Source organism: Agelaius tricolor, unplaced genomic scaffold (genome assembly GCF_023055355.1).
Source record: "Agelaius tricolor isolate 1412-34295 unplaced genomic scaffold, bAgeTri1.0.p SCAF_3, whole genome shotgun sequence".
NCBI lineage: Eukaryota > Metazoa > Chordata > Aves > Passeriformes > Icteridae > Agelaius > Agelaius tricolor.
The window spans coordinates 50,702,005-50,846,183 of NW_027269263.1; the positions used below are offsets into that span (position 1 = coordinate 50,702,005).

General features: G+C 37.0%; 1 long non-coding RNA gene across 1 annotated transcript; it reads left to right on the forward strand.

Moving 5' to 3' along the window:
- Positions 1-43,906: 43,906 nt before the first annotated feature.
- On the forward strand, positions 43,907-97,944 carry LOC139588446 (uncharacterized). Its single transcript, XR_011678676.1, has 3 exons — positions 43,907-44,413; positions 92,622-92,746; positions 93,209-97,944. It is a non-coding gene; the product is annotated as an uncharacterized lncRNA (long non-coding RNA).
- Positions 97,945-144,179: the final 46,235 nt, after the last annotated feature.

Genomic DNA, 144,179 nt, shown 5'->3' on the forward strand with positions numbered 1-144,179 from the left:
ATATTATAAGGGCATAGTCAGTGCCACCAGATGAGTGCTTATATTTCATAACTTGTTTATGCATTTTTAAAAAAAAATTGTACAGGCATGAGGCATAGTTTCTAGGACATGTTTTAAGGAATTATTCAAGGCACATTGTGGTCCATAACGAAAATGGGGCAAAAATCACTGCACCTGATTGCTGCAACTAAGATATGAGTGACTCTTTATTAGCTTTGTTATTCTCTCTGTACACATATATTCCCATATAAGCATCCTTCTCACGTACTGATAAAATGGTTCACCTTGCTAAACATCTCTTCACAGCTCATGGGCCGCTTCAGTCCGTTCAGAGTACAGGAAATGTGATGCAGATTCTAGGCTGACTGCAGATTAGGGCAGATATATTTCTTAGCACCTCTTCTGCAGTCCTGTCTTCCTAATGTGTCCCTTTGGCAAAGCACTCAGGTGAAATACAACAAGCAGTTGTTTGTTGAATTATCTTAGAGCCATGGTTTCATAAGCTAAGGCTGCCCTGTCAGTAAAAGGAGCAAACTCCTCCTTTGCTGCCATATGAGGACTCTTGAACCCCTCATTGTGGTCATCTAGATTGTGAAGTTCACCCTATTAAAAGGCAAACCCAGTGGAAAATAAGTGTTTTTTAGCAGAACTGTCCCTGAAGTGTCTGATTGCTTGGTGGCACAGTGCTCTCATGGGGTGGGGGTGGACAGGAACACCACATGGGTTGGAGTCAAACTTGCATTTCAGATCAGCTGCAGGCAGCTGTACCCTCAGTTACTTCCTTTGATACATCTCTATTCCAGGACTCCACAGTGCTCCTAACAACCTAAAGGTACAAGATGATTGTTTGTACTCTTCAGTGATGCCAAGCCTTAGTTTATAAGATGCTAAAACTTGTGAATATTGAAGTCTGAATATACTTCTGTGGCGTTTCAACAATGCATTTGGTAGGATGTTATGCTAGAGAAAATGGCTTTCAGGAGCTTTTATATACTCATAAGGCTATTTGTAATGTGAAGTTGACTTGTCTAGATAGTAGAGAATAACATATGTCTTCAGCATTACTGACAGTTTTGCCAACTTTTAGTATTGCCACATTTCTGCAGATAAGGCTATAAGAGTAGGTTGTTTCAAGAACCACAGAACAGATGAAATTAGTCATTAGCTGTGACTACCCAAAGCTGTGCACATTTGTGTTTGCCAGTCAGTACACTTGGCTGACTGGCCAGTAGGTACATGTGTTCTGCTGCCAAAACAAGACATGTAACAGATGAATTCTGCCTGTCTTTCCCTTTCTGCTGTTCTCCTTTAACCAAGCAATATTCTTCGTGAAACTTGCAGGAATTTTATTATCTTTGACACCTCAACTTCTGTTTCCAATTCACTGAAAATTAATTAATAATGCAAAATGTGAGTGTGGTCTGACAAGGAAATGTACCATCAGTTAAGCTGTATATGCTTTATAGAAACCAATGTTAAAATACACATTTAAAATAAAATGTTGCAGCAATATTGCAGAGATTGAAACATAATTTTCATATCAATTGTTATGCACTTGAGCAGAAAACAGTCCAGCTTTGGGAGGATGTCCAATAGCTTTTGTTTCAGTGTCTTATCTCCATGTCTCTTTTGTCTATGCATTCCTATTGATGTTTAACCACTCTCCTGTATATCTCCAGTTGCTGTTTTTTTACTGCATATCACACGACTTTAGGCAATGACAATATGATTATGCTAATATTTTTATAATATGCTATTAATCAACATAATATAAATATTTTATAAGTTAATTGCCTGGAATTACAAGCACCATAAAAATCTTATAAGAGGAACTCCACATAAGTAGAGAGAATGCAGTCTGTTTTTCCTGCTCTGAAAAATTTTATCCTTAGAAGCCTGTCTATTGTTTCCCATTATGTCAGGTAACCTGATAAAAGATAATTCTTTCTACAATGTCCATTCTTCTCATGTGCCAACAACTATTTTGTCTACAACACTGCTGTGAGATGACTAACAATGCAGTCAGCCCCTGAGCTGGGCTGCCTTGTGTAGGGAAATAAGTTAGCTGATTTGGGGACTTCTGAGGCCAAGATACAGCTTAGGATAACACTTGTACAACTTTAAATTATTTAAAGAGGCAAAATTCACAAGAAAGCAAGTCTTATTTTTTTTTCTGTGGTCCCAGCATCTCTTCTCTCACTTTTGTCCCAAATATGTTCCTCCCTATGTATGTATTTTCAAAAGGCCAGCTTCATTCTCTTACATATTGCATCTCACTCTATGGATAGGTTCTTCCTAATGAAGTGCTAAGCTCTCTTGAGTTTCTGATTGACAGCTAGTATGTCAATCTAGCTGTCTAGATAACCTATAAACCCTCTTTAAAATATATTCATATTTTCTCATTGTCTCCCTTAATTTTCATGTCTATTTTTAGATTTATAAATTTTTCTTGACAGATCATAATTTTTTATCATGCTTGAATAAAGACAATTCCTGTAGGCCTGGGTGGTGCATGTGATAGGGAACTCCTGTATGTTAGTACAACATTGGGACAATGGATATAGGAGGGTAGAATAAACCCTCTATCCTAGTTGTGTTAAAGAGTAGAAACAGAAATGGAACATTCTCACCAGTTTTTTATGTTTTTAAATAATAAAATAATAGAATATCTCTAGTTGGAAGAGACCCATAAGCATCACCTAGTCAAAGACCCAGTTATATAAATACGTACATGGATGTATATGTGTGTAAGACAGAAAACAATGTTCAGTATCTCTCCCCTTATCTTGAATTTTGCTGTGGTGATTCTGATTTTTAATTCCAAAGCCCTGTGAACTGTGTCAGTACCACTGACAGATGGCTGGGGGAAAGACACTGAGATCTACTCAGTGAAAACCATTTAGATGGAATGGCTGAATTAAGCATGCGCTTTGTGGAGTTGGGAAGAAGATAACAGAATGTTATGACTAGCACATTTCAACAATCCATTTTTAGAAATGTCAGTTGCTCTGAGCTAGTCAGAAAACAACAGCCCCTGGCTGTGCCCAAGCCCTAACCCTGAGTTTGAAGGACAGTCATGGCTAGCAGTTGCCAGCAAGTGGTAGGTGTGAAGCTGAACACCTCAGAACTGCTCCTCATTCTACGTGTGGCTGGTGGGAAGCACCACTGCAGGTTATACACCTGTGCACAGTGAGCTCAGATTGCACACAAAGTGCAGACTGATGCCTTAGATTGCACAATATCTGGAATAACTTTAATACATACCTGACATCCAGGGTCTCAGCTCATTCAGATTCTTTAAATGGTCCTGTCTTTCCAATTTTGGATCCTTCTTTGTCCCAAAAACTGAACTGTCTTCACTCAACTAGTGCTATTAGCACCACACTTTGTTGATCTTGTGACTAAGATATACTTTTTAAAGTAATTTGAACAAAAAATCTTTAGATAAATTATTCTGCCCATCATGTAAATTTGACAGATCCCCATCTGCAGGAAGTGGGCAGGGGAAAATATGGGGAAAATGCAGTTATTTCCCTGTTCTTGCCCTCTTCCATTCTCCTGGTGTAGGCTTATGGTTACTGGGTTAGATGAACTCTTGGTTTGAAGCAGTTAATCTGTTCTTGCCTGCTTTAAGTGCTTAGTCCCCTGATCCCCTGAGTTCTGTAGGTAGCTTTTAGTCTGGTGTGGAAGTTCATGAAGTGTTGTGTGTTTTTCTCCAGTGCAAGTGCAGAATCAGATGAACCTTCAAGTCCTTCAGGAAATCCATTCTCCTTCAAGATTTCCAAACAAGCCAGCTGATCAACACTTCTCATAGTGAGTAAGAACATTTGCTTAGGCATTGTGTGACCCTACTGCCCAGGTGACTTACAGTCTCTGACATTCTTGAATGCTTGCACATACTCAGTCTCCTAATATGGCCCCAAAGCTGCAGCTTTCTTTTTGTGAACAGAAAAGCTTGTTTAGATGCCAAAAATATTTCTGCCCAGACTGTAAAAAATCCCTTGTTTTCAGCCCTTCACTAAGTAGTGGAACTGTCCTGGTTTGTTCAGCTTTTCTCCTTGAGGCACTTAGCATATATCACAGAAACCTGAAACTTTATCTTCCACTTTTCTCCAAATTTACAAGCAAGCCTACTCTGACAGACTGTATCACAACTACCAACCTTACAGCTTTGGAAGATTAACTGAGAAACCCCACAGAGCCTGCTAACATCATATAATTGACTGAGGAACCACTTCTAAGGAGTAGTATAAGGAACTCCCTCCCCTCTAGACTCTCTACATTGGCTGTTTGCTTTTGAAAAGCTTTTTTTTCGGGAAGGGAAGCGTGCAGGGGGTGGGAAGGAGAATGAAGCCTTGACTGCACTTTTCACTGCTTTCAGAAGGAAAATCTCAGCCGTATTCACGCAGGCTGTTCCTGTTTTGTCACTTGTCTGGATTGTTTGCCTCGGCTTGGAAGAATTAAAACATTTTCAGAAAAGTAATCTTATCGCATGAGAGGGCAATTAGACATTTTGTAATCCTATCACCTCTGTGCTGAAATTACCATGCCCAGTTAGCAATAATTCTGTTTCTAAGAACAGAGTGAGCAGCAGCACAGCATGAATTATTTAACTCGATGCTGTGCTTCCTGTTTTCAAGTCACTGGAATAATACTGGCACCACAGACAGTAATTATCCCCAGCATAGAGTAGAAACAGTTAATGGAACCTGCCTTTTAAATCAATATTATTAATTCAAGGAAAGAAACAGCATGTACTATCTGACGCCTATGGAGTTTTGATCTGGGCTTGATGTCACGCTGAAGTAAGTGGTTACCATGGAGATTGGAGCTTGTGTCTGCGTATCCCTCCCTGCCAGGGAGCTGTGAGGAATGTTTTTGGAGAGGAAGTGCCCATCTGTAGTCAATCACTATTGTTCTGGCAGAGCCACATGCCAGCCTCGCTGCAGCCCTCCGAACTGCGTCACGACACAGCAGTGTCAGTCCCTCTGAATAAAGACTCCCTGTTGAACCAGATTTATCCACCCTGCCATTTTCACTGTCAGTTGATTATCTGCTTGTATTTTCTGGCTGTGTTAATGTAGTCTCTTAGCACTGTTATCATAGGATCCCTACAGCTTGATACCTCGCAGTTCTGGATGGATCTTCTAGTGTTTCCTTGCTTTCTTCGTCACCCTCTTCACTAAATCAAGGGAAAGCACCCATACTACATCAGCCACTTTGCTTGGTTTCTTTACCCTTAGATGCAGAAGACTTTGAAAGCCTGAATGTGCTTTCTCCCCTATACAGATTCATAGCAACCAAAACCTGATTGTAATAGATCCTTTTATTAAATTATCATTATTAATTGCCAGCATATGTTTCTGGAGCAAAGACTGGCAGTTTGGCACAGTCCATCATGATTATTGAATATACCTGTTTATTAACCAATTAAGTAGTGGGCTAGTATGCCAGTGGTATATGAAATCAGGGCATTATTACTAGCTGGAAGATGTCAGACAAAATTACTTCTGTTATCTGAAGACAATGCAATGAGACATCTTCCTGAATACCAGGTGGAGTTTGTGTTCTTATTTTATTTTCCTCCTTAAGTACAATAGTCAAAATAATGTCTGATAAATTTCTGCCAGAAATTCCGTGAAGTGACTGTCTCGAATACTACGCAAGCATAAATCAATTATGATGGAAAAAGAAGATTTATTTAACTATTTTCCCCTTTATTTTACTTCTCTTCACCCTCATTTTTCTCTTCTTTATCTCTATTTTGTTTATCTCTTATGTCAAGTAAAGATGGATTTGAGCTATCTAGGGTTCTCATTGAAAGTGATGCAATAGGTTTTCAGAACAGCCATTGCATGTATCCTCTTCTGCTATCATTCTTGGAAATGATTGAACATTTTTATCAGAAATATCAAAATGAATCAGCTTTAAGCAGATACCTGGCATGAAAAACTGCAGGAAAAACAATCAAAGTTTAATAAATTCAAATAACAATAAACATTTTGATTGTGAGGAATGTGCCTGCCAGGGCTGCTGGGTTCTTACCTAGCCACTGAATATTGTCTACATCCACTGCTACCAGTGGTAGGTCGATTAGCACTTGAGTACTCCCAGCCTGGGCACAGGGGTAGCATTCAAACCTCAGCTTGCATTGTATGCTAACTTTCCTAATTACATGATGAATGCAGTTTCATACTTGCAATCTGCCCTACTGCTATAAAAAACACAAACATTTCTTTAATTCTAGATGGGGTTCAGGCAGGGCTGCTGTGGAGTTGCAGGGATGCACAACTGCAGGGATGCACAGGAAAAGAACAACTTTCCCTCACTACCAGACCTTCCAACATGTTTTATTTATATCTCTTCCATTCCAGCTGGCATGCACACTGGCAACTCTGGGATCTCTGACCCTGAACTAAACTGCTGCAGGGCTGATCAGGAGACTTGACAGGTGAAGCTGAACTGCTCAGCAAATGCTCTAACTTTACTGACTCCATGAATTTTAGAAGTTTGAAAGGGATGTTTCTGAGCACTTATCAGTTCTATAAGCAAAATATTTTTAGATTTCCAAAAGAAGTGTCATATTGTGTGATTTTTCATTGTAATTGTAGGTTTGCCATGTTGTGAGGGTTGACTGATGATTTTTGATTTTTGAGCTTTTGAGGTAGGCAGTTTAGATGAAGAGTCCAGCCACACCTACACAAACAAAGCTAATTTGAAAACAGACCAGCAGTATGTCTAAGCTAAGCAAGGAAACATAAGCTTTCACTTCTAAAAGTGAGTGGTAAATTCAATTCCTAGTTATGGAGGAAAAAAAGAAAGCATTACTCTTCAGGTGAAAAACCCTGGTGCTTGGAAATCACATAAGGTTAACAGGGAAATAAACAATATTATTTGAGATATTGAGATGGATGAATGCATTTTAAAGTATATTTAAACTATCCACCAGAAATGCATAGAAATTGAAATTTTCTCACAGAAAAGTGATTACTGAATTTTCTTTTTGACAAGGCCTTCAATTAGAAAGCATCTACACAGGTTTAATTTCTTCTGTACAAGGTTGGGAATTTTTCACCTTGTTGACTGAAAATACTAGCATATCAGCTACAAGAGACCGTGGACTATTTGTTTGGTTTTTTTTTAATAATTGCTCAGAGTGACCACCTGACATCTGAGATATCTGGGGTTTATTGGATCTCCAGCTTTAATGCAACCAGCAAAGGGGGGAATCCAACTCTCTCTGGGCAATGGATAAATAATTTTTGTAACCAATGTGACATTTTTGATAAAAAATATGCAGGTAAAAGTCACATAGGATTCTAGACAAGGGTACTTCATCCTCTAAATCAGGTGTTCTCACAGGATACTTCTCACATTTGAACTACATTCATGGATTTAAATTAAATATGTTCCTTGGGCAATGTTCACCTCTTGTACAAGAGATGATAAATTGCACATGGAGGAAACTCTTTTATTTCTCCAGCCTGAATTATTTGAGGTTTTTGCTCTTCTACTCTACAAAATACTACCATGAAAGAGATACAACTGCTTAATATAATTGTAATTATTTTTTTTTCCAATTCTGTTTTTTTTTTTTTCTGTTTACTGCTGTCTGTTATACAGCAGGGAACTAAGATTTTTCATAAACTGAAGGAGTCTGTATATGCTTTTTTTAATATGCTTTTTTTTGTATATGCTTTTTTTTTATATATGCTTTTTAAGGCTAAAAAGCATATATGTTAGTATTGGTCAACAATTTTGAGACACTGAGGTGTGAAGCAACTTTCTGATTGCTTTTTCACAAATTTGACTTCAGAATTCTTCTAGAGTAATACAAAAGATTTGAGCCCTTTTGTGATCTACATCCTGTAAGTCCTAGGACTACGGATTCAAAAATGCTCTCTAATAAAGAAGGTCCCTACCTTTGTTGGAAAGCTTTTCTATTTCAATATTTCCAAATAAATTTTTAAAAAGGGGAATTTCAATTAATATAAATACTTTCTTTTATGAGCATTACCAGTTTGTTTATTCATTTTATTTTTAGGAAGTTAATATTTTTAAAGACATGGATAACTCTTTAACTTTATATTATAAACACAGCAAAGTCTTGAAGCTTTGCTCCAAACTTAAAATGAATGAAGAATATAAATATATGACTTTTTTTCCTTGCTTTTACTATTTTTTTCAGTTCATTTGTATTCTTTAGCATCTTTTCAATGCACTCAAAAGGACACATTCAACCTCTGTCAGCAGTCATGGCCTATTTTATGTTCTGAAAAGTCTTGCCAGAATGGCCCCCTCAAGCAACACATGGCCCAATTTATGACAGTGCCAAAAAAACTATTTCCAGGGTGTTCATAGGTCAAGAGCTCCTCTGAAATAGAGAGTGCCTTAAAGACCTCTTGCACTGTGTATTACTTAGTGTGTGTGTGTTGCACTCATGCCCTGCCTGAGGCCACAATCAAAATCAAGGAAGTTGAGGAAGAATGAAGAAATGATGATCTTTCTTGCATTTTGAGACTCTCCTCATAGCTTTATCAGTTATGTATTGTCATCTCCTCTAAGTTGGCAGTTTACCCTTCAAACAATTTTCTTTTTAAAAATCTCCTTTCATTAGCCTCCTATTTCTGGTTTTTACCTGACAGCTGTCTTGAGACACCTATTTTACTGTAGTGGTTACATCCAGTAAAAGAATGCTTAAAATGGATGATTCATAACTTGTCTTTTTATATTCTTTCTTCTTTTACATGCACACAAAATTGTATATGATGTGAATTAAGTATCTCAGCAACTTCTCAGGGTTTAAAAAAGATTTCAAGATGACATTTTTTAGGAGGTCTCTGGGAAGGGAGGTGCAGCTCTGAGTACAGAGCTGCAAGACCCTTAGGGAAGTAGAGCAGTGTTCAACAGTCCTAGTGAGAAAGCCCAGCAGATGAACTGCTTGTAATAAGATCCACCTAATTCTGTTTCTTTGTTTAGCCATCTCCTTCCAAGTTGTCCTGAACATTCCTTCTGGTTTGACCTTTCCTTCAGTCATGCAGTGAAATAATTCTGGGTGACTAAGACCTGCCCTCCTGCACTGAGACATTTTACAGGGAAAGCGGAGAATTTGTAAGCAAAGCACTGAGAGTTTAAGAAAGATCTAGTGGTAGTGAATTTTTCAGGTTGTACTTTTTGTAGGAAATATAGGTTGCCCCCTTTTTAAACAAATCCATAGAAATCATAGTACATATATTGCAAAAATTCAAAATTGTGAAAAAAGCCTATTTATAAGTATGTAATACTTGCCAGTGTTTGTGAGATATGATGGTATTTCTACTTGCTTAGCCCAAATTTTAAAAATGTGATGGTATCTAATAATGAATACATTGTCATACTTATTGATAAACATGTTGCAAGGAATAATGTAACAAAACCAAACTTTTAGGTTCTATAGTGGAACAAAACAAAAGAAAAGCAAAATTTTTCAGGCCTCTAGAATTCACATTACTGTTTCCTGCTTTTGAAGAGGAGAGATGGGTCTGAAGGGACAACAGGATGAAGGAGAATATTTGATGTAATTTTGGGGAGTTAGAAGAGTGATTGGGCAATAGGAATTAATCTGTATTTGTTATGGTTTAGGGATAAGTTTTGCACAGGTTAACTAACATCATGCTCTGTTCATTTCTTCTCTATACATCTTGTGGACTGTTATCCTTTAATTTATTTTTTCTTAGTGTAACATTTTGTTCACTTGGTTGGACTGGGATCCAATTACTCATTGTGGCTGGAATTTGTATTTCTAAAGTTTGACTCACTTGAAGTCTTCTTATGCTTACATTCTGAGTCGGCATAAGCAGGATGAAAAATGAAACTGCAGAGCACTGAGACCAGCAGAATTTTCAGCATCTGCATGCAATATTGTGATTTGACTGACTTGTATGGACCTGAGCCCAAAAACTACAGAAAGGAATCATTTAGGCCATATTAGCTGACATGTGGAAGATGTTCCTACTATAAAAGTTATGCTGATTACAACAGGCAATCAGTTTTAGAAAAGCAGATAGGCTTATCTTGGTTTTGTGCCTCAGCTTATGTTCCTCTGGCCAGTTTCCATCCTACTGTATGTAAACCAGCTTGTACATCTTTAATAATCACATAAAATTGATTAAGAAAAATATCCAATATTCTATTCATCTGTACTGCATGGAGGTTTGGTTCAGGAGCTTCTGAAGAGAGACAGAGAGAGAAAGCATACAAAGTGTACTGAATCTTCAGTACAATTCAGGTTACTACACAGAACCTCCTACTCACCACACTTCAGTGACTCACGCATGCTAAGCATAATGATTCCTCTGTTTTTTAATGTGCTCTCATGCTAATTTTCTCATTTACAATTATAAATGGTACATTCACTTCAAAAAATTTGACAAAATCAAATTTCCAAAAATATATAATGGAATTATTCTCACTCATTGACAAATCAAATTTTAAAAATTTTTTGTACATTATTGTAGTGATATTGCATTAACTTTGTACAGTATGTGCCATGATAAAATATTGGGAAAGATGCTTTTAACTATATTTTTCAATGCTCTTTCTGTGTGATAAAGTTTCATATTACTGAATTTGAATAAAACATTGATCATAGAACTGTCAAAGGAAACTTCTACTAAAATCTTGGCTGAAAAAGATTCCTCTTCAATTGCACCTTATTATTCTTTTTTCCCCCTGCTTTGGAGTTATATAACAGATTTCTTCCTGCCCTTTTTGATGTACTGTTCTTTCTTAATATTCCAGGAAAATGAGATTATGAGTTCACTTGTATCCAAAGACCGATTTCCATGTTAAAATGATACCAGAGAGCTATAGAACATATATCACCTTCAATACCTTGCAGGGATGTACAAAGATATAGCTCTATAGTTAAAAAAACCCCTCAACTTTATCAGCCAGAAGGAGATTTTAGCTGATTTTTATGATGTGGATAAATGTCCACCTACAAAACCAGGTAAGGTGCTGAGAAAGGCAGTAGTGTGCAAGCAGAGGGCAAAATATTTTCTTGATTGTCTTTGAAGGATGATAAAATTCTGTCTGGGTAAATGGAAGGAAGTTTTGCACTGTTGTGTCTGAACAGTCCTAAATATTACAGAATTCAAAGTCAAAATATTACAGCAGTGTAACAGAATGTAACAGTTTTTCAAACATTAGGATACAATATTTTTTAAGTTTTTCAACTTTTCAAAGAGCCCATGGGTCTTGCTATGACATGCAATGAAATAGTGTTCAAAGATGCCCATGGTTCCTGCGGCAGATTGGTAGCACTGAAGTCAGAGTATTCTGTCCCCATGGCATGTAGCCTCACAGAGAAACAGACATTCTGAGATGTTTAAAGTTATACAGCGAGTGATGGTTAGTTGCAGACTTGAGTAAAATTAATGAGAAAGTTTATTTTCTCTTTGGAGAAGACGTGAACTTGCTTTACCTGTGTCTGAATTCAGGATGGTACAAGCAAGTCCTGCTCTGAAGGGCCTGTGCTTGATCTGCTGTGATAAAGCTCTGGTGGGTGCATGGCAGTGTTTGCTTTGGAGTTTGTAAACACCCTGATGTGATGAAGTGCAAGCAAAGCAAGCACGAGTCCAGGCACCAGACTGAAGATTTACAGTGCATTATTTAAAGGCTCAAATGCACAGTAGTCTCTTGACCCAGAGGTAAGATTTCTGGAGATAAGGGTTTTCCCTTCAAATGGATGCAGGAGACAAATAATACAAGCTAAATTAGAGAAAACGAAACACCATGATATATCCTTAGGAGCATTTTGCAATAACCACTTTTTTCAGAGACTATTTGCACTCAGAAAAGACTTTGAATGAGCCTAAATAATTCATAAATCAAACATTATGTGTTCTGGTGCCTTTTTTAGAGCCTTCATGGTAATATCAGCCAATGTGTTCTGCTGCTTGTTTTCTCTAAGAAGTCTTTTTGCTGTTTCTGGTCAGTAAATTATTTGCACTGAGGTTCTCAGATGCTCCACAACAGAGGCTAAGTCAATACTGGTAATGATTCATTGTGAAATAATGCTAGGTCTCTTGGACCCTCTCACTACATTTGTCTACCTGAAAATTGCTTCTCTTACTCTCAAAAAGTTGTGTTATTATCCACTGTACTCAGTAGAGAATCGGTTTTAAAAATATGTTAAACCATTTAAGTAAGATTAATAGACCCAAGGAAGTATCTGTACCTTTCTGTTGTCTGGAGAGGAAATTAAGCAACTAGCTTAGATTAGAAGCTGAAAGCAGGCTTCAAAAGGCTAAACATATGTATTTGTGCAATTTCTTGCCTAGAGTATTTCAGATGTCTGCAAAGCTGGTGAATATGATTGGTGGTGTAAATAGAACACAGAAGTAGCTAGAAATTGCTTGAACAACTCAAAAAGCTTTAGATATCCATGTTGAGACAGACTGAGACACTAAATTTACATGAGTACAGGAAGGTAACTGCATGTGAGCCAGCTGTTTAAGTTTCTGCTATAATCAGTGAGGGTGCAACTCAGCTGCCTAACACACATTACCTGAGGTGCCCCAGGGTACACAGCACAGCCTCCAATGCAGTAACCAAAGGGTGTGGGCAGCCCTGTAGGCACCATGCCATACCTCACAGCCTTCGGCTGGCATCCTGGACTTCTGGGGAATCTCAGATGATGCTAAACACCAAAGATTATGCAGAGATGAATGTCCAATCTAGTCATATAGTGAACAGAAGTTAGAAAGTTATTCATCTCACCCTGAAATAGTCATCCACTTTTGACCATCTCAGTAGCCCTCTGTACTGCCCTGGATCAGCTGACTAGGCTAGGAAAGACTCTGACTCAGCTAAGACACTGAGTGTACACCCAGCTGCATGTCTGGCTGTGGAGCTGCAATCCACCCATAGCTGATGGAGTTCTGAAGTTAGGTGAGATGAGTCCCTTTCCCATCAGCCATGACAAGAATACATGACAGGCAATTCTCCCACCCTCGTGTTAGCACTGTCATCCTCAGTTTGAAGAGGCTTGTCAGGCTGTTAGCAACAAGCTGTTTATTTAAAATGTCAGTTATGTAACTTAGGGCTCTTTAAACAGTTTTTTCTTTATATTACAGTAAATTAACATAATTTAAGAATTACTTTCACTTCCCTTTTTATTCACTCTGAAGTTTACGGAGATTTTTGCTAAGACATCAGTAAATACAATAATATAAGCAGTCTGAAATTTCAGCAGCTGCCTTTTCCTTCAGTTTCCCTTTTTTTGGGCTTGCTTCATTTTTTTTTTTTTTTTTGTGGGGCAAACACAATGTTTGGGAAAACCACATCACTTATAATAATGCTATTGGCTATGCAACACTGGGGAGATTTTTTTCTGCAATGTTCTCTATGTGAAAGAGCCTGGGCACGCACATGATTTCATAGATGAAAACCTACCAGACTAGATGACAACACCCTCCCCCCCAGCCTGTCAGGTATTGAACTTTACATTGGATTAATTCCGAAGAGTAAAATCATGTGAAGTATAGCACTGGCACAAATCAATGGTACAATTCAATTCATCTAAACAGTAGTTAGTTCATATAGCCATACTCAGAAAACATTACTTTCATTAGAGTTGCTGGCATAGGGATTGTCATTGCTATTAGCCTAGATGTAAATTCAATGAGTTGATTCACAATTTTATAAGCATCAGTGGAGAGAATATATACATGGGCACTTTACTTAGAGCAATGATAAAGGTGAAGTAGAGCAGTCACAATATCAAGCAAATGAATTTTCTTTAAGACTAAAACTGCTTTTCCTTAGTTATGCCCCCATTCTTGCTCAGAAGTGTACCTTTAAAAGTCACTTCTGATTTAATCTGTTGAAATTCAACATATATGCACACAAAACCTGAGTGCAGGTAAAAACTACAGACCAGATTTAGCTACACAGGGGCACAGAAAGAAACCTGACCTTTTAAATTTATATGTCTATTTACATGATTTGGAAGTGTATTTTTGTCTTCTCTTTAGAAAAGATGTGTAAGATGCAAGCAGCTCTCTTGGTTCCTTTATCTACACAAGTGTGGTAGGATTGATGTATGTGATTGGCAGTAGCAAATGAGACCCAAAAGCAGGGGGGAAGTGGATTAAATTGTGGCTTCTTAATTTCCTTCCTAAGGCACTGATGGACAAATGCAGCCACATGATACTTTGTGCTGTACTACTCTGAAAAAAACAGCTCCTAAAGCATAACAGATTTATTTCTACAAACATCTGTATTTTGCTGTTTCCTAAGCATATTGGTCTGAAAAACCCACTGTGGTGTGTGCAGCAGTATTTGGTCAGAAGGCAATATTCTTCAAAAAGTCTTTTAATGTATGTATAAAATAGAAATATGGGAATATTTGGTGTAATCATGCTAAATGTGTCAAAAGGCTTGAATGATACCAGGATGTCAAAGGCAGTACAAGATCTACATTGTTTATGGATGTAAACTGTGATACAATTATCTCTGTATACAAACATCTTTCAATAAATTTCCTATCATTTTTACTCACAGACATAAGCTGGACTCTCCCATTATAACAGCTGTGAAGAAAAGTTCTGTTATATTTCATTCTTAAATTTCTTGACCATTATGCTCTATTAGACCTGTCTATGAAAGCTTGCTCTGCTTGTAACAGTTGTGTTCTACTTCTACTATACACTTTAGATACACAATAAGGAACATTCAAACTTTTAGAAAAAACAGGCAAAGAGCTGATGGAGAAAAACCCATTTGTGAAGAACAACACACTGACCTCTAATATCTAAATAAAAAAATGAATTACATTTTATCTTCAAATTGCATGTTGAGAAAGGATGAGGTGGAAGGAAAGAGACAAGGTAGTTTGAAGGGTTTTGTTCTGCAAAAATCAGAGCTAACTGCAGCATTGTGTGTCTCTGTATATCAGATACCTTGGACAAAGGTTGTTATAGAGAGAGTCTAGGCTTCACAAACTTTCTCTGTGCTCTGTAGTACATTAGCTTGTACTAATGGTATTTGAGATCTAATTTAGATATACAGCCAGCCTAAGTCAAGTGCCTCAAAAAATTTGTTTTCAAATTACTAAGGTAACCCATTTCTTAATAACCACAGAGCATAATTTACACTAATTTTATTCATTTTTGAAATTACTGTGGTATTCCATGGTTACTTTGTATGTGGAAAAAACCTGAAAATTGTATAGGTAAAAAAGAATTAATGTTTTGCCTACTACTACTGCAGAATTTGAAATTCTACTGTCTTTCTTGCCCTCACAATACGAATTTGTCCGTTTTTAAGGATAATTATTACAGCGCTCAAAGAACAAGAAATGTGAGACAAGTAACATGATTTAATTTAGGAAAGATGAGATAACAATGGAATGATTTTCAGTCAAAGATGAGGGAGGAATATGTGTTACAGGTCAAAGAATGAAAGAGGTCTTTGCTAATAAACAGAAATCATCAGTGAAATCACATTTACTTGGAGCTCTTAAAACTCAGTTTGCTCAAGAAGCATCCAAAAGACAAATGTGTATATAATCGCTCTTTGCAGACATGTTTGGCTCCTCTATATATGAGAGATTGTATTTCTACTACAATATTTGCCTTTTCATGTACTACCATTCCTGACCTGTTTGAATAAAAAAACCACCCGAAAAATGTAGAGGGAGGGAGGGAGGGAAGGAAGACAGGAAAGAAGGCAGGAAGGCAGGAAGGAAGTGGCGGAAGGAAGTGGCGGAAGTGGCGGAAGTGGCGGAAGTGGCGGAAGGAAGTGGCGGAAGGAAGTGGCGGAAGTGGCGGAAGTGGCGGAAGTGGCGGAAGTGGCGGAAGTGGCGGAAGGAAGGAAGGAAGGAAGGAAGGAAGGAAGGAAGGAAGGAAGGCTGGTTTTCTCTTGTTCATTAAGGGATCAGTATTCTAAAACCCTCTTCAGATACTTGCAAGGCATTATTGTTACTTATTGGATGTCATGCTGCTGGCCCTTATGCTTTCCTTGACGTTTTACAGTCTTAATATGCTCTCTATTGTCTATGAAACTTACTTGTAACAGGTGATCAGATTCAAAACCTGTTGGGTGCTATGACTGAAGGCAGTGTATGTGTGTGTATGTGGGTGTGTGTATGGAGATAGGCATTGGGAATAGTGCTTGTGAATATTAGTGCCTGCTATAGTCACAGAGAAAAAAATCTCTTTGGATATCCCAGCCTCTGCCAATCTCTGCGCACTGACTGGTTTTAGCAGTGACCTAGCCCGTTGCCTTTTCATTACACTCTTAATCATACAGTGATGAACATCAGTTTAAAAGAATTGAAAGGTGGTTTTAGAAAGCAGAAAAACCCAGGATATAGTGTGTCACCTTTTTCAGTGACTAATATTTCCATATAAATTTTTGCTTTCAGCTGACAGTTTATGTTATGAAATTCTGTAAAACCTACAAAGACTTAACATACCCTGAATGGTGTGAGTGGCTGCAGAGACACAGAGCAGTTATAAAACCAACCCAGTAATCTCATTGCATTTATGCCCGTTAGCTGAAACAAAGCATTGCTTATTGATTACCAAGGATAGTGGATGTCTGCTTGCAGGCCCTTACTTCCTCTGACATCCAGAGATAAACATGAACGTTTTTAATCAAATTGATTTCTGCATAAATGCAAACTTTCTCTTCTCCTCCCTGTCTCCCAGTACTGCTGAAGTACTCTTGCACACTCAGTGGTTCCAGGAATTACTTTTCTGTATGCCCAATTTAGGCTCCTGTTTTTAAAAAACTTGACAAAGGAATGGCTTATTGGTCTGAGTTCTGGCCTGGATTTTCTGGAAGCATACTTGCTGCTGCCATCACATCTTTCCAATACACATGAACTTGCTGTTAATGTGAAGAAGAAAGACAAATTACTCATCGCAGAAGAAATAAGCACAAGTGGGCCCCAGAAATGCTGGCTGCTATATTTAGCTTATAATACTAATATTGGAACGTCATAGTCGTGCCCTCTTCCCTAATGGCAGCCCTGTGAGATTCTATCTAGATTTTATGATCTTATATGGAAAGCAATTCAGCTATTTGGGGAACTATGCTCTGTGCATACAAACAGTGAGACTACTTACGTCTGTTCTCTGTGTTATCAGCACCATTAAAAAGTCACATCAGTTGGGAGGATATGCTGCTTTATAGTTTCTGCTTTTAATGTCTCTAAGGAAACCACTTTACTAACCCACAATTAACAGTGCTTGCCAGATCCACAATTTACACACAGGCAGGGCAAGAAGGAATAGTACATCAGAAATTCTGTTCTTTATGTAAATGTGTCAGTAAATGAATCAGTATTAATCGTCTTTATTTTTTTAAAGTTGGAGACACTGGTTTAGCAGAAGTCCTGCATTTATGTAGATTTCCACAGGAGTGAACTGGTATGGAGATACTGTGCCACAGGTCTGGTCAGCTCTTTGAGGGTAATTTTTCTGTTACTGAAGGCCATAAGGACTAGAAAGAACTGTGTTTTGGTAAGATAGACAAAGAATGTAGGGCAAAATGATGAAACAGTCTAAGGTTGAAATATGCATTAAAACCATTTGAGTTTTCTCCTTCTTTATTTTGTAGAAAGACTCCTTGTGTTTATGAAATTTAAGGGGAAACAAGATAAAGAGAAATATTATTTTCACCTGAGTCTACTTCTCCATAATTTGTCAAGTGTCTTGAGGTACTACTTTTCAAAATGACAGTTTTTGTCCCACACTGATAATTTTACATCTTTCAAATTTTTTTTTAAGCTTAGACAATTTCAGGCCCAGCAGAATCTGACCACACTTAAACTGCCATGGACATTTTTAGAATAATACAGCAATTTGGACAACACTGTTGGGAGTTGGAGGAGTGGGAAGGAAGCTGGAGCTCCCTTAGTGATTCTGGCCTCCATGGTGCATTTCATTTTAGCAGCCCAAATTTAATAAAGGCAAAAGAATCACTATTGTGCTGAAGAGAAGAGGATTTACTAACCTGTGATTCTATCTTTAGGAGTCCTGAGAGGTCTTACTTGAGAGAGATGGTATCATGTCCCTTCACAATGGGACATTAACTATGTCAGTTAAAACTTTTGGGTTTCTTACCTATTGGTCAGAGACATACTGGTCTTGAATTATGGTAAGTTTTCTATAAATATGTTTACCCAAAATGCTGTCTGCCCAAACACTTCAAGCATTCCTTCCAGAAGGAAGATGTAGAACTATACTGTACTCATGGAAGATGTCATTTCAACACAACCCAAGCAGAAAAGAATTTACAAACAGAGATTTTATGACAATTTTTTTAAATTGAAGTTCAATTTATTTAAATAAATGTATAAAAATATTTTAATTTTAATTAAAGTTATTCCTTTTTTTCAGGAAAAAATAATATTTTATTTCAATATTTTAAAAATACTGAAGAGCAATGCATGTAGCCTAAGATGGAGTGACATAAAATTTTCCTATGTAGGAAGAAAAATATATTTTTTTCTGGCTATCACACAGTAGAAGTAGTGATAATAACTATGCATTGAAAGTAATCTGTCCTTTAGGCACATATTTCAAACTGATGATAGAGAATAGGTAATACAACAGTTTAGGTAGGTTCCTTGGATAGGGTTAACATGAAGCTTCCATTTTTGGGGTGCTTAGAAATATAACATATGAAAGAATATTGTACAGATAGAGATTACATCATAAGGGTTTACAGCTGCAACCTAGCTTGAGTGTGCATTTATAGGTACAATAAAACCCTTAAAATTGCCTTTGTAGCATTTCATAGTTCCTGTATATAAAACCATAAAGCTGACATAATATTAAAAATATGACTCACAAACACATTTCTGAAAAAGAGTTAAATTGATTTCATTTGTGAAATATTATGTACTATAGGTACTCAGTCCCCATATAGTATATTTTAATATGCTTATGAAAGCCTACAGCTGAATGTAATTTAGTATGAATGATTATCTGTTTGAAATTTTGCTCGTTATTAGCCATTTCTCATTTGTTATTCCAGTCATACTGTCATGGAACCAAAAAATGCTGCAGTTCTTAGGTAAGCAGTCACAGCAAGATTCATTTTCAGCATGTGGGGAGAAAGTATGTCCTGTGGGACAATCATGGATTATCAGGGTGATGAATCCCATGCTTGTAAACAATTCTAATGCTTGCAGAAATAGGGAAAGGTTTCCTGATAACCTGAGAACAAACATGCTTGTAACCATGCCAGTTAGCTGTGCTATAGCTATTTTTTCAACCAGTTTCATATTTTAAGATGAGTTTTACACTTTTTCTACACTTTGACTGTACAAAGGCAATGTGGAAACTTCAAGGTCCCTGACAGAAGGAGACTGCATTAGCTGGTTTCTCCAGGTCCTTCTTCTACTCTCCTAGGCATAAGACAGGACAATGTCAGTGCTCCAAAGTGAGACATTGTACAAACTTGTTTATTTGGGGCTTAAAACAGATGTAAACAGATAGAGGTTAGGTTTTGCCTGGGACATGACATAGCCAATATGATTTTGTAATGCAGACCTTTTTTACAAGCAATAATATCATGGAAAATATGACACCATAAATTTTTAATTGAGACCCATATCATTAAGCAGTAGAGTGAAAAAGTACATGCAGTATCCCTGCCCAGCTACTTGATTTTATCTGTCTGCCCTTTCACATGAGCCAGGAGGAGAACAAGAACATTAACAAATAGCTTCTATTCTCACATGTCAAAGCAGGGGAAGAGTAACAAGTTGCGCAAGTGGAAAAAGAAATATTAGACTTTTTGTTACTCCTTTCCTTTTCCCTCTCTTCTGAAGTGTTATTAGTAACTGAGGTAAGTAAAGATGTTGTAAAGCTTTAGTGTCCTGTTACCAGCTAATTCTTATATCTTCCTCAATTCCTGAGATTTTACAACCAGCCATAAGGAGATTACTTTAAATCCTTTTCTGTTGCGATGAAGAATATTCTTAAAGGGACCTTGACAGGAGTTGCAGGTTCATATTTTGATTTGGAATTTTGTAATCTGGTAGAGAGTTGGAGTTTGTAGAGTCTTTTCAAAAATAATTACTCATTTCAGGTACTGAAAATAAAACCCCAAACCCTGATGTTGTGTGTTGCTACTTTATGTTCCTTGCTCAGCAGAGAGAGGATTTTTAAAATAGATGTCTTTCTATTTGTCCATACCACACTAACTTTCTTTATGTTAAAGACTTGTGACCTACAACTAAAAAACCCCCAAATGTTGCAGTAAGACATTCAATGATTTCTCCAAAATAAGTAAGAATTGTCCTGTATTTACCAGCAGGATCTGCAGGATTCATCCTTCATCCCACCAGCTCTAAGAGTGTCTTAGTCACAAGCAAATAAGAAATTCCATTGTCTCAGAGACTCCTGCTCACCATTAAAACCTGATGGAACCAGCTGAAGAATAGTGTTTTCAGATACTTTTTTAACAATTGGCTTCACATACTCATTATCACTCACTGTGATGACTACTATATATACAAATGACGATAAACACATAAATACATGCAAAAATCATTTAACAGAGTTTTTAATAAAGAAATAAGCAATCATTATAGAGATGACCATCCTGTCTCCTGTCAAATAGATGCAGTGGAACTGACTTCTGACCTCACAAGACATATTACACAGGTCCATGGCAACAAATTGATCTTTTCTTGTTTTATAAATCATTTATAAATGCCCACTAATAAAGGTGTACTTTTACTTTTATATCTGTAAGACAGAACTATTGTATGTAAAGTCTGCTTTTACCAGCCCTTGACTCTGGCCCAAAATTGAATGCAATATGGCTCCTGCTGAAATTTCAGGCATGTCCCTCTTTTAATTGTTTTTTAATGCCATATAGCCAGAATTACGGAAATAGAATACATTGTCATTTACTGACTTTAGGGAGCTCTTTCTCAATTTAATTAAATGGGATAACTTGCTAATGCAAGTGCTGCTTATCACACATGAGGAGTCTAAAATGGTAAATGAGTTACAAATGAAGCCCTTTGTGGAAGTTCAGACAAATTCTTTTGACTGAAGAGATGGGCTCTCATCTGCAAATATTTTGTGTTTCTACTTTTCTGACAGCCAGGGGTGAGCTTATATAGATAAACACAACCTTTTTAGCTGCAGAAAAACCTGCTGGTAGCTTGCATTGGATTAAGATGGATTAGTGTCTCTTTACTTAAATTCCTATTGTCATTTTTTCAGTCGCGTACTTCACACTGGGAAAAAATGATACACATAGTTTGCATTTATTTGACTGAGGTTTTGTATTTTAAGGAATCCCAGTCCAGGATATTAGTGTCCTTGTCACAATTTTCTCTGACTGATTGAATGGGATCTTGGGTGAATTACTGCACATGGATGCAGGAACAGCATAGATTTAAGCTGGCATCTTTCCTTTTCTTGCCCTGGTATCTTTTTTATCTTTATCTTTATCTTTATCTATCTTTATCTTTATCTATCTTATCTTTATCTTATCTTTATCTATCTTCATCATCTTTATCTTTCTTTATCTTTTCTTGATCACTCTCCTTGAACTCTAAACTATATAGTATCACAGGGCACATTTGAGTCCACCTGTCCAGTACCAGAAGAGAACTATGAACTAAACCTAATTTAACAATTGGCATTATAGTTCAAACCTCTTTTGCAAAATAATGTGAAGGACTTAATTTTTAGGCCAGCATCAGAATAAAATATCAGAAATCTAAACCTTAAAAAATGTAATAAAATAAGATCCTTGTCCTCCAAACAGCTCTAGTTTGGATATCTTACAAGTATCTGAAATCCTGAATACAAATCCCTGGAATGTCCCCAAAGTGTTCTGTGAATATGTAATTACAGAATCACAGACCACTTTGGGGATATTCCAGGAGGTTTTATTCGGCATTTCAGAGAGATACAAGCTTTCTTAATTTACCAGAAACAATGCCAATAGAACTGGAATGTCAGGAAGAAGTAACAAGGCATGTGAACTGTGCTACCTGGTGATGCCAAATATGTTTGAGTAGTTTATGGCTTCATATTTTCTAACATTAAGTTGCTTTATTGTCCAGTTTATGGATGAAATAAACTGCTAATATTTTAGCTATGTTCACCATGAAATTTGTCATTAAAATGTGTGCCTCTTCAATGAAAATTGCACTTCACACCTATTTCTGGGCGGTCTGCATCGGAAATTGTCAGCATGGTCCTTGCAATGCTCTTCTGATTGCCCACAGTCTGTGCCAAAAAAAATACCCTCAGAGAAATGGCAGCCAGATTTCCAGCACCGAGGCCCCATAAACTAGGATTACTCATTTAGGGGCTTAAACAGGAGCAGTGGTTGCTACATCTGTCTTAGGATGAGGGCTGCCCCCGCTCGCCTCACAGCGTCTCTGACAGCATGAGAGCATTATTTCCCAGTGCCACCTTCCAGCATTGCCTTATGAAGAATTTATATGTTTTGAGTTTTCCTTCATGGCAGGCGTCCAGCAGTGCTGTACTATAAACCTGCCACAAAGAGTGAAAAAAATGCAGTTTTCAGTTCAACTGGGGCCCCAGACTGATTAGCTCAGACAGGCCGAACTTCTAAAGGTTAGTGAGTCTGAACCTCAGCTGATTCACTGAGCACCATCAAATTATGTACAACTAAGGAGGTAGCAAACATTTTAAAAGACTAATTGCTTGAGAAGGTTGTGGAGGGTGATTAATACACTCAAATCCTTTATTAGAGTTCTCTTGAGGAACCCTAATGAAATAACAAATTCAGGGAGAGGACAAATTATTTTCCTTTTTTGGCAAGTAGTTATTTGAGCAGAACAATGCTGCCAGCTGAAGGCATCATTAAAGGGATGGCTTACTGTTGCACACCAAAACCCCTACTGTGATAAATGGCAAATAAAACATGTCTTTCATCCTCCCATCAAGGCTGCTGAGGACGAGCAGAGCAGGGCTACCAGGATCAGGCCCTTGGCGTTCCCAGGCACAAATGGCCTGTAGAGGGCTCTCAAGGTCCTCTGCTGAGCCTCCTAACCCAGTTTCACGGGCTGCAGCTGGAGGTTTTCTAAGGTCACCGAGGTCTGTCTCAAAAGAGCTAAACAAAAGGATCCTTCAGCATAAGCACGCATTTTTTTTCCCTTTTCTATGGCCTTGCTGTTTCTATGTACTATCTCTAGCCACAACTTTGCCTGCATTATTTGCTTTAGCAAACAGATGTTAGAAAGTCACTGCTAAATATAAGTCTCCCCTGTAACAGTCATTGTGAAAAAAAAAGGAAAAAGTGCAGCAAGCTTGGAATAGGAATGAACTCTTTCAGTATTTTTTGCTTACTGTCATCTTTGAGGCAACGGTACTATAGACACACAGAACACAGATTACTTGTTTATATTTAGTTAGCTCATTCTGTTCAGTTCCTAGAATGATCTGGGATGTGCAGCAACACAAATATTGCATTGAATATCATTCTTTAAAGCTGACTGTACTGCAGGATACACGTAATTCTTGACACATAAAATGAATAGCAGAACCAGCTACACAGATTACTTTTTAGCATGCTTGTATTAAAACCCAAAACCATAGAGCCATTGCTATACATGTACAAGAACATGAAGCCTGCAGCAAATTAAATTTACATATATATTTCATGGCAATGAAACCCTTGTCTTGTGAGTTAATAACATGTTTTAATTGCTTGCAGCCACGGTTTTCCTTTGTAAGAATACGGCCTGTACTGGGGGAAGAAAAATGTTCTTTCCCCTTTGCAAAATAGCTGTGTTTTAAATCCAAAATTCTTGCTGTGATTATCTCTCCATGTAGATCTGGAAAATTCAGAAGGGACAGACTATTACAGCAACCTTAGTTCCTGTCTTTCCTTGTCTGGTTATATTGAAAGGAAGAACCCTCTAAAATTAGGATAATTGGGCTGTTTTTTGTTTCTAGTAGATTTCCTTTATGGAAGGGGACATCCTGTAGCAGTCCTTGATGGCACCTTCTGGCATTACTTGTTTGTTTGCCTTTTCAGGAAAAAAAGTTTTTTTTTCTATTTTATTACCTTTACTTCATGTTCCTATTTCCTTTCCTTGTAATACCAGGGTGGCTTTAGCTAGGACAAAAGTTATATACGAAAAGCTTACATCCTGTTTTTGTCCCAGTATGCAGAAACACAGCTGTAGAAGTAGTCTTGTAGTTTTTCTTTCTTACAGGATCTCTGAATAAGCCATTCAACATACTAGTTCTGTTCTCCTTAACTGTAGTGGCAGCTGCCACTGAATTTCTGAAGCTGAATTTGCTGGGACTGTGCGGTAACCACTGGAAAGAAAATACATGATATTAAGAGAGAGAATTGTAGGTAAAAACAGGAAGCTATGACCATGTCACCAGGTGTTAGAGACTCATAAGGCACATCTCAAGGCACTGAATAACATGTACAAAAAAAACCACGACTCTTCAGGAGTTCCCAACTTTATAGACTTTTACTACTTTTTCTTGTCTTTAGATCAGCTAAGGATAGAGAACCATTGCTCTCTATGGTAAATGGCTGTGGGCAGTGAGATCTGTATGTGATAAGACTGTCAGGCTCATGTACAAACTGTTTTCTGGACTGCTATATAAGCATCTGTAAGTACCTACTGACTGGTACTGTTGAGAAGCTTTTCAGTCCTAAATCTGCAATATTGTCAAATTTTATGCAAAATCTCTAATCTTCTGAAATGTGGAAAACTAAATTCCTTTAAGCAGTCAGGTACTGTACATATGAGGGGAAATAGTAGATCTTTTTTATCTGCCATTGCTCCATTGCTCAGGAGTCATACAGCACATGCCACTGCTGGAGGCTGGGAGACTGAGTAAGGCAGTGGCTAAAGTTTTCTGAAAGTGTTACAGTATATTTAAGTTTTCCTGGACATGTTCTGGTTATTTTGGGCAGAGATTTTCTACACAAGGATTTTGAAGACTTAATGTGTTTTTCCAGGCCCTAGTAGGTCATAATCTGCCAACCAAGAACCACACATCTGGAATTCTTCAATATACTGCAAACCAGCTTCATATGCATCAAACCATCTGCAGATGTGCAATGTGGTTTGTACTGTGCATGTCCAGGAGGTTCAACATGTCCTAAAAATTCTGGGTTTACTGTGTACGTGCAGAAGATATATATATGCTGATAGATTTCCAGATCAGATGTACTGAGATGCTGTGTACTGACAGTGACAAAGGTTATACTGGAAATTTTGACTCTGCAGTGCTTTGATTTGAAGGATATTCTAGCCTTCTGTGTTTCAAGCACTAGTCCTCTGTGTCATTTTCTCCAGGCATTCCATGAAATGTCAGTAGTCACCAGTCATACCCTAATACCAGTGGAGCTGACTAACATCCATAGTGTCAGTTGGATACTGTCAAAGGCACATAGGTTCAGATTCATGGTGTTTCTTCCATTCAATGCCCATTACCAAATACCTTCCTGAGCATTATGCCCCACTCTCCTTGCTACATCACAGAGAAAGGAGCATTGCTCCCTGGAGGCATGTTCTCTTGGACCAGCAAGACCAGGCATGTTAGAAGAGGCTTCAGAAGGTGTCAGTCCAACCTGCTGCTCAAAGCATGGTCATCCTGGCCAAACTACTCAGTTTAGTCTTGAAAATGTCTGGAGAATGAAAAGTTTCTGAAACCATTGCTGCTTCAGACTGTAAATCCCGGCTCTTGGCCTCTCCTCTTGGGGCATCAAATGCTCTATCTCAATGCCATCCTGGTCTCCCACCACTAAATTCACTCCAGTTCACTGATCAGTTGTGCACTCTGGAGTTTCAGACTGTACACAGTTTTTCAGAGCTGTTAAAGGTCATGGAGTGAGAGGTGCAATCCCTTCCCTGATGGGTGTGCTGCTTGCTGATACAGTCCAGGAGCTTGCTGTTTTTCCTTGCTGCCAGGACACACCCAGTGGTTCATGCTCAGCTGTCTGTGTCAGGGCACAATGAGGGTTCCCTGAGGAATAGGAGCTGGAATTTGAGCTCAGTGCCCAGGCCTGCAGGGCGGGGCTCTCCAGCCAGTGTCCGTCCCACACCACAGGAGTGGCGTGAGTGGGGCAGGGGTGGAGATGGTGCCCAGCCTCAAGCACAGCCTGGTGGTGGCCAGACGGATCCGTGCTGACAAGGGAGGTCCCAGGTCAAGCTGGGAAACCAGTCAGGCTTCGCTGGTTTGTCCATCAGGTGAGGTTCAGAGGGCCATGGACAGGGACAGGCACAGGCCTGGATGGTCAGTCTGTGACTGAGAGAGAGAGCCTTGACTGAGAGCAGGTCCCAAAAGTCAGAGGGTGGGAAGTCCTGCTGTTTCTTCCTGCAGCTTCTTTTCCACCAAAGCTCTGTTCAGCCAGCTGGTGTCAAACGCAGCCCCTCTGGCACCCAAACCCTGGGAGGGCTGGGGAGTGCATCCAGGATACTGACAGCTGTCTGTGGAGCCCCCAGATCCTTTGCAGAAGGCTGCTCCCCAGTCAGTCTCAGCCTGTACAGCTGAGTACCTATTTCTTTCCCATGTAGAGGACTATGGATTTGTTCCTGTTGAATTTCATAGACTTCCTGCTGTTGCATTACTCCAGTTTGGATAGGTGCTTCTGCCCCTAGATGGTGACCCAGTGATCCATGCAGCACTTTGCTGTCATCCACAGACTGCATGAGTGTGAATTCCATCTCTTCCAGACCGATGATTAAGATATTACAGGCAGGCAATAGCCGTATAAACCCTTAAAGTATATTACTTGTAACCTGCCTCAAAGTGTGAACCATCAGCTCCATGATCTTGCCAAAGTTCAGTGCACTAGCTGTCCATCCAGACCATAGCATCACAACCTGGATAAAACAGTACTGTTGGAGAGCATACCTAGAGTCCTTTTGAAGTTGAGTGAAAGACATCCACCAGTTTCTCATCAGCTGCAGAGTTATTTATCACAGCAGACAATCATATGAGGTCTCTCATGACCACACAACTCTGCTTCATTCCTTACTTGCTGTCTTTTTGACACTTGATAAAAAATTAACTAATTACTCTAGTCATTGTTAGCTATGTTATGTGTATTTTATTCCTCTAATATTATCTTCATAAAAAGATGCGAGAGAAAAAGGACAGGAACAGATAACAAGGGAACACCTTGTGATAAGCTTGTTAAACTTCTAGATTTAATAAAGAATACAACAACATGGCTTTATGGATCAGATGTTCTTGCATTCATAATTCAGGGATTAAATGGGAACATTCTTCTTATTTCAAAAGGATAGGATAATCACTTGCTATTTTATATGCTCAAGTTTTGAATTTCATTTTAGAGACTTTGAAGAATATTCCTCCTTCAGCCTAAATGGCTTTTAACTTCCCTTTTCAAACTTTGAATTCTAAAAAATGCATAACAACATCTCCATTTCTTGTAGATCTTCTGTACTAACTTCACTATAATAGCAGTGATCTAAAGCCCATTGAAGTGAGCACAACTCTTCCTTTAATATAAGTCATTTCCGGATCAAGCAGTAACTGACAAAGCATGCTAAGTTCATTTTTAATTCTTTTACCTGTGGCTTTCTGATGAGGATGTACAAAGCCATATATAGGATGTAAAAGAAAAATCTGTGGTGAATAGCAGTTTCCCTTCATGTCCCAGATGCCTGAGCATAGACTATTGTTCTTGAGTTACTTGTTATAGAAATGTAATTTTAATGTTTGTATAATAAGCTCATTGTCTAAAAGTTCTTTTGATTGTTTGATACTTGATTTCAGGCAGAAATCTGCTGTCTAGTTGTGAGCTACCATGTTTGCCATATGTTGATTCTTTGGTTAAAGTTCAGACTATTAACGTCATGAGTGAGTCTAGAATATAATCAGGAAGACTGTAGATATCTTACAAGCAGCAGACAGAAAAACAGGACAAGGCATTTTGAAAAGTGTTAAGCTGCTCAGGGTAATCAGCTGCAGTTAGCTCTATAATGCTGTGCCTGAGCTAACAAGCCCTGTGTAGAAGAGGGACTTAATTGTTTAAACAACACTAATGCCACTAATTGCACTAATAGCAGGTGATTCTTGTCTGGTGACACAGCAATAAGTGAATAGTATCTGCACATGGCCAAGAGGATGACTGCTGTGTATTCACTATATAAACCCACCATAAATTCCCAAAGTAGTGTCCTGAGGAATATTATGTTACTTCTACCTTCAGTGGTTTGGGAAGTACTATAGAGAAATATACACCTATATGGCAAAAAGGTTGGATTTCTGCTTTGCTGGGTTATCTTCAGAACTTGAAACACTATCAGCACTGGGTCCTCATTCCCTAGGCTGGTACCCTTCCAAAAATTCAGCCAGGAATCCAGTGAGATCTTGTCAACAGCAGATGTCTTGGCTTAAATGTTTGGGTTCAACAAATCATCACATACCAATGAGGTTTTTTTTAATTGAAAATTCTCATCAGCACTACTGGTGAGGTCTTCTAGCTTGCAAAGGGCAATTCCAACATTCCAAAACACAGTCAATACTGCTAACATGTTATTCATAAGGAATTTCAGGAAACTGCCAGTTTTTGTGGTTTATGGGGTTTTTGTTTGTTTCTTTTGTTTGTTTGTTTGGGTTTTTTTGGTTTTTTTTTGTTTGTTTTTTCCTAAAGCAATGTCTAATCATAGTTTTGATACAAATATATGGAAGTGCAAATTTATATTTACCTTTATCAATTATTTCTATGGAAAATAATCAAAGCATGTCTGAAACTAAGTTATTTTGGTTAGAGTGCAGAACATATTTTTTTTGATGCTAACACAACCATAGCACAAAACCACTGGGTTATTTTACTATAGGGCTAGTCACTTGAAAACAAAACCAACAAAAACCACCAGGAATTCCTATCTGGGCTTAGATTAATGTTTCAAATGTATACCAAGGGATTACGATTTCTGAAATTTATTATGCATAGTTGCTACCAAAATGTAGTGACTGTCTGAACCCCAAAACTCTGTGCCGTTTCTAAATTTTGTCTGAGCTATGAGTTCATCACACTTTCCTAGTGACGTTATAGTTTGGCAGTGGCCTTGAATAGTTCCTTTACTTTTCTTTTGTCTTATAGAGGCAACTGTGTAGCATTCGTTTGATGTAAATTCAAGTAGCAGGCTTTCTGTGACAGCTGCGTGTACATGTGAATGCTGTTAATGCTGTCAATCCCAGTGCCACACAGCTTTTTTCTTGTAGTAAAGCACTGGATAAAAATTTCCTGATGGAGCCACTCCAGGTTGCTGTATATGCATCAGACCATATTAGGAGCCTTGGGAAATTCTTAAATTTCCCTTAAGCTCAACAAATTGCTATATCATCTCTCCTTTAGGACTTGATAGAATATCACAGATTTGTAGAATGGTTTGTTCAGTGGAGGTTACTTGTTAATCTTGCATTGAAGTCAGGGAAAAAAAATAGGGGTAGGACACAACAGCAGTGTATTTCAAAGGCTAATCAAAGCATGTTTTTACCTTGCAGTGGAGTTGAGTCTCAGGCTAACCTTTATATAAACCAGTGCTTCCACACCTAGTGACGTGTTGGCTCCAGTCTTGAAAACTACAGTTGACTCCTGAGGCTATTTGGCTTTTTTGAGGTTGGGCTGCTACAATTCCTGATTTCTGGCTTGGGCCAGTGCTACCTTAGATACTACATATCATATGAATAAGTTCCTAGACAAGTATTTTTTGTGTTATTAGTAGAAGTAAAAAAAAAAAAAAAAAAAAAAAGAGACAGATTACTTTCCTTATTTTTCTGACACACTATGATATTTTGACACACCTATGCAAGTGAGTATCTTCTTTGTTATTTTTTTTTAGCTTCTGCTGGAAATATTTAAGGGCACCTGTGAAATGAAAAATGGAGTATTTAGATTACCTGTGTTACATTTTGGAAAAGTCCCAGAAATTCTCTCAGAACTTCCTGGCTATAGGATGTAGAGAAAATTTCCCCTTTGCCATATTTTTTTGCCCCCAAATCACACTGCTTAAAGTTCCCTTTAATCTTGTTTCACATGAACTTAAAATGCAAAATAATCTTTTTGCAAACAAGCCTTTAATGACTCCTCTCCAAGCTTCATTTTTTTTAAGAGCTGCTATTTGTATCCTTCTTTCCCCAGCTTCATTGCTTCAAGCCCAAATCTGTGTTTCCTGTTAAGTCTTCCTGTATGAACAGTCTCCAGTGGTCCTCTTGTTTTGAGGAGACTCTAATACCATCCTTGCTGATGTGTGGCTTATTCCACAGCTAAATGGCTGGTTATTAACATAAGAGTTCCATGCTAACTCCGGGATTTATAAATTCTACCAATGGATTTCCAAAATCATCATGGTTTTGTGAACAAAGAAAATGAGAAAGGAACACTTCACAGGCTCAAAATGACTAGCTAATGTCAAGTAGCCATATATGTCAGAGCACATATTTTTACAACCAACTTGAAATTATCAGATGCTTTTAATAACAACTGTCAATATACAACAGCTGAAACATCCTAATGGACAGAGTTAGATTTTTTTTTCCTTGCTTTCAGCAAATTGAAATGAATGAGAGAGAAATTTTATATTTGAGCAAGAATAGGAGACCTCTTATTAGATGATTTTAAAATGCTGGAGAAGGTCTTGTGACTAATCTAATTTCTATCAAAAACATTAGGACAAACTCTATTAGACCTAATAACTTAACCTCCCCTGCCTTCATTCTGTATTGTCTGAGAGTGCTTTCGATTGTGCTGTGAGGGAGCAGCCCAACTGCTGATTCACAGAGTGAGCTTTGGCGTCAGCCTCTTGACTGCTCTCAGGACTTGCACATGAGCGCTGGAAGAGAATAAAAGCCCGTGTTTGGCAAATGGCACTCCTTTAAGTCATGCAATTCAAATCAATGGCCAATACATTTGAGTAGAGCGTATGAGTAATTGAATGGGGGAGGATTGAAGTGGCAACCCTGAGCTCAGGTGTTCCAGTAAGAAAAGCATGGCATTGAAGAGCAAGCCCCTCATAATTTTGCTTGATTTAATCAGACTTTGAAAGGAGGTTTGAAAGAAAATTGAAATTCCTTTTAAAGAAGCTTATTTGGATCTACCTTACAACACTCAAGTATTGGCAATGGCTCCAAAACATACATGATTTTCATGTCCACTGGAAATATATTTCTTTATTTAGCCTTTATTATTTCTAGAAGTTATATTTAATTTTTTATAATTTATATAAATTATTTATATTATTTATAATTAATTTATTACTGAAACTGCTGTTCTTTCTCAAAGTTATGGGAAAGTAAATCCATATTTGTATTTAAGAATGAGTTTTTACATGATTCCTTACCACTATTTTGAAGGAGGTGCGAACAAATCTTGAATTAGAAATTTCATCTTGACAAACAAAAACCCAAAAAAACAAAGAAACAAAAAAAAAAAACCCAAAATACACAAAGCAATAAATGAAAAAAATGTGTTCTGAGGTACTCAATTATTAGGTACTATGACTTCAGGGTGCAGCTCACAGCATAATTTGTGTGTTAAGACCCTGGCTGGTTGGTATAGCTGTCTAACCCAGGGCAAAGCATTTCAGAGGCTCACTTATGCACATGAATCAGTTTAGCTTTAAACTAAAAAAACTTAGCCTTGCTTGTCTGCTTGGGTTAATTAGCCCAAATTAGAGATAATTAGTGAGCTAGCTCAGGTGGAACAATATCCTGCTGTAACTATCTAGTTTCTGGTTCTGAACCTGGTTTCCCCTGAGGCAACTTAGTGCTCTCTGCTGAGCTGCGTGGTGAGAGCTTGCCCTAAATACCTCGTCCAGGTTCAGCTGAGTGCAGTTCAGAGCCAGGAATAGAACTGCCATCAGTTGACTTCATGACCTGCCTGAAACCATCCTATTGTTGGTTTTCTCAGAGTTCTTGATTTTATTTTTAAAAAGCCTTCAATTTTTCAGCTGAGCAGCTTGAGGCATAAAGAGATCAGTTAATGGCACTACTGGGAGTAGCACCTGGTATCCTTTGGAGAGAATATCCCCAGCTCTTTGGCTCTAAGCAGCAGAACATGCAGCCTCCTTTAGACTTACTCCAGAAATGGTCTATAAATAAAACAGCGCCAGGTTTGTTTTGAGCCCACACATAAGGAGTTTATTTGAAGGCACCCTCAGGCAGCCTTTTCAGTTACGAAATAAGTTCTGAAACTGCTCTGCTGTGGCTGAGACTTTTTAGATATTCTCCGGGTTATACAGTAAGTAGTACATCATTTTAGTTGCTGTTAAGGTTCCAGAATGTGGCAGTTGCCCAGATCTGTGAGATAACAAGCTGGCCTTCTTCTTCCCACATATTTGTGCTTTCTGCCAATTGCAACTCCTCCTTCCCCCTTTTTTAAAAATTTCTCCTCTTTCCTTCCTGCACCCTGTTGGGAAAAGGAGAGCTGACAGAAGGCAAGAAAGGTTGGTGTGAGCTCCATTACAACCAGTGCCTGTTGATGCTTGCTGTTTAATGAAGTGTGAAGTGGATTGTTAAGGGCCCATTTTTTTCCCTTTTTTGTGAAGAATTAGCTTTTCCTTTTATGATAAAAGAGTGATTCACATAGACATCACTGTTCAGATCCAGAGACTCAGCTTTATATTCTGTTTATATATTCTGTGTCTGATCTCAATTGGACAAGTGAGGTTTGTTCACAAGTAAGGGTTAACAGACTGCGTTGCAAACAAGATTTCATAACTGTTTTCTGTTTTTTGCTGGGTCCAAGGTAGCTGAAGGCTAAAGCTCTATGTTTATCTACATTACCTGGTGCAGTGGCATAGTAATCTTTCCACTGGTGCACTCAAGAAACATGTGGTCTTATTCATTTTGAAAAATAATAGGAAAAAAGCTACATAATGACCAAATATGTCATGCACTAAGTAGTAGGTAAGTTCTCAAATTGTGGTGTCTACATTGTGGATGAGATGTTCCAATATATATCTGGATAGAAATTTATTCAGTTTAAAGATTTTTTGGATTTAGGCCCAAGCACAAATCAGTTAAAAAGTCATATAATTCCCTGATTTTTTCTAAACAGAGATGGACTATAAGCTTATGTTCCCTGAACTCCATATTTTATACTGAAGTTCTGCTTCCGGATATCCCAGAACGTTGGAAGAGCAGACAGTATAATAACTCAAGTAAATCTTACTAGAAGATAAAATACAGATTTTGCATAATTAATAGAGGAGGAAGAAATAGGTCTGGACAAATATAAAAGAATTTATCCAACCTCACTTTTGAGCAAGCCTATAGAGTATTTAAGAGGAAGAATACTGAAAGGTGTGAAGTTTTGTGGATAAGAAAGCAAATATTAAATGAGATTGTTGTAGGTAGATGGTACTAATCTAGCTAGGTGTTTTTCATTTACTAAAGAGCTGTTACTTTTAGACAAGGGAAACAATAGGCTTTATCTACCTATAAAAAGGTAAAGTCAATGCTGTGGTACCAGCCAACAAAAGGGATTACTACTAAAATTGCAAAGTAAACCTGAGACTGGTTGTAAAGAATGACAGCAAGTTATCATTATGAAAAAATCTGAAGAAAGTTATGACTGAAATTTCTCAAGGCTAAATCTTGGAACCATTACTTAGTACTTTCACTAATTTTCTTTCTGTGTTAAAGTCATTAATTCTTATAAATACTGTTGAACACACGAAGTTAGTAATCATCATCAAATCAGAGGTGTGCTGGGATATCTTTAGGAAAGAAATAGAAAGAATCGAGGTAATTGAAATAGGATAAAATATTAAAATACAGAAAGCAGTCTCTGTACTGAAGAACTAAAATTAATTTCTGTTCAGGGTGATCAGTGGATAGAGGGCACATTTTACAATAGCAAATAAAAAGATCTTGGCTTAAACCACAGAATGGAGACTGAGAAGGGACAATTGCTCTCTGAATGCATCAGAGGGAAATAAACAGCAGGGAGGGAGGAGAGCTAATTAATCTAAAGGACATTGCTGGCACAAAACCAAAAGTTCATTATAAAATTTAAGTCAGAAATTAAAGGAACTATCAGAGGAATGAGGAATGTCCTTCTGATAGAAGTAACGGAATCAACTTCATTGAAGTAGAATCTACTTAGTTTATAACAGTAATTGTATGATATGATATGTCTATAATAGGAAACAGCTAGACCATGTGAATCTCAGAGAGGCCTCAGAGAGTCTTATCCCCAACTTCATCTTCAGCAAGTGTTGATATTTCTGTCTAGAAGTTCACAGAGGGGAGAATACAATGATCAGCCATCACCAGGTGTAACCTGTATACAAAAGAAGTATACAGCCTTTTTCATGTGGTGATAAATTTCACATTCACAGACTTCCCCAGAGGCAGGATGGGATCGAGGCAGAATATTACCTTGAAATAAATAATAAAAAAAGGATCTGAATTTTAATATTATTCAAAAAACCCTCATAAAGTCAGTCAGTTATGAGCGTAATGCCCATATTTGAGAACAGACACAAATTATGTCAGAGGACATATAATAGACTAAGTCAATATTGCACTTTCTATAATTACTTTTTCCTATTGAGAAAAAATGTATCATGTCTAGGATTCTGTCCATCATGTTCTACTTATGCTTCATTCTTTTTCTTATTTGCCTGCTTCCCCCTCCCAACCTCAAATGCTGTTTAAAAAGTTGGCTCTGATCTTCTATGGATGGGCTGAGGACATTAAAACATTTTTTAAAAAATTTTTTCTTAGTGCATTGAAAAGTTAGAATAAATAGAAATCACAAAAATAAATGTGATTTTATGTGTCTTTGCCTATTCAGTACCCAGACTCTTGGTGTATCAGGTTGCAGCATTCTAAAAGGATAGAAAATAATAACCCGTTTTTTTCAGCTTGGATGAAGCAGTTTTTTGCTGTAGAAATTACTGATATTATGCCACTTAAAAGTGGCAGAAAAAGCAGAACTAGTGTCCATAATTGCTGTGAACAACATTTATTCTATGGCTAAACAAGGATTTTGGTTTTCAACATTGTCAATCTGGCAGTTTCTGCAAGTCATACATTGACCTTTTCTGTAGAAGTTTAATAATATATTTCCTCTTTTAAATGTAAAAATGGCCAGCCTTTGTCCTCAGTTTGATTCAATGTTTAAAAAAGAAAAGCAAAGAAAAATCTGCCTTTCAGTACATATGCCTTGACCCTTTGGTGCTGGCTTGATCTTTATGAGCTGGCAAAATAAAAATCAGAACTATGGTACTACACAAACACTGGTAAATGCAAGACATTTAAGATTTTTTTTCACCTTTACCCTTCTACTTTTGTTCCTCTACTATTCATGTAGTTTTGAGTGATGCAGTTTTTATGACTATCATTGCCTTATTTTTTTGTGATATGTGGTTTACTGAAAGTAGTGACCTAAATTGTTCAAATGCACCAAAACATTCTATATTTCATGACAAACAGACTAAAACTATCTGTTTACATACACTTTTTAAAGATACACATGTGTAAAAGTCACAACTAAAAATAATTTAAGGGATTTAAAAATGTTTCAAGTTTTTCATATGTTTTAGAGAAATCTTAGCTTGGGGATGCCAAAGTATTCGTTCATCTTCTCTCTTCCTCAGACATAAAAAAGAAATTATGGGAGAAAAAAAATCTGAAACTTTTGTTGCCATGCAGAAGAAACTCTTAATTAACAATACTGTATTAACTGTTATGTGTCTCATCTTTCAGGGGATTTATGTTAGTATCTTCAAAGAAAAAACAAAAATTCATTGTTCTGTCTAGTTTTTATTCTTACTTATACTCCATACTTTCCCAACTATATACAGTAATTTTCACAGAGACAACATTCTGATCTCAGATGTTTCACTGTGAATGGGAGATGCAGGCATTAACTTCAACTGGCATTAACACATAACTTGAAAGGCCATGAACTAAGTAAGACAAAGATAGCTTCTAGCTAGAGGATTACAAACCCAAAAATTTGAATTTATAACAAGAGCTGAATAGAAGGAAAAAAATCCCAAATTGTCTTGCAAGACTTGATTTGTGATAAATCATATAAAGTGAAACCTTTTTAATAAAATATTAACCTACTGCTGTCTTTCATATTTGTTCTCAGTACCCTTACAAAATAATTTTCAAAGAAGACAGGCTTTAGTAAAACTCAATCCTAACACTGGACAAAAACGTGCACTCTGAATGATACTTATGCATTCTCTGCAGAAGAATCAAAGTGTAACAGCTGAGAATTTTTTGTGCTAATTTTCATTAACCTTGTAGAATAAGTAATTAACTGTTCTCTCCTATACAAGCTCACTGTCTACATTTCAGCAGATTGTGTTAATAATTGAAATATAAAAAAATATAGTACACAGCATAAGAGGTTATTAATTTTTAGAGGTATCCAACCAATAGTGTAATTGAAATGTATTTGACAAATGAATGCAATGAACCATCTTATGAAATGAAAGAGTTGTGCATTATGAGACTTTTTGAATAAATAAGTTTGTAAAAAAGTAAATATAAACTACAGAGCAAATTCTCACCTTGAGCTGTATAGGTGTGTAATGACACTCGTGCTCTGCATTATTAAGTCTAATAGTTATACTGGCAGAAACATTGCCCTTACATAAACGGGGAATACTTCTGGATTCAGTCAAGATGAAGACTCTGAGCAGAATGTTTTTTGCTGGAACGTGAGAAGAATCAGCAGCTCTAGGAAAGGAGAGGAGCAATGCTTAAAAACACTTAATGATCTAGTATACTATCAGTATATACTTGAAAGTTTTAATTGTATTGACATAATAAACATGTGATACATAAATATTGATAACACTGTTCAGGGACACTTGAGAATGTTGTGTGCTGATTTTTAATAAAAGATGGATAATGTGAGAGAATGCTGTTTTCAAAACTGTTTATTAATGTAGCTGTTAAAGATGATCAACTCCATATTAAAACCTAGTAAAAGCTGAGGATATGTTGTTGCTGTAGCTGTTCCAAAGTATTAGGAATACAACAAAACTGACTTTTGGAGGCGAATTTTGTTTGGTTGTATTTTGGATGAGGTTTTTGTTTGTTTTGTTTTTCATTGACAACAGAGATCTGACTTGTGGTAGGCTTCCAGGTACTGACACCCTAAAAGTAATAACTGTTTTGGGCAGAATGGTTGGCAGGTATTTGGGATACCCCAGATTATTCACAGAAAGAGGAGAATATACTCCTAGTGCCAAACTTTTTCTAATGCACATCAGTGTATTATGGAGGAATGCAAAAAAGTTGACTTCCTTACACACAAGAAGACTCAAACATTAAGATATTTGTCCTCACTTTTAACTTATTAATAAAGTCATTTACTGAATGATATGATATAGGATACAAACTTTTAGCTGAGGAATGTGCTAGAAGAGTGAAATCTAGACCCTCATGCTTGTTTTAATTAAGGAAAGTGGTAAGTTTCCCCAAGCTTTTAAAGGGCAGAAAAAATGTATAATTGCCTCTTAGGCTTTGCAAATGTGTCACAGAAAACCATGGGAGTAAGAAATTTAGAAGTGTATTGATTTTGCATGGCCTGGTTTTGGTAGCAGGGGGCCACAGAGGTGGTTTCTGTGAGAAGCTGCTGGAAGCTTCCACCATGTCTAGCAGAGCCATTCCCTGATGGCTCTGAAGATGGACATGCTGCTGGCCAAAGCTGGGCCAGTTGGAGATGATGGTAACACCTATGGGATAACAGATTCTGGAAAAAATCAAAAGAAAACTTGTGGGGGAATTTTAATTGTGACTAGACAAGAGGGGAATGAGAACATATGGGGAGTGCAACTCTGCATACACCAAGGTCAGTGGAGAAGGAGGGGCAGGAGGTGCTCCAGGCACTGGAGTTGGGATTCCCCTGCAGCCCTTGGTGCAGACCGTGGTGGAGCAGCTGTGCCCCTGCAGCCCATGGGGGACGCAGAGATCAACCTGCAGCTCCAAACTGGAGTGGGTGGAGACTGTGATCCAGTGGGAGATCCATGGAGAGAAGTGCCCTGCTCCCAGACTGGAGCAGCCTGTCTTTGCACCCATGGAAGAGTGACCCATGCCGCAGCAGTTGGAGGGGCTGCTGTTGCCTGTGGGATGGACTCACCTCCCAGCAGTTTGCAGAGAGGTATTGCACATGAGATGGACTCATGTTGGAGAAGTTCATGGAAAACTCTCTCCCATGGGAGGGACCCCATGGTGCAGCAGGTGAATGATAACTCCTCTCCCCGAGCAGCAGGACAAACAGAGTGATGAACTGACTTCAACCCCCCTGCCCATCTCCCTGTGCTGCTGGGGTAGGCAGTAGAGCTGGGAAGGAGGGAGGGGTGGGGGAAAAGTGTTTTTAAGTGCTTGTTTTACTTCTCATTAACCTGCTCTGATTTTGTTAGTAATAAATACATTTTGTATCTCTAAGTTGAGCCTGGTTAGCCCTTGATGGTAATTGATGAGTGTTTTCACCCCAGTCTTTAGCTCAGGAACCCTTTGTTAAATGTTCTCTCCTCTGTCCAGCTGCAGTAGGGGAGTGAGTGAGGGGCTTTTGTGGGTACCTGGTGTCCAGTCAGTGTCAACTCATGACAAGAAGGTTTCATTTTAAATAAAAGAACCAGGCCTTACCCATTACAACCTGGGAATGAGATAGGCTGGCATAATTAGTCATCCTATGCAGTTTACACCAGCAGAAGCCTAGTCCTTGAGCACAAAAGCTAGTAAAATAACTCCAAATAAAAATATATATTGCAGCAATGGAAGCAGGAGGCAGGAACTCCACAGTGAATTCTGACCATAACTCCCTCTGTAATGTTGCATGAAAAATTATATTTGTCTGGACAGAATAGAAAAAAAATGTCTGATACACAAAGATAAAGATTATTTTCACACAGGTAAAGATTATTAAGGAATGTTTTCAAGACCTGTAAAGATTTACAAAATTAGTAAAGGGAACTTTCATGGGCTTTCCATTATTCTAATTCTTCATTTTTTGATTAATATTCCTTATGAATGATAGAGTTAAGGATTTTGAGCTTGATTTTATGACTATTTAGCCACAGGTATGCCTGTTTAAAATGCAAATACAATTGCATGCATATTTTCTACATGTAGGCAATTATCTTAACAGATATAGAGACAGCATAATTGTATCTGCAAGTGTGCATAATTCACTGTGTCTATGTATATAGTTATCTGATTTGTTCATATAACTGCAATAATTGCATATGCATAGACTGTAATGCCTGAATTACCTGAGAAATTTTGCCTGATGTGGTTTTTTTGACTTCCTTTGATTTTATTATCTAATGAAAACAAGTAGTGTATAAAACAATGAATATGTGATAAAAGTAACTTACAATGTTAAATACTAATCCTTTCCATATGATTGTATTTTCTATGTTCTAAACATAATACTAAACTTGAGATCATTGTTAAAATCTTAGGTATAAAAAATTGCAGACTTTGCTTTTTCTTTAAACTGGACAATCTATTGGGCAAAGCAATCTATTATCCTGGGCAATTGTTTGCTAAGGCTCTCCCCCACAATATGTAGGTTTATAAACTATGAAAACTGAATTTCCTAAACCTTGTTTCCCTACTAAAGAAACTGCAATTACAGTTTTTACCAATATCTTTTTGTTATTGATTTTAATTCAGAGGAAGAAGGCATAAGCAATGATTTTCAATTGATTTGTGGTGGTATCATGTCAGGTAGAAGCTTTTTGAGATTACTTTTTTTTTCTCCTGTGTGCATCCCATGATTATAAATAAGAATCTGGTGAATCTTTCATTCTGGTAGACAGAAAAATTGAAATCATATCTATCATATCTATGAGGCTCATTGTTTCTTTGCACATTTGCAGAGACATTAAATGCATTTCTAGTGCAATACATTTTACTAAAATTGTACTTTTTTCTAGCAGTTCATCTTCTTTTAGATAAATCTGATGTATACCTTAAACACTGTAAACTCATTCAAGTGTAAACTGGATCAAGTGTATTACTCTGTAAAACTTTGCATGTTTCCTATGGCTTAGAAAGTGTGGTTAAAGGATTACTAGATACTTTGCTAAGTAGTTAACCCACTGGTTTGTGTTCAGGAAATATAATTATTCTTACCTTTATTCCTGAATGTATTACTCATAAATAATTTTTAAAGTAAAATTCCCAGTATTGGGTGTGAGAAAGCACTTGTCTACCAAGTCCTGATACATTAATTTTAAATTCTTACCACGCGTCCTCCTTATTTTGATATTACTGGTAATATAGGAGCACAAACAGAAAAAACTTTCTGGAAAATAGCTTTTTAATGAAACCTCAGAACATCCTTAATGTGGGAAAAACCTAAGTGAATGGAAAGCTAATAGTAAAGATAGAGAAAACACAGCTATATTTGACTCTGCTGGTATATTAACATATGGGAGAAATTATTTAATAGTTCTTTTCAGAGTCTAATTTCATCTGTCATGAAAAAGATAAAAATCTACTATTGGGCAGAGACTAGTTAAATATATTGGTGGGTTGTGACTATGCATTTTTCTTGGTAAGTATTTTTCCGTTTGTTCATTCCATTGAACGCTAGAAGGGCAGCACAGAAATTCCTTGCATTACATATCCCGGATGAATTCCATGAAGTATTTAAGTCATATGAAAGCAGCTATTGTAAACCTTTCCTTTATTGTCACATTTAAAGCCATCCATTAAGACCAGTAAGGAAGTTATCCGAAACATTTCTGGAATTATTAGCATTCCTTTATTGCATTAAACCTAACCTACAGACAAAGATATATGAATTACATTATCACATCAATTAAGCATTTGAGTATCTCATGAGATGGATATTAGAGGAAAAAATAAAGAGAATCTCAAAATTGTGCTTGAGTATTTTAACTGCTAAAAAATCTTTAGCTACATCTAGTCTAACTGCAGGTCTGTAGAAGTTTCATTATAGTTTTCTTCAAGATCCATATTCAGTTCACAAGTTTAGTTTAGTTGCTATTCAGTTGCATCTTTGTTTCATATGAATAAAGTTTTGTGCCTATTTGGCAAAAACAAGCATATGCTTGACTAATTTCCCTTATAAGATGAAAATTTGAAAGAAACAAACCAAGTGTCTGCATGTGCAGCTGTAAAACTCTTTATGCAGCCAAGGGATTGAGTTTGTAGTGTCACCTTAGACTAATTTAAGGTATCACCAAGGAAGGCATGTGTTAGATTTTGGTGTGTACCTACAGCTGGGAATCTGATGTGCTATGCAGTTTTGTACACCCATAGGGTGAAGGTGGTCTGTCTGAACAACTAGTTCATCAGTTATCTGTCTTCATTTTAAAATATCTATAACAAAGTGAATCCAACTCCCCAAGTCTGACTAGATGTGCAAATGGTTTTAATTCAAGTATAGTCTCCATATATATTTACTGAGTTTCTGCTTTGCAAAAATGTCATTGAAATGACATTTTCATCTGGCTAACATTTTCATAGCCTCTAACCCTTCAGATTTTAAAAATTAGTTACTTTTTCAATAACTATTTAACCTGTACAGTTTGTTTTCAAGTATTTTAAATATTCCAAATATCCATAAAAAATACTGGTTTCAAGGTAAGAAGTTGGTCGCAAGTATTTCAAAGCAAATTGGAAAACAAAAAAGAAATGAAATAACATCCCTACTTCTTCTGCTCAAGACTTGACACCTCTTTGAAAGATAAGAGTTAGGCAGAACAGAAATTGTTAAAAACAGTACAAGAATAAGGAGTTGTAATTCAAAGATGTGTGTCATCCAAGGCTTCTAATGGGGCCTTCTGGCCTTGAAAATATGAATCCATGAGTATAAATCTCTGAAACATAAAATGAAATGTTATCAAGATTTTTTCAGGCAAAATATTTTGTCACTTTTCACAATGTCAGCTGCAGCATTTTCCTAGAATATAATTCTCAAGAAGATGCCACTTTATTTGCAGAAAGAAGTTTTCATTTTAGCTGGTTAATGAAGCATTGTGTTTAGAAGTGCTTCTTTTTCAGTAAGCTGTCAATCTGCTTTGCTTAAAGGGTTATAAAAGCACTTATTCATTGTGTGAATTCACGCTTCCAGGTGTTTTCAAAATCTGTTTTCCTCATCACCATCTAGGAGAAAAAAGAGGAAGGGAAGGGAAGGCCTTAGGGACATTGCAGATGCTCTGTGATATGCTCATTCGAAGTGTGAATGGACCTTGGCATGCCCTGGACCTTCTCCTGTATCTTATTTGCCTTTTTGACAGTATGAGGGAGACAAGAATGCCAGAAATCTTGTCTGTCAGTGCAAATTACCCAGTCTGAATTCTTACTGGAACAATGTGGGTGTCACTAGATTTTGGAAAGAGCCCAGGCTTATACTACAGCTGAAACTAAGTAGTACACCTAAAAAAGAGAATGTGGCGAGTTGGGACACAACTGTAATAACAATTCATAAATGCAAGATGCATGAGGTCTCAAATTTAACACCATAAGGGCTTTGAAGTCTAAGAATCATCAAGTAAGAGTTTGCTGTACTGCCTGTCCAAAATATCTTATACTTCATGCCAAGATTTATATTTCTAGACATATGTTCCTCTAGTTCAGCCCTCTTGATCAAGGTCTTTTCCCATCTGGTGGAATCTGCATTAGGAGGTGTCAGTCATCTCCTTTTGTGCTCCTGAATCCTATCTGAAATCTTGCAATTTTTCCTGCAGTGTAATCAGTGGTGGGTGGCATTGAACCTTTTAATTCAAGAGGGAAGCAGAGACACTTCCCCCAGCTCCTCCTTGGACACCCGATGGAGAGAAGGGTGCTGGTCATCCCTGCCAGAGGAAGGGCTTGGAAACTCATGTTCAAAAAAGACTATCAGACAGACAGCCCAGTCTAGTATGTGAGAAAAACTGCAGGAATTTCATTGTTCATACTCTTTAATAATTGTTCTGACCAATTTGACCCTCTGCTCTTTGTGTTAGCTGTGATGGTCCCATTCCCATGTCCCACCCCAGCCTTCATGGTCTGTGTTGTACAGTCTCTTCTGGGTGGATTCCAGGACCAGAGCCACAAACCCAAATCCAAACACGGCAAGACTTCATGCCTTGAGTCATTGTGCAGCCTAAAATCTTTCTGAGGCTAATTTAAGCACCATTTGACTGGTATTTTAGTGACAGGCGGTTTCTAGAGCACAAGTGTTAAAGGCCTTGGCTGTACAATATAGGTGTTTTAAAACACAAATTTGTCTATTTGTACTGTATAAAGTATACCATGCTTAAATTGTTAAATATAACACACATGTTGCTTTCTAGAACTACTGTCCTTTTAAGAAAATCTTAAACATTAGGAAAAAAATAGAATTGGGAATGGCATGACAGAGTAGAGATAGATATATATGTGTGCAAATTCCCCTCCCACTAAGGCAAGAGGAGTCTGTTCCAGAAAACTACATGGGAAAACCATGCTAATATTGGAATCTCTAGAGTTTTATTAATGAAAAAGGAGGTTATAATGTCATTCCTTTCAAGAATAAAATGTCAAGGTCTTCTAAATCAGAGAATATAGTGAAAATATAAGCCTGATAACAAACCTTTCTTTTGTCTACCGACAACCTCTGATCTCCAGTGTAAGAGGCTACAGATGTTTCTTTTTACTGAAAGTTATCTAAGACCTGTACCTTGTTAACAATAATACTGAAAACAATGTTAAATATAGCAGTTCAGTTAACACAGGACAATAGGTTTTTTGTGGTTGGGTGATGGCACGTAAAAGCCCCCAGGCACTGAGAGCAGGCATTTTAACAGCTTAAAGCAAAAAGGAAACACTAGATCATGCATTTTACCTTGATATGTCAGATGGAGGGATTTCACCCAGTAGGGCGTGCTCTGGGCTTAATCAGGGATAAAGCTGATCTATAACTTGGTTTTTTTGAGTTGAACTTTCCATCCAGACATATCAACAGTTATGAAACAAACCTTTTCTCTCGATAGTTTTCTTTAACTTATTCCTGCCAATGTTAGAAGAGTGCTTATAATTTCTCATTTAAATTTTTCTGGTTTCAGTTTTTTGCCACTGGATTGGACACTCTTCAAAGAATTTCTCCACAAGAAGGTTTTATACAATGCATTCAAATTCCCTTTCTGTCTGCATTTTTATAAAGCAAACAGAAGGACGTCTTACAGTCTCTCACAGAAAGACATTTTCTCCACCTTTAAATATGTTTATAGCTTATTTTCTGAACAATTTGATAATGTCATTTTTAAAAAATAGCTAGCTAGAAAATGCTAGCCTTAACTGATTCTGCAGTGTTAAAGTATGCTTTTTTTTTGCCATTGCAGAAGACTGTTATGCAAACCACTGAAAATGAATGTCAAATTGCTCATCCAGCACTTCCCAGCTGAATCTCAGCTTTCCAGGATTTAGTCCATCATTCTGTAAGTAGTCACATCTTTGTAGATTTTTTACTTTGTATTTAGTGGTGTTTTACTTTGTATTTAGTGGTAAATTAATTCTGTGAATTTACTAAGCAATGCAGAAATGCTTTCTGTGGTTGTCTTGGTCCACTAATTATCCATTCTTACTGAATGACTTTGCAAAATAGACTAGAATCAATACTGTGTTTAATTCTTGATCAATGACAGAGGTGCCAAATAACATAGAGTACTGATCACCATTAAACAGAATTCTCTCACTGAAATATACCTATAGCCAATTCATAATCTGTTCAATGTATTTCTTGCTTATTTTGTACAGAGCTTAAAAAAAAAAAATGTGTCATGCAGTAGAAAGTTAAACTCCATTGCTCCTGACAGCTTATGTTATGCAATTCAGAGGCAGATGGAAATAAAAAGACTGAATGGGAAAAATCTTTGTCAGGCACTTTGCTTCACAATGAACAGCTGAGAAATCATGCTGGTTTGACAAGATATACTTTTGAAATAAGCATTCTGACTGGCCTTAAGTAAATACTTATTTTTCCTGACTTTTTAGATGATTCCCAGGCCAGATTTTTCCATTAGCCTTTTGGAATATAATAAAATACCTTAAATTAGAATTAGGTACCCTAAATTAGGATTAGATTAATGTTTACTTTCTGGAATGCTTGGTACACTTTTTGATCTCCACCAGTATAAAGAAATGTAGGATAATTGACATATTTAAATTTTCAGTCATATGCCAATGATTTGAAATAGGAGTTTTTAAAATAAATCCTGGAAAAACATTTATTAATTTAATTTTTTTATATTAAACATTTTATTTTCCTTGTAAGAAAGGATTTTCAATGTATTTCACTTAACTTTTTTAAATTAGGGTTTTTTTTGTTGTTTGCAGATTATTACCATTAGCAGATGTTTGCTATGGGCAGTGAAAATCTGGTTCCCATTGACTACAGTGGTCAAAAATGTAGTTTTGTTGTAGATACAGAATATTTAATGTGGTATGATATCAGTTTCATATGGGAAAACACTGTATAGTGCTCCCCTCAAATTGTAGTCACATGGTATGTCAGCTTCCATGATGACAGCAGTGACAACCTCTTGATCTCCTCTGCTGTGCTAACATAAGCTTTCATGAGGTTGGACTCTTGGCTGAAACAGTGAACCAATGCAGGCCAAAAACACCCCGAGGGAAAACCCTTTTACTTTCAGGCCAGGTGAGTTCAGTGATCTTGGTGGCAGTGCCGCCCTGCAGTGCCAGCTCAGCCGTGCCGGGGCGTGGGGACACACACAAAGGCACCTGGGACAGAGAACTTCTTGCTCTTCCAATCTGGTTACACAAAACTGGCAGTGTTAAAGCAGTGTGAGTTTTAGTTAAAGTTAGGTGTCAGCCAGCAGCATGCCCAATGCCAAGTGCAAACATTTCAGATCAAGATTTGCCTCAGTTTCTGGGACGGGAATTTGTCTTTAAATTGCTGTTTTAGATGAGCTGGCATGCCTGAATGCAAAACATAGAGATTTTTGTTCAGTTGCCACAAAGAAAAGTAGCAGGACAAGTCTTCCATTCGTGTGTTTAAATCATTCAGGTCATATAAAGGATCCTGAGATCTGTTCTGCTAATGTAAAGGGAACTTCCCTGCCCCATCATCTACTCTGGTGGTTACTCTTGCACCACCTCCAGGCAGTGATTTCGGATTGAACTCCTTTTACACCGGCACACCTCACACTCGGTCAGACCTGGTCTCCTTACTGACTCCACCCCTGGTTTCCCAGAGCATAGTCTTAGATATTCAGATACTTAATTTAGTCATGGTGCAATAACTAAATAACAAAATAAGAGCTTCAGCTGAGTGACTTTGACAAGGGGCCCTGAACAAAGGAATCCCCATGGATTTTTATACCCATACAGGGAAAGGGTGACAAAGTCTGGGCTCAGGCTTAGGCTCCTGTCCCCAAAGCTCAGCCTGCATCTCTCTCTGCAGCTGCACACAGAAGTTCCTGCTCTGAGTGTATTCCTCCACACTAAACAGCATCATGCAGTGTTAATTCTAAGTAAAGTAAATATGGCAGCATTGAATAAATGTGGCTTAAAATGCTTACATAAAAAACTCAAGATCTGATATCATCTTTCTAAATTTCTGTATAGTTGTAAAAAGAAAAATTTCTTAGTTTAACTAAAGTTATTAGTGTTTGTCTAACTTGTATGGCCAGTGGATATATACATGTATTATTTCTGCTGTTTTCTGTCTATTATTGCTAACTCAAAATGTAAAACCCCAGAACCAGATTTTTTTGTCATATCTAAGTTATCCATCCTGATTTCAAAGTTGCCCAAATTTTATATAACACACTGTCCAATTAGACTGCTTATTGAATTTTTTTTTCAGATTTCAGTAATGTAATCTTGTCCAGAGGATGCCATCCTAATTACATGTAATCAGATTACACATGTATGTATGGCAAAATAGGTTCTTATTCCCTTCTGTTACCTAACCAAAGAGATAAGGAGTTCATCTAGTAGGTGGTTGAACTTAAAACCCCATTTTCTTGCCACCAGTTTATAATACTCTAATTACCCTGTTAATTGCTGGGATTTTTTTACTTTTCATTTGCTCAAAACACTTTTGTGTGAATGAACATAAATATATATTTTCCTTTATTTTTCCAGGCTTAATCACATAATTCTTCAGAGTAATATTAACTAATGTCAGAATGATTTATTACAACTATTCATCCACCTCTCTGTCTTGATTTTTATGTATTACTATTATGACACCCTTTTCCATAATGAAATAGCTTTATCTCACCTTACATGAATTTAGCCACCCATCCTTCTCTCAGTCTCTCTGTTAATATTGAAAATAAAACTGGATGTTTGAAACAATTTTAAACTATGTATATTGCATATATTTATGCAGCAAATAGAGTGACTTCAGTAATAACTGGCAGAGACACCTGTATCATGAGCAAATTTTAGTGGCATAATTTTCCACTTCATTATATGTTTGTTTTTTCTCTTCAGTTGAGGTAATTTAATGTCCTTTTTCTTCCTATTGTTTGTCAATCTGTTTGTTTATGTGAAGCACTATAAATACTGTCTCAGCATGTTGCCATAACAATTGTTTTATTTTCATGCATGTAGTAGAAGCCTGATGAGATTGTGAAACTACCATATAAACAGTTTGAAGGACAAGTGTCTGAGATGTATGATCACAAATAAGTAAGGGTCCATGCTTTCTATATTTTCTATCCTGTTTTATTACCAGACTGAGCCTAATTTGAATGATCTTTAAGCTTACTAATAACTTCACTATAATGCTGTTCATTTGAAGAAACAGAAAGCAGACTAAATTTCATAGTGGGTCCTATGGAGACACAGAATTGTTTAATTTCTCTCCCAACCCCTCTTCTAACCTCTGATGATAGTATGACATCTGTGGGTTCAAAAGTGCCATATGTAAATGACCAAATTCTTCTGCAGAAGTAGCTAGATGTGGTGGTTGCTGTTTAAAGGTCTGGCTGACACTGTGATGACTTATGTATGTGACAGCTCCATTGATTTCAAGGCCATTTGAAGTCAATGGGAATACTCACAATGTGTAAAGACAAAATGCAAATTCTTCCTCCATCACAAAGTAGTTTCACATGAAGAAAGAGCTGCGCTGTCAAATGGCAAACACAACCTCTAAAATGGTAGTGTTCTAGAAAGAGAGTATCTGAAATCAGAAATTATTCATTCAGCGCAACTGATCATTGTTTGAATAATTTTTCTAAGTGAAAAGAATTTCTGCCAATGGTCAGTATGGAAATCTCAAGCAGAAATGTTAAACAGTATGCATATTTATCATGTGAATTATGTGAATGAATTTATTTTTCTGCTTTTATGCATTTTCTACTTAGATATCTGTAAGGCAATATGATACTCTTCCTAGCCAAAGTGAGACATTGGGTCAGTTTTGGCTATTGACCTAGGAAAGGTCTACAGTTACCTAGAGAAACAGTGCTGCAGGCACAGTCCCTGTGCCTGAACTGAAATCAATTAGGCATTAATATATTTTGAGACAATATTAAAAACAAAAGCACCTGCTGGAAAGTCACACTTGCTGAAAGAGAGTGATAACAGTAAACATTAATCCAGCAGTTTACCAGCCACTTGAGCATGAATTTTTGGTGCTATGGATTGGAGAAGGGATTTGCAGATTTTGCCATTCACACAATGATAATCACTTTCTTGGACTTTAACATCAGAAGAGACCAATTCATGTAGTCAGTGTTGCCCACACATGACCATAGTATTTCCTCTGAATCTGCCTTCAAGAATGATAGTGATGCATTATCTAGCAAACACCTTTTGGAATCACAGGCAATATAGATACTTAAAATTCTAGTAGAAAAAATGCATACATCTACTGGTGAATTCTTAATTTCAAGTATTTTTATCTTCTTTCTTACATTTTACCTAAGCTTACCTTCACCAAGATCTTGTTCTGTTGCTATTGAGTCCTACAGTGGACTTCACTAAGACTAGAGGCTCCTGCACCTCCGTACCAGGTTGCTGTATCTCATATTTTTGTGTCACTATTTTATTTCTTCCTCTTGATCAACAATGCTTCAGGCAGCAAATCTGCTATATCTGTCTAACAATGAAATTCCTTAAAACAATGTGTATATGTGGGTTTTTTTTCATTTTACATGCACTTCATACAAGCATCTACAGATGTAGTAATCCTGATTTCTTGTGTAAATGAACAGACAAAATCAGCACTAAATCTGAGCCTATTTAAGATTGTATCTATATGAACATAATCTGTAAGCACTGCTTATGAGTTGTTGGTGACAACTAATACCTCTTCATTTTCCTTCCTCCTTTTGTTATCTGATCCCTTCTAAATGGTTGAAGCTGTGGTTTCTAAATATTTAATCATACAAAACTTCCCAGAAGGATTAAGTAGAATTTACAGCAATGAGTGAGCAATTCTGCTTTCTGTCCTGTTTATTGTATTGGTGGATAGGAGCTAGAACTGCTGGGGGATTTTTTTGTTTGCTTTTGTGTTTTTGGGGTTCCTCTCAATGAAATCAACATTTGGGGAACATGATTAATGATTTCTTAATCTAAGAAACTGACTGTGCAGCCAAGTGGAGACCTGACAGCCAACAGTGAGAGCACAGCAACTTAGATGCTATGTGTTGGTCATTAATCTTCCAGGGAGGCTGGACATATGCAGGGATGCTACTGGAGTGGTTACTGAAACTCAATAATGCATGCCATTAAACACCCAGTATCACCTGCTTCAGTTCTTTGCCTTGCAGACACATCTAAAGTCAGCCATGGGAGGGACAAGTTATTTCAATATACAGAATTTGGGTCAATCCATTGAAATGTAATAGCTGTGAAATTGGGAAATATGAAAACCAAGAGCAAATGGATGAACAGCAGCATAGGAGCATAGATGCCTAATTAACTGCAGGCATTTTGGTGATCATGTTCAGGACAAATTTCAGGAACTGTCCCTCAGCAGCAAAAGAAGTCTTGAAGAAATAGTTCTCAAATGGTAGTTTCATAATGGTAAGGTGTTTTACAGCAGGAGAACTTTCTGAATGTAGGAATCCTGCTGAAAAATACATCATTGTGAATTGGAAAAGGATGCTTAGGACTTTTTATTGTCTTTCATTCACTAACATGACATACCTGTGTAAGACATTTACAAAATAAAATATATTAAAAATCAGAAAATAAGAAATTATCTTCATTCTGCCATTACTTTAAACTGTTCTAAATCAAGAAAAAAACCTGGAAAGAAAAAAATTGTTCTGCTTAAAACTGTTCACCTTTTTAATCTCCAACCTCACTTAGAGGTCAACATTTATAAATGTTTAAGAAGTCAGGTTAAATACCTGTTTAATGAAAAAATAAAATTTATTTCAAGATCATGCAACAAGAGATGGTTTCAACTGTTACTCATCTCAGCTGTTTACACAGTTATTGAAAGGGTTAAGTAGCATACTATCAGTCATGCATATGAAATTTGGAGTGAGAGGAGGAAAGTGGATTTGAGGTTGTTCTCCTTCAGTTCGTTCAAGGTTCACTGAATAGGAAAGTGAATTTTTATTATCACTTCCTGTGAATGAGCAGTTGACAGGACCCATCAGGGAACTGCCAGAAACCTCAAGAGTTTCAAGTATGAAGCCCAGAGTCCACTGCAAAGTTTCCATGACAACACACTCATTAAAATAAAAGGAAATTGTGCCTGATATTTACAGCTTTCAGCATACAGTTGAAAGCCTTGTATCTCAGATTTCCAAAGTATTTACACCTGGGACCCAAGAATGCAGGCTGTCAAGAAATAAAGGGGAGTTGTAACACTTAGCTGTGAAAGTGGAAAGGTTGTTTGCAGGTTAGATTTCAGCATTCTTCAATTTCTTGAATTGTAGTAAACATCTCTTCTGTCTCTTTCTGTGGTTTGCTAAAGGGTGAAATGGACTTAATATTAGCTTGAAAACAGACTTGAGGGAAGGTTTTAGTGAGAGCAGTTTTACTGAAGATAGGGATATTCTTCCAAGACAAGGGACTTAACTCTGAAAATAATCGAATTAAATTTATTTTGCTACAGATATATAAATTGTGAAAGATAAATCATCACTGATACTTCCTCAGGCTTGGTAGCAATCACTTACATTATAGTAAAGAACCACAGGGATGAAGGGCAACAATAATAACATAGTTTTTTTTATTTGAGGTACTAAAGTCCTACTGAGTTCTTTTCTTTAGTATCCCCACTCCTTACACTGCCCTTTTCCACTCTCTCCCTTAACAATCACTTTGGGTCTCTTTTTGTGGCTTTATGCAAAGTTATTTTATTTTTGCACAGGTGAGAAAACTCACAATGGGGATAAAATAATTAAGTGGAAAAGATCAGGGATGTCAAGACAGTAACAGAACTAGAAAGTATTGTCTGACTTGGGCCAAGCATAGGTCTTGCTGTCCCTGATTCTTCGATTTCTGCAATCATACAAGAAGTCAGGCTATAAAATTGTTGTTGCTTATTTTGACCTTTGGATGAATCTCACACTTATCAGTTAACAGTAATCCAGTACATTACTCTTAAAAGATATCATAACAGAGTTAAAGAAAAGTAAAAAAACCTTACAAATAGACACAGACACATGTAAATGTACATAAAATAGCATAATTGCCCAGCATACACCTTGATCATACATTACAGTGAGTCTTCTTTTTCCCTGACTGTACAAGTACCTTTATGCTGGCTGCTTGCCCAAGCAGGTATCAAATTGTAGTGTGTGAATAATGTCTTAGGTGAACAAAAACATCACTGAGGGATGTGTGTCAGCTGCTTGGGAGGATATGTTTATGCATGTGATTATATCAGAATTAGCCTATTTATAGATTCTGATTTGGTAAATGGCCTGCAAGGTCAGACAGTTGGACTCCTCTCTTTCCCTTGGTCCCAGTGTTTGGGCTTTGATGTCCTTTGGGACTTATTCAGTGCAGCAGCATTTGTTGCTTTCTGTTCTGCATCTGGTCAGGTGGAGTAGAGACAGATTTTCAGCAAGAAATTTCTGTCCCTGACTGGGAAGTGTCAACAATTCTGTGCCTTCAAAGGAATGGAACACATTTTTCTGTCTCCCCAGTTCATCAAATTTAGCCATTTTCCCAAGCAATTTTTGAATGAGTCTTGCAGTTTCTCTCTTTTCTATCCTAAGTTTGTAGTCTCCTCTTGTTACTGATAGCTGCATTTGTTCATTTATAGCTGGCTGCTTTAGTTTCTATGGTTTTCATATTTAGCTGTCTTTCCCTTGCACACTAAGACAACACTCTCTCCCCTCTGGCTTCCTAGAAATCCTTACTCCAGTACTCTGGTCATTAGTTGGTTGCAGATAGAGTAGGAGCACTGGTTTGCCTACTGGAGGAAGGTAAAAGTCCTTCTAGTGCCAGGATGGTCTTTTTCTCACCTGAAAACTCTCTCTGAATGAGATCCCCCTGCCAGGACCCCATTAGAGGTACAGACCTTGCTAATAAGCCCATGAAATTTTCAACTCTCTTTGTCAAAGTGCATTCCAGCACCATCTACTAATTTTCCTAATTTTACCACCTTCATACTGTTAGACCACAAACCATAGCCAGTGCATCAGCCAGACATCTAGCATGAATGTGTAATTGTTTCTTCCAGACACATAACTGTGACCCTCTGGTTCCTCAGACAGGAAATATGAGACAAGAATACACTAAACTAGTTGGTTGTGTATTAGAAGAGTCAGCCAGTTCATAAAACCCAAGTGTAATCGCAAAGTGAGCACAAATCAATTCTCAAAAATAAGTGAATAACTTTTTCTCAGTGGCAATGTCCTTCCATTTCTAGGCCCTGCCCAGAATAGGTTGTATCTCAAGGCTTTCTGCTTCATTTCAAGGCTTGTCTGATCTCTAACAGAGCTTCTGACAATAAATCTTATAGGAGCTTAATGACCTGTAGCCCTTTTCGTAGTGCTGGCTTTTTCCCCCCCGGTACATGAAAAGTGGTATCAATCTTTCCATCCTTCAATCATAAGAAATATATCCTTGAGATAGTCTAGAAAGGAACATGAATGAGCTTGGAAAGACAAAAGAAGTGATGAAAGTTATAGTGGGAAATGTGCTTGGAGGGTCATATGGAGAGCAAGGGGATCTCGATAATAAATACCCTTTTTATGATTCTGATTTTTTAGGACTCAGAGGGATACTTAGAATACATTAGCTGAAATATTTGGAAGGTTGATTCAAGTGTTGTAATGGCTTTGAAAATATCAGAAATGCTGATAGTGTTTCTTTAAATGTTTTTTACATGCTTTTCAACACAGAAGCCACTGACTGTGTGGAGGTAGGTGTATAACAAGTGGAATCTTAGTGAGAGAAAGAAAACTTTGGTATATGAGGTCTTTTAATACTATTCAGGATTTTTTAAAATTTCTCTTGTCAGATGAAGCCATTAGAAAATATTTTTACAAGTAACGTCCAGAAGAGCTAGTACTAAAAAAACAGTACTCTGTTTTCACAGTGGTTTCATTGTCTTGATGGTGTAAATCAGTGCAGATTGAGTTTCTGTTTTCCCAAGATCATACATCAGTTTTGTGGAAGCACTTCACAGACTGGAAAAAAAAATTAGAAAGCTTTAAAATATGACACCAGAGTGAAGGGATTCACTAACAGTTCCACTGTATTACAGATGTCAATAGCTCCTTGAGCTCTAATGTCATGCTGACTGCTTGCTGTGTACTGTAGACTAGCATCACCCACTCCATGGTGCTAGGGGAAAATTCAGGGATGTACACAGAGTGGCTCAATAAGTTTTCTTATGGACTTGAAAGACTAAGAGATTGTGAAGATCCTGGATAAATTCTATTCCAAGGACTCTCATGGCGCTGGGGGAAGGTCAATATATGTTGGAAATATTAGCAAATTTGTGGTGATGGACTTGCTATATTTGCTGCAAGCAGACTTACAGGATGAATGTAGGTGCCTGCAAGGTTAGTTGCCCCTTAGCCAGCATCTTTGGAAAATTCCCCATTTTCTGAACTAAGAGTCATCTCACTTCTCTGGCATTTGAGCTTTCTTTTCATCACAAGCATCATCTGAAAACACTCAGCCAGTTAGCAGCTTGTAATTGGCCTCTTCCCATACTAAAGGCACCCAGATCTCAGAGAGCAACCACAGGCATCACAGATACTGTTTTTCTGTCTGTGTATAGCAGATTCTAATAAAAAACATCTGCTCTTATTCCTTTTCCCCTTCTCTGTCAGGAAGCTGTCCACAGAAGTTAGTGAAGTGATTTGTTCATGAACTTAACATCTAACTAGAACTTTATTCACAGATGGGGACTTGTGTATGTCATTTTCAACACATATCATTGTGCAGGTGCTGTAAAGAAAAGTAATCCCTCTCCTTACATTATTTATGGCTTTTTCATGCAGAGAGGTGAGACACATTAAATGGTTCAATAACTGTCTTCTATTTAATTGTGTCAGCAAGAAGAGTCTATTCTTTCCTGTACTTTCCATTCCCCAGTACTCTGTTTTGGGTTTTTTTTTTTCTGGCTGTCTTTGATCTGTAAAGACACAGTCCTGTCTTCCTGAAATTGTATCTTCAGCAGGGATAGTAGGTGAATTGGATCAGATAAAATAAAACCTGATCTGAACACAACCCTAAAACTCAAGCTGAATCAGAATAGCTCCAACTGGCATCAGTGTCTCTTTGACCTTCAAAATCAATGCAGCAAAGAAGTTACTACATTTCTAAATTACGTGGGTGTCATTGTTAGTTAGGCACATTTCAAAATATAAACATACACAAAGCACTTTATTAAATTTCCTGTAGACCTGGAAGCTCAGAGTAAAACCAGCCATGAAAAAATACTGCAGATGTATCAGAATTCTCATGGCTTGGGGGAAGATGAACAGACACAGAAAAAGCATTAAAAATATTCTGTGGTGCTTTTGCTACTAGGGCCACAGTCCTTAGAATGCTTACACAAAAGAAATTTTTCTTTATTTTCTTACAAATGAAAGAATCTGTTGCCTGGTCAGTGTCATGCTACAGTAAGTAAACTACTCTCAACCCTTACCCTCACCTATAAAGATAGTGCTGCAATCACTAATTAGTGTCTTTCCTTTGGGATAAAATTATATTTCCAAAGTCCAGTGCTCTATCAGATGAGAAAACCAGCAGTGAGAAGTGTGTAACTGCACCCATTCTTCCTTCATCATGAGAAAGCCTCTGGAGGTGAGTCTGACCCCAGCAATGGGATTTCTTCAGCATCACAGATGTCCTCATAAGTCATCAGTGTGCAGGATCCTTTTATATGCCTTTTTTTTAAAATGAAATAAACTGATGAGAGTACATCTAATAAAACATAAGGATAGTTTGAATAGAAAAAAGTGTGATTTTGTGTTGCCTCATTGGAAAAAAAAAATAAATTGTGTTTATAGAACCTGTTAACCAATTTGATGCTCACAACAATAATTGTAGCAGTGATAATAACTGTAATCATTGTACTATGAAATGAACATTGGGGAAAAAGGCTGTGCTAACAATAATCACTGGAATAGACAGCCACTGGAGCACGTAATCAAACAAATCACTGAAGAAATCACCGTAACATTTCTTGGATCAATAATACAAATTGTTTGGGACTTACATAAGTGAAAAGAATGAGAGCAATTAATTCCATTGTTGCAAATCATTGATCAGCTGCCTTAAAAAAAGTGTGACTTTTAAAACCTAAAATATTCCTTTGTGTCACGAGTCCTTGCAATGAGCCATTGAAATTGGATGTATATCTTCAGCTGGTGCAAATAAATTTAACTTCATTGAAGTCAATGGTATCAAGGTATTTTAGATCAAGGACTAAATACCTTCATTTTTGATAGAGAAGCCTAGAAGAACACTACTAAGTGGGTACTTCACTTCATCTTTGATGGCAATGACTGTCTGGATACTGTTTGGCTCCTTAGGTAACTGGATGAGTTGGAAGACTCAGAAAGGCCTCAGAAATGAGGGAAATAAAATTGACAAATGGCCGCAACACAGGGGAAAAAAGTAGAAAAGAATTATATAATAACTGAGAGAACAAGAGGGAGAGGAGGGGGAGAGAGAGTGAACTCATAGGACAGGATTTTCAAAGGCACCTTTGTATCTTAGGATACTTAGGTACTTACCATAAAGAGCATTGTGATTTTCAAAAATTTACATATTTTGGGGTGGTCACATTAACCAGAACCCCTCAGTGTCTAAACTCCATGCTTGGGCATGATGTAACAGAGGTTAAGGCTGTCTGAACTCTTGTCAGTTTGGAAACTCAGTTTGGAAAGATGCTAGTTCTCTTTTCTCCCTTTTCTGTTTGGACAGAAAAAAGTTTGGTAGAAATTGGCCTGTGTCTAGGCCCAGGCAGAATGGGAATGAGACAGCACCTGGCATTTAAACAGCTGTGAAAATTAAATGCCTTCCAAGTTTAACAGCACCTGTGATTAACCACCAGTGATTTGTGGATTTTAAATCTTGGGTTAGGCTCTAAGTTCTAGCAGGATGTACAATGTTCCTTGGTGGATCATATCTCAAAGCAAAAGTGTCCAACTCATGTCAGCAACATTTTACTTAAGTTTAGTTTGGATCTTTGAAACCCACATAATAAAACAAGCAAACAAACAAACAAACAAGCAAAAACATTTATAGAAGATTATTTACTAACCTGTTCAATATGCTTATCTACATTCTTTGCGCAACAGTGATATTAATCCAAAATTATGAACTGTTTTGTTTTAAAGGAACATTCATGTTTAAATGTCTTAGCTTCAATATATTCAGCTACTGAGCATAATTTTATCTTTAATAAAATTATTGATTGGGCCAAATTGGTAAAAAAGTTACAATTAAATGGCAAGGGGTTCAAGACCAGTGATTAGGACAAGTGGGTTTTAACAAATTTTTACAATGAATTGTTTTGAAATTCAAAACAAAATATAGTTAATAACTAAATATAATTAGTTATATCAGCTAAAAATCAAAACTTACATGTTTCTATAGTCTGTATGATTTTTAGAGTTACTTAGATCCTATATAATATAGGATATTCAATCTTGGATGGCTTTGTCAAGAAGAGCAAGTTTCCCCTGCTATAAAAAAAATCTAGAATGAAAGGGTCTTTCATGTATATAAAAAACCACCAAACTTTGTCACTGTCTTTCTGTAATATGAAAGATGGTAGAGGTAGAAGTCTATGGTAATTTTTCATCAGAAGGGTTTTACCTGTATACACGTTACCAAGGTAGCAAAATAGAGATGTGGGATATTCTTTTCAGTAATTGCATTAGTTGTGTAATAATAGCAACAAAGATACGATAAACAGCATTATAACACAAGCAAAAGCCTTTTTCTTTCAGTTATATTGGATCCAAATGTTTAGTGGAACATTTCTGTTTTTAGCAGCTTTCATAAGGAAATGAGATTGATGAGGACTAGAGTGGGAAACAAAGGTAAAACAAGTTGTTCATGATTGCAAAACAAATCAGTGTCATAAGCCAGGAATAAGATAGCCAGTCTTCTTTCTTACAGACTTGTCTTCATATTGTCCATCATAAGAATAGCATAAAATGATTAAAATTAACTAGAAGAACAAAAAGTAAATTAACATCTGTAGGATTACCGTTCGCAAGTCATGCATGAATTTTTGCTACTTATTCTAAATGTAAAAAAGAACTACTCATCTGCTTAATGTTCAAACCTTGATTCTTTATTATTTGAAGCACTGAAAATAAAAACTAAACCTATGCTAAGGGCAGTTATCAGCTGGCTATATCAAAGATCACATTTGTAGAGATTTTAGGTATTTATTAGGTAGTTTTCTGGACCCTGATGTCCACCTCTCACTGCTTTATTAGTGGAATGCGCTGGGAATGAAAGAGAAAAGAAGCAGAAGCAACACATGATTTACTTGCTGATTTAGGGAAAAATAAATTTTTCTGTAAGAAGTCAACCTAAAGAACTGTGGTTTCCTATTGATCTGTGTGCTCTAAATTACTGTACTGGTACTGAACTACTCAAAATCCTATTATGTTCCTATATTGTCCTCTCTTAGCTCGTCTTCTGTCCAGGCTCATCTAAGCTGTGCATTAGCTGATTAAACAGTTGGTTGTTGACAAACAAAATGTGTGATAAGCAAGCTTATTTTACCTTTCTTCACTTAGGGCTGAAATTGGCCTTTATTTCTCACAGTTAGTTAATTTCCACAAAATTTGTTGAAGTATGACTTTGTTATCTTTATCCCTCTGTCAGATTGGACTAAAATTGTCCAGTGGGTTCAAAAGTCACTGCAGACAATTGGACAGATATCTGCACAGAGAACACAAATCACATCAAGATTGTTTCTTTAGGAAAAAAAAAATAGCAGAAAATAGATGTAGCAGATCTTGCTTTATTTCTGCATTCTCACAATTTACTTTTTAGTTTCATTTTGCAAATGTGAATCATAAATGGGTGGCGATTATTGTTCTCAAGGAAGACTTAAGACTTTAGTTCCATCTTATTCATGAACTGGGAGATCAATGTGGTTTTGGTTTTTCAAATAAATATCCAGGGTAATTCAAATACAGCTCCTAGATTATACAAAACACTGAAGTCTAATTAATTCATGATTATTGAAAAAAAGAGAACTAAATAATATTATTTTTTAGAGCCAATGTCCTAACTGCATCATGAACATTAAGTAACCAAGACCTATCATCTCAGTTTTCTGATTATTAATTTAAAAATAAATGTGAAGTTTTGCCAAAATATGGATCAAATATTTTCTTCAGTTCTTTTATTTTCATTCTTTCTTGAGTGTCTGGAATTTATCTCAGGACCAAATGTGCTGAAATAATGAGGGATGATATTTGACATAATGAGGGGATGGTATTCAAACCTGAACCTTTGCAAGAACATTGCATGACAATTGCAGCCCAAATTTGTGAAACAGACAGGTATTTGTCTCAAGTTCTAAAAAAACATGCAAAATGCTGATGGTTTCCTGAGGAGGAAGGAACATTTAATGATGGTGGCATTGAGAAATATAAATGCTTTTGAACAAAAATGGGATTCCACAGAACACAAGGAAATGCGGACTAAGTGCTGCATTTATTAGCAATAGTCCTATTTGATAATGAAATATTCTGTCCAGAAGAGTAGCAAAATTAGACTGGGTGAAACACTGAGGAAAATTTCAGAGCAAACAATAATGTATTAGCAAAAAGGACAAGATGATCTACCCAGTGGACACTTGTAATTGTTGCAATTCAAATCAGAATCTGCTGTAACTGAGAATGTCTGGAGTCATTGTGTTCCTTTAAAAGAGGCAGAGATGCTGCCAATTATGACAATTGTCATGAAATACTACATTCACTGAAAATCTTGGACTTTTTTTATGTTTCTGGAGGGTAATGGAGATGTTTCTCTATTCAAGGCTGCATTTATTTTCATGAAAAAGGAAGGAAAGAAGATTGGAAGAGAGACATTTCTGTTCATGTGCACCATATTCTCCAAAGGTGGAGACAGGGCAGGAAGACACAAAAGAATAAATTCAGGAATAAGTAGTGGAATCTGACATGTATAATCAGCAGCTCATCCTGAACCAGAGGAGGAGAATTTCATTATTGACAAATTTGTCTTTATAATCTAAATGGTTTCACCATTGAAGACCTGAGCTGCCCAGGCTCTCCAATGGGAAGTGTTTTATGGTGATATAAGAGCTCTGTGCCATCTAAAGCCATGTTCAGCTGTTTGTTTATCCTCTGTAATGCAACAAACCTGCTAGAATGTTCCTGCCCCCAGCTCCCTAAGGCTCCTGTCCTTATGTCCTCACCTGCAGAGCAGGTCCTGGCAAGGACTGCAAAGCCCACACAGGTGATGGGCTCACAAAAGCTGCTTTTCTGCACAACAGGAAATTAACTCCAGTATCTGTGCTCTGTAACAACTGTTCACATCCAGGATCTTGTGATACCTGTCACCCAACTTTCTCTGTCCCTATATTAGACAGCTAAAGCAAATAATTCTGTCTGACACTATGATCCCTGAAGATACAGATGCCAGCAGAGGATCATTCATCACATTTGAAAGGAGATGTTTGAATACAGTGAAATGTTCTCAGGATGTGAACAACTCTGCTCCACTGACTGTAGAAGATCCATATCTCTACAGGTATCTGTCTATATCTATCTCTATTAATCTACATCTCTCTCTCCCTCCCTCCATCCCAATCCTCCACCTTGTATCTTCATCATCTCTATAGATGAATTAGATGATGCAGAAAGTTTTCCAGAAGTTAAAGATACCTGAGGTAAATTTGAGCTTCATTACCATTTTCTGCTTTCCACCTAGGATAATTTGAGATCACTCTAACAACAAATGGGCCAAAATGGTAATTCAGAAATTCTGGTACAGCAGTTTGGAAGCCTTGGTTTACCTTTTCTCTCTGACATCCTGGGAAATGGGTCACATATTCCTTCAGGCATACAATAGCACAGGGAGTGGCATACTGAATAAACTGGACCATTTCCACTGCTTTATGCAACACTTGGTTTCTAGGAACTGCATTGAAAGTACTTTTTAACAGGCAAAATGGTGGTGAAAAGCAGGTTTGCTTTCCTAAAATATTATATGCCCTAGCTTCTCTCCAAGAATATCTGTGCAGGAGGACATGGAGCAGTCAACTGGGAAATGAAAAATGGGAGTACAGAATTAGATTAGCAAGGTAAAGATATTCTGATCACAAAGGGATCTTTTACTTATAAAGTAAGGGCACTGCTGAGACCTGAATCAAGGCTAAAGTAAATTTGGCCAGTCTTTTGGCCACAGACATCCTAATAAAAACCTGAAAGTCTCATGTTAGCAATCAAGAGACTGTAATTTGCAGTACAAAATAAATTCATGAAATCATTATGAAACTTCAAAACAAGATCTCATTCAGAGTCTCCAAACTGCCTTCAGTAACTTTATTTCCTTTACAAGGGATAGAAAACTGTAAGGCATTGAAGCAGAATAAAAATGATGAAGGTTTTTCAATGGGCTCATTGTAGGAATAAAGAAAATAAACTATCAAACTGGCCTTTATTGTCAAGGTAAAGAGACATTTTTGTGCTGAACGTTTCTACACTGATTTGTGAGACACACTGTCTCCATGTAAAGTTTACATCTATATCCTATTCACATTTTGGTCCTGAATACAGCAAGAAAAAATAGGTTAAAATAACTGGGAATTATTCTCCAAAAAATTATGTCACCATTACCTCAGAGTAAATGTGTCTTTAGTTTTTTGTTGCTCCTTAAATAGCTTTTTTGTGCTGCTAGAGTTTAAGCACTGCTGGAACTCTGTCAATTCTTGACCTTATTTTTTTTCTTGCCTAAGTAAGGAAAACTCCCAGCTGATTGTAAGAGTGCTCTGTTGCCATCACAAAAGACCCTCTTCTTTGGGAAAAAAAAAAGCTGAATTTCCGGTGTGAGATCATCAGGTTCAAGAAAAGGAGAAAAAATGCTCTTAAAAAAATAACTGAAGCAGACAGCAGAGCAGGAATTGGTGATTATCTGGCAGACAGTCAGATCAACACTCATGGCAAGGAACGAGGAACACTGGCTCTGCAGCTGCAGGCTAAAAAAAATTGGTGAGTCTAAACAGTGAGCATTTATCAACAACTGGAAGCATTTAGACAAAGCAACTAATTTTTCATTGTTCTCCTTTATAATCATTTTTTGCTGCATTCTTCTCCAGTCAGAAAGGCAATTAGCAAACAGAGTTCTCATCAGTCCTTCTGGGAGCTTTCTCTCCTTTCCAGGACTGACACAGTAGAGCTGGTTGCACAAAAGCAGCTTTTGGCATGACTAAAAGATCTGGGGGCAAGGCAGATAGTCTGCATAATTTATTTATTTTTTAAGGGATGACAAAGGCACTGTTCCAAACAAGCTGAATTCTGGTGGGAAAGAGCTTTTTCTTCCCCAGTTCTGCTCTGTGTTCGAAGTATTCTTTAGAAGTTTAGGGCCTTGGCCAAATAACACTTGGTCCCTTTCAGATGCCTTGGGCTATACTGCTGAGACAGAGAGAAGCAGAATTCATAGACTGATCTCTTCTGACAGAATTTCAGTTTGGAGACCTCACAAAGTTGAGAGAGGCACCACAGGCTTGCTCACTTCTCTTACTGCTGCAGCTTCTCAGAAGGAGGTGTGCACTGGAGTTGTTAAAAATTGGGGTAGAAAGAAACAACTGAGTATCAAAAGTAAGTTATGAATGGTGGGATGAGTTTTGCTTCTACTCTAATCAAGAGGATATAGTCACAGAGCAATGACACTCTTATAATGAGATATCCTTGTCTTACCCCTTGTGATTCCCTTTGGCATGTGGACCATGAAGGTACAATCTATCCTCAGCATTTAACAGAGGGGTTTTTCCTTCCTTCTCTTCATGAATTCAGAGACTGTACTCATAACATGGAGGCAAAATACTTTGGAAAGTGCCATATTACAGAGGGAAAGCTCAGCATACATGTGAGTATATCCCAGGCACTGGGGCCTGTAAAAGCAGATTAGATAAGCACAAAAAAAAATATATGTCAGAAAGCAATTTTTTCCTATGGGAAAAGTGACTGAATGTTTTTACCATTTTTTATTATTTCCTGTCAGATACATCAGCTGAGAGCTTGGTCCTTCATTTATACTAATTGTATGTAATTCATTGCATTGAGAATTAACTAGGTGGCAGTAATCACTCAATGATCTCAGATGCATATCATAAAACTTATGAGTTTTCTTGTCAGATTAAAACTGGGGGAGGGGGAGGATGGACAAGTTTCAGGTCTTAAAAGAATATTTTGTCTTAATTGAGCTTTGCAGCAGCTTATGTAGCAGATTTATTACTAGCACAAAGAAAGCATTCATGGGTCCTAGTTCATCAGTGACATTGCAGATGCACAGAGCCTTTAACTCTATGTGTTAAAAAGAGTTGCTGCATTTAGAGAACTTTATGTTTACTTCTCAAACTGTTAACAAAAAATACATAAATACATACTTTGCAGAATATTATCCACTGTTGCTTCATCCTCACAGGTACATCACTGTTCCACAATTCTTTACACTAAATGTGTGCCTCATAGGAATGCATATGGAGAGAAAAACAGGAAGAAAGGTGCAGTTCTAATGGAACTGACAAAATAGTTAAAAAAAGAAATATAAAATATGGTGTAAACTTTGATACAAGCCTTTGTCTCCTAAAAATCATTTATTATGAAATTGTTATAGACAAAAATTCTTTTCTTCAGTCTGTGTCAGTAGCAGCAACTGGAAGGACAAGAAAAAAAGTAAATTGTAAGCTATAAGAGCCTCATCATTGTACAGCTTTCAGGATAGAGGCTCCACTAGAAATACAACTCTCTGAAGACCTTACTTCAAAATCTTGGTGGGAAGGTAGTCATCTTCTGCTTGTGAAAACTCTAGGGTTGGTTTGTCCTGCAGTCCATAGTTTCCCCCTGAATGTTAGGAGATTGGCTGATTTGTAGATGGATTTGAGAAGGTTGCTTGATTTTACTTGTAAGGGTTTTTTTAAGTTTTCTGAATTTTGAACTAATGTGATTCAGTCAATATCTGTGTAGTCTGGGACTAGATGTTTTCAAATGGTGTCTGTGAGTTCATGTTGCAAAGCTCTTATTAGTTCTGTGGTGACACTTTAGAATATGCTACTTGACAGGTATGAGAAAAGAAAATAGAAATACAGTACACCAGACAGAAATTCTTCTGAAGGAATGTGGAGAAACAACAATATTGCACTGATATAGGCAATGCCTGTTATTCATGACAACATGTATGAGTGGAAGGAAGCACAACACGTGCATCTCAGTAGGTCATTAAGCATAAAAGTTATGATCCTATTTTGGAACTGACTGTACTCCTTCTGTAATATAAATCCTTCAAATTCATTATTATTTTTGAAATAAGTGTACATTTGCTCCAAGTAAAATGGTAAAATTAATGATTGGTTGCATCTGTACTAATGAGTAGGAAGTTGTGCCCAGTCTTGTTGGAAGTGATTTGACAAACAACTGTGAATAAACTTACTCAGAATTTTGAATCAGAAATGGGAAAACAAGATGAGAGAATATGTGTTCACTCTTTGAGCAGGGGAATAAACCACTGGCATGCATTTTTGTGGATGAGGTATTATAACAACAAGCAGTAGCAAAATATTCATACAAGTTGCAGCATGGAAGTGTTTTGGACTGATGCTCTTAAAGAATCAAACATAATATTTTAGTAAATATTTTTTTAAATAATTTATTAATTTAAATTATTTAATATATTACAATAATGATTATTTCTGACTCAGGATTCCCTGTGAAATTTACAATAAAACTTCAGAGTAAAAAGAAAAATAATCAGAAGACATTTATGAAACTTCTGAAAACTGAAGAGAAATGATACTGTTAATGTAGCAGATTCTTAAAATAGTGTGTGACTGAGTAGAAATACTTCTATACAATGACTGCAATGTAGTAGACACCCACATCACTGTAGTGCAACTTTCCCCCTCTCACATTTTCCTTGGTTGAGTTCAATTATTTTTCTTTTTGTCATAATAAGATCATCAATAATAAGCGAGTTTTTTTCTTCTTTATTCATACACATTAGTCACCTTTTTTTCACTGACTATAAGTGAAACATCATTTGTGTTTCACTGATTCTGCATGGTGATTGAAAGGAGGTTCTTTATATAATTACCAGTAAATAAATAAACAAACAAACAAACAAACAAATATAACTGTATGCCAAAGGCTGTTCCACATATTTATTCAAGACTCCAAATTATGAGAGAATTTACAAGGATCAGTAGAGCACCCATGGCTGTGCAGAACTGACAGGGAAGAAGTGAGTCTCAATGTTAAAGGGAAAGGGAAGCAGGAAATGAGGGAAACACAAGCTCTGCACTGTTTTTTGGCATTGTTTTCCACTTAGTACACACTAGTTTATTTACTCCACTGAATATCTGAAAAGTGCTGGGTACATTTGTTTGTATACACAGTGGATATCACTGTAATTTACTGCAAACTGTGTGAAGCATAGGAGAAGATTGCAATAGTCTTTTATCATATCCCAAATACATGTTGATGTCCTACAAGATGACATTTTAGTCATTAGTTTTACAACAGTGAAGATAAAACATATATTTGGAGGAACATGCATAACCATATATGTATGTATATAGACATATTTGTGGGACTTCGATTTTTTCAGGCATGAGAAAGTGTTGAAGTTTAAAAATATGTTTTTCTCATTTTATCTTTGACATTTGTGGTTCTCTCTTTACAGCACTAGATTCAGTGTTTATATTTTGAGTTTTCTACTCTTCTTAAATTTTGCTGTTTAAATAATATATTCAACCACCAGATTAGTATATTTTCACCACACAAAACTTTTATTCAAAAGAGAAGCATTTTCTAAACTTGTTGCTGAATAAAAGCTGACATGTTGCCTCCAACATTAGGAAAAAAAAGCCCCCCCTTTTTGTTTTTACTTTTTGTCCTAAGTCTGCTATGAATATCATGTATGACTTTTAGTATTGTTTTCATCTTCCTTTATTTCTCAAAGTATCTCTAACAACCTTTTCTCTTGTTGTAGAATTTACCAAGATAACAGAAACCAACTGGGTCATTTCTTGAAGGGTTTCTTAATCAATCCATCCTATCTTTCTCATTTATGAAAGAGAGAGATACATTTCTTTACTCATGGGATGCTGTATTGCTTAATTATATTTGAAGTATTTTTAAATTCAACATTTGTCCATGCTGGGGAATAATTAAGAATGTTAAACTTGATAAAAATATTAGAGAGCTTTCTTAATGATTATCTAGTGAAAGCAAAAGATCTGTGTTGCTTTGCTAAAACTTTGGGAACATATTTTGAGTACCCCAAAAAGAACCAATTCCTGTTTAGATGAGAGCAGGTATGTAATAGTTATAATATTATACATCATTTTATGTTAGCATTATTAGTCTGATAATGTCTCTTTGAGAAATCCAGTGATGAGGATTGTTAAAAGCTTATTGTAACTAGTCCCTTACTGGAGAGGGAATTCAAATAGTCCAACTGATCAGCATAAGAATAGAAATATATGAAGGTACCTTATGATTTGCTTTCTCTATTTTTCACCGTGGATCATGGATTAATTGACCTCTGATCATGTTTGGTTCCCTCACTCAGTTCTCTCCAACTAGTTGTCATCTTTGTAAGAGGAGCCAAGCAGATGCTAATATAGAAGAAATTTCTCCTCTGGATAAAATCACAATATATATTTCAACTGGCTAATTATATTCAGTTTCTCACTGGCCAGTGAGTCTGTGAGACTGTTTCTGAACACATCCTTCTGTTTCTATGAGCATCTCAAGGACTATTCAAATTATATGGTCCCTTTCATTATGAAAGAACAATTTTTATAACACAGACAAAAGAAATAAATTAAGCCACATGATAGTGCTTCTGCAAGATATATTATTGCAAACAAAAACTTTAATATAATGATAGGATTATCATATTAATGTGTTATGCTTTAATTATTCAAAAATGTGTCTCACGTTACTCTATTATAGTGATGACACAAAAGTATTGCAAAAAAAAATCTTAATTATAGTCTTTTAAGCATAGTCCTTCTACTAATTGCTATAATATATTTTAAGAGCATTAGTCAGTTTAGGTTTTTTTCCTTTTTTTAATTCATGAGACTACCAGCAAAAAAGGAGAGAAAATTGAACTACATTCTAAAGTAATTTCTATTAGACCCTATTGTTTTCTGGATCTACTTTTTATTGTTTTGTTGCTACATCATTCAGAGATCACTAGAGGATCATCCATTTTATATAAGATCTTCAGAACATCTGCAGGATTTTGAAGTCAATTTTATTATCAGGAAATCCTTCCAGGAGAGAGAAACATAACTAATGGAAACATAACTTTTATTCTTGCTCTTTTCTTAATCTAAGTTAGATACTTTCTGACTGAATGCTGAATACCTCTTGCTCTGAAAAAAATTTGTTAAGAGCTGAGGATTATTCTCTAGACTCTATGGCTTGCTGCAAGGGTGCAGTATTATGTGAGAAGGGGAATTTGCTGAGTCTTGAAGTCATGCTTGCAACTGATTTTATGCCTGCGTTTCTCTTCATAAAAGTCATTGCTTGTTCAACCCTTAAGCGAAGTTTCCAAGTTGAAAAAGGCAAACTGATGGAAACCAAGATATCACTCAAATATTCCAACCTTAAACATAAAGTCTTACATTCTATGTTTATATCAGGTTTTTTTTGGGTTGTTTTATATATTAATTCCTTAATTTTTGGGGACCTTATTATATGATCCTTCATCTTGGAAATAAAATCTCTTTGCTGTATCTTTGGACATCTTTAGACCTGCACAGAATAAAATGTACCAGGAAGACACTAGGATATACTGGATTGTTTTTTTGGTAATATTTCCAGATGAATTTTCCAGGTTCATGTACTGTTACTAAAAATTATTAAGATGTATAATAGATTATTTGAAGTTACAGTTTATCATGAATATATCTGAAAATCCAGAACTGTTAAACTCAGCTGTCTAAGATCCAGATTCATACTCTGTTAAAATTTCACCTGACTGATTAACAACTACAGATATATTTACATAAAATTTTAAAGCATTTAATAACTGCATATTGCCATTTTCAAGGCAAAGAACAGTAGGGTCATAAAGCACTCATTCTATTAGAGGTAGCCAAGTCATTCTCTGAGAGAAAAAGATGAATATGTTAGAATATGTAATTTTTATGTGAGAAGTGATGTTTGAGGAGGGATTTGGAAAAAAAATGGATGAATGCCAGTGGCACTAGTTTGGAAATTATTTTGATTTTATTATTCTGATCTCTCTGCACCAAGATTATAAATTTATAAGTTACTGAGATTCATATAAATTATATACAAAATCTCCAAAGAAATCCTGCCACATTAAAAAAACATGAAAATTAAAAAATGTAATTCCTGAAACAGAAGAATGTCACTACTTGAATTCTATCTCGTTACATTTGTGTGTTACAAAGGAGACTTAAATTTGCATGACCATTCACTAGTATAGTCACAATACTTTGTGATTCTTCCATCCACTGGGTTAGACTGCTAATTTCTACTCTTTATTTTCTCTCTATGCTGTCTGCTCCAGATTTTACTCCATCTACTTTACTTACCTGGCTCCCTACCATGCTCATCCTCTGATTAACTGATTGCTTTCACATCTCAAGTGAGATCTCACATCAGTTTGGTTCGATTCCCTTTTGTGTTTACGATTCTGACTTTAGAACCATCTGCAGAAGTATTGACTATTTACTCTACAAGTGTGTATGAACAAATCAGCTCTTGAGGTGATGGTGGGTAAGGAGCTAATCTTATCTTATTGAGTGAACAAAAGCTAATTTTGTTCCTCCCTCTGTCTAAAATGTAGGCAGTAAATTTTTTTCTGTCTTATTATTAATAGATATTTCATCTCTGTGACCAGAGCCAGTCTGGGAAGCAGAAGAGACAACATGAATGCACTGGAATTGGACAATCATTATCTGGAACTCTTTGCACCAAAAAGTCCCAATCCTGTGCTGAACTGATCCTTTACTGAGGGAAAGTCAGGAGCCAGCATACTCCTTTCCCTAAGCAGCAGGGCACTGTGTTCAGAAGAGTGCTTGCAAGAGTGATCTTTTATTGCAGACATCCACACACCGTAGGTGCAGGTCTCTGCTGCCTGTCCTTGAGCAGTGTAGCTGCTCTCCAGCTGGTTAGCATTTATGCAGCAATCAGCAGGAAGAACTAAGTGGAGCTGCAGTGTTCCTGTGTAGCTCAGCAGAAAAATGTTGTGTGCTCTGCATTGCTCTGGACTGCTCAGATAAATTCTAATCGACAGGCTTCAGCAGCACAGCCATTACACGAGTGCTCACCATTGCATCGACAGGGAAGGACTGAGCTGCATGGAGTGCTAACAGTGAGCAGGCCAAAAGTATCCTGTGGAGGTGCAATAGGGAGATTTTAGGATTATACACTTTCATGGATTTCCACAAAGTATTTAAATGTTTGTTTTTTTTTCTTTTTTTTAATAACCAGGAATGATCATAAAGTGGGATTTTCTTTTAGTTGGTTGGCTTATTTGGAGGGGGGAAAAGCATAAATGGTATGGAAGCAGGTCTATTAACTATTGAATATAACATTACTGAATTCATAAAGGACAAGATAACTTTTTTTTTCCCTTGAAATAATTTAGGGCAACTACACTTCATCCACTGCAATGGCAGATGGAAGTGGGAGGCAGTTCATGCTCTCTGACCCTGCTCTGAGAGATGGCTGCATGAACCTTACCTGCCTGCCCTTCAACAGAAAGGAACAAATTTGTAACAGTATGAGGGATCCACCCAAGAAGAATCCTTTGAGTCATTAGCAGCACTGCATTGCCTTGTTACTTCAACTTGTTCATTATGAGACCTTTTGCCCAGTTCTTCCAGAATGCAAAAGCATTTCTGTCTGGCCTACTTGTAACTCCTTAAAATAAATTCTTCAATGAGCATCAAATTATCCATGGTATTTTCTATCCAGTGCAATGAATGCATTTACTTAACCTGGATAACATGTGGTTTCATGTAATCCCCAGATGATAATGTGACTGAAATATTCTAGGGAGTCATTATGAGTGTCTTATGCAGAGAATCAGAGAGGGAAATAATTGTATGCACTTGACAGAATGAAATGCTTGTAAAAACCAGTGATTTTATCAGGTACCCTTGAATACAAGACAGATCCTATTTACTTCTTCTAAATGGAAAAGAAATCTCAATGAAAAATCTTGTCTTGGTGTTAATTTGGTTTAGTTGCTTAAAGGCTGGATACCTACCCTGCCCACTTAATATCTTCTCTGCCAAAATACTGTAAATTCTGCAGAAACAGCTAGTATCCTGGCACAATGCCCTAAAAAATGCTTGTCTCCCAGTTTCTCTTGGTTAATATATTTTTTTTGCCTAAGCACCTAGACAATAACAGTCTTACTCTCAACTTCACCTATATAATTCATGCTGACAATTCTCCTTTCTTTCACTTATATATTGGTTTCGTTTATTCTTTCTGTCAATCTTTATTAACTACAGGAAGAAGCACTTATTATTATTGGCATTTAAGCCATTAGAGTTTACTGGGTGAAATTTTATCACTTGCTCTTTTAGAATTTGCAAATATTGGATGCCCTGTTCTCTACAAACATTTCATATTTTCTGTCTCTCATAACATATAATTATGTATAAAGTGGGTTTTGTAGTGGCACAAAGAAGCTTTGTGGAGATACTTACCATCACCATAAGACAGTTTCTTTGTAGATTAACAATGGTAAGAGTGCACAGGAGTTCAGAGTTCATAGATCTAATGCCTATAAGTGGCTTTCAGTTAGAAGTGCTAGCTACTGACATTTTTATAATGAGTCTGCAGCTCTGAAAAGGAAAGTAAATAATGATTAACTACACTGTATCAGAGAAGAAAGAGAATTCCCTCTGTGGGAAGAATGTTATTGTGGAAGTGAAAAAGAAAAAAATTAAATGTTTAATAATATTCCTTGTTGAATGACTATTTCTGGAGGCCTGCAATCTGGAGTGTAAAAAAAGGCTGCAATAAATATTACAGTCTATAATCTCAAAAAATGTGTAGAAGGGAAGCACTTTTATCCTGTTGTGTGGCAATTAGACACACCTCTCCAATGCAGTCAGAAATTGTTCTTCACTACTTTCTCTGCTTATTCTTATTTTTTGGTATCCTGGCAATGCTTTGGAGTTTTCCCCTTTAATCTTTCAAGAACACATAGAAACTTATGTTTGTAAACAATCCAAAACAAATAACTCTCACAGTCCTTTTTATGATCTGAAAATATTGTATTGTATTGTATTGTATTGTATTGGTATTTTGTCTGAGAGGCAAAATTTTGCTAGATAGACAAAATTCCCCTAGATTTTTAGGAAAACAAAATCAGAAGGGATAGATTAGGGACTCTTTTCCTATCCCCTGATTTGATTCTTTTTAGATTTAAAGCTACCTAAACTGAAATTGCTTTGCATTTGATTCCTAATAGTGTTGGTGGCTATAATTTTTATAATCATGACACTGTTCAGAACCCCAGGCACATTATGACCCTATGGTGTTTGTCAGTGCAGAAATAAAGAGCAGATAAGTGTTCTCTATAGCACTTTCAGAGTCCCTACCTTTACAGCCTATTACCTATAACAGAAAAATGGAAATATAGGTTAACAGAGAAGCAGAAAAAACAGTGATCTGGTCTTGTCCTTGGCACACTTGGAGTTTAGCAGCTATTGGTTTTTTTATATATATTGCAGTTACAGAGAGTATGAAAGATAGAAAACAAAACAGAATTGTTTTGGAGGCTTACAGGGATTATGGAAGAAAGCTCAAACAAAAAAAATTATTGTGGATCCCACAAAATAAATGAGTAGTAGCAACAAGAGGTGACATTACAAAAAGTGGAAATAAGTACCGTTTCTTCAATGCAGCAGAGAAGTTGTGAAGAATTTGCATCAGATGTGCAGTTTAAACAGATAGCTGTAAGAATGTTTTTGATAGCTGCTTCATGGATGGCTGTGCCCATGGTAAGATTGCATGCATCAGTGACAGAGAAATCAAGTCAAAAATATGGAACAGAGTTTGACATGTTTAGTTGCCCAAAATGATAGGAAAGAGCCTCCAGAGTTTAGCTGTAATGAGGACATGAGGACTACAAAAAAGTCTTAATGTAAATTTTTGTTTAGCTTATGATCTTCCATGACAGTCTCTAAAATGACATTATTGCCACTGATTAATAATATTATAATAATTAGGTCTGTAGAAATTTTTTTTCCATATTTTGTAACATATTCTGATGTAAAAATATTGGAAATTTGTGCTGTTTCCTTCTGGTTGAATTACCAAGTTAATGAGCACAAGAGGTAGCTATGGCCTCCAAAACTACTTTTCTGAGTATGTTTTGCTGCATGCACAAATGTTGTCATTAAAAAAATGGTAACTCAAATAGGAATGCTGTGAGATATTAAAAAGGGTTGATATGAAGTTCATATGGCTCCCTCAAGACTTCATGTGGTATAATCTCTAATGGTAATAGACTCTCTTCCACTGTGCTTTTGGTGTCACAGCTGAAGCATTTTGTTCTCATAGTCAGAAAAATATGCATGTCCAAGATGAGCCTTGCCAGTTCAGTAGGAAGAAATAACCCAGAAAGTACTGAAGATTAGATTTGTGTCATTTTTCTGTTATATATTGAGATTCTCCTTGAAGAAAAGTGGTTATTCTGGGGCAGCATTGATAAAGAGAGATAAACAGCTTTCTCTTTGCAAGATGTGCCTCAGATATATTCCCCATGGCTACTACCAGTGCCTGGCAATTGCTTTGTGCTGGCAGGTTCTTCATTCTCGATTTCCACTCCGTTAGACAGATGTGCAACATACGTCTACTCAAATGTTTTATCAAAAGCTCTATGCAATATAACATATTCAATCTACAAAGTAGTATTCAAATAGATATTAGGTCTGGTATGCTAATGTTTTGTTATTGTGCCCCTGTACACTGAAAGAATTGGCCTACATGTACAGAAGTTATGTTTATGTATCTTTAGTTTTGTTCATGGAAAGGTAATGGACTTAATTCTGTAAGGTAACACTAGCTTTACTTCTGGCTGAAACCAAAATCAAAGCAAAATGAAACACTCTGAAAAAATTTGGAAATCCTAGGAGAAACCATCAAGAGAGGATAAGTTTTAAGCAAAGTTCAAGATGTAAACAAAAATCTCAGCAGTTTCCAACAGTTTCCACAGAAGGTTGTGAGTTCAGAAATCAATGTATAGATTACACTGATCTTTATATGACAGTAATATTGATACCATTCTCCCTGTTACATAAACATTGCAGAAGATTTTAATGAAGTCAGCAACTTTTTTCTACTGCGTTTCTTAGCTGGTAAATCCTTTTTAACAAAATAAGCAATTAATCTAAACAAGTGTCATCTAGGAGACCTCAAGAAGGACAAGAATTTATTTTGATCAAAGAATTGCTAACAAGGATATTTATAAAAATTAATAATGAAACAGAGTATCTTAATTACTCTGTGGAAACTTCAGATGAACATACCATATGCACTAGGGAAAAAGAGTGTGTTGGTAACTTGTCATTATAGCAGGCAGATAAATATAGAACAGTTATGAATATGGTTCACTTTATTTGTATCCCCACTTCTGCATCTTAACTGTTACAACCAATTTATAAAATTTCAAGCTTTAAATTTTGTTTATTCCAATTAACAACCATTTTATAAAATTTCAAAGTTTAAATTCTATTTATTGCAATTAAATTATTGCTCTCTACCATGGCTTGGGCCTTTTATACACATAATGTGCACATCTAGATCATGAGCAAGGGATAGACTGTTGGGATCATCTATCAGGAATATCTGGGTTATAGAAGAAATGGGAAAGTAGATTAATCTGTCCTAATTCAGGCATTTAAAGAATTCACTTTCTGGTTCATGGAGAAAAATAAGGGTAGAGAGCCAATGATTAATTTCTTCCTAAGTCTGAAACAGATCAAACTTACCATTCTCTAGTGAAACGTATTTCATTCTATTGATTATCACAGGAGTCCGGGATGCCTGGCTGCTCCTTAAACACCCAGTATGAGGTGAGAGAAGCTCATACCTTGGGACTCTTTCTTACTCAAGCAAATTACCTTAGCAGTAAAGTTATCTTTCCACTTCAGCTCTGAAATTGGAATTAGCTCTAATCCCTAGACTCATAATTATTTAAAGTATTTCTTAGAAATCTCAAGAAGCTACAAATTATCAGAGTGGAACAAGAGAATTGAAATGAGGACTAGGAAGGGAAAGCCATAAAACAAGTCAGGACATTATACTGAGTTCAGTTAAAGTGTTGATGTGCGGACAACCATATGTGTAAAAAACTCTTTTCATGATTAGGTTCATGGGACAGTGGTTAATGGTTAGTGGTAACAAGTGGGGGATCTCAAGAGTCCACTGTAGTCTTTATCAATGACCTGGAAGAAGCATCAGTGTGCACTTTTATTAAGTCTGTAGATGACACCAAACTCTGGAGGATCAACCAAGATGCTCCAGTGCAGGGGCACTCTCCACAGGACCTAGATAGGCTGGAGAAATGGACTAACAGGAATCTTATGAAATTCATAGAGGACACATTCAAATTCCTGCCCCCGGGGAGAAAGATGATACAGGCTAAGGACAGAGAGCTAGGGAGCAGCTCTGTGGAAAGGGAACTCAGGGTCTGCTGGACATCGAGGCTAGCATGAGCCAGCAGTGCCCTGGTGTGGTGGTTTGACAGGAAATATGTTTTCTGGGATGCTGTGGTCAAGCCAATGGGTGCTCAGATTTTAATATTGGCACTGAATGTGGCCATTGGGACATTGGATCTGCCTCTGAGAGCACGGGGTTAAAGCAGGGCTCTCCCCTGGGAGGCTCTCTTGGGTTCTGGTCAGGGAAAGGTTCAGAACTCCCCTGCCCGGCTGCGGGCTGGGCGGGGCAGGGGCAGCCATGCGGCCGGGTGAGGTAGGCCCAGGGGCAGCCATGGGGCCAGGTGAGGTAGGCCCAGGGGCAGCCATGGGGCCAGGTGAGGTAGGCCCAGGGGCAGCCATGGGGCCGGGTGAGGTAGGCCCAGGGGCAGCCATGGGGCCGGGTGAGGTAGGCCCAGGGGCAGCCATGGGGCCGGGTGAGGTAGGCCCAGGGGCAGCCATGGGGCCGGGTGAGGTAGGCTGGGGCCTGGACAGAAGGGAGGGGAAGGCCCTTGCAGGATGGAAGGGTGGAGGAGCCCTGAGAGGCATCGGGCAGCCACCCCCCCCAGGAGAGACAGAGAGAGAGCCTGTGCCTGTGCTTGTGCCACCTTGAAATTTAATAGTGGCCGGCCGAGAAGGAGAAGGAGGGGTGCGAGAAGGTGCCCGGCAGGGCAGCCGTGGGAGTTCTGGACAGACAGAGCCTCAGATTTTTAACCCTTTTCTTGGATGATGGAAACCTTAGAAATGCTAATCTTCCTGGAGCTGAATGAGAAGAGAAATAGAGATGAGATAAGAGGAAATGGGCCACAAGAGAAATAGAGAAGAGCTCAGGTGGAAGAGATGATGGAATAGCTTATGCTGGACTCTTTTTGTGTAGCCATGGACAGAGCCATGTTTCCTTGTGATACAGGGACTGCATTCTAGGGAGAGGCAATGCCTCAGGACCAAGAAAGTTCAGTGTAGGTACCCTTTGGCCCCAGAGGGTGAAAAATATGGGGGGGACAGATGTCCCAAAGTTGAGACTGTGCCTTTTTGGAGTGGGATGAAGCATCCTTAAAAGTCAACCCTAGAAGCAGCTCTGGTCCGTGTTCAGTGGTGAGAGCGCTGGACATGAAAGGAAGAGGTCACCATTGGCACAAGAAGGACTCCTTCTCCACTTGATGAACTGAGGATTGAGTATTCTGAAGGGTGGTGCTGGACCGAGAGCTGATGATTTAGAGGATGTAGTATTGGGAATTTGGTGGGGAGGAGGAGGAGATGTATTTGTGAAGTTTTTATTTTCCTTGTGGTTTTTTTTTTCTTTTCCTTGTAGTTTAGTTAATAAATTCTTTATTTCTAAGTAAGAGCCTGCTTTGCTTATTCCTGGTCACATCTCACAGCAGAAACCAGAAAGAAGGTATTCTCATGGAAGCACTGGCATTGTGCCAGTGTCAAACCATGAGAGCTGGCACTACAGCCTCTTGGACTGCATTAAGGAGATCAAAAACAGTACATAAAAAGGAGGGGTTAGCCCCTCTGCTTAGCTCTCATCAGTTTTAGTCCCCCCAGCACAGGTTGTCAATATCTGGCGTCAATACAGCTCATGGCCACTCTGATGGCTCAGGGCTAGAGCACTTGCCCTGTGAAGAGAGGCTAAGGGAGAGGTGTTGTCTACCCTGAAAAACAGATGACTTTGAGGGAATTGGACCACATCACTAGATACCATGGGGAGGCCATTAAAAAGGTGGAGCCAAGCTTTTCCAGAACTGTATAGAATCAGACTCTGAAAAATCATTAAAATTGGAAGAGATGCACATCAATTATATACTCCAACTTCTCTGCTGAAGCAGAGTCAGCTAATGAAGCATGCCCAAAATTATATAGTGAGAGGATGACACATAAATTGAAATAAGGGAGATCCAGGTGGATGTAAGGAGAAACGTTTTTCTCAAGAGTATGGTCAAACATTGGAAGTATGGTCAAACACTGGAAGAAGTTACTCAGAGAGATGATGCAGTCTCTTTTCCTCTTTAAGGGTCTTCAAGATGCAGCTAGGTGTTGGATCTCCTGAGGTTCTTTATAATCTGAATAATCCCATAATTATCCTTTTCTGAGGATGGTCAGAAAAAGAGCTATAGCTAGTCGTCAAATTTTTGGTTCATTAATCCCTACTTGGGCACATCATGAATTTGTTAGGGTATGTAAGTTTATCAGGTTCTACTTGAAAAGATGATAAAGCTCTTATTAAAAGACTGTTAATGCTGAGCATCTGTACTTTAATTGTTAGAAATCTCTAATACGTAGCGTAAATTTATTAATGGTTTTTGTGTTCTCTTTTTGTGCCGATTTAGTTCTTAAACTTAAGTGATTTTTGTTCCTCCCAGGCATTTACCTGCTTGGTGCATTTATAGATAGCAGTGATGTTACTTTAGTTTTCGCTTTGTTAGACTGGATAAAGCAGACTCTTAGATGCCTGTCTCAGGGGAAATGTTCTCCATTCCCTTCTTCATGCTAGCTGCTTATTTCAGTACCTGCCCCATTCATTTTTCCTGAACAGGTGGCCAGGATTTGGTGCTGGTCTGTGCTCCCTGAAAGATTCTAGTAGTACAGCATGACACATGCTACCTTCTCAGACAATCTCTTCCTCCTTGAACAGTGCCTTACAGTTTCATACAGACATTGCATAATACTAGGTGAAACTAATCAGATTTTGGCTCCCCTGTCCTGCCTTCTTACTTAGCCTTGTGTGCTGCATTAACAAGGGAGTGCTTGAGTATGTGGAGCCTTAGGGCCTGTCCCAAACTGTGAATTTGGATGCACCAATATTTACATGTTCAGTATATGAGCTCACAAAAGAAATAAGACATTTTTTAAATGTGTCATCTCACAACAGAGCACTCAATGTTTGGAGCATTTTCATCTGTATTGAAATGTTATACTTTCTCCAAAGCCAGCAGTAGCTGGGAAAGAAAATTACTGGAGGCACTCACAAATCAACAGGCATCCAGGTTTTCTGGCCTCCTCAGTGAATTTTGACAATCTGGAATACTTTGAATAATGAAGCACCTATTGTGCAAGCATGACAAACCCAGTGACCAAAAGATTATGACACATGTCCCAGTTAGCAATGTTTTCTATTGCATTGGCAAAATGCTAACATATAGAGTCCCTTCTTCTCTTAAAATTGTGTAAGAACTAGATAAATTATTTATGTTGAACTTTTGTGAATTGCTTCTGATTCAGTTCTTTAAAGTCTGAAAAGCACATCTGGACATGCATCAGTAAATAAACAGGCTAGGCTTCCCTTGAAACAGCTTGTACTTTGGAAATAACCACATAATTTGAGATCAGGATGACCCTGGTGTTTAGTTGAATAGCTTTAAAGCATTCCATCAACAGGAATTAAAAGACCCAAGCCAAGATCAATTTGCTGACCTGATGAAAACTGAGATTTGCAATGCTGATTTGCTGTGATGGCAACAGCCTTATCCAGTTAATTGCATAAATAAAATTATCGGTTTTCTCCTTCAATATTACAGTTGTCCTTAAAAATTCTCAAAATAGGGGCATTTGCAAGCTATTCTGGAGAAAATAATATCTTACTGTATGCAAGTGTGTCAGCACATCTAGACTCATATTAGTTTGTCCAAAAATGAAGGATAAAAATGGAAACTGTAATCATTACAATCCTACAGCAGTCACATTAGATATGCTTCCTATATGTAAAGTTTAAATTTTTTTGAACAATTTTATATTTTATTAAGATGAAATAGAACGTAGGTTTAAGAAGGAAAAAAATAACCTGAGATGACACTAAAAATAATAGGGACTTGCAACTGCTTATATATTTATTGAAATTTTCACCACTAACTCACCTATATTCGTTTTTATATGCAAAAGGAGTAAATTAAGAAGTCACTTAAGAATGATGTTGTAGGACATACAAAACACACGTGTATAATAATGTGCAGATGCTGCATTTTGTTCAGATCTTATGGGTGATTTGCAGCCTCTGAATCATTGGATGAAAGCCAGATGGGAGACCTCACACTAACATGGAGCTGGAACCTTATGTTTAAACAAATGAATACTATCTTGATTTCCTAAAAGATGGGCATCTAATGCTATTTACTCTGCCATAGGATGTTCTACCACATCTCTATCTACCACCTGAGTAGGGCATGGGTTTTTCCTGAGTCCCACATCACAGTGTCAGAGCAATGAGGCTGTCTTGGACAGCCTTTATCTCAAATGGCATTGGCTGCTTATGTTCAGGTAGCTAGGTCAAGCCCAAAATGAGAATACCCTGGTTAGTGTGCAGGCTAACACTGAACTGCATGCATCTGTAGGTTAGTGTCAGCCTGTGAGCTGGGTATCTGGTTTTAGTCTGTAATTACTGTCAGAGGAAGTCTATGAGTCAATGAGGAAATCTAAAGCAAAGAGAATTATTTGACTGACCACAACTAAAGACCATTGAGTTTGTCATGTAACTGGCTAGTGACTTTTGAAATATCCTAGGATATAAGAGGCATCTACATGGGGTTTGGAAATTAGACACAGGATGTACAGGAGGTCCATGCCTTTTTGGAACAAGACAAATGCTCCATGGGATGGCTTAATGTATTTGGTGTTTCAGTAAAGGACCAATTCCTGTGCTTGAGGACAATATCCAGGTTGGAGATTTTAAGCTTTTCTCACAGTCCATGGGGTAAAGGACATACTTGTAGGGCCTGACTTGACTGTTTTAGGTATCTCACAAGAAGTGATAAATTACAAGGTTAAACTGACAGATGGCACGAAAGGACTTCAGACAGCTATCTTATTTGTACATGTGTTCATTATAGCTGTGTACCTTTTGTTGTGTTGAGGAATACCCCCAGTTCATTAGCTCGGTATCCAAGCTGCGCTTGTGCCCTGGGTGGTGAGAAATGGCTGAAGCCCCTGAAATCAGCTGTGGACAGGCACTGACTTTTGGCCTAACAAAGGGCAAGCAGAGCTGCATCACTGGCCAGACTGGGGGCTGGTCACCAGAGACCCTGCAGGATCCAAGTGGAAATGAGAAGAGCCCAGACCAAAATCAACACTTGGACCAAAAGGCTAATGCAGGGCACATGAAGAGTGTGTGCACAGACCGTAAGAGTATAAAATCGCTTTGCTTGGTTTCCTCCCTGGAGGCACCAGCTCGAGTTATGCTGCAGCACCAAATGAGAACCAAATGAGTGACTCTGGGACTGTGCTGTGGGAAACCTGGGGTTGAACCTGTAGGGAACCCTGGTCTGACCGTGTGAGGATGGGTTGTGTAGGGGCTCAGGTGAGACCCATTTAGGCACTGGAGCCTCCCACCATAAAGGGGCTTTGGACACACAGGTGAAGTCTTGGATGAAGTGACTGTAAATAAGAGTGGCTCCTGAACTGACAGTAAAGAAAGTTCCTTAAAACATAGATGAATCTTGCAGATGTTTGAAAATCTTCAACAGCTTTGGAGCTCCTCTGTGAAATATTAAGATATCTCTATCACTCACAGAGCTCCCTTGTCTTCCTCCAAAAGCACTCCTGTCTGTCATAAAGCACAAAGTTCTTAGCCAAACTGGGCCTGAGACAATTTTCCACCATAGCTTCTACACCTGAGCAGATGCCTAACCTAGCTGGTGTGATATGAGCAATGTAGGCTGGCATGCAGGACTTCTAAACCCTGCAGAAAAACACATCAAAACCACAAATTGTATTTAGCTATGGTTCCAAGCACTGCAGCCTGAATGGTGCAGAGATTTTTCTATAGGATTTTTTGTTTGTTTGATTTGGTTTGCTTTGTTGTTTTTTTTAAATTGTTTTGGGTTTTATTTTTAAATAAAACCAGATAGAGTAGTCAATAAATTGTTAGAATGAGCTGATATATTCATAATGCTACTTTGATACATTTTGTTTCAAAGCAGTGAGACTAAAAGGCATTCTCAAACACATACATCATGAGCAAGGCAAATTAGTTCACCGCTGATTTAGAGTCATTGAGTTGTTTTTGTGCAAGCTAAAGTGCAATTTGCTTTCTTGTCTATATTCAGCAATTTATGAGACTGCTTCAGGACACTAATCAATAGTGCAATAGGCACTCTTCAGGACCAGGTGTTCAATGTAGCCCATGGAACGATGGTCCAGCATATATGTTATACACATATATATCTATAGATGTTTTTTTGAATGAAGGAAGACATTTTGAGAACATTGTAAAATATACAAAATTATAGACATCTGTTGATAGATAAATGAATCAATGTTTGCAGCTGCTCTACATTTTTTTATTTTCTTTCCATTAAATCTTTTATTCTCTGAAAAATTGGCACAGTATAGCTAAAGGCAATACAAGTTTTCACCACTCATAAAATAATTCTAAGGTAAATTTTTATGCTACAATCCTGCCATACAACTCTCCCTCTTCCTAAATATTTTAGATTTAGGCTTTAGAAGACCAGGAGTAAACTAGCTTTCCTGTTGGAGATGGGAGGGTTTTTTTTGGTATCCACTCAGGTAACTTTCTTTCATTTCCATTGGACATAAATAGGAACTATAGTGCTGAAATTTATATTTTTGAAATGTTGAGAGTTTTCAACTATTTATAATCAGTGGCAATGGATTGAGGGATTTACTGACAGGTAGAGTAGCATGAGAATACCTGTTTTTGTAATATGACACTGCTAGCACAACATAATACTTAACACCCTGTTTACCTTTTAAATTTATTTACATTTCCCCTTTTTTTCCAGAAAAAAAAAAAAAGAATAAATCATAACCAATTGTAGATATCTAAGAATAGAACAGAGTTATGGAAAGTGTAACACAGAGACTTCCCCCTGAGGTTTTAAGATTTGCCTTCATCAGTCAGCATGAGGCAGACCATCCCTGAGAATAACCATTGCCAGTGTCTGTACTTCTGTTTTTGTTTGCTGGAATCCATCCCTAACAGGTTGCTATAACTAAACCATGTTTACCCTCTAATTAGCAAAGCTGAATTATGATAAAATTGTTGGGAAGACAGTTGCAAGGTCTAGGGCTTAACTTGAGTATTTGTGGTTCAATGTACATTGTGTGGGCTGACCTTGCCTGGCTGCCAGCTGCCCCCCTCAGCCATGCTCTTACGCTCCTCATTAAGAGGACAGGGGAGGTAATAGGATCAAAAAGCTCATGGGGTGGAAAAAGCACAGGGAGTTCACTTACCATGACCACAACAGGCTCAACTTGGGGAAAATAAATTTAATTTATTGCAATTAAACCAGATTTGCATAGTGATAAACAAAATAAAAAATGAAAACAACTCCTGCTTCCCAGGTCCATCTTGACTCCTCCACCTCCTTCTCTCACCTGCAAGTCTGCAGGTCTGTTGATCACACTTTTTTCCTTACTCCTCTTTCAAAACTTCCATGCAGTATTTTTTTACCCTTTCTTAAGTACACTTTCTCACCAATGCTGTCATCTTGGCTGGGGACCTCAGTCATGTCCTACTGTAGGTCTGCTCTGATACTGGATCCATGTGGAGCTGGTGTGTTTGGCTGGGTGAGCCCTGGCCCCTCTTCACAGAGCCCCATGGCAGCGCCTGGGCTCCAGCACCCAGTGCACACCCAGGGAAGCATGAGTGAGAAAAGTGAAAAAAAAAAAGTGCTAAAAAAACAACAGCTGCAGCTTCATGTAGCTTGCAGCAGCCAAAGTTGATCTGGTTTATGCTAGTTTAATGCATCCTCAAGAGATTAATGGGACCTGTTTTGTTCTAGGAACTTTTAGTGATGTCTGTGCCAGGTCTCTGAAGGAAAGTTTCTCTGGGCCTTTCACTGTGTGGCTTTACAAATGGAACATGTTCTCAGCACAGCTTTAGATGTGTGTGCAGTATCTCAGCTACTTACACACTTCCCCAAGGTCACACTGAGGTTCTGAAACCTTCCCAAAACAAAGCAAGCAGAAGTGGGTGATAAACATTTAACAGATTCTGTTTCCTGCAGAGTGGAAATCAGGGGTGCTGTGCTCACACATTTTATAATGTTTCCTTAAAAACCCTCATAATTTCAGTTCTAGTCATAGGTGAAGATTGATACTTTGGTTTCACTTGCATATCTTAGCCTTTTATCTCCTCAGTTTTATTTCATCCTAAATGTCAAAAAGTTATAATATCTCTCAGAGGTGTTTGGACAGAAATTAGAAGTATCAGCATTTGGGGAGTCTAAATATTTTATTCCTTCAGTTTCTAAGGGTTGAGATATATAATAATTTATTCAAAATCAATGAATAGTGTACTTTGGAAAGGATCTGTGGAGAACAAAACAAGAGTGTCCAAACACTGAATTTGTATCAATATTGCAATATATTCATGCAATGTTTTGTAAAATTGTGTGCCAGACCCTTGAAAAATGTAATGAACTTTTGGATGAGGAAAAAAAGGAAGTTCCTGAGTTGCATGCAATTTCTCATTACTTTAATATGTCATTAAGACTTATACATACATTTAGAACAGTGACATCTGTGGTTTGAAATAATTTGAAATGTGGCATTCATAACACAATAATGATTTTTTTTATAAGCGAATTTAATTTGATGAGCAAATGCAGTGTCACACAAATGTAAGTTTTGGGGCTGGATCAAACAGCAGCTGTAAACCTTTCCAAGTAGATGCAGCTCTATTCAGAGTTTAATCATTCACAGCCTGCCATTCGAGCCTCTCTCACAGCAGAGATGCAAAAGAACAGCATGGCACTGGAGTCTGGGATGAAAAAGACATTAGGAGAGTTGAAGAGAGCAATTACACATGTCAATGAAATTATCCTTTGTGCTTTGGATACGAGGGTTCAAAGGTTACAGACATAATCACCTCATTCTTCCAAACCACAGCTGAATCTGTGTAAAATTATCATATTTTTCTATATGCAATACCAGTGCCCTGCATAAAGGCAGTGGCAGGCAGTCATTGACACTAATACGGTTCAAGACTAACATGCACTGAAGGCATTTCTCAGAATACCCATGAACTACACTTATTTCTTTAGCTCTCAAAGCTTTTTTATTTTTTTGCCTGTTACATTCATTGCTGTTTGTGGCTTTTTAGCAAAACTGATAAAAATTACACAGAAATCTATCAAATAGGGAAACGTCTTCACAATAAGCATTTCTAAAAAAATATTGACAAGGTCTAGTAAAAAAATCTCATGGTAGTAATCTCCTAGGCCAGATCAAAAATTTATAATCTACAAAGTAGCACACAGTATCACATTCAAGTCAGTATAGTCAGAGTTGATTTCAGGTTTGCTTAAGTCTCTAAGACTTTCCAACAGTTTTTCTAAATGCCTAAATTTAGGTGCTTAAGGATGCACAGAAATATTATCCCTATCTCTACTATACCTTTAATGTTATACAGTTTGAAGTACAACATTGTTTGTAGTCTGCCTAATTACTTTGAGAAAAATGTTTTATCATGTACTTGCTGCCTGTATTTTCAAGAATGTCCTTGATTAGGCCACATACTACAGAATATGGTCAAAATTAGATTATGCAATCGTCACAGCCTATCTCTGTTAGTGTATTTGAGGTCAAATCAGATTCAGTACTTTTGAAGGTTTCTTAATGCTTTAGTTAATTTCAAAGATCCCTCTGCATCTACTGATTGTTGGAGAATAGAAATGAGAAATGATGGCTGGACAGCAGTCAGATAACTCATACTCAGAAGCCTGGACAATTTGTAAAGCATGGGGACCTTGAGAGGAAATGGACACTCTCTAGGAGTGTTGTAGATGAATGTATATACAGTCCAGTATATGAACTGTGGTAGCATCCGGATTCCCATGTTTGTTGTTTTATTTATTAAGAGCCTATTTATTTATTATTCTGCTCAGGGCTCTTTGGTACTGACTGCCAGCAGGATGGTTTCAGTAGCTGAGGTGGAGAGCCTCTCTTCTCCTGGAAGTGCTTGCATCTCTCTGACAGAAACAAACTGCTTCAGCTGGTACGAAGGAGTTATAGTGTTGCTACATAGTCACTGAAAACAGGTTATATATTGATTATATCTACTTTAGCAAACAGTATATTTCAAAAAAATTGTATCTGCACAGGGAAACAAGTAGTGGTCCCAACATCTGGTCATATGTGTTTCAGGATTTCTTGCTTAGGCTAAGCTCTACTCTGATTCCACAGACTGGATTCTCATTAGCAGCTGGGTTGCATTGGGCTGCACTCCATGACTGTATCATTTGTCTTAATTTCCTCCACACAGGATCCAGGTAGCACTCTCAAAATCTGCTCTGCCATGCAATCAGTGTACAGTCAGTGCAGATGACTGAGAAATTTTCTCTGAACACAGTAACTCCAGCTCAAAAATTTGAGCTAATGTAATACCTTAATCAGTTGTGAAGAATTGGGATAGGTGACTTACATTTTCTCCAAAGGTTTTCAGGTTATTAGCCTGGTGTGATTCAGTTGCCTAGGGAGAGGCATCTAATGCCATTTAATTTGCCCTAAGATATCCTCTTTGTTCTCCCAATGCCTGTCCTTTATGGCACAGATAAGCCATAAACCCTGCATCTCAATGGTCAACTCCACCTGGGTGTTTCCAGGGCTGCAAGACTTTTCAGATGCCAACAGACACCTGCCTGTAGACAACTGAATGAAATCCTTAAACACTTTGAGGTGCTTTGACTGCCTTTCACTTCTTGTTTTACAGACGTGGGAGGCACTGTTAGGGCACAGCTCTGTGTGTCAGTCATGTTGTGCTTCAGACCTTAGAGAGATCACCCAAGTGCTGGAGGCATAGCTCAGCATCTTCCCCTTGCTGTTATGGATTGTGTTCAGGGATGTGGAGTTCCCATTATTCTGAAAGAGTTTTCCATTGAATAAGCTATGGAGTCTGCTGTACTCAGGTGCATATATATGATTAAAAAGATTGTACGGGCGGCTGAAAATTCTTCCATCTGCATATGGAAAAACTAAGTATTTTGAACAGAAATAGCAATTTCCCAGCCTGACAGGAAACTCCCAGCCTGAAAGGAACTCTAATTAGTCTAATTAGTTACTGTGGATGAGCAGTAAATGTTTTGAAATTTTGCTTTCACCTTGTATAACATAAAAAAAATTGAATAACCTAATCATTATATTTGTCTTTTTGTGGTGATGATATCCACCCTCCTCATGGAAAGGAGTTTCCCACCACCAAATTAACATAGCCAATCTATGCTACAAAGCAAAAAAAACAAAAACAAAAACAAAAACCAAAAAACCAAAAAAAAACCAATTAAAAAGTGTGTCAATATCTGTGCCTGCATATAAAGGAAAGACATGCAATTTCAATATATAGTTTTCCCTCAGATATCTAGATCTTGAAGGTTTAAAATGATAGACAATCACTTCCATTCTTCAGGCCAGAAAAATGAAAGGTAAGAACTACTTAATGCAGAAATTAAGACCATAAAATGTGAACATTTTTCATTTTTCCTGACAGTAGTCATGAAAAATGACTACTTTGTGCTTGCAGCTGCATGATGGAATTTGCAGTCTTTTCAGAGATAATTTGGCTAGTGCCAGACTACAGCTATGGAGGGACAGATGGATTTGCAGAGCATCCACATAAAATACAAAAGGAGCATTGGAGCACACCGTGCATTACAAAATCATAAATGTATGACTTTTCCTTTATTGTTAGATTAGAGCAAAAGCTTGAACTCTTAGGTCAGATTATTTCAAACCCACAAGGGTTAGCAACATAATCCTCTAGAGTTATTTGGAAAACACTATTTTTCTTGTGGCAGTGGGCTGTTGTGTTGTTTTGTTTTGGGGTGTTTTAACAGAATGTGCAATATTCTTTTCATAATACAGTGAAATAACTCCATGAGAAAAAGAATTTAAAAAAATATTTTTTTAGCCTTGGCTGACATTTTGATTTGTTAGATGATTATTCCTACTCAGCAGTTTATCTTTGAGAAGACATGTAGAATCAGCGTACACAGAGTATATATGGTAAACAACTGGTAGATTTTATGCATAAAGCCCAAGAGTCCTTGGTACTTTGTGAGTTTTACTTTGCCCTAAACCGTCACATTCAGTTTGCCCTAAAAAGCACAAAGGGTTTCTTTTTCTACTTTTGACCTGTGGTGGTCACAACACAGGTAAGTTAATTAATTCAGTGAGGATTGAGGCAAGATAACACAATTTCTTAGAGCTCTGCAACCCCATATGATTCCTATTGTTAATATCTAGTGATGGTTTTCTCTGTCAAAAGGTCAGTAAATACTAATTTTAATTAAATATTTTTTTCACAGATGCGTTTGAGATATTATGAAACATATTTACTGGTGTTAAATTTCAATGAAACATTTTATGATCCTCTAGGAACTAGGTACAGATATCTATTATGTTAAAGTTTCCTCTTTTGTGTAAAATGTCACCTTAAACATATAAAACATGGGGAAAGAAGGACCTGTTCTACATTTGCCATAACAAAATGAGAAGTAGTGAAGACTTAGAAAGTTATTCTTGTAAAAAAATCCAAACAAATCAAAAAACCCATTTCATACAGTGACACTGCACTATTTACAAACACATTTGCTGTGCTATTTGGAAATATCTTGCCCCTGTGCTCTAGATTGTTTGATTTTTAACTTTCAGGGAAGTTACAGAGCTAAAATAAATAGGCTGAAAACCTTCATGATCATTCCTCATGTTATGTTTCATTGTAGGGGTGTCTGATTTGATTTCATGAAGACCCATGAATTAGGTGTACACCTAAAATTAATACGTCATTTTTATCTTGTGTCTTTGGTTTTGATTATTGCTACTTCATTTATTTATGTCATTTTTATGTCCTCAGAGTTTAGTAAAAACCTTAAAAAAACCTTAAAGAGTTTTCCTTTTACAGCCTGAAAAAGCAAAATCTTTGTTAAAATGTTATTTTAAATTTAAGGAGTTCATTGTTTGTGGATTTTTACTGCCTGTTTCTTGTAATGGATGGAAAATTGTTTCCAGTAGCATTATTTGAGACCAGAGAGCCTTTTGAAGATTCACATTTCTTTGGAATTCTTCTACAAAAAAATATATTGAAAACACAAAATTATGTTTACCAGATGCTTTGAAAGATGTTTGGGTTTTTTAATGATGTTGCAGAATAGAGCAGTAAGAGTGTTTTTATTTATTTAATTTCTGGGGAGAGTATCTGTCCAATTTTTCAACAAATGAATAGAATATTTAAAGAAAGACTTTCTGTTCTTTAAAAGCAATATGACTTACAAACTTTTATATTAAATAGTGACATTAAATAGTGACTTTGGCTGAGCCAAAGATTTATGGACATTTTCACTTGAATTTACCACAATCCTTAGAATTGGGGTTCTAATCAGTCATTAGAATCACCAATGTGAACTAGAGCAACCAAGGAGGAAATCCTCCCAAATGAAAAGCTTGGCTTTAGATTGCCATGCATCATTACTCAAATCCTACAAATTCTTAGACCTGTATAGTTCCTTTGTGAGGAATCAAATGGATCTCTGTGACACTAATGGTGCTCAGGCACAGAACTTCTGCCAAGGAATGGAGCGTTACACTGGTAACCTGTTCTTCAGTCTCTAATGTACTAAGAGGAAAATGAAGATCACTTCAAGTAATTATGATTGTCTCCTTACTCTTGCAAAACATAGCATAGCTCTAAAACTGAGAAAGAAGGAAATTCAAAGACAAATGGCTGATTAACAAACCAAACAATAGCAAACCCTTAAATAGGGTGCACTTTTAATTGAAAAGAGATCCCTTATTGCTGTCACTCACATGCAGTCTGGAAATGATCATCTAAGCATGTAAGCCAACCTCTACTGCCATTTAGTTCTCTACTGTGACAAACAGAAACCTGTGTCCAGGAGAGAGTTCACAGATACACTTGGATTTAGAAAAAAAGGATAAATGAAAGACCTTCTACAAGGCTCCCACATACATTATGGAATAACTTCCCATTTAAAATATAGCCCACTTCTAAAACTGTTTAAAAAAAGGATAAGTTTGGTTTTGTTATTTTAATTTTCTTAAATTTTGCCTATCAAAACCATAGGCAAATCTTCTGCTGAGCTTTGCATAATGTGTGAGGGCAGATATGTTGCACAGAAGCCTCAGTGACAGACACTCTGGAGAATTGCAGTCTCATTAGAAAACCTTGTTAAACATAGTAGGCTCAAAATGAAAGAATGCAGTATTACCAAAATCCTGGTTTATATCATACATCAAATGTGAAAAGATTCAGCATTTACAAATGCTATGCTATTTACCTTAAGCAGTAACACTGAAATAGCAGGTAAGATCTGTATTCTGAATAAATCCCATATTGAATGTGCTTAGTTTGCCAATTACTTTTCTCCCCTAATGCTAGTTCCCTGATAATGGACATTCTGCAGGATAGAGTGAACCTTTGCTCTTCTATCATGCTCAGATTATTCCTCAAGGAAAAAATCCATTTACTAGCAAGATGGATCCAGATGTTACTTTCAGATTCTCCTGTGCTGGTGACATCCTTGTGGAGGAAAAAACCACAGATGTTCTGTCAGCTTTTTAGCTGAATCTTCTGAATTTGTAGGTAAGGGAAGCTGAAGCATGGTAGAATTGCATTTTAAGAAGCTGGTTAGTTCCCATTTCTACTATATTTTAAAGTTCTACAGATACACAAATACAAAGAAGGAAAGAAGCACAAATTTCTCTGTAAACTAGGGATTTTTTCAGTGTATTACAGATTTGAAGTAATGGCAAAACATCAACATAATTCACCATAAAATGTTTGCATTAATGTTTTTTTCTTAAAATGAAAGGGTTTTTTTCTCACTGCCTATGCCTTTTAATACAACCATTTCTGCAGTAACACATTAGTCTGAGTTTTCAGTGATGGTACTCGAAGAATATTTGCTTTAGAAATGTTTTTGTTTTCCTTTTTGGTAAAGGCAAGTAAAAACAACTATTCAAATTTCAAGTCTGCATTGACGTTCTGGTTCATTAGATATTACATTGCAGTGGTTACTCATCAAAGTGAGTTCCACCATATTAATTTTAATGTGTTCTAAATTGGTTGTTAAAATCTTGATGTTGCAGTTATTTTGCCCTGAATGAGGAGGGTGTGATTTTACCTAATTGTTGTGAATTAGAAAACAAACTGGATATTATTCCAAGAAAAAATGGAGATTGAAAGACTCTTTATTATATTTCATATAATTAGCATTTATAATAGAGGAGAACTAATGATCTAGAGGAAGGAAATTTTTGTGATGAACAGCTGTAACTTTGTATAGAAATAACAACATTAGCTGTAATGTGAATGCCTGACAACTTTGTGTAATACAATAGGATTTTAGTAGAATGAGGAATATATTAGGAATATTTGTGGCATATTCTTGACTTGAATCAATATGTATTAGTCAGAGATATAGGAGTATGAGTTTAAAAAGTAAAAAACCTGCTTGAAATGCAAATACAATGCTTAAATACAATGCTTCATTGTATTTAAAAATCTCAGTAACCCACCAATTCAATAATATTTATAATTCTAATTTTTGTTCAGGACTGCCAGTATACAAAGGTTTGTTTTTTTAAATTAAAACCAGTCTATTAGGCAACTTTTTACACAGCTCAAATTTAAGGCCTTGAAAAAAAACCAGAGCTGGTCAGCAAAATCAAATTTAAAGGTGAGAATTGGTGCCGGAGACCTAACTCAACCTCAGAGTGAACAGACAGAATAACCCATTTTGCTTGCAAAACCATGATGTGCCATGTGAGAGCTTCTTGTGCCTTCAGAATATAACTGTCTTTCTGTGAAAAAAAAAAAAGGCACAATGGCATTTTTAAGCGAGCAAAAGCAAACAATTTGTGATAGCTGAATGATTTTGTGGACTAAATCCTATTACAGAGTCAATTTAGGATAGCAGGACTAGAAGAAAAATCTATAAATGTACTGGATGAATCAATAAAAATCAAAATTATTGCAACTACAGTAGATTTCTTCATCAGAGCAACAGGCCTGCTAAAACAATAGCATCAAAAGGCCCCCATAAAAAATATTAGTGGTGCTTATAGGTTTACAAAAGCAAGGCCTAGATGCTACTGTTCTCCTTATGAGTGCATTTGACTTGCTTACATGGCAGGAACAAAGCTAAAACCTTCAGGCTCCATGAATGAATCACTCCTGGCAGCTCCAGAGCTCTCCAACCTCCTGGCTCTCTCCTGATGGACCATTGCTCCTCTCTGCTGACCTGCAGATGTGCCTGCAGCTGTTTCTCTTCTGCCACCTGTGGGTACCCCAGGCAGGCGTGCCTGACTCTGGGCTTGCCAGCAGTAATGCACACCAGCTGCTAACAGCCACACTGTCACAGAAACAGCTCAATAAGCCTCTGATGGAGGAACTCCTTTACAAAGTACTTAAGAGCTTTAATGGTATGAATTCTATTTCCCACCAGTAATTTATGTCTTGTGACAATCTTGAAGTCAGAGCTTGCAATACTGTCATGAAACAGAGGAAAGACAAAATCACTGCGTCTGGGTGAAAGACTATTAAGAACATGCTTGCATTGCCTGCAGTAAAGAGTAAAATTTTGTTTGAACAGCAAAAATGTAATTGACATAAAGAATATATTTTTTCTAGAGACAAAGATCATTCTTTCACTGGAGTAGGTGTGCATATGTCCATATTGCATGAACCAGATTGTGAATCTGACCTCACTACCTAAAACAAATATCCTGTGGTCAAATGTCCCTTAGAATGATGGAGATTTTGTACCAAAAAAAAAAAAAAAAAATCTATTTGTTACCTCAGTTCTTCAATCAAGCAGTATACTTACAGAAATATAATAGACACTCTAAGAAGATGACACGATGTCATCATGACCAATTGCAAACAAGTCACTGACATGTTTTAATGTCCAGTTTAAAACTGAATTTTCTCTGTGCTCTTCTAGCTATAGCAATGCAAGAGATTCTGATTCTTCTGTGACTGCTGGCAAAGTAAAGCATAAATTATGTATGTTTGTTCAGTGCTTCACACCAAGTGAAGCAGTGTTCTGTGTTTATAGTTTGTTTTTTATTGTTTGTGAACAAGCAAAGATAATGAAGGGGGAGTACCAGTCAGGAAATAGCAATTGAGAAAGACTTTGGGCTGTCTTCAATGGAAAGAACTATTTCACCGACAGGAAAGCACAAAATGAAACAAAACTCAGGAAAATAAATATGTTTCTATCGTGTGCTTTGTCTGCTTACACTCTTGAATTCATGGTTCTTAATGCTTGCACTTTGGGAAGCAGGCAAGTAGGAAGACATTTGTGTGAAAAAGAGTACTATTTAAAAGCCAGAACTATTAACAATTAAATATTTTGGAGAGATTTTAAAAACAAGTAAACTATCAGCAGCAACTCTTAGTATTCCAGGGGAAATAATTTTTTTATTGTTAAGAAATCTTTTTCTTAAAAACGAAACGTTTTGTTTCTGATGAAGTAAAAATTTTAAGCCCCAAACACATCTTGTTATATATTTTCTATATCTTCAAAATATAATATTTAAATGAAATGTCGTGAAAATATATTTTTTCCTATTGTAAACAGACCTAGTATGCCAAGTTTTGTCCTATAGCAGAGCTAAAAAACAATGAAAAGGTAGTTCTACACAGGAACATTAACAAAACACTAACTCCAGAGAAGTGGCAAAATAGCACTCTAATAGAGGCTAGCAGAGCATTAGAAACCACAAAATTATTCAGCTTGTGCACCATAATATTTAAGATTAATATTTTTCAACTTTATTATGAATCCTATCTTATCATGAATATTCATCTTGTTGACTGAAAATTACTCGCCTTTTGCTAATTTTCAAGTTTCTATCTTGAACATATTACATTTATATTCATCCATTATATATTACACATCTTTTAATACATATAATTAATATGTATTTTGTATGTTGTTAAGCATCCAGCCAACAAAGAAAATATTTGCCTACCATATCAGTCTGAAATTTTTTAACACTAAATTAGAGTAATTTTTCTTTATTTTTGAATGAGTGAAAAAGTGAAGATGAGGGAAGGGGATAATTTTGGTTGCTAAAATAAATTTATTCTTTATTGTACCACATGTGAAATAGAAAAAAACTTGCATTGCATTATGTTCATAGAAATATTAAGGACTTATATGCTTTCTCAAAAGCCTAATTTAGCTCTTCTTTTTCTTAATAACATGGAATGTATTAATGTTGAAAGGCCACCAAGTATTCAGAAATAATGAGCTCTGAAGCTTCCAAAGTCATCTAACCAATACTCAGCTGAGTTTTAATGATGAATAACTAGGCCAATCTTTTTTTGGTAACAGAGAGCTTGGGATAAAACTTGGCCAAGCCAGAAGGAAAATGAAAGAGAAGCTTTGTGAGCCCGTTTACACTCCCTCTGCACACCATCCACTAGATTGCTGTGCGGCTTCCAAGTCTGCTGAGCCAGGTACTCCGAGCCATCCCTCCCTCCCTCTTCTGTGCCCGTCCAATAAATTTCCTGGCCTCGGGTTGTCCGTTTATGATTTCTTCCCAGAAACAAGACGTCACAGTCCAGCTGCTCTAGACTTCATAATTAAGTCTGTCTGCTCCATTTTCCTGCCACCTTAAATGTACCTTTTCCCAAAACCTCACACTCAGATCTTCAGGGGCTTGAGTTTAATGCAAGATGTTTCCATCTGAGCACACCACTGCATATGAAACAAATAAACATAGCCTGATGAAATGCTAAACTGAGGTGCATGTGTTTGTCTTCTTCAGGTAGACTCTTCTGGAGCACTTTGTAGCTGGATAAAGATAATTTGCAGATGTTTACAAAGTCTCCTCACTTTTCTTTTTTTTGCAGCTTTCAGTAGTAATTTCCAGCTTTGTAAAACTCTTTAATTTTTTTTCTTTTTCTTTTGCATCACAGATATGAATTTACAGATGTGTTCTTCACAGATTTGTTTCAGTACCTAAGCTGCAGCCTACTGGAACTTGACTATCATCTGCCTTTGCCAGAATACTTAACTCTGTGCAGAAATTATTCTAGTACATTTAGGGTCTCCAAACCCCATCAAAAGCAGAGCTTGACAGATAATAAACCAAAGGACTGGAGAGTCACTGGCAAAATGGATAAATGAGATGTCATAAACCCCTTTGCTACCTCAAGTCAGTATGATGCGTGTTGATACATTTCTTTGTTTAGGCAAACATTTGTTGCATTTCAAATTACAACAAATAAACTCCTCCCCACTTTTCCTTGTGAAAAAGGAATTTGATTTTCTTACAGTGATCTCAGGCTTCTCTGCTCAAATATTAAAAAAAAAAATCATATGAAGGGATTCATAAGTTCTTTGGGAAATTCTAGGAGGTTTTAATGCCACCATTGTGAATTCAGTGTATAGGTTTCCTTAAGCTAGAAAGGATACATATTTAAAACACAAAATATGAATCTATCTACATTAGCCCTACTTAAGTCAGCAAAATATTTAAATCTCACATCTATTTGAAAACGTAACGGGTTTTGTTAGAATACAGTGGTAGCTTGATTGTTTCAAAGCCTTGGAAGGGAGAATTATATGGACAGAAGATGTTTTGAGTTTTGAATAACTTGACGTTTGCAAAGGCTATTTGGAGAAAGAGATAACTGTTAAGCACATTTGACCAATTACAAATCAAATTATATACATGTTATTAATAGAAATGCAATATGCAAAGTCAGGCAACAATGAAAGTACATTGGTCTAACTGTAGCTAATCTGTTTGAAATCAAAGAAAATGAATTTTAACTAGAAATTTTCAACTAATTGTCCCTCTAATATCGACTCCTGTGAAGATGTAAATCAGCCTCTAAGGTGTATGTTGTATGACTGTGAGCTGGAAAAGAAATTTGGCAACTTCCAACAGGTGATATTACCAGTTTAAGTTAGTTTACTTTGTACTGAAATGGAAAAGAATCAAAGGTCACTGTGCTTTGGGTTAGGAAGTTAAACTATCCTGAAATTCCATTGTAATATAAAACCAGATGCTATAATGTCTTGGACTCTACTGTAAGAGATGAAGATAGTTCAGAGCCTGTGGAAAATTTTAAAAAAGTAAGTTTTTTTCTGGCCACTACTGCAATGTTGTCCAACTACAGATGTGTTGGTCATGCATGGTCTAGATTTTAGGTAAATCATCAGTGATGTTAGGATCGTCAAGAAGTTAGCCTAGATTTATTTTCTTTCAATATGTCACATAAAGGATATTATATCCAACTTTCCCAGACAGATTTTCTCCCAAGCAGGAGAGATTCAGCTCATTCCTCTCCACAGTGAATACAAATTCAACACTTTCAGCATGGCATGCTGAGTTTGTCTTAGAATTCTGTACCACGAACCACAGCTTTTTAAAAGCAGTGATTAGTCTGTCTCACTTTATAAAAATACAAATAATATTGTGAGGGTGTATTTTCCATTATTTGGTCATTCTCCTAAATGAGTCCTAAAGCAAGATTTCATGGCATAAACACCGAGATTTGTTTAAGAATCAGTTCTAGACTAGTTTTATTGAGCAAGAAGCAATAATATATTCAGTATAAGGAGCACAGACCTCAGATTTGGAAAGTCAGCACATAATAACCTTGTCTAGACCTGTATCACCAGTCAGACATACAATTGATAGCCAAGTGTGACTTAAAGAGGACCTTAAGCTGCCAAGTAATTTCCAGGTCCTTCTACCAGTCCTGCCAGGCTGTCTTTGCTGAGGTGAATCAGCACAAGTCAATGCCAAAGCAAAAAAGAGTGTCCTAGGAATTCTATTTTTAGGACAACTGAGTCAGGAAGAACTGACTAGCAAAGACATGTTCTAGTTGGAAGATGGATTTGAGTTTAAACCAAAGAAAAAGAAAAACAGAAGCAATCAAACAAAACAAAAATCCAACAATTTCCCTCAGTGCTTAGAATACAGCAGAGGTCTGATAATTTGCTTAGCTGTACTACATGATCTTACATCACAGTTGAAAGTTAATATTGATTTTCTAACCAAGTAGAAAATCTGGAAACAATTTCTTGATTTCAGGCAATCTTTAAAAATATGTTCTGGGGATGATGTTGGCTAATATTATCTTCTTTTACTTTTTAAACTTCCCAATATCTATTTTTACTTTTTCGTTCAAAGAAGATTAACATAGAACTAGTGTAGCAAAAATTTATTTTTCATGAATTATCTTTTGCTAAATTACTTCAGGAAAGCATTCTGGATGGGAGAATCTATTCCGGCCAACTAAATATCATGCTTTGAAAGATAAATTACTGGAATGGTCTGCCCAGGGAGGTGGTTCAGTCACCATCCCTGGATGTGTTTAAAAAATAACTGGATGTGGCACTTGGTGCCATGGTTTAGTTGAGGTGTTAGGGCATGGATTGGACTCGATGGTATTGAAGATTTCCTCCAATCTAGTGTTCCTGTGATTCTGTGATTGTCCCTAGGAGTGACATTCTCAGGGACTGGCACATTTGGTTTTGGTGCTGTGCTAGCATGGGAGACTGATGGGCAGCTACTGGCCTTGACTGTGAAGGAGCAGCTGGACAAGGCAAGGCCAGCTCACCGTCCTTTCTGAGGATCACCTGCATACCCAGGTGGTTACTGCTCCCACTGGTCAAATCTCTGAACTACCAAGGCTCAAGAAGACCTACAAAATCACATTATAGCCTTTTACTTTCTACACAGATAATACTGCTTTAGTCATAGAATGGATCCTACTATGTCTATCATGAAGACATTGATTAGTATTGGTCCCACTTGAACCAGTATGATGAACCCTCGAGGGACACCACCCATTATTGGGTTCCACTTGAATCTGTCTGAGCCATTGACTCTAACTCTGTGGACATGCCATCCTGCCAATTCCTAACCCATCTAACAATTCCATCTAATGGAAAACCTATAGTTTTGAAATTTAGAGGTAAGAATGATGGGGAGGGCTGCATTAAAGGCCTTAAAGAAGTTTTGATAGATGACATCCATAAATCTTCCCTTGTCCACTGATGTAGTTGCTTCACCATAAAAGGCCACAAAGTTGAACAGGTGATGAAGCCATGTGTTCAGCTCCCTGTCTTACATGTATTTTTACACATCTTGCAGGAAATTCTTCTTCATGAACTTATCAAGCACAGAGGTGAGGCTGACTGGTTGGGAAAACTGCTGCTCATTGGTGAAACCTGCCACAACCCAGTTGGTCAGTCTGTTTGCCAGCTGGTTGTTAAATAAGGGAAGCCCATTGTGAATAAATAACTGACTAGGTTTAAATTGATGCTTCAAAACACAAATATAAAAAGATACTATTTTCTCAGTTAAAGGATGAATTAAATTACCTCAACGTGTACTTAATACAAATGGACAAAACTAGTGCTATGTGAGATTTTACCAGACTAAGATTCCTGGAGTGGAGTAGCCTGGAACCTGATTGTTTCACAGAACCCAGTGCCTTGCAAGAGTGTGCTTTGACCAGGACCACAAGGTTTTTTCTGTTGGTTCCTCCCTACTCTCTGGTCTTACTCAATACAGACTATTATGTTCCACCTCTGCTATGCAAAATTAATTTCTTCCAATCAACAGTTGATCCCTACTTCTTATTTTCTTCTAGATGTTAAAGCCTCAACTGAGAATACCTCAGCTTTTTCTCTTGGCATCATTTGCAAGTAAAGCAGCCCTTGTTCCAAGTCAGCTTTTTTTGTCTCTTGGCTGGTAACTTCCTGGCAAGGTTGTTTTGGTCTCAGAACATTTTCAGCATAACAATGGCTCTCACTAATTATACGGAGTGTGTTGCAGCTTTCAATGTGCTACAGAAAACATTTATGGGTATCTAGTTATACTGCATTCCCTAGTGACAATCCTAAACTTTTATCAAAATCTAGCCTGAACAATCATATTTTCTCTCCTTTCTTTAAGCTTCTTTCATCTCTAGAAATTTGGAAACCTACACTGTGGATATCTTCTCTGTAGAAAGTTATATATACCATATATATATATGTTATATATATCTATATATATAAACATGCTCCACAACAACCCCCCAAAAAAACCACTCAGAGAAATCTTTGAACTAGGAAGCTGTGCTTTGGGGTTTTTTGTTTGTTTGGGGTCTTATAATACAAATTTGCTGGGAACTAATTAGGGAAAGGAGACTGTTTTATTATTTTTGTTTTTAAAATGGAGCCAATTTCGATTCACAAAACAAACTGCGGGGCAGAAGAAATAATTGAAACTCACAGGATGCCTGCCTGCCTGCCTGTCCTGGTCCCTCAGTGACTATCTTCCATTCTATTTCCCTAGATAATCTCTTTTGTCCATTTGAAGCTCTTAGCTTCTGGGAATCTGCCATGTCAGGTATTTGGAAAATATCTGGAAAAGTTGAGAACTTCTGTGTTATCAGAAATAATTAATGATGCATCTGCATGCTTCTGAACTGTATGCATGCTACAAAAGCAATAAAAAAATTAGAAATGGGCAATGTTTTAGCAAGGAATTGCACTCTGCATGTCTCATTTGTATAGTTTTGGTATGACAATGTAAAATGCTTCTGAAAAAGGGTTATTAACTATCCACTTAGATGCTGGGAATGAATATTTCTCCCCCCATTATCAATCTCCTTCCTTCTACTTCATTAAATATCTCTCTCCCTGCTCTTTGTTTGTGATCCACTGAAGCAATTTATTGTGTGATAATGAGCAATATTCATGCTGAGGCTTTAAACAGATTGCTGTGGTAGCCCTCTGAAATACAAACAGATAATTCCAATCATAAAAAAATCTATAAGGTCATCAGCCACCTGTATAGTTGCAGCATGTGACTCAGCTCCTGATTGACTATATTTGCATTGTATTGATATATATGTGATGCTGATAATGTTAAAGCTGTGTTCTTAGGAGATATACAATAACTAACAGTCTGTTCTCCACCATGTCTTCTAATAGCTTCCTATGTGACTGTTACCTATTTGACTCCCTTACTCTGCTTACTGGTTTATTAATTGAGGTACCTCTACATGAGCCCTGGGCTTTATTTTTTTACAAGAGAATGTAAAGAATAGTTAGTCACAGAAAGCTGTTCACACATATTAATTTACTGTCCATTTCCTACATTTGTTAAAACTGTTACTTTTATTTATACAGGCTTTTTCTTATAAGCAGTCAGAACCTCTCCTGGTTCAGTCAGTGTCTGTTCCTTCTTGTTCTCCCACCATACATATTTGTGAAGAGCTTGACTCTGCCTTGGTGTCTCCTTCCAGATGCCAGGGGCAGCTGCTTTTCCTGCCTGAGGCCATCTCTGCTTCAGGCTGGACCATCCTTTTTCCCACAATGTCTCCTCACAGGGTGTGTACTCCAGCCTCCAGTCACCACAGTGGTTCTGCACTGAACTTCGTCAAGTTTATCAATGTTTGTTTTAGGTTGGGGGAACCAAAACTGGGAACAGTGCTTTAGCTGTAGTCTAAGGAGTGCTGAGCAGAGGGGGATAATCCCTTTCCTCAGTATGCTGGCTCTTTTTCTGCTAATGCAACCCAGGAGGCTGTTTGCCATCTTTGCTGCCAGGGCGCTGCTGGCTCATCTCATTGTCCACTAAGCCCCCAGGTTCTTTTTGGCTGAGCTTTTTCCCAGCAGGTCAATCTCCACCTTGTATCATTGCAAGACATGTTCCTCCATTTGCAGAGATTTTCTTTGGCTTTTCTGAATTTCATAAGGTACCTCTTGACCCATTTCTCCACCAGGTCCAGGTCCATCTGGATGACAGTCCTGTCCTTGAGCATATTAACTGCTCCTGCCAGGTTTTCTTTATCTGCAAACTTGCAAGAGTGCACACCAGTGTCTCTTCCAGGTCATGGGTAAATGTGTTAAACAGGACAGGTGTGGAGACAGACCCCTTGGATACTCCACCCTGGAGTATTCCAGCTGGCTTAAACTGGTCTTCAGCTGGATTAAACCATCCATTAACATATTTTTGATCCTGATTAGCCAACTGTTCTTTTTTACCAACTTGTTTTTTCACCTATCCCAATGGTAGCACCCTAACTGGGATAAAGAATATTGCAGGATGCAGCATGAAAAGTCCTTCTAAAGAACAGCCTCCTCTCATCTACAAATCCTGTGGATTCATTGTACAAGGCAAACAATGGGAAGAGAAATTGTTCTGATTATTTAGTGATAAAGACAAAACTGGATATGGAAGGTTTTTTGGAAGTTTTTTCCTAGGCCTTTAAGTACATATGTGGTTGGAAAAAAAACTGGGGCTGTTTCAACACACAAGACTAACTGTTAAGTCCCTAATTCTGTGACATGTTTCTTTGGACAACTTTTGAGCATATAAAGCCCACACATTTGTGTGGAATTACCTTGTTGAACAGGGCCTAAATCTCACACAATTCTGTGTTGCTTTATGGGCAATTACTGTAATCTCCTTTCTCTTTGCTGCAACATTGATTTATGTGTAGATTTGAGACACCTGCCCCTTGCCGTTAATGACAATTTGCTTGTGCTTGGAATAACTTATATAGCATGCGTAGTATGACAGGAAGAGTTGTACCCTTTTAAAATATAATCAAATAAACAAGCTGCAACTTGTTACTCTCAAAGCTACTGGCAACACCAAATTTCTTAATTTGGAGGTTGTACACCTTACTGCAACCAGTCACTGCTCAATGTGAACATATATTTCAATAAAGCCAGGAAAGCTACTACTTATTTCTTTGTCATCAACTACTTTTATCCAGTCTAAGAGAGCTGTTTAAAGTACTTCCACTTTCTGAGGTTTGAGTTGGTAGGTGTTTTGTTGGTTTTTTTTTTCATTCTGCCACATTATAGAAAGAGGAAGACTAGTAACTCCATTTCTCCAATTCACTTTTTAAGTTCAGCCTAGCTTTTCACTAAGGTATTGTTTTCTTTTTTCCCTCTTGACTGTCTTTCTTTAGCTCATGATTTCCAGCTCAAACTTTCCATTCATATGCTTTTTTCATACTGTCCTTTCTGTGTGTTTTTTCTTTTTTCCCACTTCTGCCCATGCTCAAAGCCATTGCATCTCTTATGCTTAACAATTTGTTCTTCTGGCATAATGCACCCAAACTCAACTACTTATAAGCCTCAGGCTCAAGTACTGCGGTGTTACTGTATGTTTTGTAAATAAGCTGTATTGAAAGGAGTCAACTAAGCCTGAGATTTTTTTAATTCAATGGCATTAATACCTGTGAAAAATATAACAAAGGAAAAATGAAAGAAATAATAAGAAAACTGTTAATTGTTTTCAATTGTCAAAGTAGCTATATTTTAAGAGATGAAAAGGAAACCCCATGTTGCCTATCTTAGATTAACGAATATTTCTGAAATCCACGAAGATTGGCAGAAAATAAGCCTCTCATATACAGGATTTCCTAAATCTCTTTTTTCTTAAGTTTGGTCTGCAAATTGAAACCATGATCCAGAGAAACCATGAAATTAAACAATAATTTATATGTACAGTAGAAACAATTAGAAAGGGATGAAAAGCATGAAAAACCTTTGGATAATTTTGACCTCTTGGAAACTAGTACATGAACCCATATATCATCACCTGAGCTAGGGTGACAGGATTTGTACACTGTTATACCACCCTGCTATGAGCAGGAGACAAAACTTCATGCTGTAAGAGCAAGTATGTTGTGTAACCAATACACTAATACTTAATGCACCCCTGCATACCTTCCAGTCCTATTTTTGAAATGTTGTAATGAAATCCTTCCCATTTTGATGAAAGCTGGGTGTTGTCATTGTCATTCTTCAATATATTGACAATTTGCATTGTCATCCTTCAGTATATTATTTTTCGGTCTATTTTGAATTTGGATGGAAAGTGGTACTTTCCGAAGCCTTATCTCTTTTCACCACTTCTGTTAACTTTACCTAAAACTTTTGCCTTTGTACCTGTATTCCTGAGTCTTAATTATGATTAATCAAACATGTATGCACTCATATCAATTATGCAATTTGTCGGTGCAAGTGTGCATGCAAACACAGGACAAGCTTCAGGATTTCTCTGTCAGAGTATAATGTTTAAAACAGAGTTATGTTTGAAATAGCATTACCTTTGATTTTGCACAGCTTTACAGCTGCCCCTTTGCCCCTAACCCTAACCCTTTGACAGCACTTACAAGTTACCTGACTCTTTTCCTCCCTTTTTGCTTCAGCTAAACTCAAGATGATTTTTTTGGTGTAGAATAAGTAACAAAGGCATACTGCTGTCACAGAGTCAGAAAACCCTGAGTCAAATATGTACCACATGCTGCCTTGGCCAAAAGTACATCTTACTGTAATGATAGCGCCAGTGATCTGACAGCTTGTCTCCTGGGCCCTTGCAAGGCCACCTTGCCTCTGAGTGCACATATAAAGATATCTTGTGCTTTCACTTTGAAAGTTCCCTGGAGAATTTTTGGTAGGATTTTTCTTGCCAGAGATTGCTTTTGAAATGTTCAAAGGGACATGCAAACAGAAAAAAGGAAAGCATTACTGCGGAAATATATGAAATATGTATTCTGTTCAAAGCTGTTGCATTTCCTGTGCTCACCAAACACCAAACTCCTTTGCAGCAAGGAGTACAAACAAACAAAACTAAAATACCAGGGGATCAAAACAAGGGTATAAGCATTTAGGTTATATAAAAGAGGAGCTTCTTTGGTGATAACTTACCTCCTGAACTTGATGTCAAACATTTCAAACTTGGATACCTAATGAGATACACTAAAATATCATGTGCTACTAAAAAGTCATGTGTATTCACAAAAGAATTTCAAAATTTGAATTACAAAACTTCATTAAGTTGTAGCTCATACATTATTATTTTCTTGAGAATTTTTTTCTCCCTTGGTATTTGGAAAAATATTTTAGAAGAAAAATCTTTCAAAGTATTTAAAAGAAGGAATATCAAACCCTCATATTTCCATTATATACTTCAACATTCAGTGCTCAGAGTTCAGCATTCTTCAAATGTCCTGGATACTAAACATTGCAGAGGCTTTTTTTGTTTCATTAACATGTTCCAATAGCTTTAGGCTCTGAAATCTGAAAATACTAGTCTTAGCAAGTTATTTCTCATTTTTGTGGGATGCTTAATGGTATTGTCTAAACCTCTTGCATCTGCCTGCCTGAACCTGTGAGGAATTAGTAAAATGTGGGATACAATTAGGTATGGTCTGCATGCCATCATCCACTTTGTTTCATAGACTCTTAACAGCTGGAATTAAAGAAATATTTTCCTCATTGTTTTTTTTTAATTTAATTTTAATTAGTGCTGCATCAACAAAAACAAAGGAAGAAATTGAGGGAATATTTGAAATTAAAAAAACCCCACTTAATTGCAAATTCATGTCAGTTGATTCAGTTTTCTTTAAAAAGTGAAGATATTAGTACTAGAGGAACAAATTTCTCATTCATACCAAGCATGTCACATTTTCCATGAAGCCCATGCATAAACAAATTAAATACATTTATTAATTCTATAATTTTTAGTTTAATAGTGGATTCCCCAACAAGTCTGAGGTCAAGACCTGATCACATGAATAAAATGAAAATTCCTGGAGTCCTTTATAGTTGTACTCCCACTAATAATACCAGATTTTTCTCTACATTTCAGCTAAATAAAAGTAAAAGCCATTTCTGCCAAGAGTAGAAGTGTAAGGACGATGCAGTTCTTCAGCAAACTCCTAGGTTAAATCCAGTTGAGGTCATTTGATTTAATTGGAACATCTGTTCTATGAGGAAAGATCAAGAGAGTTGGAGTAGCTCAGTCTGGAGAAGAGAAGGTGGCTCTGGGGAAACCTTACTGCAGCCTTTCAATGTATAAGAAAGATGCAGAGACACTTTTTACCTCAAGTCTGCAGTGCATTCCATGTGATGCAGTAGTTGCATTCCATTTACAAAAGCTTTAAAGGTCCTGATGTTACAACAAACATTTTTATATTTTACAGATTACAGGTCATAGTTACTTGCAAATTTTTCAACTTCCAAGTGTTTTTGTGAGTGTGTACACATATGTGGAAAAGATCTTTCTTTTCCACATATGTGTGCACACTCACAAAAAACATCCAAGTGTAAAGTAACTGAGTCATCACAAGAAATTGAGAAGTATTTTATTACAAGCTGTGTATAATGCAGTGTTTATATAATTTCTTGGATGTCTGTATTTAAATTTCCTTTCTATATTCTGGTGGAATAGCTCTTCTTAGCAAGTCTGATCTTTAATGTAGCATTTAAGTTTTTCTCTACATATAGAAAAAATATTTACAATGTTTGTAAAAAAAAAAAATAGAGCTTATGTTTACAGCACTTCCCAGAATGGCTTGGCTGTGGTTTTCAGTATTGTTCAAATGGCTCATAAGAGAGGGTTTTATTTCAAGAAATAGGCAAGCAAGAGAGACATCATAAATATAGAAGGCACTAAGTATGAATACTGAGACCATCTCAATGGGCCTTCTTTCAGTTCCTCATAATACTCAGGCATGTTGCTCTTTCTATAGAAGATATTCACATTTTGTTTCAGCCCAAAGACCTATTTTTTAGATTTCCCTTCCTTTTAAGAAGCATAGAGGAGCAAAGGAATAATTATGTCTCCATTCACCTCTGTCTCTCATTCTCTGTTTTTAAATAATGCTATACATACTTTTTCTAGTTCATTTGCAAACAACTATTTATGTGTTCAACTCAATTCATGTGAGTTAGTCCACTGAAGCTTCACAGACATGTAAAGTTTAGTATAAATCTTGCAAACAAAAAAACACCAAAGGAAACATATCACTCTGACCCTGCTCAAAGGCAGAATCCACTGTACTTGAGCACCTTTACATGGCTGTTTAACATATTCTGAAAAACCTCTAAAGAAATAAAACAGAAGTATTTCAGCAATTTCCGTAATTGCTTGCCAACATTCATGAAGCTGTTATACAATATTATTTGTCATTCTTGGGATTCAACCAACATATCTCTCCCTTCATCAAAGTGTTCATATTTGCACATTTAAGAGGCCCCACTCAAATCAAGTGAAGTGTTTAATACACTTGAGTATCAATGGCCACTATGATTATTTTTTCATAAGGAATTACAATATTTCTATTCGTATCCTTGCTGTTTGCAGATCAGAAGCAAACTCTTGCTAAATATCTACATTTTGGCTGTTTTTTTAAATACGATGCTACTGGTACTGTCTCTTCAAATTATTGCTATGTTCTGTGAGAGGATTTTTCAGTAGATAGTAACCTATTTTAAAAAGAAATATAGTAGAACCATACTTTAATTAAATAGTGAATAATCTAAGTCCTGCTTTCTGTTCTGCATTCCTGAAAGTTTATTGACGAGTCTTGAAAATAGATCCATGAAATATAATTCAGGGGGAAGAAGAAAATGGAAAAAAAAGCAAAAATTTCAAACAAACAATTAACTAAGCAAACAAACAACCAAAACCTGTGGGGAAGTTCAAATTTGTCATATAAAATCTTCATCTCTGACAAATTTTGATATACGTTGGTTTACATAAGGGATGGAATCCAAATGTTTTTAAATTTGGGAGCTATGTTAGAATATACTTCACTTATGGAACTTTCTTCCAAAATTATGCATAAAAATGAAGGTTGTCCCATGCCAGTTTCTGAATGGACGCAGAAGACAAAATAATCTTTGTCCTTAGGGATGCACTACCTATGTGGGTATGAAAGAACTGTAGCAAAGAAACCTGAGCCTCAAAGTTAAATCCCTGCATTTAGCATCTGCTTATGCAAGGAAACAATAAATATCTGCCTGGAGAGTTATTTCCTCCATGTATTCTGGTAGAACACCTTACAGAACAAAGACTAAATATGTAGGAAAGTCTTGTGTTAGAAAACAACATGAATCCAAGCCTCCTTCATTTATATGTATAAATGATATATACATTTTAAAAAACCCACTTTCTCCCATCTTGCATAATGTCCTGTTTATGCCCAACACAAAACATTATATGCTGACTAAGAGTTTTCCTGAGACTGGTCTTGAAAGATTTATTTATTTCAATTAATTCAGCAGCTCTCTTTTTTCCTTCATATTGCTAAAATCCACATGCACATTAATTATGTTTGCCTTGAGTTAGATATCTAGACTGCCTTAGAAGGAGTTCAGGATGATTATGCATTCCAAGCAGAGTTTCTTAAGCTCTTATCGCTCTTTTTCTCAGAAATATTTACCAAAGAGAGAAAAATCTTCTACAATCCCATGCAGATGGTAAATCAATAGAAGAATGTTTCTAAAAATAGTGTGTGAAGATAGTTACAAATTGACTCTTGTTAATCAGTATACACAAAAGTGGATAAATATGTGTGTTGGCATTTTCTCTGGTTAATTCAATATTTTTCTGCTGGCAGATACCCTTGAATCCTTATGCAAATTTTAAGTATGAATGACCTCAATCCCCCCTGGTAGTAATAATAAACATAATTGTGAATGGATGTACGTATATCTTTTTTTTCAAATGAAGATGCAAGACAGCTAAGTTGTAGCATGATAAGAAATCAAGTATAAATCTACTTAAAGAATCTTTCATCATTGCCTCCTAAAAAAATATTGCTCTAAATTTTAACAATCTCTTTTTACTTGAAAAAACAATGCATTTATTTGTTTCCCTTGTCTTTCTCCTTTTCACCTTCTTGCTCACAGCTCTGGCCCATGATAACATAAAAAACCCCATATATGTCTCATGTCAGTAAAACAAATTGCAAATGTCATCATAAACACCCTAACCCAGACAGCTATGCAATAGTTTCAGGCCAACATTGCAAATGACCTTCTATAAATCTGCAGAAACTGATTTCTTAAACCATGTTGAATAATCTTAAAAAAAGAAAAAAAAAAAAAATCTGAGATTTAATTAAATGCCATGCCTTTGTTATCTGATGATTTGATGACAATAGATAACTTGACATAAACTCTTTCCCATAGGAAAAAAATACCTGATAGATGAGTTACAGCCTAATTTTGCCACGATTGGAACCTGATGAGTGCTAGCCCAGGTGATCTACTCAGAAAGAGATTTGATCAACAGCTCAGATTTCTACCGTGGCTCCCTGTCAGACACCATCACATCCTGTCAGGGTGGAATTATTACTTCAAAGGTATTCAGGGGTCATTGGCTTTCCAGACACATGCCAATTAATAAACTGTGTAATGTCATTAAAGAATTTCTTTAATTCATTGAGATCCTTGCACTAAATAGCTGAATTAATGTTTTTTTCTTGCCTTCCAGTTATTTTTTCCATTATACACAATGGCAGAGAAGAAAAGTTGAATAGATGCTTTAGAAAGATTTCTAGATTAGAGATGTGCCAAACTACGTACAAAGCAGGGGCAAAGCCAACAAACTGACACACCTATTATTCTATGAAATTGTTTCTGGTCTGTTATTTCTAAAGAACCAGGATATCTCTGCAAAGATCATGCAGTGTAACAGCTGAAAGAAAAGGACTTCAATCCTTGTGCAACTCATCTGCCTCCTTGTACATTTGCCAACCTAGTTTGCAACTGTGGCTAAATAAATCAGAAAAAAAGCATGTGAATATTTTTAAAACTTCTCAGAGTTTTGTACATGCTCATGGGTGTGTGTTCTGACTAGGGCCTTTGCACACAAATCAGTAATAATACCACTGGAGATCTGCAGGAGTCAGTTAAACTTACCTGGGTTTATACATCCAAAAATCAGGCATCTAAGTTGAAATAAATCATAAATTAACCTGCTATTGGAAAATTCATCTGTCTATCCTAAGCATCTACATTAGGACCAGACCACTCTCTCTTTAAACACTTTCTCTTCACTGATAAGAAGGAGTCAGGAATGGTTTGCACAGGGTTTAGATGGTTTCAGTACCCTAACTGAAGCAATGGCATTCTGAAACTCTTTCTGATTATTTCACAGGTATCTGAATCAGCTAGAGCTTTTAGGTTTCAAGAGAATATGGGCAGTAACCTATGTATGTAAAGCCATGTAAACATAGGTGTGCTAATAAATAGCTTCTGTTATTATAGATAACATATGTATAAGACCTCTGTCCTAAAATTAGTTATCTTCCTCAGTTTTAATCCTTCCTTTGTGCAGTATAAAACCAATGAACCTTAAAGAAATGTTTTTATATGTGTTGACTCCATTACCATAGACCTTGCAATTTTCAGTATGAGTGTTGCAACAACAAGGGCCAAGGAAGATCTGTGTTATGCTTATTTAAAGATCAGGAAATTAATATATTAATGAAATAGGCATAAGAACAGAATGATTGAAGAAAGACTAAATAGCTTGCTTAAGGTCATACAGGAAATCTGTGGTGGATCTGGAGCTAAACCCAGACCTTTCTCCTCAGATCTGTGTCCTGAATTTGGAACATAGGAAAAATTCCCATTGAGATGAGTCAATACATTGTCTGAATAAGGAGAAGTGGAGGAAAAAAAATATTTTTTATTAATGCTGTTTACTATGATAACAGCCAGATATTAGAGGTAAGAATATAGACTCCTGTTAATTTCTGCATATAAGAAAAATCTTTCTTAATGTAACAACCTCTTCAGACAGATTTGTGGTGGTCATTACACACCACACATCAGCAGAAACATCTGAACAAATGTGATTCAAATTTAGCTGGTTTTGTCTTTCCAGTGTGTGGCATTTGCTGTAGACTTAATTTTTAAAACGTATTATCCACAAATGTTTTAGATCAAAACTAGAAACTTTTAAGGTAATTACCAGGTCACATTACAGACATGAAATGGGTGGTTCTGCTAACCAAAGGCAGAAGCATAAAATGTTTATTTCTTTCATTATGAAACTACTAAATGTTTCCATATTTCTGAGATTAGCACCATTCAAGGCAGGAGGGGTGTGGTTTGGCAAATACTTTTGTTTGTCACCAGTTATCTTTGCTATTGATTTCAAAACCAGCAAACTCATCTCTCACATTTGTATTTTCTGAGAATGTGTTTTGAGTATCTGTAGCATATAGGTAAAAGATTGTACTGCAGGGAGGAATTCCTACAAATGTATTCCACATAGAACTGTATAAAAGAAAGCTGCCAATCCCTTTAAAGATGAGGCCAACCAAGAGATGCAAGTGCAGTAATAGAGACCACTATTAAAACTTAGTCCTCACCTTTGATAAAGATTAAAACTGGAATGAAATGAGGTGTACCCTTGAACATTTTCTTAACAGTCTGCAAAATTACATTCTTCTCACATTGGTATTGTGTTTAGGAGTTTTCAGATGTAATAAAATACCTATTAAAATCTGAGTATGCAGCTCAAGGACCATCTGATAAAATTTCTTACGTCATATATTTATTTTATAATGAGAGGCTCTAAAACCTTTTTTTTCATTTACAAAATTCAGAATATACCTTGAAAGTTTTGACTGACAAAACTGTTTGAACCAGCTTAAAGCCAGTAACAAACAATCTGTGGATGCACAGAGAAGGTTGTCATGGAAAACTTGGCCCAACAGTCAAAACCAAAGTTTTGTGGTCCAAAAGTCAAAACCAATGTTCTTTGCTGAAGAACATTCTTCCATTATTGCCTTCATGCCATGTTCAATCATGATATAAAGTTCGTTTTGATAAGCCCAAACATGTCCTGCTTTTGAAAGGCAAGTAGCTGAATTTCTGTGAAGTGCAACCACTGTGCAGCTTTAACATTAATAATAAAGGGAGTGCAAAAATTATATTTTTACTAACTTGTCTCTTGAATGTTTAGTGCAGGCATTTCTGCACTTCAGTACAAGGTAGAATTTGATCAAATTCAGGCTTCCTAGTCAAGGTGAACAAGGAGCTCAGTTTGGGTTTTTCAGTATGGCAGAGTGGTCCAAGCATTAACCAAGCATCCACCTGGAAATCTCGTACCCATGTGAGTTGCAGGTTGCTTAGATCATATATGTGCTCCATATGCATTGTGGGTGTCCATGTGGTTATGGTTTGTTTTCCCCACAAGGTTCCTCTTTCATGACTGTGTATGTTTGCTCATGCAGGACAAGGAACATATCCTCTGGAGAAAAGATTATGGTAAAAACCAATAGCTGTTGTAGGAGACAAAATGGGTTATTTTTCTGGCCTTTTCCATGTTCATTTTGCCCTCTTAGTATTTCTTTAAAATACTGATTATACTATTTTTTTCTCAAAGAAATTAATTAAAACATATGCCTTGATATGATCCAGATGTTTTGCAGTAGAAGGCTGATTTCATTGTTTTCATGCAGGAGCTAAATGGCATTTATCCAGCTACCTGGTAGCCAAGAAAAGTACAGCAACTAAAGGATGCCTGTCTTGCTTTGTTCCACCTCCTATTCTGATTGTAAAATGCATGCACAGGTCAAAGAATCTGTAGTCCTTGTAATTAGGCCTGTGCAGCTAAAAATTCACCCAAAGCTACTTTGGAAATTCTGCTTTGGAAAGCTACTTTGTAAATTCTGCTTCCATAAAGGTTTATTTTGAACTTTATTTTAATTTCAGTTTATCTTGATATATTATCTTAAGATACATTTTATTAAAAATATCTTAATTCTTATCCCTGATAGTGAAAAACAGGTCTATGATTTTCTGCAACACTCTCTTTCAATTTAGTATCTGTAAGCCTCACACAGGAGCCTTGGCAGCCCTGGGACACAGCTAAAATGCAGGTATGTGCTGGCTCTGAGTGGCAAGGTTCTGCTAGCAGGGAAACTATAGGGATGGCTTCTCTGAGAAGCTGCTGGAAGCTTCCTGCATGTCCCAGAGCCAATGCCAGCCAGATGGACCCACTGCTGGCCAAGGCTGAGCTAGTCAGAGGTGTGCTTCTCTCATAAGGTATTTAAGAAATTAAAATAAATTTCTGCGCAGAAGTGATTATGGCCAAAGAAGAGAGGAGTGAGAATAGGTGAGCAAAACAGCCGTGCAGACACCAAGGTCAGTGCAGGAAGATGGGGAGGGAGGAGGTGCTGGATCCAGGCACCAGAGCTGGGATTCCCCTGCAGCCCCTGGTGCAGGCCATGGGGAGGCAGCCGTGCCCCTGCAGCCCAGGGAGGAGCAGGGGGAGCAGAGATCCACCTGCAGCCCCTGGAGGAGCCCAGAGCAGAGCAGCTGGATGCCCAAAGGAGGCTGGTACCTCATGGGAAGTCCACACTGGATATATGGAGAGAGAAACCTCTGGACCTATGGAGAGAGGCAGGACTTCTGGACCCATGGGGAGAGGAGCCCAGGCTGCAGCAGGTTTGCTGGCAGGACTTGTGACCCTGCAGAGGACTCACAGTGGAGCAGTGAGTGCTCCTGAAGGCCTGCACTCCATGATTGGACACCCATTGGAGCCGTTCATGGAGCCCTTGGGAAGGACTCATGCTGAAGAAGTTTGTGGAAAACTGTCTTCTGTGGCAGGGACCCCGTGCTGCATCAGGGGAAGGACTCCTCTCCCTGAGGAGGAGCAGTGTCAGAAACAAGGGATGAACTGACCATTACCTCCATTCCCATCTTCCTGTGCTCAGGGGCGGGAGGCAGAGCCCGAGGAGGGAAGAGTAGGGAGAAGGTGGTTTTAAGATTTACCTTACGTCTCATTATCCTGCTGTAATTTTGCTTGGAAATAAATTCAATTAGTTCACCAAGTTGAGTCTGTTTTTCAAAGATGTGATGGTAGCTGGTGAGTAATGTCTCCCAGAATTTATCTCAGCTCATGAACCTTTTATAATTTCTCTCCCCTATCCAGCTAATGAGGAGAGTGAGATAACAGCTTTGGTAGGTACCTGGCATCCAGTCAGGGACAACTCACCACAAGACAATATCCCATGTATTACTAAACAAATTTCAGGCAGAAAGTGTCTGTATAAACAAAAAATGTTGTAGTAAAATTGAATTAAATCCTGAAATAATTTTGAGAAGCAGGAACTTTGGCATAATGCTACTCTCCTTCCCACTCCAGTAATGCAATTGTTCTGCAAGATTTAAGTAATGTTTTGGGGTTTTATGAAAAAAAAATTAAATATTAATTAAATCAATGCAGTATGATCTATTTAAGTATTCAGTCTGTCCAGAAAATGGATAGAGAAACCATTTAAAGAAGTTCTCTGAGGCCTTAAAGGTGAAATTATAGTCTCTCAGTGAAGCTTTTGACAAATAGACTTGGTGATTGGCATGCTCAGGGAAATAGAACCTCTTTGAGTCTGGTAAGTGCCTCTTTTAACATGCAACATTTTTAGATTCTCTATGGCTTAGCAAGCAAGAAACAGAGGCATTCCTTATGTTCCACTCCTTAATGGAAAAAGCCTATGATATGTTTACATATCTTTGAGTAAACTGTAAAAATCCTTTTGGAAAAGATTTTAATTATAATAGCACTAATCTTAATGAAGCACAATTTTTTCAAATCCTCCAGATTCCTCTCTGCATATGAATTAGTGGTCCTGCATATCCACAGCAATTAAAATTTGACATTTATTATGTATTTTTTTTAAAGTTTAAATACATTTTTTTCAAGACTTTTGTGCATTGTTTTGGAAAGGTCTTCACTCAGACAGTGCCTAAGTCAATGCATATTTCATGGCTCTTCACATCATTTGCTTAGTACTACAAGTGTTGTTTTGTGTGTGACCAGCTGTCAAAGTGAATTTGTCCTGAATTAGTAAAAAGAATGAATAAACTGAGCACCAAACCCAAGGAAACCCCTTTTCTCATTCTTTTAACTTCAAGGCCACAAAGTTCTAATAAAAAGCTGACCTTTTGGAGAAAAGGTATTATTATAACAATTATTCCTGCATACTCTTTCTAAATTCTAATTAAATATGCTAATCATTTTGTTCCACTTCAAATTCAATTACAGAATTGTTTTGGATGGAAAACCAATAATTTATTCCTCCATTTAATTATTCATTAAAAATTCACTGACACTGACTGCATGTGGAAACAGAGTCTTTAACATGCATTTTTAATCCTACAGCTGATGCCTTTTAGCTAGTAAGTCTTCATAGTACGTGCTGCTCTGATGAAGCAAGAAGTTTTTAAACACCTGAAATCCTGCTGTGGGCCTGTGGGTTGTGGTTACATATTCCATCTTTAATGGATGTCAGTTGAAACACTTTTGCAATCCTGCTTATCCTGCGTGATGCATGATCCTGCTTATATTCCCAACAGCTGCAGACTAAACATCTCAATTGACTTCAGTCAGCTCCAAATCATGTGAAGGCTGCTAAATTTGAGGGCATGGACATTTGTTTACAGCATTTTGTGCACAAAATCTTCATCTCTTCTCTTCAAAGAATTCATTTTCCCCCTCTGTGAGCACAACGCATGACATGTAGATATCACCCTGCATACAGGAATAGCCCTGTTCAAGGAAATAAGGGCATTTATACTTGCCACAGAGTCCAAGCTTCCTCCTCAGTAAAATAGATTAAAGTTATTTCTAGAGTTTTAGCTACCCTGAGGAGAAATTCCCCCTCCTTGACAATGCCTGACCCTTTTGTAAGGAGATTGTGTCAACTTGTGTGAGCTGATGGGCCTGGTCAGGATAAAGGATAGGTCTGGGAAAAGTAAATTTCCCTCTGGGGTGACTGAAGGGTCTCTGCTTCCTTCCTTGGGTTGCCAGAAATTAATGAAAAGAATTGTAAAAATTGCATTTACTTTGTAACATAAGTTTAGGATTTGCTTACCAGAACTTTGTTTTTGAAAGATACCACAAAAAATTCTTACTACAGAATTCTTTAAAAGATTTACAAAGTTTGGAATGGTTATACAACGCTATATTGAATGGGAAAAGGCAAAAATTATTTGACTGAGAATCAATATTTTTACAATAAGTAGCAAGAATTACTCCTTAAACAATATAGTGTAAGATATTGGTGTATTTAATTTATTTCCAAAATTAACTGTTCCATAAAAGAGAAAAGATAGACTACATATATTTTCAAATTATTTTAAAGGTGATTTAGAATAAAGTTTCCTTTCAGTTAAATATGTGTAAAAATGCCTCTTCTGTATTTTTAATGAGAATATTTCAAAAATCCAGAAAAGCAAAAAAAATATAGTTTTTTTTGCTGTGATCTGTAATTTTGAGTCTCAAAGATTTGCCTGAACTAATAATACTATGGTTGATCACTCTCTTTCTCCATCAGCTAAAGACTATTTTTAACTACCCTACTATATTTCTTTCAAAGAAGTGTATGACAGTTTAAAACTTACCAGTGTGTTCAGTAATGCTAATATTTTCATATGTTCAGTGTTTTGAACTGGAGTAAGGGTTACAATGTTTGGCTCATAGTTCTCTTACCAACACAGGTAGATATTTATTGCTAATAACCTAACTACAGCATCCCAGGCTGGTACTGCAATAATGCACTTTGCACCATGTCTGAAGTGGATGTACCATAGCCAAGATTTTCCTATCTGCATTGCTGGAGTTGCTTCATAATCCAGATATTTTGGGAATAAGTGCTTGGAGAATGCAGTTCTGTAAGTAGTTGATTAAAGGAAAAAATTTGTCATTTAAGATGGGAATCCACCTTTGCTGGTGGCAAAACCCACAGATAGTCACAGCCTGTGATCAGCCCCAAAGATCCAAACAGAATATTGTTTACACAGCACTTGACATATTAAAATTTATATCTGAGATAAAAATTTTATCCTTTATATCTAAAAACATGGTACACACCGGTTATAATTCTCATTCTAGTCTGTCAAGAACTGAATCGGCTGTCACTTCAAAGGCAGTGAACCACAAGCAATCAAAATGACTCTTGAAGTTTTTAAAGATATTTTGGATTTAATCTTTGAAAAGGAAAATTGCTGTGTATTGATATTTCTCAAACATTTTTTAATGTACTAATACATCAGTTATTCACCAGACTTCTTCAGCAATAAACACTTTCCAGAAGTTAAAACATCAGCTAGAATGGTTCTGATTTTCAAAGTCGCTTGAAGGACTCAGGAACAGTGTCCATTAGAATAAGTGGAAAATATGTTCTTTATTTGCTTCAGAAAGATCTCTAAAGGTGTTAGGAGTGTACTAAACGTGATGAAAACAGGGATATACACATTTAAACTTCTTGAGACATACCTGGAATTATATTTGGAAACATCACTGATTGTTGAGAAATGCTCTGTAGCATTAAAATAATATCACACAACAAACTTCAATAAACTCCAGTGAACATATGTTTGTTCAGGAAATTGGTGCAAATGAAAAATAAAATTATGGAGAAACTTTATTAATTTTTATCGTGCTTGATAAAAGGTTGGAAATTTTAGAAAGTTTTTCCTTCCTTTTTTAAACTTTCAGTTTAAAAATGCTTCATTGTCCTTGGAACCATGGAATGGATGGGATTCTTTTTGCTTCTCCTTGATTTTATTCTCTTTTAATATAATGGTCATAAACTAATGAAAGAACCACAGCTGATTTTTCAGATAGCAGAGTTATATTTATTGTTCTATGTCATCCTATAGAAACATAATAAAGAATTAGAGATGCCAATTATGCACACTGCAAGAATAAGTTTTTTCTTGGAAGGACTTAAACAGTACCCTTGTGTGATGTTATCTAAACCTTTACTGTACATTCCTTCTGAATGAGAAAAACATGCAGTTTGACTTAATTTTTAGCCGTTCAGTACGTGCTAATTGCAAACATTGATATTCTGAATTACATTATCTCTAGAGTAGTTCAGTGATGCTATGCAAAACTTGGCCAAAATTGTTTAAATATGCAGTAATGAGGGAATATCAGTAGCTTTGTTAGTGAAACTGGAGGTTTTTCTTTGCTTTTTTTGTGCCTTTTTTATATGTTTTGGTTTTTATTATTACATTTTAGTCAAGCAGGGTGAAATTTATATCTACTTTTTGGTGTATTTAAAAGCTCCTCTGTAGCAAATATTTACATGTGGTCTAAATTTTTTTACAGTGAATAAAGCCATTATTTCAATGAATCACATTATTTCAATGAACCAATTATTTCTTTTTACACTGAATAAAGCCATTATTTCAATAAGCCACAAGAGCACATATGTAGATAACTGTAGATAAATGCGTATATAAAACTTTTATAGAATCAAAACCCATATGAATCCATGTACTGTAAAATTCATGGTGCCCTGTCTAAAGTAACATCTTCATTAGTAATGCATGGTTTACACCATTTCCTTCTTATAAAGCATGACTTTCATGACACTCATTAAACTCAGAGAAAAGTCATGTTATCAACCTGTTCACCTGTGTAAAGCATGTTTTCCTTATTATCTTGTAAGGTCAAATTAAATCTTTTCACAGACCATACACTCTCTTTTTCTCTCTGAAAAAGATATTATACATGCATTTTTGCTACTTTTTTTTCTTACTTCACTTTCCCCTTCACCGTCTGTTCTACTCCCCTAAACCCCTCTTTCCTGTAAAAAGTTAGTTGATACTAAACTTTTCACATCTCTATGAGAAGTCAAACAAGAGTGAATCAAACACACACTTGAAATATTCCTGAAATTTTTACTACATTGCTTTTGGCTTTGATAAGAAAAAGGTACGCAAAATGTGTGTGAGATTTAAGTGAATGGCTAAGGAAATGAAATGGATATATATATAAACAAATAAAGAAACAAAAGAAAACCCAACCAAAAACGAAAAGCAAACAAACAAACAACATTAGGAAAAAAAACCAAAACAAAACAAAAACAACAACCCTTTGAAAAGTTAACCCAACTTGTTGCAGCTACTTATTTAGCTACAATCTCTTAAAAAATCACCCAGAATTTCAGGCTGAATTCCATGTAGTTTTATCCTTGGCCTTCACAATTTCTGCACCATTGTTCTGTGTGATAAATACAACCATTTTCTGCCTGGGGCTGTTCACAACGAAAATTTTCTACCCACAAACAATCTTGTTAGCTTCACGATTGCTTTTCCCCTCTAATGAATGCAGAACATAATGAATGCCAAGCCAATCTTTTGAGTCCAAATCCAGGGATCTTCATCAAGACAATGAATGTGCATTCATTAAATAGAACCATGTTGAAAGTGCTTCTGCCATAAATACAGTATAATACATTTTCTTTAATGGGAATGTAGTATTTTAGCACATTACTTAATTAGGGATGAGCAGAAAAATGGAGTTAATTCCTTCAGCTTCAGTGAGTGCAGCAGAAGCAGTACATTTTCATTCATTGCTTGGGGACCCATTAATTACATTACAGTCTGAATTTAAAAAAAGTATTTAAAATATTATATATGGTATAGAATAATTTAATAATTTTATTGCTTACTGAAAAGATGAGGCTAGATGGAGGTGGTGTTATCTTCCTCTTAAGTGTCATATTCGTGGAACTGATAAAATTTCAGATTATTTTTATGGTCTTGATTCTCTATTGGTGCAAAGCACTAGACAGTTACTTATTTTGGGAGAACAGAAAGAGCCATAATCATGCCATTCATTAATTAAATCCATTTACAAACCTTTGTGGGAAAGTCTGAGTTGGACAAACCAAGACTAAAGCTATTCTTAATTCCTGCTAGTTAATTTGAAGTGTACTGATAGTTAAAAAAAGTTAGAAAGCTGTGCTTAAAGTCAACATTTCACCTGAGTGTAAAAGTTCCCATGACTATTAAACACTCCAGTGTTAAATCACTGGGGTTCCTTTATGCAAGAATCTTGGCCACTGAATATGAAAAACTGTAGTTGAAAGGAAAAAGTCTCTACTCTACTGTTTTCTTTGAAAACTGTAGTAATTTTAATAAATTGAACTTTACATGAACAGTAACTTGCAGAAGAAAATCTCTGTACTCCACAGCACAACAGGGACTATAGTAGTCCTATAGTAGTGTCTTTGGGTGTTATACTATTTGGTCTATAAGAAAAAAATATGTTAAAATGATCTTTCAGGTAGATTTTACTACAGATATCCCATGTGATATAACATTTAACAAAATGGAAATATTCTGAGAAACATTATTTAGATTGTTCCACACTATGTTTAAGTCAACCCTGACTTGCTAAGTGTTTTCATTTTGGAAGAAAGGGACTGCTGTGATGGGAGTGTTCTCATTTTTATAACAGGTAAGAGTGCTTCTGTGTGCACTGAGAGCTTGCTGGTTCAATTCCTTCCCCAGGGATGTGAAGCCATGGTTTTCCCACCTCTACAAGGTTGTCCCATTTTCTCTGGGCTATTGTGAAGAAGAAATGTATTCTACAATTAATTCTCTGTTGACGTCCTTCTACCATGCACAAAGGCCTGAACATTCACTGAGGTCCAGCTCATCAGTGGAAGAGACTGAAAGCAGCATTCTATCCTACCACAGTGTAAGATAGTTGTAGCCAAATTCTCTTTACAGATAAAAGCAAGGCACATTTTCCCAAGAATTTCTTCTGGGAAAGGCAGTGAGAAAACCTCAGAGAAGAAGGAAAACAATTCTTATCTCTGCTTGCTGCGCCTGTTGTTTTGCACATGTGGAATGTGTTGGAAGATTGTTACCTGAAGGAATTTGGTAATTGGATTCTGGTGTAGATTGTTTATGTTAATTAGCCCAACAGGTCCAAGCTGTGTGGACTGTCAGTCTGCAGACAGTCACAAGTTAGTAGCTAGTAGTAAGTATGATATAGTATTGTATAGATTAGCATCTCTCTTTAATATGTTATATAGTATAGTTTTAATAAAGGGAGTGTTCAGCATTCCGAAGCCTCTGGGTCCGATGCCAATCATTCCCATGATAGGGGCACCCTGTAATTTTGATAGCTGGTGTAGCTCCAAAGGACTGGGGCCACAAAAATATTCAGAGGACTGGAGAACCTTTCCTATGAATATAGGATGAGAGCTGGGGTAATTCAGCCTCAAGAAGAGAAGGCTCTGGGAGACTTCAGTGTGGTTTTCCACTACCTTAAGAGTGCTTATTAAAAAGAGGAAGAGTGACTTTTCATACAAACAGACAGTGACAGGACAAGGGGGAATTTTTTAAACTGAAAGAGGGCAAGTTTAGATTAGATGTTAGGAAGAAATACTTTCTTCAGTGTTAAGGAAACTTCCCAGTGTGACCATTCTCGAGCCTCTCTGGCAGTCTCACTCCCAAGACCAGAGACTTTCACTGCTGGAACTGGAGCCCCTTGGCAGCAGCAGCTCCAGGGCCCGAGGGGAGCCCCCTTGGCTCCCTGCACTCCCCACTCCCAGCCAGGCAGACCAGGCTCCCTCACCCCTTTGACCCCCGAGTTCCCATTGCAGAGTCTCAGATGTCTCATTCTGTAAAGCCATTTATTCACAGGACAGTGACACAGAAACAGCTCCAGCTGCTGCTGCTGAGGAGGGACCCCCAACAAAGGAACCCCATAGCTTTTACACCCTCACAGTCCAAGCAGGCACAAGTCTCACTCTTCCTCCAAGCCCTTGACTTCTGCTGTGTCTCCTGGTGTCCATTCCCCTGGCTCAGCCACCAGTCTTTGTGCCCTTTGTCAGGCTGTCTTGGGCTCCCACCCAGAGCTCAATCTCCTCAATCTGCATCTTGCACTGCAGCTTGCAAACTGAGATACCTGCACGTGGTGTATTCCTCAACACTCTTTTTCACCACCCTTCACTCAGAGGGTGGTGAAACACTGAACAGGTTGCCTGCAAAGGTTGTGGATGTCACATTTCTGGAAGTGTTCAAGATCAGGTTGGCTGGAGCCCTGAGTAATCTGGTCTAGTGAGTAGCATCCCTGTCCATGGCAGTCATAGTGGAGCGAGATCACCTTTAAGGTCTCTTTCAACCCAAACCATTCTGATTCTATGACTAAAGCCAGACAAGAACTTCATCCTGTATTCTTCTGTTTATCCAAACATAATCTATCATTGTTTCTGCAAAACGGTTCTATGTCAGCAAATTATTTTTTATCCCTTTATTTCTCAGCCAGCTGGATCAAATCTATTCAGGTGATCACACCAAATAAATTGCTCTTGAGGTATAGGAAAGGGTGACACCAGTTCATGCCACATTTCACTGGATGCTCAGTTCTAATAAGGATATCAAATGGAATAGGAAATCTCTTTCTAAAATAAGAGGACTATGACTGAATTTGTGGTGATATATATGGGCATAAGTTTAGCTGCAATGAGGATTGGCCAATATCCTACTATGAAAATGTATTATTTTTCTATAATTTAAATACTACTGATAGTAGTATTGTCATCTATCTTGTGTGGTGTCTTCATTCATAAAGAGGTCTCAATGACTCCATAAAAGATTTAGTATATACACACTCAGTTAATTGGCTTCATGTCTGTATTGGACATGTGATGTTCTTCTGTGAGCATGATAATAAATTACAAGCCTTCACTATTAATAAAAGATTCTTAACTGAAATGCCATTTCTTTGTATTATCTTATTTACAGGAGGAGACCATATAAAGTTGATTGTTAGCTTCCAACAGCAAAGTAAAATTCTCAAATGCATGAACAGCTCTAAGAAGGAGTTCTACTAGAGGCTGAAAAGGTGCCAGGGCCCTTGGTAGACAAACAACAATGCTATTTCTCAAAAGGCTGCAATTTGATTAAGTGAAATTTTATAAGTAAGGAAGGTGAGGATTTGCTTCTTTGCAATTTACATAACTTACTTGAATTTCCATTAAAATATGTAGAAACTCATTGTGGAGGAATTTTCAATAAAAACGCTGATAATGTAAATATTACATATGGTAAAATACATGACAAAACTTGTTTTCCTGCCTTGTGCCATGGTTCATCTTACCCTGAATGCTGCAGAAGAGATAATGTCACAGCTATAACTATAGTTCCAATATTAGATTATGAAGATGTCATTTATCAGTAAGAAATGAAATCACAGCTGCAAGGAAGTGAAAGTTCCCAGTGATAGATCACATTGGTTTACATTGTCATATCATTCTTGAATTCTTCACTGTGATATGTATGATAGTTCTGGATGATTAAACATTGAAAATAAGCATAAATTGCATCAGCATCAAGATCTATTTAAATGCATGAAAAGAAGTTCACTAAATTACTGCTCGGCAACGTAGCTGGTTGAGAAAATAAATAATTGTACACAGGATAACATAATACACATTCATTTGTCAAACAGAAGGTTGGAAACTGAGCTCAAAATTATTTTTGTTTCTCTTGAGCATCGACAGACTTCAATGTAGGAAATCAAATATAAGATGGAAGTGTTATGAAAACCAATATAAATTTATATTCATTCTACAAGTCAAAACTTATCATGGCCAGAAAGTTTATAATAAGGGTTTTGAACACATTTCCCAACAATTTAAATGAACATGGCCTCTTACAAAAGAATAGTGAATTAATTAATGGATTAATGGATAATTAATTAGTTAGTTAGGAGTAAGTACTCTTGACAGTGATATAGGCCAAGTGGGAGGTACAATACATCGGGGGGAAAAAATGCTGCTGGAGCATTTGCAAGAAAGAACATGAAGACAATCAGATGCAGTTCCAGTAGAGTAATTGAATTCACAACACCACCAACTATGAGACAATGCAAGGTATGAGATAACCTGGACAAACTTGTCCTAGGGCACTTTCAGTTGGAGGGATGGCAGCATTTTTATCATACAGGTAGAGGTGCTGTTCTTGACAAGTGAAGCCGATGTTCCATGCTGCAAGGAGAATCAGTTGTCTGCTGTTTTTCAAAAGAAATCTCCATCCTCTAGCAGGCACACAGGTACCTTCCTCCTGTCTTACTTTCCCCCATCCTTTCAGCAGCTTCTTTGGTTGCACAAACTCCATCCAATATTTTCTGAACCTTTGGGAAAACATCTCTCTGTCACTTTTGGGGCTTGCTTTCTCATTTGCTTTCTGTTCCAGGTAAACTCTCAGATCCTCTTAGACATCCATGAGGATGAGCTTTTGCCACAGGCTCTGCCACTGTGCCTCCCTACCCTCCTGATATTTCTACATGCTTAATTTTCCTTCAAACAGACACAATTTCCTGCTTTCAAATGGACATACAGGCAGCCTTTTTGACAGCAGCAATTTTAACACAAGTTTGGGTAGTGTCCAGAGAGCACCTGCAATAAAAAAAAATAAATTAAAAATATCAAACCATGCACCATATGCTACTGAAGAACCCTCCATGCTTGATAGGGTCAGTGTGTTTCTGACCTATAAAGAACCACAATGCTTTATTTGCTTCATGCAATGCTTTTAGTACTGAGCCTTAACTGTCTCAAAATGGCACACTCAAACCTCATTAAAACAATTTCTTGGGGATTTTTGGCTCATCATCCCTGATGCCTCTAAGGAGCACATACTTCTCTCCTGTTCTAGAGCAAGGAGCAGCTGAAAGGGGCAGTGTTCTGTAGACACTTGAAGACCTGGAGAAGATAAAGAGAAGAGGATTTTTTAGTTAAAGAGGTTTTAAAAATTATAAGGCTTGTAACAACATATAGAAATCTTGGCTGATTAACAGTATAAATAGTCCTAGGGTTCCTGTTTGCCCTTAACACAGTCAATTCCAATATCAGGGTGAAAAGGCTAGCACCTAGGAAAAGGAAAAAAAAAATAGGAGAGCAAGGGACTTTATGTAAATGCATTCCATGGTGTTAGAGATGCCATAAGATGCTGAAGCATTTCCTGTGAGCTGACTCTTTTGCTTAGCAAGGTTGCACACAGTTTTTTCTAGGAGCTGAAACAGAAGTGTTAGCAAAGATGTGGGAATCAGATGGGAGAGGTAGGGAGTGAGGAGCAGCACCAGGCAGAGGTGGTGGGAGGAGATGCAAGTGAGGCAGAGCCAAGATGGCACAGAAGCATCAGCAGAGGCAACTCACTGCACAGAGAGCCAAGTGAGGTACAGGCAGCATCTGCAGCAGTGAGACAGCCAGCAGGGAACAACATGAGCAACAGGTTGGATCAATCTTAATCAAACCTTGATCCCCAATGAGAGTTAAAAATGTTAATAACTCAGTGAAAGCTACTCCAGGGGAGGAAAATCATGTCTCACAGTAGTAGAAGGGAAAACTCTCAGGTTTTATATTTCACAAACTGTTTATATTGCATTCGTTGGAGTTTTCCTTTGGAGTTTCATTCCTTTAATAAAGTTAATGTTTGAAAACAATTTCATTATGTTTATAAGTGGAACATTTTAATCATCTGAGCACTGGAACGCTCACTGTACTTTTCTCAGGTTTCTTGAAACAGGACTGACTTGGTGTTTTTTTTAATAACCATTTAGATTATTTTTTAGCTATTTCATATACTTTGTACTGGCTTCATAGCCTTTTCATCATCCACAATTTAAATTTAAAAGGATTGTCTTTTCTCTCTATGTGACAAGATCTTCTGTATGATGATCTCCTTCAAAATAAGATCAGCAACTCAGTCCTGGTCCTGTTTTACTCTTCTTTCTTCCTCTGGAATGAATTTGAACTCATTTGAAATCTGTCAGTAAAATTATTTAAGGTACATTTAGTTGCATTTCATATGACTGAGTTTTAACTGAGGTAATTTAAAATTCATTACTTAGCATCCCTCTGAAGTTGTGTAAATAGTCCATTGTAATGTATGACTGATTGATTTATTGATATATATGCCTCCTTCAAGGAGGAATTTGGGTCAGTATACATCATGCAAAAGCTATTAGATTGAACCTCATTGCTTTCTTAGGGTGTAGTTTGACAAAATAAGTTCCAGAGAGTTGATAGGTTGAGTAGTGTATCTGTTTCAAGAGGCAGGGAACATTAGCATCAGTAGAGTCTTTGAAAGTAACATTGGAATGAGTATAATAAAACCTGAAAATAACAGTCAGCCATGCAGTGCTGGCAGATTACAAAATCTCCTACCATTTTAAATGTCTGTGTTGCAGTCCTCTGAAGAGAAAAAGTGCACCAAGACATGACTAGAATTTACTCTTTTGTGGCCTTGACAGTGACCTGCATGCTAATCCAGGAAAGAAAGTGTTAAACACTTACTGTGTGTGTGTAGCAGTGCTTAGCAGTGAACCTTTACATCCAGTACAATCAATACCCCCTTGTGAGTTTCTTTGATCCTAGCCCTTTTGATTTTAACTCCTCTGACACAGATGTCTAGACAAACCCAAATACATTTACCAAAAATGTTATCTACTTTGAAGGACATATGGTTCTGCTCTAAGAAGCACTGACAAGAACTGGTTTTTGTAATGTAGTCTATCCATCATTCCAGGTAGGAAAATGTAGAAAATAGCCAATCCCTGGAAAATGAAAGTCTATGGATATTTTTTCTCTGTATCTGTAAGTATGTAAAGCACATAGATGCAAAGCTCCTGAGGCTGATTTATATTTTTAATCTAGAGTTCACAGCGGCATATGGTCACATGACTTAAAGCTACACAAGCTTACAGAAGTGACAGTTCTCAGGACCTTTAAAAAACTTTGGAGAACCTTGCTTGATCCTCAGAAGCTCCTGGAAGCCTAGAGATCACCTTGTTCGCACAACAGTAATCCTATTTAAAAGCAAACATAAACTGCATGACACATAGTAAAATCTTTGCAACACACAAAACCAATGTGGGAAAATTTTAAGAAATGAAAAGGGGGGGCAGAGAGATACTATTTTAATGGAAAGTTTGAGATTACATTGAAGGGCTTATTTGTTCTGAGTTACTGTGAATCAAGCTAGGATAATCATCTCCCTCCCCAAAAAAGGTGTGAAGAGATGCTGTTAGCAAGTTGGAGTGGTTAATCAGCCGAGTTCACTTCATAGCAAGAAATCATCAAGTACATGTTTGGTCATCCTTATTTTTATGGTCAAATTTCTTTTTATGGGCAAAAAGTAAATGCACATCTATGCAATGAGATCACTCTCACTGTGGATGAATTTCAGTAGCAAAAACATGTTCAGATCTATTTGTTGCAGAAAAAGAAAGAAGGAAGAAAAAAGAAAGAAAAAGGAAAGAGAGTAAAGGAAGAAGGAAGGAAGAAGAAGGAAGGAGGAAGAAGGAAGAGGAAAGGTGGAAGATGAAAAATCGGACAAAATACCAGTTAAATTTATTGCATACAATCTTGCCAGCACATATTCCTTCCTGTCTGGTGTTCACAGGATCAAAAGATCATTAGCATAAGAAAAGATGGTACTAGTCTACTCACTAGTAAACCACATCTCCAAGTGCCATGTCCACACATTTTTGAACACTTCAAAGGATGGTGATTCCACCACTTCTCTGAGCAGCTTGTGAGGAGAAACGAGTAGCAGAAACATCATGTCATGTGATGTAGTAAACTGGCTACAACACCTATTCCCCATCCCCCTGGTCTGGGGGGAGGAGGTAGAGAACTGGCAGTAGAACTGAGGCAAGGAACAAGGGAGAAGTAGGGGTAAGAAGTTTTAAGATTTGGTTCTTTTTCTCATTGCCCTCCTCTGATTTTGATTGGTAAATAGTTAAATTAGTTTCCTCAAATTGAGTCTGCTTTGTCTGCAATGGTAATGGATGAGCAATCTCTCACTGTCCTGATCTTGTCCCATGAGTGTTTTATTCTGTCTTCTCTCCCCTGTCCAGGGGAGGACAAGGAGAGGAGCGATAGGGTGGTTTTGGTGGGCACCTGGCATCCAGCTGGGGGCAGTCCAATGAAACCTAAAACTGGCTTGGCCAGATTTGCTAGTGTCAATTTCCTTACCTAAAAACTGCTGAGTAGTTTATAGCCTGGAGTCTCCAGCATCATCATGAGGTTCCTGTTTGATCATGCCATGGTTTGTTCTCTTATACACTGTGTCCTATAGCCTTGCTTGCAGGCCAAATTGATGCTCCTCTGCAGTGTATCCATCACATGTTGGAGGCATGCACAGAATAACTACTTGCTACTGCTCTTCTTAAAAAAGCTATGTTAAAACATGGAGAAAGCAGTACACATAAAATTCAGTAGGTAGAGGTGACCCCTGAGGTTTGCAAAAATTATTGTTACAGCCAAAGAAAGTAAAAGAGAGTGGCCAAAAGGAGTTCAAACAGAGCAAGCTGAATAGTCTTCAGTGCTTGGTCCTTGGCCAGTTAATTTAAAGCTTCTGGACACTGACCAGCAAGAGGACTAGTGTAGACACTGACCTAGAGTGCTCCACTATCTTCTTTATACCTTGAAAACTCTTCTTTATTCTGCCCCTAAAAGGATGTTAAACCTAAAGGGACTAGAACCCTAATTCTTCCCATTTTCTTCACTTATAATTCATATCTTTGTTCTGTCTCCACATTTGCCTGACCTGTCAGAAAAAAAGAACTCACTTATCTTCCTGTTGTCAGATAAAACAGGAATAGTATCTGGTAATATTAATCTCATCTTGGAGAGGTTTCTTTCAAAACTGTTGAGATTTAAAACTTGTGGTGAACCCCTTATTGTGGTCTGCCAGTGACTAGTCTCAGCAGTAGAAATCAAGGATTATTTTGAATGGGGATGAATTTTATTCTGCTGAAAAGATTATACTGGAAATTACAGAAAGACCATCTAAATGCCACTGTCCTCAGCTGGTGGGAGAAGCTGCATTAGAGTTATCTTTGGTACAGGTTTGGTACATTGCCCACAGTTTGCTTGTGTTTTAGAGGTGTTATCCCAAACCCTCATCTTGCCTTTGCTATCACAGCATCCCAGCACTGATGCCCACGTTATGACTGAGGAGAAGGTCCAGCACGAGCTGCCTGTGATGCTGCAGGGCCACCCTGGGCTGCCAGGCTTTTCTGAGCATCACTGCCAAGAACAGCCTGTGAACCTTGATTGACTGCAGCCTTGCTCTTCTGAAGTGTCGCTTGGCAACAAAATATGCACGCAGTGATTAGTTTTTCCAACTTAAGCACGTTTTGTGGCTGAATTTACCCAAACTTCTCTGACTTGAACATTTTTCTGCTTGGTTAAAAGGACAGCAAAAGCTTAGTCACAGTGAGTTATTTTAAAAGGTAATGAGCTTTTAAATGACATTAATAAAGTACTACATTTGATGCATTTCTGCCATGCATTTGTATTTGCATAATTAAAAGGGAAGATTTATATATAGAGAGGGGTTTTTTTATTCCTTTCCTCTAAATTTTTTGCACATAGGCTGCCTGTGTTTTATGCTTTTGGCAGAAGGCAGAAAGCTGCAAGTTGCATATTTGAAAAGAGGCATAAGGCTGAATATTAAATTAATACAGTTATAGGTAAGGAAATAAAAAGAATGTAGAAAAATTAAATACTCCCTTTCTACCTGTAGATTTGGCATACTTGAATCTTAGATTCATTCTTAGCCTTACCCACTCCTGTTGATGTATGCTTTTGTGGGTGTATGACATACATATTCAGGATGTAAAGGAATGTTCAACAGGTTCCAGTGCTATTAAGCTTCATCTTCTAATCCTGTCTTTTACATTTTCAGTTTCTGTGGCAATAACTTTCATCCCACTGCTGGGTTTATAGCCTGTAAAAATATGTAAGTGCCAGTTTATCTAAATTCTTCTACTGTTTATATCGGTGTGACACTGAAGCTTTTCTTTTTACATATATACATCAAAGAAAAAAAAAGGAAAAAAAAATCAAAGTAGTCGTGATTCAAAGGAAAAAAACCCCAAACTGAGATCACTACTTAGAAAATGCTTGGAAAAAAATAATACTAGTAGGGAAAAGTGTGGGAATGAGGGCTGGAATCAAGCTGGATTTGCCCTAACAGGGAGGATGCAGTGGGAGCTGTATCAGGTCAAGTATGCCTTCCTCTGAAACATGAGCTGTAGCCATGCAGAGAAAGCTTATGTGGGTAGCACCATGGAATTTCTTTCTTCCCTTTTCTATATGGTTCTTTATTTTCCAGCACAGTTTTCAGGATCACTGCCTTGCCTGTTCCACCTGCTTACCCCCAAGTGGGGAGCCTGGTATTCATCAAGCCACCCCAAACATCTAAGCCACTTTTCTGGGAAGCTGTACATGCAGATGCATAAACAAGGATCAAAGGATCAAATAATCATTTAGGTTGGAAAAGACCTCTAAAATCATCAAGTCTGATCATAAACCTAATGCTACAAAGTCCATCAGTAAACTGTGTTGCAAAGTCCCATGTCTACATATCTTTTAAATACCTCCAGGGCACAGCCACTTCCCTGGGCAGCCCGCTCCAGTGCTTGACAACCCTTACAGTGAAGCATTTTTTCCTTATATCCAGCCTAATTTTCTTCTGGCACAACTTGGGGTAATTTTTTGTCATTTTAACTTGATAGGCTTTTGAGTAAAAGGACATAGCAATGCCACCAGTATCTCACACTGAGGTGACAAAAACCATGATAAAGCAGGGAACTGATACTAGAGATAACACTTGTGAAAAAGCCGCAGATATTTAATGACAACAGCCTTTGAAGGACACAGTCTCAGCTTTCAGCAAGTGAGGAATAAATGTCAAATTTGCCTGAATCTTTCCCATCTCATACAGGCTTTCCCTCTGCTTTTATCACGCGTGAGCAGAGTTTGGCACAGTAAAAATGGCATCCTCCTCCTGTCAAGTGTATTTGCTCCTACAGTGCCTGTGAATAGGCACTGTCCAGGATGATTCAGAGTGGAGCCTCCTCCAGATAAGCATTGATTGTGCTGCTTTGAATCAGGCATGGTGTGACTTTTACTTGCTGCTGTAAATTGACTTTGTTTGCATATCTATGTGTCAGTTTTGCCTACATACTAAAATGTTATCTGCCTCCAGTTCCTTCAGAAAGGGAAGGTGCATGTCTCAATACATAAGGACTATTCATCCAGGGAGCACTCAGGTCAGGGTCTGTTTTGAAGACATCTTGCTCTACTGGAACTGTTGCAAATCCAATATCCTTCAAATAAGTATTTATTGTATACAGGTTGATAGCATCAGAATGCCACAACTTCTTAACCCACATTAGTGAAAGAAAGTTTGTAGAGACTGTTTAGATGTTTCAAGTTTGGGAAGGTGGTGGTAGGAGGGTGAGGACACAGGAAGAAATACCCTTTCTGATGTGGTGAATCCCAGGTGGAACACTTGTGGTTTCATATTATTATTCCTTTTACATCCATCTCACAACCCTCTGAACAGTTCAGTTGCAATCTGACCCATGATCTCCATGATGGAAGGGGCAGTCTCTGATATTAAATGTCTTTTTTTTCCCCTGACCATTTATTCAAATAATTTTTCTAAACATTTAGAAAAAAAAAGGAAAGTGTTTCTGTATGCTTTGTTTTTGTGCACATCTGCCAGTCAGTCTGTCTGGGTGTTCAGTGCTGCCTTTAAAGGCCCAGCAGTCAGTCTGAAGCTCTTGTGTTGTTACACATAAAAATCAGAGTGGGAATGCTTCTCAAGCTGGATGCATTACAGCTTCGTGAAGTGTGAAGAGGAGATGAAATGTCAAGGGTAATCTCTTGCCGCATTTCTGTAATTATTTTATCATCATTTATGATTTATAGCAGATGTCTGTGAAGCAATTATTGGAAATACCACTCTGTATGTATATTTGTGAGTGAAAGAAGAAAAAAGATTATTCTTTAGTAATACAGTGCTGTTTATAAGTACTGGTTATAAGTACTTGGCATGCTGCAGTGATTGACATGTCTGGAGACACCTTCCTTAACCTGTGTTTTCTTAGAAGCAGCTGTAGAAGTTATTATGAACAGGGTGTTAGGAGCATCATAAAACAAAATCAGATCAATCTTTAGAATACATAGGGTACCTTTAAAGGGAGCACTAGAGGAAAATCATTTATCAGAGAAGAGCACCAGGCATATAGCACCATTTGTTAAAGATATATATGTGAATATTATCTCCTTGCAGGCCTGAGAGGGCTAAAGGGGCTGATAATGAAAAAATTCAAGCTAGGAAAAATGATAAAGTTTTGAAGAGGGAAAAAAACCAATCTTTTAGCAGGCTTCATGAAAAAAGTTGAAGAGAGGAACTTCCACAGTTTGAGGGTGAACTAGAGATCACAAAATTTATTTTTTGCCCTTTAGTCACTTTGGCTCCTGACAGGAGATACCATTTATCCTGATTTCATGGTATTTGTATTATATAAAACATCAGTATGATTTTCTGAAAAAAACTCTGCAATAGATCAGGACCCTGCTCCTATTTCCTACAGCTGTTTTTCCTCTCCCTTAAGCTCTGTTTTCTGTGTCTTTACTTCCTCAGCTCACCCAGTGCTCTCCTGCCACTCAATATTGTTCTCACCCACCCTTAAAGATCAATTTTCACCAAGCCATGATTAAGTTGGTTTCTTGCTACGGTTTAAGACTCAATCAACCCACTGTAATTCAGTCTCCCTTGTCTCCATCCACTGTTCCTGCTTACCATTATTGTTGCCTTCATGAATATATTCCTTGCCCTGTTTTTTCTTTTATCTCCTTTACAGATATTAGATGTTTTTCACAACATCAGTTCTGGGCTTCAGTCTGGTACATCCACTCTTAGTGGGGTAAGATGCTCCAAGCATAGAACTGGGGGCTCAAGAGCATCACAAGGCTACAGTTATTCACTCATTAGTGCTGAAAATAACATATTACCTGTGGTTTTCCAAGGCTTGCACTTTGGCTGGCTAAAATGGCTCTTCATAGGCGCAGTAGCAGGTGTACCTTCTTCAAGTATGGATCATCCTAATACAACAAGGACTTGCTTCAAGGAACTAAGGAGCTAAAGGATTCTCTCAAGCAGGAAAAAAGAGAAAGGAACCAGAAAATTTTAGTCATATATTACATTTTATCTTTCTTTGTTTTTGGAATTCTAAGAAACATTTTGTGTGACATTTAGAAAGCAATGATTAGCATGATAGATCCCTTGGATAGGAAAATTATGGTCCAGACTTTAAATGTTTCATTGAGTTCTAAGCTCAGAGAAAGTCTTTTACTAGGAATTGTCAATGTTGGCAACCCAGTGTACAATCAAAATGTCTTTTATCGGTCCTTTAAAACTGAAAACAAACATTGAATATCCCTGCATAGGATTTAAGTGACTAGGGGTTTTAGCCAGGGGAGAGACTGGGGGTCCTGTAGTGTTGAATTCTGTGAGACCAGGAGTTGACCCTATGTCAGACAGAACCAGTTCCAACTCCAAAATAGACCCACTGGTGCCCAACACTGAGCCCATCAGCAACACTGGCAACACCTATGTGACAAAGTATTTAAGAAAGGGTAAGAAATTATGTGCAGCAGCTGTGAGAGAGGAGTGAGATAATGGGAGAAAAACTTTTCAGATGCCAAGGTCAGTGAAGAAGGAGAGAGCGGAAGAGCCCTAAGTGATGAAGCAGAGATTCTCCTGCAGGTCACGGAGAAGATTATGGTGGAACAAATACCCACCTCTGGCCCAATGAGAAGACCGTGGTGAGGCAGACTGTCCCCCAAACCCATGGAGGAGCATGTTGGATCAGATAACCATCTGCAGAATATGGGATACCTCCATGTTGGGGCAGGTAGAGCTGCCCTGAAGGAAACTACAGCCTGAGGTCCTTGACCACTTCAAAGCTCATGGCATTGAGTTTGATCAGGTACATCTTTACAAGGATATATTTGATGCTAATGGAGATATTAATGAGAAAGAAGTGATCTACAAATGGATTGAAAAAGATCTGGAGCAGCATATGAAAGCAGGGGATGAAGTGCTAAACTGACTGGTGAACCACAAGAAGAAACTCTTCCTAATTACACAGGAAAAGCATACAGATTTGTAAAATGATATTAATAATGTGAAGCAGCTCAGTAAGCCATACTAGCAACATTTGTGTTTTGATGTAATAGAATATTATAGGAAGCTTGCTTTCTCAATCACTACTCTTCTTTTTCTACTGAGGGTTTGGTTAAACTTGTACTGATGTCATCAGAAGGACTTGGTTTAAAATAAGCATGTAACTCATATTATCATTATGTTACAGTAATTACATGCATCATCAAAAGCAGAATGTGCCCCTAAGTGCATTCTACTGTAAACTCTGCAGTGTACTGTACACACATATTGTAGCTCATTTTAAAACCTGGAGATAATATTTTTTATGGGAAAATTTCAGTTTGGGAATGCATTATATATCAGGAATTATTATTACCTGATATAAGAGTGAATTTCATTGTACTACAAAAACCTGTGAATGTCCCTCTGTATCTTTACACTGCAGTGTAGAGTTGCCAGTAAAGGGCAAGAGTTAGCCCAGATATTCCAGCTGAATGTCAGGTTTGTGGACTCTGTAGATCTTAACTCAAAGGTTTAGATGGTAGTTCTGGATGACTTTTGTCTCCATGAAGCTGCTTATCTGTATTATACTGGCGCAGTCAAGTTTCTCTTAACAAGATACTCTAAATCTCCATTAAATATTGAGTTAATCGTTGACTATTATAGTTTTTTACATATATCACTGATGTTTAGGGCTTTTTCATAGTAATAAATGAAGTTACTGGTTTCTGACCTCTTGAATATTCTTCTGATGTAGTGCATAAACACTTTACTCTCCTGTACTATTTTCAGAGATGGCATCAATTAAGTATTTTAGATAACTTCCTGGTTTATGTGATACTTTCTGTCCTGTTTCTTTTCCTTTTGTAATGGTCTTCCAACAGCAAAATGTTTTGCATTTGAATCTCTGGCTTACGTGGCTTCCCACAAACACAGATACATTAGAGTGTAAAAATATGTAATACAAAATTACATATGTCAATTGTGTTCTTGCTCAAGTTTCCCTCCAGATAAGCAAAACCTGGTGGTTTAGCTGACTGACACCCTGCTCCCAAGCAATGTGCAGCAAGGCTGAAAGGCAACTGTAAGTTAGTCCTATGTCAAAGTATTCAAAATAATAGGATGTCTCACATCTTTTCAGTAATTTTGCTGGTATTTCTGAGTGCCATTCATTCCAGGCCATGTCTCTCTCTATCTGATTGACAAGGATCAAGCAAAGAAACTTAAGGAAAAAGGAAAAAGATGTAGAAAAGCCATGTCTTAGCAAAAGTAGTTTTGTTTGAAGAAGAGAAGAACCTGTTTTTTATCTTCAGTTATTAGTATGAATGTCCACATCATTAGTAATTAGGCAGTATGGTTTTCCTCTAAATTACCTCTCAGTGGGCAGTCAACCCAATAACTGTCCATTTCACACCAGAGATGCTGAGACATCCAGTTCCTTAACCAGACAAAATGTTTCTTGAACCTGTGCTTGTCTCTTTATCCCATGGACCTGGCTGGATCCTGTGAAGTGCAGCTAATTTGAATGCAGCATATGCCAAAAGCAGATAGAAAACATGAAGCAAATCCACTATTGAGTAGTACATGCTCAAGGGAGGGAAATGCCCCGTGGAAACTCCCATCTGAGCTGGCTTGGTGACTGATTTTAGTTGTTCAATTCTTTGCTAGCTCTCTATGAAACACTTTTCTGGCAGCTGTCTCGCTAAACACAGATAGGTAAATATATAGTGGGTCTTCCATCTGAACCCCAGCTTCCCACTTAGGCTGGGCCTAACTGACAGCTGTATTCAACACTGCTATATGTTGAATACACGTAGCCAAATAAAGCTGAGTTTTATGTGCTGGAAGCAATGACTCTTACAGCAAATCTATCAAGTCTTAATAGATTCAAAAAGAAAAGAAGAAAAAAACCAGAGAGCATTAAAAGTTCCATTTGTACTTGGAATCATTTTATAATTGTGCAACCCAGAATGAAACATTTATTCAAAATAACTGGCTAGATTGAACTATTATGTAGATAGTTCAAAGTTGCTGCAGCTAAAACCAGGATAAATTAAGCTGAATGTGCCCTGGTAAATGCTCTGGAACATAAATTTAAGTAAGTGTTTTCTGTGAATACAAATTTTGCCCTCCAAGTGAATACAAGCTCAATGTTCAATATATCATGTGTCTATTCAATGCCATATTATGTAAGTACTGCTAGTCATAATGTTATATTTTGTCTGCTTTGTAGGCAATTGCTTAGAGGGTGCTCAACAAAATTAATTTGGGAAAAATTCAGAAAGCAGAAAGACAGTGGGTTATGCTGTCCACTTCTTAAATGCCTAAGCAGACAATAGAGCACAGAAGTGGTTACACAAATTTTGTTAGTTACAGTGCATAATATTTCAGCTAATTATCTTAGTCTATTTTGTAAAATCAAACTCAATGTAGTAAAAGATTGAAAATAGTCATAAATGAATTTTTAAATATATAAATCAAAGCCAATAGAATTCATATGCTTGCTTTTCTTAGTTAATTCTAATTTCTACAAATGTTCTCACAGTTTTATAGGATTTAATCTGTGGCTCTGAGAATGCCACAAAGGAACTTATATTTTAAGGAACTGTTTAAATGTAATAACTACCTGAAAATGTTTCTAAACTCAGAAACCTTCTTTTAAAAGACATAGTGGTGTGTTCTCCTTGCTAGAATTTTCTGCCTGCAAAATTTCCTTCATTAGTTACTGTTGGAAACTGAGAGAAAAAAGTGCTATATTTTGAGTGACTAATTGTATAATGACATATCTGCAAAAACTGAAGCTATGTAGAACCTATTGAACAACTAAGTAACTGAAATATCTGGAAATTAATTTAATTTAAATAAATGAAGTCACATTTTAATAAACTAATCTATGGGTGGAATATTTTAATTAAACCTGTAGCCACTGACATTAGGTATCTGGTCTAAATCAGTTGTCCAAGTCCTTTACTATTTCACAAAAAGCTAGGCATCTCCAGAGACAATGCGGATAAATCTGTCATTAGAAACACTTATCTTCCTTTGCTTACTGTGTAGGAGAAGCCTGAATTTAGCCTTAACATCCAACCTTTAGATTATAAATACTAGATTATCTGAGGCCCATTAAATGCTTTCAAAGGAGGCTACTCATAGACTGAGGTAAGAGTCAATCTTGGAAGGTAGTTACAGTTCCCCTTCCCGTTAAACCCCTTACCTTTCATGTTTGATGGACAATTAGATGGATGATATTCTTGTGTTGCAAGATAAGAATTGTTGATTAGCACTAATACAATTCATGGAGACCATAATTCTTTCATGAGTGAATTCTGTAAGAACTTTACATAACAATTCATTAATGGTGCTAAAACTGCAGGCCCAAGAGCTCATTATGTAAAATCCAGTGTACATGAAAAAGAAATGAGGCAAATGGCCATTTGTTGTGAAATCTACCAAAACATCTTGCAGCAAAATAAACAGGGAAAAATTACAAGGCCTGTTATAAAAGTAATATAAACAAAGCACAGAAAATAAAAACCAGAACTTTGCTACCCATTTTCATTCTCTTGTGCTGAAAAAAGTTTGAGAGATACAATTAAAAAGTCTGGCACTAAATCAAAAATGTGAGTAAAAATAATAATTAAAAAGTTCCTTAAAGAGATAAACTGATTCCAGTTTACATTGAATCAAGTGTATTGAGAATTATATTAACAGTTATAAGTTAATTTTTCATGGATGTCATACCAGTAGTTTATATGTCTAAAGAAACAGGGACTGCAGCTGAGTTTCTGAGATATTGCAGATTCTGTTAAATTTTTTTTGCCATTGGAATTTTCATTAATTTAATGAAACTAGAGGATTAAAAAGACACTTTCCTGAAATGAACAACAGCTATAACGTGGCAGAAAGGAAAAATTCAAAACAGTAAAAAATTAGTTTGAATTTTTGTATCCTGCAGAAGTCTCTCGCTTGTGTCCTGTATAAGTTTAGAAAATAATTGCTGAAGAGTTTGCTTTAGAGAGTTTGCAAAACAAATGCATTTCAGTTTGTACACTATTATGTTTTTGTAATAAGTGCTATATTAAAAGACAAGACTTCAAAGCTTACATATAGTTCAGCATACATACAGCATCATTAGGCTAGGGGTAAGGACAATTTTATTTGCCTTTGATTTTGAAATAGAATATGTGTGACTGATCAGATCTCCTCATACTAGTTCTCATAAATTACTGATTAATTACTGAAATATGCACTTCCACATTTGACTAATTATTTATGTGAGATTTCATCTCTGAAAGAACTTTCATGCTTCTTTACATGCAGCCTCATGTGGGGATATGCTCTCTATAAACATCAGCCAGCTAATATATTATGGAGATCCAAATGCTTCTTGTTCATTTTATGGCTAAAAATAAAAAAAATCTTTAGAGTAACTAAGCTGTTGTAGCAGTAAAACTGTTGTATATTGGGCTTTCTGTTGCCTTTTTTTTTTATATCTGCTATGTGTGTTTGGGCCCAAGTGTCTGTTTTCCGCCATGTAAGTTTTTTGGGAAGAGGGTTCACTTGATTTCTCTGCAGAGAATCTGAGACAATAGGTGTTAGCAGATCCTATCCATCTGATTGATTCTAGGCAGCATGGTAATAACAATGGATGGGGAAATAATTAGCTTCTTCAGAGTTTGGAGCTAGTTTTTTCTATTATTGCTATGGTAATATCAGAGTATTTCACATTAGGTGCAACACAAGATGTGTAGTTATACTAGGGCAAACCAAAGGTTCACACAGCTCAGTCATCTTCAGTCATGAGCAGAAGTAGATACTTAGGGGAAGCACAGAATAAAAGTTGTGTAAACTACAATTGTTCTGAGTATTCTTCCAGAGACTCCTGCCCATAAGTCCCTGAACGAACTGTTTCTCTGTATCTAAGAATCCTCCCAAGGTTTCTGTGCAATGAACATGACCATTGTCCAGCTAAAAGCATGTACACTTTTGGTGTTATAAACTCTTTGGCAGTGTGTTCCACAGTTTAGAAATGTGAAGTCATTAAAATTATGTGATATCTCTCCTACCTGAATTAACATTAGGTGTTTGTCATTGTAATACACAGTTGTCAATGTGTTGGACAAGGTGCTTATTCACACACTTGTAGCTTGGCACATATTTCTGTTCCCTTTGATATGCCATCATTTAAACAACGTATCACATCAAGATTCTGTCCTTGGCACTTGCATTGCTGCTTTCAAAGCAAAATAAAAAATACAACTGACAGCATTCTGCAGCTATAATGGCTTAGTTGTAAACTGCCTTCTGTTACCTAGAATATGAAAGAGGCAACAGAAAAAGTTTGTTCCATCCCCAAAACAGTTCCTAACAGGATCTCACAAGATCTGTCATCTTGATGGAGATGCTATGATGCATTATAAGGACAGCTAAAAACGATCTCTATGGACTTTCATTGAAATTTTTCCATCATTCTTTCATTTCCTAATGACATCATAAAGACAATATTAAAATGTTTACTCTCTTCTGAAATGGCTGTTTTGGCATCACAAAACAGATTTGGACACAGAAATGTCACAGAAAATCCACAAAAAATGTGTAACCAGCCACTGAATATGGCCAACATTTCATACTCAAATTGTCTTCAAGATTCCATGTATTTCTTTTTAAGGAAAATTTCATGGGGATAATGAATGGGTTTTTCCCATATTCAATTTCCTCTTGTTTTCCTGAAAGGTACAATATGTTCCTCTCCTTTAAAACTGACCAAATATTCAGATCACAGGTATCAAACAAACCATTTACAGAGGTTCACAGAAGGTGTTCAGCTTTGCCAGAGTTCTTGACTTTAGAATTACTTGGCAGTCAATGTGGTCCTTGTTCATACAGTCTTCAGTGAGCATGTGTCAGCTTCTACCAAATTACTGGTACCAATGGGTGAGCATAGCTGATCCCAAATGGCATTACTTCTAGTGGAGACCTTTGTGTAGAAGGTTATGAAGACAGAAATGGACTTTCTAAATTTGAGGAAATGGTGAAGTTGCTGCAGCAGAGACGGATGACTCCTGCTTTCTCTGTGTGGATGTGGAATGCATGAGTAGGCCTTCAGTCTGTAGGTGTCCAGATTATTATCTTCTCTTTGGTATTGCCAAGATTATTTAAATAGGCTGAAAAAATATGTGTTGGTGGGAGTTTTTCCTTCACTCCTCTCACTCATGGAGCAAGAATTCCTGATGTAACCAAGTGCTCTCCCACATGCACTGACAGCCACCTACTCAAGGCTGATATTGAACTGAAAAGAAGAGAACAAGCACAACAAAAAATAGAAAGCATTCCTCCAAAAAAAAAAGTGAAATATTGCATCTCTGAAAAGGGGGAGCACAAGCCCTTAACCTGAAACAAATTTTCATGTTCAGTAAGCCCTTGCGTGGCTTGCTTTCAGGGATGAATCTTATCCATGCACTGGGGTAGTCCTTTAAAACACAGAAATTAAACTTTAGGCATACACCTGTACCCAGGCTGACTACATGCTTTCTATCTCCATCCTACTTTCTTGTTGTCACCTCACACTCCATTTGCACTTACCACTGTGAGCAATTATTGACAAAGATGCGGCTCTTTGTTGCTGGAACAGAAACTGCTGCTCTTTCTACGATTTTGAGGCCAAAAGACAAGCTATGCTCGGCCATAAAATAAGCTTACTGCAACCATTTACTGTTCTTTGTGTAGGGCTATGTAAGATTATCTGGTAGGCATAGGTACTAACACTTTGAACTAAAGGAATTAAAATGTGAGATGAAGACCAAGTAAATGAAAGAGACAACAGATATACAGAAAGTTGTCTTCTACTTATTAAATATTTCTCATGAATACTTTAAAAAGAATACTTTTTCCCCCTTTTTTGTATCTCAGGGTATTATTTGGAGTATGCAAATGTGCTGTGTTCCACAAATCAAACCTGGCAACTCATAATGACACCCTGCTGTATATGATTTGATATTCATAGACAATCATTGCCACTGACAAAAGCGTGCGTGTGGGAGAAGTGTCTATCATTCTGCTATACAAATTAATCAATAAAAAAGGGTATATGAGAGTGCTATGAATAGAAGTAGATATCAGTAGATTTTTCTTTGAGAAGATAGATAATTCATTTTTCATTTTTTACTCCATGTATCCAACTTGAACATTTTCTTCAATGTGTAGCTTAAGCCTTGATTTTTTTGAGTTTTCTTGCCCCTCCCTTTTTTATAAATCAGAATATTTAAATATGGAAATATATACTATTTGCAGAGTATTTTACAATATCTTAATAATTTGCCAACTAAGTTTCTTAAAATGTGTTCTCAAATTAAGTAAAAGATCTATAGAGAGATTTATAATTGTTTTCTGATAAGGTTTCCATTTGAAGGTATCAGATTAGATAAATTTTACTTCTTGAAAGTTATCATGTTGTGATGTTATGGGATCCTTTTGTCTCCTCCAAAGAGTAGTCTAGATGGGCAGTGCTTCCTCTCACCATATTGAACTATGTGTTTCATGGGTCTTAGGAAAGCTTTTGTTTCTCAAGCAGGAAAATTAACAGTGAACAACTTTTCAGATATACTCAGTGGTCCCAAGGTACAATGCATTAAAGAAATTTTGTTTTCTTCTTTGTTATAAATTTGGAAGTTCAACTTATCTCATGTTCCTCTTACTCTTCATATTTTGTAAAGCCTTTTGTGTGGTTTTTAACACTCTTTGGGTGATCTGTGGGTAAATATATCATGTATCCATAAGCTGACATACACTTTGGATGACATGCATAAGAATATTTTCCCAAATCTTTAAAAACTGTGTAGAAGGTAGACACTGGCCTGGAGGTGAGGGAAGAAGGGACAGGAAGCATGGGAGAACTTCCAAGACAGCAATAATTGTAAGGAAGTCAACCATTTACAATAAGCTGTGTGGAGAACCATGTCCTCCTTCATGCCAAAACCTACCACGTTCTTTCTATTCAGCACTCAGCTAAAAACTGTGTCCACTGTTCTGATTATAAGGCTAAGGAGGCATTCACTCACACACTCCAAGATCATTCTGTAAGTGGAAGCAATCAGCTTACTTACATAGATATTCTTTTTCCAGAACAGGAGATATGTATCCACATTTTCTTTGTTCAAAGGTATTCTGTGTGGAAAAAGTAAGCAGATTGTTTACTTTTATAAACTAGGCCATGGATCTTGTTATGAAGGCCCGTTCTATTAGCCAGCAGCTAATATCTTTTAACCCATTACATCCTTAAATATCAATATTATTCTTTCAATATTTTTTTTCTGAAATAAAGCTAGACTATAATCTGTTCTCTTTAGCCTCTGCCTTCTGTCAGTACTGGAGCTTTGCTTTCTTCAAAAAGTAATGGATAAAGACAGTTTCCCTCTGCATAATTAGTTTAGAAAAAAACCTAGTATAAAAATTAAAATACCTATACAAATTTGGCTTTCAACTTGTTCCAATCTGCTGCTGTACTATGTTCAGATTTTAGTCTCAACACAAAAAATATATTAAATTTCCATTCTCTGAGGATGATATTCTATATGGACAGTCATGTGTTTTTAATGAGGCTAAGGTAGTGGTTTGCAAAATATTAAAATTTCTTGCTTTTGAGCTTTTCTGGGGTGGCTTTTTATTATATGGCTGTAAACATCTGTTATCCATTCAGAAATATTTATCTGTTGTTCTTTTTCATGTCAAATTCACAAGGTCTATTGTTAACAAGGTATTACCAATTTTTTTTTTTCTTAATCTTTCTAACTAGAATCCTGCTGGCTGCATTGCATAAACAAGAACATTATGAAAAGGGTACTTTAACATTACCACTGCACTGCATTACAACTCTGACAGAACTTCAAACCATTTTTCATAATCATGTTGTTTCTCAGTGTTTTAATTCTAGCATTGGAAGAGCTTTGCACTATTCCACCTTAGGATACACCACCTTTTGATTTTTGCAGTGTGGGGTTTGGGGGATGGTTTGTTGTACTTTTTTATGGTAGTTAGGTTTTTTGTGAAATGCTTGCCTTCATCTTTACAAGATACTCATGATTGTAAACTCAAAAAAGCATGTGAAAATTATAAGACTAAGAAAATGTACTTCCAGTTTAGATTATTTTTTTTAAAGAAACTGACGTGGACCAATTGAATTTATTTGCAGATATAAACTACTAGGAAATGCAATTCTCCTTGCTCTGATGAGCCACTTCAGGCAAATTATTCCTAGATCTCTGGCCTAGAAGTTTGCCCACATACTATTTTTTATTCCTCATATTACTTCCATTTACCAGTCCTTACTTTACCCTGAGTACTTCAGAGAGAAAAAATCATAACAGCTAGCCATTTCTAAAAAGTTAGATGAAATTCTTTTATTTTAGTATTATGACTATAATCACTACAGCTGTGATTATTTACATTTGGATTCAGGAAGGAGATCTCCCAATTGATAGTTCTTAAAAACATAGACAATCTATTCTAATTAAATTGCTACACTAACTGTTCATTGGGGCAATTTTTGTAAGCAAAGACTGGAATATGCTAGAAAGAGCATGCTAAAACTACCCTCCACTTTTTCCTGGTCTAAAAATGTGGAAAGCAGTGTAGGTTGTGCTGTTTTAACACTAGAAGAGAATTATAAATAGGTGTTACTGCAATAATCACTCTAGAGCTATCAGCTATAAATCTAGCCATTTAAAAAAAAACTATGAAATATAAGGCAACCCCTCATTAAAAAAGGGGGAATACATTTGGTGCAAAGAAGAGAACAAAGACACAAAGTCATAATGATTTCATGTCTAGCTGCCAGGTACATTGTTTAAAAGTAGAGGTTCATGTACTATAAGAGTTAATTCTGTTGGCTCAGAGACATTTAACATATGCAGAAAATCCAGGCCATTCCTGTTGAATTCAACAAGTTCTGAATTTCACACATCACAGTGTAGCAGTGCTCGTTAGCATATAATAGGAACTAAATTTGGAATATGCAAATGTGTAAAGACAAGAAGTGGCTTAATGAGGATGAAGATCCTTGCTGTCACTCTTTTTAGGTAAGTATTGAAACACTGAGAAAAGAATCACCAAATTCTTTTGGTTTTGTAAGGATGGCTTTTATAAGAGTCAAATCTATGTCCCAAAGTAGTCAATACTGCTCAGGCAAATGTAATGGGTCCTGTTAGTTTGTGTTTGTAAAGCAATGACTCTTTCAGAAACAAATGTGGTAGATAATACAATGTGGATGCTACACAGAAAACTAAAGGAAAGTAAAATGATTTTGCTGTATAAGTAATAACATTGAAATGAGAATTTTTTAAAATTCTCTTTTAATGAAGCACAAATTTGATTCTGAGAAACAACAATTAGATGGAGCACTGCTAAATATGGAGTAATTCCGGTAGCATTCCAATGCTGATGTAAGCTGCAAAGTAGAGCACAGTTAGTGAACTGTAACAAAGAAAAATTTGACTGCTGAATATGGTTTTAATGCGCTTTCAAAATAACTTTTCTATTATGTTCTGGTTCTTACACCACATCCTTCATTCTCATTAATCATTCAATCTGTCAACATATTAGTCCTCTAGATACTTCTTTTCAATCTAAATAACTAAAATTCACAAAAAGGACTCATTTATTCAGGGACTCCTATACAGATATTACACGCTTTGTTGTGGATATGAATAAATGACATGGAAAGAAATAAATACCAGGCAAAATGGAAAGCACTGGTGTGTTTTTGCAAGGGAGAAAGACAGTAGGATTTAAAAACAACAGCACATAGGGATTGTTTTCTGCCTAGACAAAACATGCGTTGGGTGAGATAACATTTTCTCATAGTTTCCTCCTAGTTGTGCCACTGAGAGTGATTGGAATAAGAAGTGCTTCTTTTGAAATCCATAACATGAGATTTTCTTCCTACTAAGGGTTTCTTCTGTCCTATATATAAACAAGTAATGTTTAAAACTGTGGATATCAGCAATCCTGTAAAATTGCATTTATTTTCAGTAAATTCAATGCTCAATTCTTCTGTGAGTTTACTATTGTGAACAAAACAGCTCAAGGTGTTTCAGTGTGTGACTTCTATGTATTTCCTTGATGAAATTACACCTTTCAAACTTGTATCTATATCACAGAACTAATTTCTAGTAATTTCTTAGAAGAAACAACTATGTTTCTAGGCACCTGGAAAGAAAAAATAGTGAAAGCTATTATTGTTTTAGCCAAGGCCTTGCAAAATGACTCATTCCTCAGTAAATTTTAAATTTATTTTTATAATTTTAATTTCTGCAAACCCAAACTGACATTCTCAGATCACACCTAATAGTCCAAGCATGGCATGGAAAGAAAGAGGAAAGATCAGAGGTTTCATGGCTGGATACAGACAGTGGCACACACAGTTTTTGTGCAGTGGTCTAGATCTGCTGAATGGCATTATCATGGTGTTCACTGTAAGCTGGAATATCTGTCCTCCTAGTGAGGCTGATTAGCTGAGGCTCAGCACTGCTCTGCTGCAGCAGGCTGCTCACAGCTCAGCCACAGTGGACACATGCACGTAGTTTTACCAGACACATACTTTTTGCCCAAGGCAACATGACCTAAACATTGCATTCCTAGAACTAGGATTTAATATTTCTGTTCTCTGGAAGGAAATCAGACATTTCTCTTCAGATAAGATTCCTGTAACTGTTATGTTTGGCTAAGAGAAAGAAAATGTCTTCTCCATCACTGGAATTCAAACCATGTCACATATCAGCTACTTAAAAACTGCATAACTAAATGATAGGCAGTGCAATTTGTGTTCAGCTGTAACAGGTTTTTTGAATCTTCAGCTGCACACACTGTCATTAAATTTCAGCATTCACATTTTAATCTTAATATTCCAGTATCTGAGCAAGTTTGTTGGAAAGAAGAGAACAATTTTGATTCAGGACTTAGACAGCCTCTGATCTGAGGAGTAGAAAATTATGCTGGAACTTCTCATGGAAAGGAAAGAGATTGTTTCTCCTGTGCTAAGAAAACATGATTATTGAGAGACATGGGAAAATGTACAATATAGGGAATTACTGTACTTGGCTAATTAAAAATTACATATACATTTAGCTAACTAAAGAGTGGTCTGAACTTTGAACTTCTAACTCATAGCTTTAGCTGAATCTCAATATAAAATGCAGTTCCCCCAGAAAAAAATGCTCTTTTTTTAAGGAGCATATGGCAGGTTCTAGGCACAATGAAACCAGCACTTGGTGAAATTCAGTGGGAACATCTGTTCAAAGAACCTACTTGGAAATTAGCCCAGACATTTGGACAAACCTCAGTCCAGTGTCCAGCTGCTAAGGTGCCAAATACTGTAGGAGAAAAAAGGCAGGAGAGAGAAGCAAAGCAAATCTGGATAACACATTTCACATAGCATTGGACTCCCAGGTCTACAAAGAAGTGGCATTACTTACTAGGGAAGGTAAACACTTATAAATGCAGGGAACAGAATCAAGGATCTAAGCTTAAAAGAATTGGTTTTCCATGTAGCTAGAATCTTTCTGACTTAGAAATAATCAAGACAACAAAACCATAAAATGTTATTATATAATATGAACTGTATGAGCTTCGATATACAAAATTGAAAATACCACATTTTGTAGCAATTGCCAAATTGTGTCAAAAGTTATGTCAGCCCTTATTTCAGATTATAGGTAACAAGTAAAGCAGAATTTCTGGCGTCATACACACAGATAGGATGCATATGCAAATGTTATGATGAAAATAGATTTGAATACTGTATGAAAATAATTTGCAATGCAACTAAGAACTTTTGCTTTCAATATGAAATTTCTCAAACATTCTTCATGAGTAAGGCAGAGAAGGTGGTGATGGAGGAGGATGTAAAATAAAACTGTCGATAAGGATTGTTTAGTCACCAGGCTACTGTGCTACACTATAACTAAGGAGAAGAGAGTTATACACGCAGGATGCTTTAATTAAAATCTGTATGTTCATAGCAGGGTGGGTTACTAATTTAGGTCAAGCTGGTATAAAGTGAATCACGATTAAGTTTTTACCAAGCTCCAGGTTCATCTGCTGACTTTTTAAGGCATTATCTGCCTGAAAAGTCATGAGCTGGCCTTTTTGTTGACTTTGGTTAAAGTTGATTTGATATGGTGTTTTGCTGTTTTCTGCACATGAAAACTGTGGTGTATGATATTTTAAATAGTTCTCTTCTGCTTCCCAACAATACTTAATATAAAAAGATTCAGTGAAGAAAAGGTAAATGATTCCTCAACAAATCTGCCTTATCCAAAAACCACTTCTCCA